The sequence below is a fragment of the Natator depressus genome, chromosome 8 (assembly GCF_965152275.1).
Source record: "Natator depressus isolate rNatDep1 chromosome 8, rNatDep2.hap1, whole genome shotgun sequence".
In the NCBI taxonomy this organism is placed as follows: Eukaryota; Metazoa; Chordata; order Testudines; family Cheloniidae; genus Natator; species Natator depressus.
Window position 1 is genome coordinate 106,665,477 of NC_134241.1, and position 115,934 is coordinate 106,781,410.

At 52.0% G+C, this 115,934-nt stretch overlaps 3 protein-coding genes across 6 annotated transcripts; all 3 read right to left on the reverse strand.

Annotated features, from left to right (window-relative positions):
• Window positions 1-6,559: 6,559 nt before the first annotated feature.
• CDC20 (cell division cycle 20) lies at window positions 6,560-21,350 on the reverse strand. 4 transcript variants are annotated; one of them, XM_074961941.1, is made up of 11 exons: window positions 21,239-21,310; window positions 19,949-20,186; window positions 17,648-17,793; window positions 16,707-16,803; window positions 15,711-15,839; window positions 13,792-13,988; window positions 8,821-8,915; window positions 8,031-8,262; window positions 7,639-7,764; window positions 7,214-7,331; window positions 6,560-6,799 (listed from the first exon to the last, which is right to left on the reverse strand). In XM_074961941.1, the coding sequence occupies exons 2-11, from the start codon at window positions 20,169-20,171 to the stop codon at window positions 6,627-6,629; spliced, it is 1,536 nt and encodes a 511-aa protein (XP_074818042.1). In that variant the 5' UTR covers window positions 20,172-20,186; window positions 21,239-21,310; the 3' UTR covers window positions 6,560-6,626. The 4 variants fall into 4 exon arrangements, with proteins under 4 accessions (XP_074818042.1, XP_074818043.1, XP_074818041.1 ...); XM_074961942.1 differs by lacking the exon at window positions 21,239-21,310 and adding an exon at window positions 20,357-20,462; XM_074961940.1 differs by having other exon boundaries at window positions 6,561-6,799; window positions 21,223-21,350.
• Window positions 21,351-27,175: 5,825 nt separating this feature from the next.
• Window positions 27,176-45,161, reverse strand: MPL (MPL proto-oncogene, thrombopoietin receptor). Its single transcript, XM_074962368.1, has 13 exons — window positions 45,152-45,161; window positions 43,515-43,541; window positions 41,856-41,991; window positions 39,587-39,765; window positions 38,450-38,604; window positions 36,720-36,876; window positions 36,190-36,319; window positions 35,309-35,481; window positions 34,898-35,040; window positions 34,339-34,498; window positions 30,449-30,587; window positions 29,891-29,978; window positions 27,176-28,574 (listed from the first exon to the last, which is right to left on the reverse strand). Exons 1-13 carry the CDS (start codon window positions 45,159-45,161, stop codon window positions 28,047-28,049), a joined length of 2,025 nt encoding a protein of 674 aa, XP_074818469.1. The 3' UTR covers window positions 27,176-28,046.
• Window positions 45,162-47,000: 1,839 nt separating this feature from the next.
• TIE1 (tyrosine kinase with immunoglobulin like and EGF like domains 1) lies at window positions 47,001-93,281 on the reverse strand. The gene is made up of 23 exons (XM_074961952.1): window positions 92,562-93,281; window positions 91,103-91,390; window positions 77,608-77,718; window positions 75,155-75,310; window positions 74,062-74,193; window positions 70,034-70,174; window positions 69,215-69,343; window positions 68,311-68,456; window positions 67,362-67,506; window positions 64,402-64,560; window positions 63,094-63,231; window positions 62,224-62,514; window positions 58,929-59,219; window positions 57,763-57,956; window positions 57,345-57,555; window positions 54,898-55,008; window positions 54,519-54,709; window positions 53,279-53,392; window positions 52,854-52,924; window positions 52,371-52,411; window positions 49,428-49,524; window positions 48,967-49,066; window positions 47,001-48,116 (listed from the first exon to the last, which is right to left on the reverse strand). The coding sequence occupies exons 1-23, from the start codon at window positions 92,608-92,610 to the stop codon at window positions 48,045-48,047; spliced, it is 3,378 nt and encodes a 1,125-aa protein (XP_074818053.1). The 5' UTR covers window positions 92,611-93,281; the 3' UTR covers window positions 47,001-48,044.
• Window positions 93,282-115,934: the final 22,653 nt, after the last annotated feature.

Consider the following 115,934-nt stretch of genomic DNA (forward strand, 5'->3'; position numbering starts at 1 on the left):
AGTGAGAGGATTTTAAGTGGGGAGTTACTGTACAGGACATGGGCGGGGGGGGGGGGGAGAAGCTGGAGGGTTTGGGGCAGCTGTGGTTCCCAGCATTTCCTAAAGGAAGGAGGCAACATGTAGGAAACACCGTACGAGCCTGGGACCCAGCATCAGGCTGTTTCTCTCTGGATCCCTGGGATCTCGGTGTCCTGCAGCTGGGTTCTGTGTGTGGGTATCTGAGACCCAAAGGGTAGAGTTTTCCCCCAAGATGTGCCCAGTTCGCATATGTGATACACCCAGACTGAGGTGCCTAACAAAAGCAATTACAGTGAAACAGGAATTGGGTTGTTGTAGGGGTTTCTTTAGCTCTCTACTCCTGAGGAAATCGTGGTTGTCTGTGTTGTTACAGACATACTTGCTGACTGGTATTTTGAAATAAATTACCAAAATAACTGAAGCTGGTGTGATAAAATTGTGTTGTTTTGACAAAAAATATGCAGAATTTTTAAAACTTTTTGGTGCAGAATTCCCCCAGCAGTATCTGTTGAGGTATCCCCCTGGGTTCGATTCATGGGAAGGGGAAAGCCCCTTGTGAGCTGTTCAGTCACTTGTGTCATCTCTCCAAATGGTTTAGTCCAAATGTTTTTCTTCTCTCCTTAGCTGGAGCTCTCCCAGGTGTAGCTTTCTGGGCCAGGCTGACTCCCTTCTCCTTGCGGTGTCAGGACAATCCAAGTGCCGCATCCTGGCAGGGGTGCTAGCCTAGGGCCTGAGCCATAGAAGTGGAGAGGCAATGCTTTCCATGTGTTCTCTCTGTAACTACTGCCGCCTTGTTTCTTTGGCTCGTGGCTGTACACGGAGCCATTGACAACACCCCCCTGGTCCTAGAGAGAGCTGAGAGCTCAGCACTGTGTAGGGGTAAGTGAAGTTATTCTAAAGTAACGAGCTGATCCCCTTCAGGCTTAGGATGAGGGATGTTCAAGTCCCTGCTCCACCGTGGACTTCCTCGGGAGCCTTGGGCAAGTCACTGAGCCTGAGTGGGCCATGTGTGAAATGGGCATAATAATGCTTCCCATCTCCCAGGGGCTGCGAAGTGCTGTACATTAAAGATTGTGAAGTCCTTCGAGAGCTAGCAATGAAAAGTGCTATCTTGAGGAGGAGGGTTGCTGTGAGCTAAATCAGTGTTCTAATGTCATGGTCTGCAAAAAGTCTCAGATGACACCTTAAAGAGGCACTTGGGGCTCACAAGCCTCAGCCTGCGTATTGCTGCTCTACCAGGTTGGATAAAGGTAGACAATCAACCTTCCCTCTGAAGTGACAGAGTCTAAAGCCCTGGGCCAGGCCACAAGCTAGATGGAGGCCCTGGCTCACCCCCTCTCCTTTGCGTTGTGAAAGTGAGGCTGAACAGCACAATATGGAGCTGGGGCTGCTGCTGGTTCTGGAGCACTCACAGCCTGGTCTGTCTTGCTCACTTTTGGCCGACCTTGCCCAGCTGAGAGTAGAGACCAGCATATGGGGGCTAAATAGGAGCATTAGTGCTCTGCACCTAGTCATGCCTCCTAAGGGTGTTGCTGGAAACAAATGGGCAGAGCAGCCTGTGCCCCAGTATCAGCAATGGGAGCACCCGAAGCCCCGTGGCTAGCAAATGCTGCAGGCCATGATACTGCTGCGGGGGCTCAGTTTCCTGGGCAAAAGGTGTCACCTGGCCCCCAACCCCCTCCTGGCTCAGGTTATGGGCTCTCAGGTAGCCCGTCCCCAATGAAACTCCCCTGCCACATTCACAGGTCAACACTCCCCCCTCCCTGCTGCATCACATCTCTCCCCACTTTGAACTGAGTGGGGTCACTCTGACCAGTGACCTGGGGAAGTTTGGGGCCCCCTCTCTAGGGCAACACATCCGCTATCATGTTGGCACGTCCCTTTGCATGGACCACGTCCATGTCATAATCTTGCAGGAACAGGCTCCACCTCAGGAACTTGGCCTTGGCTCCTTTCAGCTGGTGTAGCCAGGTCAGGGGAGAGGTCGGTGTACACGGTGAAGTGTCGCCCGAAGAGATAGGGCTCTAGTTTGTTAAGGGCCCACACCATGGCCAGGCACTCCTTCTCGGTGGCCGCATAGTGCTGCTCCCGGGGTAGCAACTTCTTGCTCAGGTACACAATGGGGTGTGTCTCCCCCTTTTCATCCTCCTCCATTAACACCGCCCCCAGCCCGGTGTCAGGCATTGGTGAACACCATAAAGGGCTTGTCAAAGTCTGGGTTTGCCAGAACCGGGCCCCTGACCAGAGCCAGTAGTTGAGAGCAGAGGCTACACTCATTGGATGTTTGGCAGGCACTAGTGTTCTAGAGTAACAAGAAGGGTTTCTTCAGGTATGTTGGCAACAAGAAGAAAGCCAAGGAAAGTGTGGGCCCCTTACTGAATGAGGGAGGCAACCTAGTGACAGAGGATGTGGAAAAAGCTAATGTGCTCAATGCTTTTTTTGCCTCTGTCTTCACTAACAAGGACAGCTCCCAGACTGCTGCGCTGGGCATTGCAACATGGGGAGTAGATGGCCAGCCCTCTGTGGAGAAAGAGGTGGTTAGGGACTATTTAGAAAAGCTGGACGTGCACAAGTCCATGGGGCCGGACGAGTTGCATCCGAGAGTGCTAAAGGAATTGGCGGATGTGATTGCAGAGCCATTGGCCATTATCTTTGAAAACTCGTGGCGAACGGGGGAAGTCCCAGATGACTGGAAAAAGGCTAATGTAGTGCCAATCTTTAAAAAAGGGAAGAAGGAGGATCCTGGGAACTACAGGCCAGTCAGCCTCACCTCAGTCCCCGGAAAAATCATGGAGCAGGTCCTCAAGGAATCAATCCTGAAGCACTTACATGAGAGGAAAGTGATCAGGAACAGTCAGCATGGATTCACCAAGGGAAGGTCATGCCTGATTAATCTAATCACCTTCTATGATGAGATTACTGGTTCTGTGGATGAAGGGAAAGCAGTGGATGTATTGTTTCTTGACTTTAGCAAAGCTTTTGACATGGTCTCCCACAGTATTCTTGTCAGCAAGTTAAAGTATGGGCTGGATGAATGTACTATAAGGTGGGTAGAAAGTTGGCTAGATTGTCGTCGGTCTCAACGGGTAGTGATCAATGGCTCCATGTCAAGTTGGCAGCTGGTGTCAAGTGGAGTGCCCCAGGGGTCGGTCCTGGGGCCGGTTTTGTTCAATATCTTCATAAATGAGCTGGAGGATGGTGTGGATTGCACTCTTAGCAAATTTGCAGATGATACTAAACTGGGAGGAGTGGTAGATACGTTGGAGGGCAGAGATAGGATACAGAGGGACCTAGACAAATTGGAGGATTGGGCCAAAAGAAACCTGATGAGGTTCAATAAGGATAAGTGCAGGGTCCTGCACTTAGGACGGAAGAACCCAATGCACAGCTACAGACTAGGGACCGAATGGCTAGGCAGCAGTTCTGCGGAAAAGGACCTAGGGGTGACAGTGGACGAGAAGCTGGATATGAGTCAGCAGTGTGCCCTTGTTGCTAAGAAGGCCAATGGCATTTTGGGATGTATAAGTAGGGGCATAGCCAGCAGATCGAGGGACGTGATTGTTCCCCTCTATTCGACATTGGTGAGGCCTCATCTGGAGTACTGTGTCCAGTTTTGGGCCCCACACTACAAGAAGGATGTGGATAAATTGGAGAGAGTCCAGCGAAGAGCAACAAAAATGATTAGGGGTCTGGAACACATGACTTATGAGGAGAGGCTGAGGGAACTGGGATTGTTTAGTCTGCAGAAGAGAAGAATGAGGGGGGATTTGATAGCTCCTTTCAACTACCTGAGAGGTGGTTCCAGAGAGGATGGTTCTAGACTATTCTCAGTGGTAGAAGAGGACAGGACAAGGAGTAATGGTCTCAAGTTGCAGTGGGGGAGGTTTAGGTTGGATATTAGGAAAACCTTTTTCACCAAGAGGGTGATGAAACACTGGAATGCGTTACCTAGGGAGGTGGTAGAATCTCCTTCCTTAGAAGTTTTTAAGGTCAGGCTTGACAAAGCCCTGGCTGGGATGATTTAATTGGGGATTGGTCCTGCTTTGAGCAGGGGGTTGGACTAGATGACCTCCTGAGGTCCCTTCCAACCCTGACATTCTATGATTCTATGAAGAGGCTTCTCCCCACAATGTCATTTTTCAAAAAATTTCACAGCACACCAGTTTGGGCCTGATGGCACACCAGTGGGGAAACACTAACCTAGATTAATACACTGTTAGTGAAGCCTCACCACACCATTTGTATAGGGAAATCATTCCTCACTAATTCTTTGAGGGTGTCAACAAGCACATTGCCAAGGGTGATAAAGTGGATATAGCGTACTTAGATTTTCAGAATGCATTTGTTGAAGTAACGTAAACTGTCTGGGCTGAGAGGGAAGGGTCCCATAGGGAATGGACAATGTTTGCAGATGATACAAAAATCACTCAAGATTGTTCAGTTCAAAAGTGAGCATGAAAAGTTAGAGGGGAAATCTCACAAAACTGAGTGACTGGGCAACTCAATGGCAGATGACATGCAACATTGATAAGGGAAAGTAATGTACGCTGGAAAAAAAATCATCCCAACTATAAGTATAATTATGAGTTGTGCGGAGGTGGGGCTAAAGTAGATGGTCAAGTCAGCGGGGCTAGTGCGCTAACAAGTTCAGATGAAGGTGCAGCAGTGGTCAAAATGGCTAATACTGTTAAGAATTATTAAGCAAATGCTAGAAAATTGCAAAATGCCCCTATATACAGCCAGGGTGTGCCTATACCTTGAATAGTGTGTCCTGTTTTCATCACCCCGTCTCAAAAACAGTACAGGGGACTGGAAAAGGTTCAGAGCCTGCCAACAAAAATGGAGTGGCTTCCATATGAGGTGAGCCTAAAAACTATTTAGGGAAGGTCAGTTTAGAAAAGATGATTAAGGGCAGGATAGGGTAGAGGTCTAGAAAATCATGAATGGGATGAAAAAAAACCACATGAATAGAGAAGGGTTGTGTATCCTTTTGCACAATACAAAAACTGGGGGCATGTGGGAGTGGAGGGTCATCTGATGAAATTAACAGGCATCAGGTTTAATATAAATGTGCAGAAATACTTTTTCATACAGTGCACAGTAAACCGTGGAACCCACTGCCAGGGGATGTTGTGATGACCAAACATAACAGTTCAGAAAGAACTACATAAAATCGTGGAGGATAAGACCATCAATGGCCATTAGCTAAAATGGTCAAGGATGTAATCCCATGCTCAGGGTTTCTCCCGTCCCCTGTACCAGATGGGCAAAACAAGGTTGGCTGTCTCTCCAAAAGGGTTATGGTGCAACTACTCCCCCCTGAAGCTCTGGGACTGGCCTCAGTGGGAGAGAGGTTACTGGCCTAGTGGGACCATTGGTCTGACCCAGCATGGCAGTTCTTACAGCCTTAATACAATTCCTAGAACTGTTAGAAAATCATCCAATCTTGATTTAAAAATTTGTCAGTGATAGAGACTCCCCCTTGGTAAATTGTTCTAATGGTTAATTACCCTCACTGACAAAAATGTATCATAGAATATCAGGGTTGGAAGGGACCTCAGGAGGTCATCTAGTCCAACCCCCTGCTCAAAGCAGGACCAATCCCCAACTAAAGAAGGAGGGAGGCGCCTTGGGGGAAGAGGCAAGGCAGGTGTGGGACCTCGGGGGAAGAGGCAGCAAGGAGTGGGGAGCTTGGTTGCTGGTGGGTGTGGAGCACCTGATAATTTTTCCCTGGGAGTTCTCCAGCCCCAGAGCACCCATGGCTCCCTCCCAGGGGCCTAGCTGCCCCACAGGCTCTTGGTTGGCTGCCCACCACCACCACCACTCCCTCTTCTCCGTAAAGTGCAAGGGAAGCCACCTGGGGCTTTTCACCTCCCCATTCCCTGCTGGGAGTGTAGGAAAGCCACCTGGGGCTCCCCCCTCCATCATTCCCCTCCCAGTTTGACACCAGGCCATTGATAACTACTCTCAGTACAGTCTTTCACCCAGTTGTGCACCCACCTTTAGTAATTTCATCTAGACCAACAAATTCCTCCCTGCTGGTCAGAATTGAGTCTAACCCAGCTGTCCCATGGTTACTTCCCCCACCCTAAGAAAGCAGAAGTTGTCCCCAACATGTTCCCAGCACTTATTGCACATTGGTTGCTGATGATAGGGTGGCCAAGTGCCTGGTTTTTGACCAGAAAGTCCAGTTAAAAATGGAACCTGACATTTTCCGGTCAGATCTACTGACCAGACACCCAAAGTCTAGTTACTGCAGGTAGGGAGGCACTGGGTCATCACCCTCACCAGTATAGAGCTGTGTAGCCAGTATAGAAGGGATTTGGTTAGGAGGGTTCTTCCCAGACTGGGAAGGGCTCCAGGCAGGTAGCCTAGCTCCTTGGCTAACCACTTCCCTTATTCCTGTGGCTGGCTGACTTTGGATCACTGGCTGCCAGGGTCCAGCAGTGGCAGGTGGTTGTGTTTGGTTCCTAAGAGGTCTGATCCCAAGACAAGCCAGGGACACTTATTCCATCAGACTCTATAAAAGCAGACTAAGGTATTTATTGACATTTAAAATACTGTACAAAATGCAGCCCCATCTCTCTTGCCAGTGGCATCTCCCATGCTCACCGGATGCCCTGGTGAATGATGCTGCTCTTGGCACTGCCTGCCTTCTCCTTCTTCTTTACTGGATCCATCTCAAAGCAGCGCCAAAGCCGCAATGTTTCATCAGCAGCTGCAGATGCCACTATTGAGCCATCTGGGCTCATGGTCAGGTTCAGGACTCTGGCTGTGTGACCTGGGGAAGGAGGAGCTGCACTATCAGGGCTCTGCTCACATCCCTCACCAATACGAGTCCTTTTCAGCCACTTATGCCCAGTCACATAAGTTCAGTCTGCTCTCCCCCCATAAACAGACTCCATCCCACACAGCTGATGCTCAGGCTGACCTGGGCAGCTCTGGAAGGCTGAACACAGAGGAACTCAAAGGAGACCTGACCCCTCAGCATCCCCTAGGGTGGAGCCACTTCCCAGCAGGACATGCCTTGCTGCCATTGCCCCATCTCACTAGCACACTGATGCTGCTCTCACGAAGACTGGAGAGTGACTTTACTTTCAGGATCTGTCTGGACGCAGCCAAGCCCTTTCCCACTGCCCTGGATCCCAACCCTCTCAGCTGCTCCTGGACTGCACAGCAAAGGATGTAGACCTACCTTTCAACTCTGCAACCTTGGCCATGGTAGGATATTTCCACACCACCAGTTGATTATGCGCAAAGCCATGACCAGAAATGAACTCCTTGTAGTTTGATGACCAAAGGATGGAACATACCTATAGGGAGGCAGTTTATTACACTGGCAGGTCGCAGACCAGCAGCAAGAGGTCACTGACCAGGTGTAGAGTAGTTTGGGGACCAGCTCCTTACCTCCCAAAAGAGCCCGCAAAGAAGGGGCACAGACACTGCAGTAGTACCCAACATCCACCCCCATCCAGAGACAAGAAACCTCCCCCACAACATCCCCCATGTTCTCCTGGGGAGTATCCCAGGCACTGGCCCTCAGGTTCCATCCCTTGGCAGCACTTATGTTGCTCACCGTGCCAAAGCACAGTCTTGGACAGAGTCAGTGCTGAAGCTCACCTGGGAGTGGGCATCTACTGCGTTGAGGCAGGTGCCTGAACACACATTCCAGATCCTGATGTGTCTGTCGCTTGTCCCACCGCCTGTGGCCAGGACATTTGACTGCCATGGGCACCAGGCCACAGCCTATGAGAGAGGCACCAGTCATAAGACATGCAAGAACAGCTTGTTCCCCACTGCCCTTATAGGTCAGGCCAAGCCACAGCAGTTCTGCCATCCATGCATTAGAGCAGCACTGGCAGGCAGATTCTTTGTATGTCCCAGGAGAAGCCTCTCTCCAACAGATGGAAACTCTGCCAGTGCACTGACAGAGGAAAGTAGAACTGAGCAGCTGCTGCATCACTCTGTGCCCTGTGCACACCAAACAAGTCTCACACGAGCCACCCACTCACCTTGACAGCACCCTGGTGCTGAGTGAAGGTCTGCACAGGAGCAAAGTCACCACTGTCCCCTTGGGCACATGGCCAGACATTCACCAGGTTGTCATTGCCTCCACTGGCCAGGTAGCGGCCATCAGGTGACCACTTGAGCCCACACACCTCCTGCGTGTGGCCAGCAAGCGTGGCCACGTGGTGCTCAGCAACCCGGACATCATGATGATGGATGTGACCGGTCCTCGCCCCACTGCAGAGGGAAGTTTTGAGTCAGGGTGGTATTGTGCTTGTGAGCTATACACCACTGCTCCAAGGGGCTCCCACTACAGAGTGTCTGGACAGGGATTTCAGCAAGGGCCGCTATTCAGTGATGCTGTAATCTTGGTGTCACCTGCTAGTGGAGACAGCTGAACACAGCAGCAGGGACTGCATTGCAGAGGACTCATACAGAGGTTATGGAGAATGGAGGGCCCTCCCACTGCCCCTACATTCGGGGCTTAAATCCAGCCCCTTCTAACCAGATGTGTTGACATAGTCGGGTCTCTCCCCCAAGCTGGGCCAGGCACCAGGGAGGAGTTGTAGCAGCCCAGGGCAGAAATGGGCTGTTCACCAGGACCTCACTCACTTTCTATTGGCATCTGGGGAATCTGTGCCCTGGTTATGCTGAAGTGGGTCCATGCAGAACTGCACTGCTGGCTTTGTGAACAGATCACTGAGCACATGCAGAGTCAATTTGGTTTTTTTCCACCTGTTCATCTAGAGCAGGGGGCTCAAAGCCTGTTTTGCCATGCCTTGGTCATGTCCTTACCTGGAAAGAATGTAGCTGTTCCAGCTCAATGACCCTACACGGGAAGAATGGCTGATCATATTTCGGAGCCGTTTCTGTTGCTGTATGTCCCACAGCTGCAAAGAGACATTAAGAGCAGTCATTTATCTTAATTGTGTAAGGAGATGAGAATAGAGCCCTTGTCACATTGGTGCATACCTTGGCTGTCAAATCCTGGATCCCTTTGCTTGAAGGCTATGGCGTTTAAACCTCTCAGTGCACTAGGCTATGGGGGAGCCATCCAAAGAATTTTATACCCAATGCCCATGAGACAGCTGGAAACTCTAGATGTATATTAGGGACCTTCACAATTAATTATCAAGTGTTAACAATCCAGTGCCATCTTCACAAAACCCACTAGAAGGCATTGCCCAGAGAGTTTGAAGTTTGGACAATTGTGTTATTAAACAATATAATACCATTTATTTAAATATTTTGGATTGTTTTCTACATTTTCAAATATATTGATTTCAATTACAGCATAGAATACAAGGTGCTCACTTCATATTTTTTATTACAAATATTTGCATGGTAAAAACCAGAAGAAATAGTACAGTAACTCCTTGCTTAACATTGTAGTTAGGTTACTGAAAAATGCTACTTTAATTCTTATGGGGAAATTGGATTCACTTTTTGCTTAATGTAAATGGGGGGGGGGGAAGGTTCCGGGGGGAAAAATATGTAATATATATATATATATATATATATATAAAAAAAATAATCACACACACAGCAATGATTAATGTGAAGCTTGGTTGAGGTGGTGAAGTCAGAGGGTGGCGACAGTGGGATATTTCCTGGGGAATGCCTTACTGCTAAATAATGAACTAGCACTCAGCTGAGCCCTCAAGGATTAACACGTTGTTAAATGTAGCCTCACACTCTGCAAGGCAGCACAAATGGAGAGAGGGGAGACAGGATGGCAGAGAGAGACACACAGTGTGTGAGAGTGTGAGAGAGAGAGATGCACATCGCCCCTTTAAGTACACTGACCCCACTCAGTACACTGCCTTTTGAAGTAGCTCAGCAAGTTGAGACAGCAGCTACTGCCAGAAGCTCCCTCTGTCCTGAGCCCTGTCACGTTCCACCCCGCTTTATGGAGATGGGGTAAGCAGAGGACACCCTGACATTAGCACCCCCTTCCCCTCCCCCATCCTGCCCGGCACAGCAAGCAGGAGGCTCCCACGAGAAGCTCCAAGGCAGAGGGCAGGAGCAGCACATAGCAGCGGGGGGAGGGACAGCTGAACTGCCGGCAACTGCTAGCCTGCCGGGTGGCTGCTGCACAGGGAACTTAAGGGAGCGGGGAGCTGATGGGGGGCTGCTGGTCCACCCTGGTTCCAAGCCCCCACCAGCTACCTCCAACGGACTGCTCTTTCTGCAAGCAGTAGACAAAGTAGGGGGCTGCCAAACAACTTTGTAAGAGAGCATTGTGCAACTTTAAATGAGCATGTTCTCTAATTGATCAGCAACGAAACATTAACCAAGAGGATGTTCAGTGAGGAGTTACTGTATTTTTCAATTCACCTAATACAAGTACTGTAGTGCAATCTCTATCATAAAAGTTAAACTTACAAATGTAGAATGCTGTACAAAAAAATAACTGCATTAAAAATAAAACAATGTAAAACTTTAAAACCTACATGCCCACTCAGTCCTACTTCAGCCAGTCAAGTTTAGTTACAATTTGCAGGAGATAATGCTGCCCGTTTCTTGTTTACGATGTCAGCTGAAAGTGAGAACAGGCATTCGCATGGCACTGTTGCAGCCAGCGTCACAAGGTATTTATGTGCCAGATGTGCTAAACATTCATATGCCCCTTTGTGCTTCAACCACCATTCCAGAGGACATAAGTCCATGCTGATGACAGGTTCTGTTCAATAATAATCCAAAGCAGAGCGGACCGATGCATGTTCATTTGCATCATCTGGGTCAGATGCCAACAGAAGGTTGATTTTATTTTTTGGTGGTTTGGGTTTTGTAGATTCTGCATCTGAACGTTGCTCTTTTAAGACTTCTGAAAGCATGCTCCACACCTCATCCCTCTCAGATTTTGGATGGCACTTCAGATTCTTAAACCTTTAGTCGAGTGCTGTAGCTATTTTTAGAAATCTCACATTGGTACCTTCTTTGCATTTTCTCAAATCTGCTGTGCAAGTGTTCTTTAAATGAACATGTACTGGGTCAACATGAAATACATGGCAGAATGCAGGTAAAACAGAACAGGAAACATACAATTCTCCCCCAAAGAGTTCAGTCACAAATTTAATTAATGCTTTTTTTTTTTTTTTAAATGACCATCATCAGCATGGAAGCATGTCCTCTGGAATGGTGGCTGAAACATGAAGGGGCATATGAATATTTAGCATATCTGGCATGTAGATACCTTGCAGTGCTGGCTACAACATTGCCATGTGAATGCCTGTTCTCACTTTCAGGTGACATTGTCAATAACAAGCAGGCAGCATTATCTCCTGTAAATGTAAACAAACTTGTCTGTCTTAGTGATTGGCTGAACAAGAAGTAGGACAGAGTGGACTTGTAAGCGCTAAAGTTTTACATTGTTTTGTTTTTGAGTGCAGTTATGTGACAAAAAGATACAACTGTAAGTTGCACTTTCACAATAAAGATTGCACAATGGTACTTGAATGAGGTGAACTGAAAAATACTATTTCTTGTGTTTATCATTTTTACAGTGCAAATATTTGTAATCAAAAATAATATAAAGTGAGCACTGTACACTTTGTGTTCGGTGTTGTAATAGAATATATTTGAAAAGGTAGAAAAACATCCAAAATATTTAATAAATTTCAATTGGTGTCCTATTGTTTGACAGTGCGATTCATCACGTGCGTTACCTGCCATTAATTGACAGCCCTACTTCTATTGTCTCCCCCTCGTCTCCTCCTTTCCAGGCTGAACAGTCCCAGTCTTTTTAATTTCTCCTCATGCAGAAGCTGTTCCAGACCTCTCATCATTTTTGTTGCCCTTCTCTCTACTTTTTCAACTTCTGATACACCTTTTTTTAAGATGGAGACACCAGAACTGTATGTAATATTTAAGGTATGGGCCTATCATCGATTTATGTAGTGGCATATTTTCTGTCTTATCTATCCCTTTTCCTAATGATGCCTAACACTTAGCCTTTTTGATTGCTGTTGCACATTGAGCAGATGTTTTCAGAGAACTATCCATGATATCTAGGAATCTATGATGATGCCAAGATCTTTCCTGAGTGGTAACAGCTAATTTAGATCCCATCATTTTGTATGCATAGTTGGGATTATGTTTTCCAATGGGAATTACTTGAAATTCAGTGTTGATAAATGCAATCTGCCATTTTCTTGGTCACCCAGTTTTGTGAGATCCTTTTGTAACTTCGCAGTCTGCTTTGGACTTAACTATCCTAAGTAATTTAGAATCATCTGCAAGCTTTGCCACTTCACTGTTTCTCTCTGTTTCCAGATCATTTATGAATATGTTGAACAGCACAGATCCCAGTATAGATCTTTGGGGGACTCTGCTGTGTACCTCTCTCAACTGAGAGAGCTGACCACTTATTTCTACCCTTTGTTTCCTATCTTTTAAGAAGTTACTGATCCAAGAGTGGACCTTCCCTCTTATCTCATGATTCCTTACGTTGCTAAGGACCCCTTGATGAGTGACTTGTCAAAGGTTTTTGAAAGTACAAGTACACTATATCCACTGCATCACACCAGTCCACATGTTTGACCCACTCAAACAATTAATGGATTGGTGAGGCATGGTTTCCCTTTGCAAAAGCCATGTTGACCAGGTGTCAGATAATCCTGTTTTAGTTTCAACCAGTTTGCCTAGTACTGAAGTTAGGACTACTGGCCTGTAATTGCCAAGATCACCTCTGGAGACCTTTTTGAAAAAAAAATCAGCATTACATTAGCTATCCTCCAGTCATCTATTACAGAAACTGATTTAAATGATGGTTACATATCACAGTTGTTAGTTTTGCCATTTTGTATTTGAGTTCCTCCAGAACTCTTGGGCAAATAGCATCTGGTCCTGCTGACTTATTACTGTTTAATTTATCAGTTTGTTCCAAAACCTCTATTGAACCCACAATCTGGAACTCTGAATTTTCCTCAGATTTCAGTTCCTCAGATTTGTCACCTAAAAAGACTAGCTCCAGTGTGAGAATCTCCCTCACATCCTCTGCAGTGAAGACTGATGCAAAGAATTCATTTAGCTTCTCTGGAATGGCCTCATCTTCCTTGAATGCTTTTAGCATCTCGATCATCCAGTGGCCCCACTGATTGTTTCTACTTCTGAAGCACTCAATTTTTGTTGTTAGTTTGTCTTTTGCTAGTTGCTCTTCAAATTCTATTGTGGCCAACATAATTGGTACTTTTACACTTGACTTGCCAAAGTTTTTGTGTTTTCCTCAATGGGATTTGACTTCCAAATTTTAAAGGAAGTCTTTTGATCTCTGAATGCCTTTTACACTCTGTTTAGCCATGGTGGTGGTTTTTGGTCCTCTGACTTTTTTTTTTTTTTAGTTTGGGGTACACATGTAGCGAGCTTCTATTATGGTGTTTTTAAAGTTTCCATGCAGCTTGTGGGCATTTCACTCGTCACTGTTACTTTTAATTTCTGTTTAAGGAGCTTCCTCATTTTTGTGCAGTTCTTTTCGGATTTTTAAATTCTATTGTTGGGGAGGGGAGGGGGGCTGGTATTTTCCCCTCTTCAAGGATGTTAAGTTTATTACATTACAGTTGCTATGACCAAGTGGTTCAGCTATATTCACCTTTTGGACCAGATCCTGTGTACTACTTAGAACTAAATAAAGAATTGCTTCCCCCCTTGTGGGTTCCAGGACTAGTTGCTCAAAGAAGCAGTTGTTAATGGCATCAACAACGGTCCCGGGGCAGGAGCCTCTATTTAAAAGACTCTTCCCTCCCTGTACTGCGGGATTCCTCTCACCTGGACCTCAGCATTGCTAGTGCCGACAGCAAGGTAGTTTCCTTCTTTGATCCAGGACACTGATGAGATGTAGTCATCTGGCTGCTCCAACTGCAGCAGCTGGATGATCTCGCCAGAGGAGTAATTCCACAGATACACAGAGTTATCCAGAGCCACAGCCAGGAAGTTCTGGGAACTCCAGTCAATGAGGTTCAGATCTAAGATCAGAAGACAAAGCAGAGGTCACACACTATGCCCGTTGCTCATTACAATACCCCAGGGAAGTCCTGCCTGCAGCCTGGCTCAGCACCATGGCAAGAGTACCCCCCCCCCCCCGCTTCTTCACCCCCAATGCTGATGGACCAGGAATTCCCACCTACACCAGATTTCCATAGTGCCACAGGTGTGCATGGCCCTCTACAGGTAGGGGATTGGCCTTGTAGCATGTTGGAATCCTAGCTAACAGGATCAGTGCACTGAAGCTTTTCATTCCAGTCCAGTTGCATGAAGCTCTGAACTCCCTTTCCTATAAGGTTAGATACAGACACTATCCAGCAAGCCACCCAGTGTCAGCCTGTGTGTTAGTGTGCCCTAAGAGTGCCAATGACACAGCAGTGACCAAGCTGAGAGAAGGCTCCATTGTTCCTCTAGGACCAAACTGCTGAGCCAAGGAAGGGAGCTGCCCTGTCTTGGCTGAGAACAGGCACTTTCTGCTATTTTTACCCCATCCACCTTGCTCCTAGGTGGAGCTACCATCTCACTAAAGCAGCTGATTTGGGGTAGGGGGATTGATGACTGAACCCAAGCCCCCTCATTCCTATAGGGAATTTTTGGCATCCCCTCTGTCAGAGAGGAACCCAGCCTCCACGGCACAATGAAGGAAACGGCAGCCATAAAAGCACACATTTCCCCACCTATCTTTGGCCTTCTGAATGAGGTGCAACAGAAAGTGGTAAAAGCCACCACAATCCCAACAGGCTGAGGCACGAAACAAGCTGCCAGTGTGATTTCCCGAGGGAATAATCAGAGGCCTGAGAGTAGAAACAACTTGTCCTGAAGTGGAAGTGCAGCCAGACAGGAGCATTCAGAGTCGGGGTAATAAGGAGAACAGAGTCAGTGCCAGCAAGAGGAGTATAGGGGAAAGAGGCACTTTCAGTTATCAGGAGATGGGGACCAGAGCTACCCACTCACAAAGGACGCGCAGAAGTTAATTACAATTGAAAACGGCCTGTACTGAACCCTTTTTAAGCCTGACTTTTGAGTTCCTCTTCAAGAAGAGCAAGGGACTTGCCCCTTCTGCTCAACAGCATCCAAGTTTAAACATATAAGCCAGCAGATCTAGATGAGAGAGACTGAGACACTAATGGATTTGCTGAAGAACTCCTTTGGGAGTACACCAGGTTCTGCAGTCACAGAACCAAGGGAGAGGCACCATTCAAACAAGAGCAATCCCAGCAGTAAGCGCCTGCTCAGGCTAATTTCAGTCCCTAGCGGAACAAGTCTTAGGACAGACTTCCAGAGGGGAATGGCCTGCAAGTTACGAGAAGTCTGAGGTCAGAGAAAAAAGAACCTGCTAGCCAAAGCAAAGAACAGAGCGGGTGAAAAGAACAAGGTGTGAACAAGACCAGGATCCTATGGAGAGACACTTTCAAAATCTTACTTAGAATTAGCTACAATGGGACACTCATATGGACTGACAAATGGACTGGAAGATAGCCAACCAGTGACAGTGACACCAAGTGACAGCATTGAGTTGGAGATAGTATCAAAGATATTGCAAGAATTCTTAAGTCTGATCTTGTTTAACCTCTTCATGCAGGGTGAAGAAGCAGCAGGTAGCACCCTTGTGCCCTCTATAAATGTCACAGCACAGGGGGGTAGCAAATACTAGTATGGACAGGAATACAAGGGCCCTGCACATAGCAGGAGAACCCGCTTACAGTAGTCGTTACGGATCTCTGGCGCATCCAGGATCCGGTCTGGCATGGAGGGAATGTATCTGCCATTCTTCCTGCTGGACCCAGGTGTTGTTTTCTGGCTGTAGAGCACTTTCAGGTTATTCTGGTAACCTGTAAGCCAGAGACACAGCAATGGTTACTCACTAGATAGTTTCTTCCAACTCATCCTGGCAAACGTGTGGCTCACCTAGGCACAGGGAGTCTTCCACTGAAGGCAAAGACAAGCCTTAAAAGGGAGATGCACTTGCTTCAGGCCAGCGGAACAAGCTGTGGTGTTATGACACCTGCCCACTAGGAGCCTGAGCTGATGAGTCTCATCCGATGAAGTGAGCTGTAGCTCACGAAAGCTTATGCTCAAATAAATTGGTTAGTCTCTAAGGTGCCACAAGTACTCCTTTTCTTTTTGCGAATACAGACTAACACGGCTGCTACTCTGAAACTCCTTTTATGCAACCTATCAAGCCACCTTCAGATGGCAGCCACTTTACCTGCTGAAACCAGATTCAAATTGGTGGGCTTGGGAAATTTCACTTTTCCCCCAATCCCCTGTTAATTAACAGTTCAACTGAAGCATGACTTAAACCAAGGATAGTATGGGGTGGGTGGGGGCTACTCAATATTCTACTGCAGCCTTTCCTTGAAGGAGCTTTGGGCCAAAAGCAAATTTTTAGGGAGGATTTGCTGTTTGCAGTGTCAATCACTGACTTGTGCAGCTACTGCTCAGCTTAGACTTGAGAGGCGTGCAGTGGCCAGGATGCCAGTAAGCCACTGACCACAAAGGAAAGCTATTAAGGAACTTATGGTGTTCCAGAGCTCAGTTGGGTACACAGCTACTTGCACACATCCCATTGCTTGGGGTGGGAGAGTACACAGGATACCAGTCAGGGTTCTGTTATGCACCCCTCCTTTGAGGAAAAAGGAGCCCTTCTTCCCTTCCAGCACAGAGGTGCTTTCAGATCACCCCCAAACCCTGCATACCTTCTGGGGCATTTTGAGGCTTCCCACTAAGCCGGAGGATCTTTGCTTCTTCCACATCAAACCCATTCAGATTCAGCGCCCAAGCCTTCTGTTGCTCCTGTAGATAAGATATACAGATCCTCTCAGGCAAACTTGAGTCTTCCTACCACATTCAGAGGGAATACGGGTAAAACAGGAATGTAGCTCAACAGCTCAGTGGCCCCATGGCCCCAGCTGTGCCATCAGCTTAAGGTAGTTCCCTCTGCTCCAGATGGTATGCTGCTTTGCTTGGAGAACCAGCTGCATGCAAGCCAGTTCTCCAGGCTGCCCCTAGTTCACTTGAAAAGCTGTCCTCTGTTTGGCCAGTTTTGTAGTGTACCAGCTGCCCCCAGATTGGCCCTTTTTTGCATCCCTTTCCCAGTGTGGAAATATGGCCACAAGGGACTGGCTTTGTACAACTGCTTCATGGACTTGCCTATATGGAGAAGTCATTCCAGAATAATATAGGCTGTGACTCTACAGTGCCATAGCTACTGCTAAATAGCTTATTCCACAACAAGTTCTGTGGAATTTCCTTATGCAGCCAAGTCCTCAAGCTTTGAGCCTGGAATAGCCAGCTCTGTGTGGGCAAATCTCATTAGCCTTCCAGAAGTTTTGCATTCAGACCTGCCAGATGCAGTGCAGGCTAGCCAAGGGTCCCAAGGCATTATATAATACAAAACAAAAAGCACACTCTGCCCTCACTCTTTGTACCTAGGGGCCACAACCCAAGTCTCCTGCAATAACTTTGTACAGCTCTACCCATTCCAGCCACCACTTTTCATGCCTCACTCCATAAAGAGGAGTGCTGCAGATGCGAGCACCACACCAATTGCTCATCGTGCAGCAGTGTGAATACGCCGAAGTTTGCTTCTCAGGAGAAGATTAGGAGAGACTGGCTGTTAGGAGAACGCGTTGCTCACCTTCTTGGTAGGTGTATCCTCAGAAGAATCATTCTCTTTGGTCAAGAGGAAGCTAGCAACCTCCATCTGCATGGCACTGCGGTTGGGAATGTAGCGGTCCCTGCCTGCCTTGGTCGGTGTGCTCTGGATTTTGGATCCTGATTTACCTGTGTTGTATACAGAAGAGAGCCATTCCATCTGCAGTTAGTTGAAGCAAACTGCCCAGCAAGGGCCAAGATAGACAGTATTTGCCTCAAAGGCCCTCAGGCACTGCTGGCTGTACACCATGTTTTCCAGGTGTTGGTGTTTTGCCAGCCTGGAGGCTCTAGTGCAGCCACACAAACAAATCCCAGGATCTTGACTGGATGGGAAGAGGCTGATGCAGTAGATAACCAGCTGCCTCCAATCCAATGATCATGTGCTGCTGGTCCTCTCTGAACCTCAGCACATCTTAGAAGGGCCTGGGTCCCAGCTTAACTTCATTAAGCGACACTATGAACTCCAAAGCAATGGCTTCAACAGCAGGCAGCATCACTCATAGCTCCAGGAAGAGCCTCAACTTGTTTCAAAGACTCGCCATTCAACTTATACATACCTCTCAGTCCTCTCCAGGTGCAGCCAAACAGAGATTCCTCTAGAGAGGGACCAAGGACAGACTGGTGGCACTGTCATGTAGAAGGTCACCAGTATCCACTGTGCAGAGCTCAGCAACACCAGAGCCCAGTCACTGTGACTGCAGCCACTTACAGACCCCAGAGCCAGGAGTCCTTACGTAGGAATTCAAAATGTTGGATCAGACAATAAGATCCACCTACCTCAGTGTCCTCTCTAACAGAGCCACTTCAAGATGCAGCGGAGAAAGGTGTAACCACCCCCAAGTAGCAGATGTGCCCCATATAGGTCTTCTGACCATCACTAATAGAGATTGGCTTAAACTCTGACATGCAAAGTTTAAAATAGCCCTTCTAGAATTTGTCAATAATGTTAACTCTGAATATTCTTGATATCCATAAAAATGTCCATTCCTTTCTGAATTGCGTCAAGTCCTTGGCCTCTGATTCCTGTGGCAGTGGGTTCCACAGTCTAAAGTTTTATGAAAAAAATGTTTTTCCCTTGTACTGGTTGAGAGTCGCCCCATTTTTCAAAGTAATCGAACATCCTCCTTGTTCTGTGTTATGTGACAGGGAGAACTAGAGTTCCTGATCTTCCCTCTCCAGGAAGAGGTTTTTTTGCCCTCCTTCATGCATATATGCATGTACACTTATTATATTCTCCATCCCATTCATACTCTAAGGTTACAAACCCAGTCTTCCTAATCTCTCTTCACAGAAGAGCTTTCACAGACCACTGATCATTGCTTTTCCGAGCCCCCTTTAGTTCTGCGCTACTGAAGAGACAAGGTGCCCAGTTCCGTACACAGTATTCAGATAAGGCTACACCAATTATTTAGGTAAATGTATTAGAACAGAGGTTCACAAACTGTGGGGTACCCCCCCCGGGAGGGGGCACAGAGGAACATTCAGGGGGACACAGCTGGGGCCCAGGCTAGCACCCACAGAGGGTGGGGAGGGAGTGCCCCTTAGTTCTGCTCCTGGCCCCAGCCTCAGCCCCCTTACCCCTGTACATCTCCCCCTCCCGCCCGAGCTGTGGCCCGCTCCCAGCCCCAGATATGGGGGGTGGGGGGGCACATACAGGGATAAGGGAGGGGGCATGAGGTAAACAGTTTGGGGACCACTGCATTAGAATATTCCTCTATTATTCACCATCCCATTCCTAACCCCTTTTTTTTTTTTTTTAAACCACAGCTGCACACTTAGAGCTGCCTTGGTGTTGCCAAGCTCCCTTTCTTGGGTTGACAGTTAATTTAGTGCCCATCAGGTATATGAGGAGTTTAAGTTTCTCCCTTCAATGTGCAACAAAGGAATCCATTTGGCATCGTGCTGCCCATTCACACAACTTCTTCAGGTCTCTCGGAAGTTCTTCACAGTTCTCTCCAGTCCAGACTATCCTAGTAGCTGTGTCATCTGCATATTGTGCTACCTCACTGCTCATCCCCTTTCCAGATCAGTAGTAAACATAACAAACCACAAGGAGAACTGACTAACCCTATTCTGTTTCCTCTTTGCCAGTTTTCGATCCCTGACAGTACTCTATCAGCCCATGGTGACTTAGCTTCGCTAGTGGCCTTCTGTGCCCCGTCAAAGGAGAGACCTGAGCTAGGCCGCTGGTGCCCTGCTTCCCACACAACGGGCTGGCTGATGCAGGGCTAACTCTGCTCACCCATCTCCACGCACCGGGGCGCCAGCCCCAGCTCTGACTCACCGGGGGTTTTGGAGGGGGTTTTGCTGGTGCTGTGGGGCCGGTTGGCTGGTTTCATGGGGGAGAGGCCAGTGCTGCTGGCGTTGGCAGGGCTGGGCCCGGGGCCAGCAACGGAGGCGTTGCTCTCCTTGGCCTTGCGCTGCCATCGCGCCAGCGGGGCGTTGGGGATCGGGGTGTCCAGCTTCAGCAGACCGTGCAAGTCGCTCTCGAACACAAACTGCGCCATGGCGGGGAGAGCGGCCTGGGGGAGAAAGAGGGCGACAGGTGAGTCAGAGACCGACCACCCCACCCCCGGCTCCCCACCCCCCGCGCGCCCGCCCCGGCTCCCCCCAGATCGACGGACGGGCGCGCGCACACACGCACGCACGCGCACACACGGCGCGCGCCGCCGCCGCCCCCCCCCGGGCAGACCAGAGACCGGCCCGCGGCGGGGCCGGGCGTTCACCGCAGAGACCGGCGCGGGGCACTCCAGGGACGCACCACCGGGGACAGCGGGACGCCTCACTCACGCTCCCTCAGTCAGTCTCCACTCTCGAAGCTCCGCCCCCTCGCGCCGCTTAAACCTGGCGCCCCAAGCCCCCATTGGCCACTTCAAACCCAACTGCCGCCGGCACCATGGCGACCCGACCCAACCCCCTGTCCCTATTGGCCCGCACGGACTCGGGGCGGGGCTTAGTCCTGAGACGACGCTAGCCTCGTCCATCTCGTGAGACTCGGGCTTGACCCCTGACCCGAGCCACGGTCTGGTGACCTCTGACCCAGGCTGCTGATTGGCCGGAAGCGCCTGCCTGGGGGTCGGTGTTGGCCGGCCGGGCGCCGGGAGCCTGGGGGGGCCGAGGCCGGGTCGCAACCGGCGCCTCATCCTGCCGCGCCCCGGGCCCCGCCGCGCCTGCCAGGGCCGAGTGGGGGCGGAGACGCGGCGCGGCGGGTTCGGCTCATTTTTGACTGGGAGGAAGAAGTCGAGGGACCCCCCTGAGCGCGCCGCTGGCCCCAGAACCGCCGGCTCCTCCCCCGGCTCCCGGCCCCCCGCTCCCGGGCCCGGCCGCGCGGCCCCCGCCCCCGGCTCCCGGCCTACAGCCCTAGGCTCAGGCTCTGCGCCCCCGGCTCCCCGGCTCCGGCTCCCGGCCCCCCGCTCCCGGGCCGCGCGGCCCCGACTCCCGGCCTACAGCCCTAGGCTCAGGCTCCCCGCCGCGCCCCCCCGCCCCCAGGCTCCGCGCCCCCGGCTCCCCGCCGCGCGGCTCCCAGGGAGCTCGGGGGCCGCGCCGCGCCGGTCGCACCTGGCCAGCGCTTTACCCCATGTCGCCGCCTGAGGAGGCGGGCAGGCGCCTCGGTGCCCAGCTCTTCCGGGGAGCTTGGAGAAAGAACCGCACCAGAGAGGGAAGTTAGGTGCCCATGGGAATTAGGCACGTTTGAAAACCCTGCCCCCTGCCCATCAACAGGCTTAGGTGCCCAGATGGCTTTGAGAATCCGGGTGGGAGGCTTTATGTACACCACAAAAGTATAAATTAATTTCAAAATTGATTTAGCGAAACAGGTACAATCTGCCAATGTAGACACATTTAAACTGGTTTAACTGTTGCTTTTAAGCTTCGGAATGGTTTCTGTCCCCATGGATGGTGGCATACAAGCTCAAGTGAGACTCCAAAGAACATAAATGAGAAATCCTGGCACAATGGTCCCAGACAGCCCAAGGCAAGGTCAGAGAAACGGCCTTCAATAGCCAAAGCAGCAGCAATTCATGTCCGTTTGCCTGAGAGAATGAGACCACATCCCTCAGGCACTAGCTTTGTACAAGTAATACATGGTAATAAAATAGAAAAGGACAGATAGCCCCATTTTCTTGTCTGAAAATCATTTCTGAAACCTTTGTTACCCAGGAATATTTCTTTCTCCCGCTTGAGTGTGGGACACATGCAGAAGCAGTTAGGTAGCTGTGTTGGGAACAGTGGTGTGTCCGGCCAGAGAGAGCAGAGTGTGCATGCACGGTGCTCTCTGCAGTGTAGCTGGGTGACGTGGGGAGGTGGCAGCCTTCCCCTGCTATCTATACCTTTGGATCCACAGTTCACCTGTCCCATCCATGAGGCTTGGTGCCTGGCATGCCCTCAGAGCAAGGCTCCCCTGCCACTAGCAGCTGATGCTGAAAACAGCAATCAGGACTGTGTTCTGCCTGCTCTGCTATCCATAAAGGTGCTATAGGATTTTAAACTGGTCCTGTTGGTTATTACTGAGGCCTGGGGGCAATGACTGCACTGTGCGCCTAGTGATGATTCACGTGAGGAAGCTAGAGGGTAACTCATTACTAAGCCCATTACAAGGAGGGTTTCAGTTAGCCTAGTTAGAAGGGCAGCAGGGGGGAGCAGGAAGACCTGTAAGGCTGGGAGCTCCCCACCCCTTCAGTAAAGAACATAGGACTGGAAGGGACCAGCTGGGTCATCATGTCCAGTCCCGTGCTCATCTGCTGTGTGCAACCCCTTCATATCATCCCATAAATTTATCAAGCTCCAGCTTAAAACCAATTACCTTTCTTGTCCCCACTGCTCCTGATGGGAGGCTGTTCCAGAGCCCCACTCCTCTGATGGTTAGAAAGCTTCTAATTTTGAGTCTAAAGTTACTGATGGCAAGTTTAGCCGCATTTGTTTTGATGCCAATATTTTCCTTTAGCTCCAATAGCTCTTCTCCATCCCTGGTGTTTATCCCTCTGATAAATGTAGAGAGAGCAATTAGATCACCCGCCAGTCTTCATTTTGTTTCGCTAAATAAGCCAAGATCTTCCAGTCTCCTCTTGTACAGTAGGCTCTCCATTTCCTTCATCATCCTAGTAGCCCTTCTCTGCATCTGTTCCAGTTTGAATTCAAACTGCCCCAGCCCCCTGTGTAATCTTCAGCATGAAACAGGCTGCTTCCCTTCTGTTACCTGAAACACTGTGACAGGCAACAGGGACTGGAAGTTTAAGCTGTGGGGGTGTAACACCAACAGACCCCGGTCGTCAGCAGGCAGAATCGAACCTGGGACCTCTGGAGCTTAGTGCATGAGCCTCAAAGCCATATGGCTGTTAGCTAAGGCTGTAGAGCAGACTCCTTAATCTCTCTCTCTCTCTCTAAGTGGTCTCAGTGCCACTAGATGGGACAGAACACCACACCCAGGAGATGTGTGGGTTACAGGGGCACCCTTCCTGGCATTGCCTCCAGCTCTGAGTGGGAAAATCCCTTCTCTGAGCCTCAGTTACCCCAGCTGGCTATGGGGGTGCAGTTTTTTGGTCTACCGTTAAGTCGTCAATATAATTATTGACACAGATTGTCTCCTTCCCTCTCCCCCTTCCAAAACTGAGGTAGGGAGGGGCTTTAGTACGTACTGACCCTCTGCTGCATGGTCGGGGGAGTAAGCCACCTTCTTGGTCTCTCTTCACCACCCCCAGACCCCAAAGAGGCCCCTGCACAGGTTCAGCTCCAAAGTGGGGGAAGGGGTGCAGACTGTGTGGGCTGGGATGCACATTATTCTTCCACCCTCCCTCACCACAAACCGTAAGCAGAAGAGATAATATGGCCAGGGCCCTGTGGAGCCTCCCAGGGGTCCTAGGAGAAACCAGGACCACCAGGAGTCGCTGCTACCATGGCTCCAATGGAACTCACTGCCAGGGAATGGGGGGTAGGCACTGGCTGGGGCTGATGTACAGGGCCTGTGCACTGATGGCTCTGGCCTCCCACCACTCCTTGGAGTGGAGTTTTGGAGATTCTCCCCTGTGGTTTTTCCTGGAGGGGGCAACTCCCTTTCCTACTGATTTTTTTTTTTTGAAGCAGAAAAGAATTTTATTTGCATAACACTTACAAAAAATCACCAAAAAGGAAAAAACAAAACTATGCAACAAAACAAAAGCAAACGCAAGGTATAACACAGCAGCCTTCAGGAGGGAGAAGTGTTCAGGCTAGCCTGGGCCCAGAGCGGGGGGGCTTCCTCGACACTCATGGTCTTCCACCCTCCTGAGTTACCTGGTGGCCTAGAGCGGGGGGGGGCTTCCTCGACACTCGTGGTCTTCCACCCCCCTCAAGTTACCTAGTGCCATGCCCAGTGTCACTGATTATTCCTCTCCTGAGAGTGCCCGACAAGATGGGCACGGCTGTGGGGTAGGCAGTTTGGTGGGGGGGATGTACACCCACGTGTGATAGGACCCTTCCTAGGTGACGGTGATGATGGTATCCACAGCGGCAATGGCTGGGGCTGGAGTCTCTCGCTCTTCCCCTCAATCAAAGGGTCAGACAGAGAGAACCGGACGGGGTCACCGAGCAGAGAACCTCAGACAGCACCCACCGCTCCTCGAAGCCATCAAGGGAGTCGGTGGATGCCGCCCAGAGGAACTCCGCCCGGATACGTGAATGTACTGAGGATCGGGAAACGGCCCTACAGTCGCAGGCCGCTTCATTGGCCAACTGCCTCTCTCTGGTTTTATAGATGGCTGTTTTAGCTAGAGCTAGGAGGAGGTTAACCAGGAGATCCCACGACTTTGTGGGGCCACGGATGGGGAGTGCGTAAATAAAAAGGTGAGGGGAAAAGTGCAGCCAAAAGTGTAATAAAATATTCGTGAGGAGCCAGAAAAGGGGCTGCAGCCTGGCACACTCTAAATATACGTGCGCCAGGGTTTCCCTCACGTTGCAAAAAGGGCAAGTATCCGGGATGGGGGTGAACTGCGTCAAAAACACTCCCGTGCTCACAGCTCCATGAAGGAGCCGTCAACTAACGTCCCCGACGGGCCTCGGGACCAAGGTGGAATACAGGCTGGCCCACCAGGGCTGCTCACCCTCCAAAGGTGGCAGGAGGTCCCGCCACTTTGTATGAGGGCAGGACACCAGGGTGAGGGCGTGAAGGGTGCGAAGCGTGAGTGTGTATAGATGTTTCCTTGGCGCGGTTTGAAAGCTGACCGGCTGCAATTCGTGCAGCCAGCTCGCAGTGAAAGGGTGAGGGGTTTGTTGGGATCTACGGGCTAGGGGCCCAACTGAAAGGTCCGGTGGGCCTGGGGTAGAGGGTGGGCGGGGTGCACCCTCGCGTAGGGCTCGGTTGAGATAAGCCTAAGCAGCGGGAATCAAAGCGGCCTTCACCTCCTAAAGTACGCGCCGGGGGGTACGAGGTCTGGAGAGCCCCATGCGCTGAGCAAGCATTAGGGGATCCAGCCAGTCTCCTCGGTCGTAGTCCAGGAGGTCTCCGACTCTCGTGACTTCCGCCAGGACCAAACTCTGGCGCACCGAGTGGGACTCCGCCACCTGCACACGGAGCTGGGGGTTATGTAGCAGGGGCTCCGGGAGGAGATCCGCTCCCACGGTGGCCGTCGCAGACCTGGTCATTGAAAACAGTTTCCAGGTCCGGAGGAGGTCCTGGTAGAAGACCGGCAGCCCAGAGAGGTCTCGCAGAAAACCTCTCGGACAGAGATAAAAGAGCTGCCGGTCGTATCGGAGCCCTTGGAAGCGGCGCAGGATAGCATGCGCTAGTATGCTCCATGTCAAACTACCTGCACTATAGAGGAGCCTCTGCAGGGCCTGGAGACAGAAGACATGGACCTGAGTGTGCAGACATTTCAGGCCCTGTCCTCCTTCCTTCAGGGGTAGATGAAGAACCCCAACAGGGACCCAGTGCAGTCCTGACCAAAAGAACTCTAGAATCGATGTCCAGAGGTTGGTCAGGAAACCCGGGGCCGGGACCAGGGTGTTGAGCCGGTACCAGAGCGTGGACAGGACTAGTTGGTTAAGCACCAGTGCTCTCCCTCGGAGGGAGAGACATCGGAGTAGCCTCATCCATTTCCGGAGCCGCTCTATCACCCCGCCTTCTAAATTTTGCCAGTTCTCCAGCGGAGAAGGGTGCGTGGCAGAAAGGTAAACGCCAAGGTAGAGCAGCGGACTCGTGCTCCACCGGATAGTCTGAAGCGCGGGTGGGAGGGAGCTCACCTGCCGCCAGTCCCCTACCGCCAAGCCAGAGCTCTTGACCCAGTTGACTCGGGCGGAGGAGGCTGCCGAATAGATGGCCTGGCAAGCCTCCACCCTACTGCTAGAACAGTGTGAGATATTCTCTCAGGGAGCTCCACACTCACAGATCTCTCAAAGGGCTTTTATAGAGGAGGTGAGAATCCAGGACATTTTCCTTCTGCACCTCAGGAAGGGAAGTGTCAACCAATCTAACTGCATATGTAAACAGCTGTATCGTGACTGGCCATGGCTGAGTCCACTGAAAGCTGTTGCTCTTCTTGGCTGAGCCAATCAGAGAACACATTCAGATCTATTCAATTTAGGTTCCTTACACTGTGCTCTTCAGGGTAGTATCTGAGCACCTCTCACTAGCACATAAAGTGACTAACATCTGTCCCATGTGTGTTCTCTCCTCTGGTCCTTCATGGGAGAAGCATGCGCAGGGGAATGGTTTAGGATTTTTAAAATACATATACACATACTTTGTTTTTTAAAGAAAGCAAGGCCTTTCAGTTGGAGCAGAAGTTGGGGAGGTTTTGAGGGAATTCAAGCTAGATAAATTCAGACTGGAAATACAGTGTAAATTTTTAACAGTGAAGGGAATTAATAATTGGAACAATGGATCAAGGGTCATGGTGGATTCTCCATCACAGACAATTTTTAAATCAAAATTGGATGTTTTTCTAAAAGATCTGCTCCAGGAGTTATTTTGGGGATGTTCTCTGGCCTGTGCTATACAAGTCAGACTAGATGATTACAATGGTCCCTTCTGTCTTAAAAATCTATGAATTTCACAGTCTCACACTGGCCCCTGAGAAGGCCCTGTCTCCCACACACAGCTGCTTTATCCTTATTGCAGGGAGTTCCATTGTGCCAGAGGAGTGGAGTTCTCCACCACTCTTCATCCCAGAGCTTTAGGTGATCATTAGATACTCTGAGAACCTTGCGGCTCAGGGCCAAGACCTTTAACTTGATTTGATATTTCATGGGAGGCCAGTGTAGGGAGTGATGGGATGGGACTCCACAACTGAGGGGTCCAGTAGTAGAGCTCTCTGCTTTGTGATGGGGATTTCTCAAGAGCTTAAGTTTGTCTCCAGGGACTGCTGCAGAGTGTGCCACATTAGTAAACCACCCTGGTCCAATTGGCAGCAACAGGCATCACATTCCAGTAAATGATTCTTTATTACTGATCAGTAATGCCACAGGGTGTGCACCGCATTCTACAGGGCAAAGCACAGACCAGGCAGGACCCTGCACCCAGGAGCTTCAGAGACCATGTCAGGAGGGAGACAAGTGTAAGGATATGCTCTGGGGGGAGAGAGGGACAGAACTGGGCACACACAGGCAGTGTGGAGAGTGGGAGAAAAAAAGGGAGCACAAAGGAACTCGTTCCCATCTCAAATGGCTGTGACTGAGGCAGGGGAGTGATGTCATAATGCTCTGGGTTTCCTAGCTTGGCTGACTGGAACCATGTAGACAGCTTCACGAAGTGCTGAAGGGAAGTGCAGGAGGCAGCCGGACTGGGGAGCCAGGGGGAGGGAAAGCTGACTTTTTTTCTTGTCTCAGGTCGGGTTATCTATAATGAGGCAGGACTACTGCTGTACTCAGCCTCTCCCATCCCCTTTTCAAAGCCCCCAGCTCCCACACAGAACCCAGGGGAGGGCTCACCCCACTGTCCCAGATGTCAGAATTCTGCAGCCCCTCCCCAAGGAAAGCAGCTGGGGATCACAGACGACAATGGCTGGGGTTCCTTGGGGAAGGGTTACAGATTTCTGACCTCCAGGACAGTTGTAGTGCCCCCTACCCCATCCTGCAGGACTTCTCTGGTAGTGCCAGAGTGCAGCTTGTTTGGTGATCTGCCTCAGAGACTGATCACATGCTGGGGAGAGCGGTATCGCCCACCACTGACTGTACAAACACCCTCAGGCCTGGCCCATTTAGTGCAGGATCCTGTCACCAGCAGAAGCTGACAGTGGAGGCTGCAGAAGAAATGCACGTAACTCTACAGTATTTGCCCATGGGGGTTCCTCCTGCCCAGCTGAAGATCCAGTCAGGCACGGACGTCCCAGCCGTGAGGTTCCAATGACATGCCAAGCCCTCTGCCTCACTCCCATCCTCACGAGGCAGCGTGGGGCATGTAGCAGATCCTGCACTCAGAGGAAGGGCTGCTGCTCCCAGCTGCTCATCAGCAGGTAGGACTGGTTAGAAATGTCTGTAGTGGACATGGACTGCTTCCCGGAGCATGGGCAATCCCAGTCCTCTTCCTCAGAGTCCACAGGCCCCCCTAGAGGTATGTCTTCGGCCTGAAGGCTGCTAGGCACCAGTGGGTTGTACTGGATCTCAGCCCTGTCCTGCCGGAGCTCTGAGTGGACATCTGGGACATGGAGCAGGAGCACAGCGAGACCCCTAAGGTAGCTGTCATCCCCCTCCCCTCTGCTGTCCAAGTACTCATTCTCGTAGCGGCTGCCCGTGGGGCTGCTGGGATGCAGCACCATGTAGTCCTGGTGAGGAGAGGAGAGATTGCTAGTCTCTGCATCCTCGGGGATGTCAGACCCTGGGCCTGCTGTCTTCAGCAGGGTGGGCTCTGGGGGAGTCTCAGCCCCCTTCCTCTCAGAAAGGACTTCCAGGAGGCAGGGTAGGATCACGTCTTCCAAGGGCTTGTTGTAGAATGAAGTGTTTGCCTTAAGGAGGAAGGGGAAATAGCACAGCTGAGTGTAGGCTGGGGCAGGAGGGGGAGGGAAAGTAATGCAGCCCCCCGCCCCAGACCAGGCCTGTATCCCACCCTCTGTGTAGATTACGCATGCAGGACAGAGATCTCCATTTGATACATTTCCCAAGTCACTAACCTCTGCCTGTCTTGCCTGCCCTTGGCCCATTAATACATCTCCTGGGACCAATCCTCACATATCAACCCCGGAGCGGCTTCAAAGAACCTGCCAAAGGAATGTGCCCCATCCCCTCCTGCCTCAGTCTCCCCCTACGTGACATGGGGGAAGTGACCCCGACTCCCTTTGTCAAAGGCTTTGAGATCCACAGTGAAAAGCTGCTGCAAAAGAGAGGAGCCAAAGGTGATGACCCTGCCTGACTGGAAGTCACCCCAGGAGCCTGAGGCCCAGGTCAGGTAAGAGTCAGGCCTGGCCCAGTGGCAGCTCCCCACATGCCTAAATGCTACAGCTGTACCACAAGGCTCAGAATGGGGGCATTACCCCTTGGGGAGGGGACATTCCTAGCTTGCTGGGGGGCTCAAGCAGAGGGCTATATAGCCCTGTGTGTCTGGAAACGCTTGGGTCTCCTTTGGGGTGGTTTTACAGCCCAGAAGCCATCCCCACAAGGCTGACCCACAGGAGTGCTGAGCACCCAGCTGCAGCCACAGGGAGCTGCAGTGCTTAATTCCACTGAGACTCAGGCTTGTGATTACTCGGGAAATGGCTCCACAGGCAGAGACATGACAAATAGCTCCAGTGAAAGGTTTTACTTTGTTGGCTCTGGAGCAGGGAGGTGGCGGAACGCACAGTCTCCACCAGCTGGCGTTCATCTCGGGCATAGGGTGGCCCGGTGCCCGGTTTTTGACCAGAAAGTCTGGTTGACGGTGTCTGATCAAATCTACTGACCGGACACCCAAAGTCTGGTTACTGTGGGCAAGGGAGGCACTGGGTCATCACCTGCCTCAGCCCCTACTCAGCCAGGGCTGCCTCCTACCTCCGTCGGCTGCAGCTCCCAGCCACAGCTCCGCAGGTGAGTCCCTCCTGGGCAGAGGGGAAGAGCAGCGAGCGATGCAGGGGTGGGAGGGAAGAGGAGCAAATCGGGAGTGGGGTCTTGGGGGGGAGAGGCAGGGCGAGGGAGGGGCCTTGGGAGGGGAAGAGGCGGGGCTGGGGAGGTTCTGGCACTCCTGCTCAGTGTCCGGTTTTTAAACATTACAAAGTTGGTGACCCTACTGAGGCAGGACAGCCACCTCGGCTCCTGTCCCGGGAATGTGCCTGAGGCCTCTGCACCTCACCTGCTGCTGCTTGCTGCCCTCGGTGAGGAAAGTGCCCAGGACACGGTGCAGATCTGGGGCGGGAGGCCAGAGCTTTCGCTTCACGCTGCTGGGCAAGGAAAAATGGGGGTGTGAAATCAATCTCTCCCCAGCTCTACACAGGCCAATTAAGCTCCACATGGCCCTATGCGAGAGACACTTTCCCTCCCCCCCAAGCACCACACAGGTCTATGTGCGGAGACACCATCCTGCCCCTGGCTAGTCCCAGAAACACACTAACCAGGCCTGTCACAGCATCACAGCACAGTCCCACTGGGGGAAAGAAATTAGGGTCTAAAAGAGTGGGAACAGCAGGGAGAACTCTCGGGGACAGGGAGAGAGCAGGGGAGCAGGAGATGTCAATTACCTTTACCCTTGATGAGGGAGGGATCTGTTACCTGTACCTTGGGAGCAGAGGTCAGTTACAGGAATGGGAGGGTGTCAGTTACCTGTATCCCGTCAGGCAGGGGGTCAGTTACTTGTACCGCGGCAGGCAGGGGGTCAGTTACCTGTACCCCAGAAGGGGGAGGGGTCAGTTACCTGTATACAGAAGGAAAAGAGCACCTCAGCCCCAGGAGTCCCACGAAGAAGAGCAGTGTGATGGTGAGGCTCAGTATTATCCAGCCGGGGACAGAGAAGGGAGCAGTGAATGCATCGGGCTCCCCAGTGTCCTTGCTGCCTGTGATGAAAATAGGAATTGTCTGTAGTGTTGTTATGAGCAATGTGTGTCTCAGGTGACCCATCAGACTTTGTCTTGTGACCTGCTGGGTCCAAAGGGATTAAAGTGCTTCCTCTGGCACAGAGGGAGATATGAGGTGTTTGGGTCATGTAGCTGTCTGGGGTGGTATAAATGTGTCCTCAAGAACTGGCTGGGATCAACACATATCAACACAGAGGCATCCACCAGCTGACCTGACCTGAGGCACCAGGAGGGGTGCTGCCTGCCTGGATCCCACATCTGACACGTTAGGGAGAGGTTGCTGAAATAGAAATGTGGGGCTGGACGGGACCTCAGGAGGTCATCTAATCCTGCCCCTTGTGCTGAGAGGGGACCAATTAAACCTAGATCATGTAATGAGTGTTCTGAGCCTGATGGCTCTGAGCCTGATATGACATTCGAGATAATTACTTGTGAGTCCTAAGGGTCCAGTTAATCCACAAGCAAGAGTCTAACCAGGTGACACCAAGGCAGGTATCTAGTGAAAGCAGCCACTTCAGTCTGCTCAACGTCACTACCTTGCTGGGGATGCTGCTTGCTAGACTACCCTGCTCCAGTTTGTGCTTGTTCCTGCTTCAGCTCCTGCTCCACCCTGTGCCTGCTCAAGCCACAGCCGGTCACCCAACTGTCCTGATGGACTATCCTTGGCAGGTGTTTGTCCAACCTGTTCTTAAAAACCTCCAGTGATGGGGATTCCACATCCTCCCTATTTTAGAACTTAACTATCCTTATAGTTAGAAAGAGGCCTGTCCTGGGTCTGGCACTATTCAATAGTTACATTAAATGACTCAGATAACGAAGTAGAAAGTACGCTTACAAAATGTGCAGATGATACCAAGCTGGGAGGGATTGCTAGCACTTCAAATGACAGGATTAGAATTCAAAACGACCATGATAAGTTAGAGAACTGGTCTGAAATCAACAAGATGAAATTCAGTAAAGGCAAGTGCACACAGAATTTACTCCAAAGAGCAAGTCACCTAAACTTCACCACCGCCTTCACTAAGCAAGGACAAGACATCAGAAAAGTAGATTGCATTGTGCAATGGGCAATCCAAATACCCGAGGAGAACCTGTTTCAATATAGAAAAACAAACAAAAACACACACACTTACTGACTGTGTCCCCAGACACCCCACATTGGACCCATGATGTATCATCAAACAATTACAACCCAAACTTGATGGGAACCCTCTTCTGGCCTTCAACCTCATCTTTGCCAAGCTCATCATGAGAAACAAGCTTCTCATTGTCCGGGACACACCGACTCAAAGTGGCACTAGTCCCTACCAGAACTGATGCCAAACCTGCAGACACATCTCTACGACAATGATCAATACCCCTCAGAACACACCTTTCAAGATCCATGGGTCCTACATGGGGTGTACCCCACCCAGTGCATCAAATGCCCAACAACAACTACATGGGTGAAACCTGACAATCACTATGCTCTCAAAAATGATAAAAGACAACAATACTCTTATCACCCAGAAGTGAACATTCTTCACAAAGCAATCACTCCACAGCTGACCTCTCAGTGCTCGCCTGCAGAGGAAAGCTGCAGAACACCTTCAAAAGACAATCTTGGGAACTTAAATTCATAACTCTGCTGGACACTAAAAACCGTGGACTTAACAGAGACACTGGTGTATGGCTCATTACAGCAATCTGTAGCACACCCTACTGCCTGCTAACCCTTAGTTGCCCATTTCATTTTAAGTGGTCTCTTATAGCATGTTTGAGCCCTTTATACTTTATCTGTCCCACCTCATATTTTACTTGGACACTCTGCTTACCTTCTCCAGACTTGAGGAAGGCCTCCATGAAGCTTGAAAACCTGTCCCTTCCACCAACAGAAGATGATCCAATAAAAGATATTGTCTCACATACCTTGTCTCTCTCAAGTGCAATGTACTACACTTAGGAAGATAAAATCAAATGCACAACTACAAAATGGGGGCTACGTGGCTGCTGCAAAGGATCTGGGGCTTGTAGCAGATCACAAATTGAATATGAGCCACAATGTGATGCAGTTGCAAAAAAGGCTAATGTTCTGGGGAGTATGAAGAGGAGTGTCATATAAATGACACAGGAGGGAACTATCCCACTCTACTTGGCCCTGATGAGGCCTCAGCTGGAGTCTTGTGTCCAATTCTGGGCAACGCATCTTAGGAAAGATATGGATAAACTGGAGAAAGTCCAGCGGCGAGCACCAAAAATTATACAAGGCTTTAAAAACCTGACCTATGAGGAAAGGTTAAAAAAACTGGGCCTGTTTAGTCTTGAGAAAAGCAGACTGGGGGGGGGAACTGTGGGCGGGGGGGGGGGCAGAGAACAGTCATTCAGTATGTTAAGGGCTGTTAGAAAGAGCATGAGATCAATTGTCCTCCTGGCCACTGAAGGTAGGAGAAGTAGTAGTGGACTTAAAAAGGAGATTTAGGTTAGATATTAGGAAAATCTTTCTAACTCTAAGGGTAGTTAAGCTAGGGAATAGGCTTGCAAGAGAGGTTGTGGAATCCCTTTCATTGGAGGTTTTAAGAATTGGCTGGACAAACAGTTGTCAGGGATGGTCTAGGTTTACTTGGTCCAGCCACAATGCAGGGGCTAGACTTGATGACCTCTTGAGGTCCCTTCCAGCCCGACATTTCTGAGATTCTGTACCAATGGAGCGTCTGGAAAAGATAGTGGGAATGTCAATGGCCGAGCAGTAACACTCCATGGGAAAGCCTGGCAGGCTGAACAGCTGCACTTGGCATGTTTGCAGCATAAAGACAACGGACTGGAGGGGCCGGGGGCCTGGGATAAGAACAGGGTTCACATACACAGAGCAGCTCTCCTTTGGGACGCAGCGAGAGAGAGGGAGAGGATGAACTCTACAGCACCTTGGCTAGGGGAACCCCTGCACTGGCCAGTTCAGAGGTTTTCAAACTGTGGGGCATGCCCTCCCAGGGCGGTGCAGAGGCATGTTTTTTTTCCTGGGGGGGGGGGGGTGAGCGGCGACGCCAGGGAAGAGAGCGCCACCTTTACCCTCTGGATCGCCTCAGTGGGGCACCCATCCTGTGGGTCAGTGTCAACATCTGCCATGGCTAACCCAATTTCCGCTCCTGGCAGCCTCCACCCCCAAAGACTGCACATGCCTTCCCGCACCCTAAAAACCTGAGGAGGGGGGAGGCAAGGATTGTGTCTATTTTTGTCTGGTTGGGGCGGCGCACCCCAAAATTGTAACTCAAAGGAGGGCTCAGCTCAAAAAGTTTGACAACAGCTGGACCAGTCTGAACTCAGTCTTAATCTTTGCTCCCTATGCTAATCTAAGAAATCTCCGACACTGCCTTCCAGCTGGCTGTTAAATTCTGCCCTGGTCTGAGACAGGTTACTTGGCATCACTGCAAATACCGACTGACATTCACTGATCCCCAAAGGGATGAAAAGTCTTCCTCAGTCAGACTCGTTGGGCAGAGCTCATGGGGAGACACGGGATGCTGGCGGCCAAAGGCCCAGTCCCAGAGTCACTGGGGTTGTATGGCCCACCTTTGTGGAACAGTGTGACCTACACTAATGGCAACTCTGTGGAGACTGTTAAAGGCTGTGGAGACTGTTAAAGGCTGACAGCGCCTCCCACCCATGGCCTCAGCCCCTAGTGCCCCTCACCTCAGCCAGCTGCAGGCCCCCCTCCTCACTCAGGCCCATCCCCATCAGGAGCACTGGCCCATACCTGCTCCAGAAGGGGCCTCCACCACGATGGTCTCTGACCAGGCACTCCAGAACCCCTGGAGCTGCTGCGCATTGGGCTTGGCTCGCACCTGGAGGAGGTAGCCGGGGCCAGCACGCAGGTCCAGGGTCTCACTGTTGGCTGCATGCTGGATCTGCAGGACCTAACCAGGGAAAGCTGGGTTACACCCTGGGAGCATGGGGTGAGGCAAGAGATGCTTTGCTGGGCTCCACAGGCCCTGTGCTGACCCTGGGGTTAGAGCTGATGGTGACTGGGGTGGGGCAGACAAAGGGCAGGCCAAGTTCTATTGGGTTTGGCACTTTTTTCCTGGACCCGTCTCCATGGTATTGGAGCACCTCCAGGGGAGGGGTGCACCAGTTCCCACGGAGCCCTCCCCTGCTGTGGGAGGTTGCCGGGGTGGGGGTGTGTGCCAGTCCCCAGGCAAACCTTCCCTGCAGGGTAAGGGGTGTGCTCATACCCAGGGAGACCTTCTCTGTGGAGGTGAGGGGGGTGCCAGTCCCCATGGCAACCTCTCCTGCAGTGGGGGGCAGTCCCCAATTACCTTCCAGTCCATGCTGTTCTTCACTGAGTAGCGGACCTGATACACCATGTACTCTGCCAGTTCCTCCTGTGGTGGGTCCCACTGCAGCCTCAGCTGCCCACTGCTGATGTTGGCCTGCAAGATCCTTGGGGGTCCGGTGAGCACTGCAGTTGGAGCAAGGAGCACATGTTAGCACAGCTGGGCAAACGGAGAGTCCCTCGCGCAGCCCAGCCCCCGAGTTCCACCCGCACTGACCCCGTCTCTGCCCAGACAGGGCAGGAGAGAGCTCCCTCCTGCTGCAGTGCCAGGGTGGGGGCTCCCTGGGCAGCACCCCGCAGTGCTGCAGTCAAGACCCTCACAGGACAGAGGCTTGTGCAACCATGGGGAGGAAACCTGGGGAGGAGACAGGACAGGGAGTCAGCGGGTTCTCACCGGCCTGATGCATCCGGAATGGCTCCCCAAAGTAGCTGAGGACTGGCTCAAGATGCCCCCGAGAGACATTCACCAAGGTGAAGATGTCGCTGTCATTCCTGGGCTGGAACATGCAGGAGTGGGTGCTCTGGGGCCCTGCGCTGTGCTCCTGACAGTGCTGCCAACCCTGGCCTCTGGGGAGGAAGCAGGGCGCACGTGAGTCCAGCAGAGACGTCTGCTTCCCGATCCCTCCGGCAGCCATGGCTGCCCCTTCACTGACCTGTCCCTGTGCAGCCAGACTCCACCCTCACCCAAGTCACCCTGCCCCTCCCCTCCCCGCCACAGGGTAAAAACCTGCCTGGCTCCTGTCACCATCCTCGCCCCACTCACCCCGCCCCCTGCCCCTCCACCCCCACAGGGTAACAAACCCGCCATGTCCATGAGGGCCCGAATGTCACCAGCAGGTGGGCACTGCCCCAACCTTGCCCACAAGCACCTCTGGCCTCCTGGGCTCTCTCCCCCTGGCTTGAGCCTCCCCCTGCTCCCTGAGGGTCTGTCCTTGCTCCCCTGGAGCTGCCTTTGATGACCAGCCAACTTCTGGCCCTCAGTGCACAGCACAGAAAGAATGGCATGTGCCCATCCCGTGGCACAGCCTCCTTCATCTCTGCTCCTGAGCAAAGCAGGGGATGGGCAGGACAGAGAACCCCTCAGTCTGGAAACCTCTGGGGCCTGCAGAGCACAGGCACCAGTGGGGGGAAGGGAAGGCCCTGGCTGCATGGGATTTGTGGTGCTGCTCTGCTCCTAGGACAGGGCGCTGCATCTGTGCATCTGAAAGTCGATCCCAGAACAGCTGCCGCACTTCCCCACCTCGCACAGGAGTGGAATGTCCTGGGCTCTGTCACCTGGAGACATCACTGCTCCCTTGGGACCGATAGAAGAGGCTGTGGGAGCTGTTGGAATCTGCAGGATCCCAGGTCCACTCACACCGCACCCACTGCAGGTCGGGGGTGAAACAGCGCAGACCGATCTCCCCTGGGCAGGAGAGAACAAGTGAGCTCCAAGCAGACAGGGCTGGGCCACAGGAACAAGGAGCCCAGTTTACAGTTTATTGGATGTCTGAGATCCTGCAGGCAGGGCCCTACAGAGCTGGGCTCTAGGCAGTGGGCCCCTTTGTGCCCAAGCCCCCAGGTGCCATCTCCCGCAGGTTCCACCAAACCCTGTCCTCTCTCCCTTTGGCCTTGATGTTCCTCAGAAGCCTTCAGAGATGGGGGATTGTGGCAGTTCAAGGAGCCCTCGATGGGTGAGCAGAGTTGAAGTGACACTCTCAGCCCCCACCCTGGCTTCTGGATGGGCTGTGTGTTACCAGGCAGGACTGGAGAGATGCTGTGTGTGGGTCTCACAGCCAAACCCCTTCTGTCCAGGAGTCACTCACCTGAGGAGCGGGGTATTTCAGCAGCCACTGCCTGAGACCAGGGGCCCCAGAATCCATCCAGGGACAAGCCATCTGGCTTGGTGCGGATCCGGATGTGGTACTTGGCCCCAGGCTGCAGAGTGTGGAGGACACATGCCCTGGTGCTATGCACCTGCTTCTATAGGAGAGGGACCAGACTGGGTGAGGAGGAGAACATGGGAGCTGCTTCAACCACCACATACACTGTCCTAGCCTCTAACAAGACGCCCCCCAAACCTCTCAGCCCCTGAGCCCCACGGGCCTGGGGCAGCACCAGAGAGGTGACACAGAGTCACATCCTCCCCTGCAGGAGTCTGGCTGAATTTCCAGTGACCCCATTATATGGCACATGCCCATCTAGGGCAGGAAATGAGGTGACTGCAGCTGCCACGCTGGGATTGGGAATTGCAGGTAGAATGGCATGAATGTTCACCAGAGAGTTACCCACAGTCCGTGGGGCCTGTCACAGCCGGACAAGGGAGGGGAAACACAGCATTATCCACAGCCCATGGGGTATGTTACAGCCAGTGGTGGATTTAGAGTTAGTGGGGCCCTGTGTGCAGCTTCATTTTTGGGCCCCCACCCCTCAGGACCCAGCCAAGAAGAAGAACATCCTCTCTTATCTCCCCCATCCCTTCCCCCAGTTTTTCATTCTTTTTTCTTCATGCTCCTCCTATAAGTAATAGGAAGTAAATGAAAATAAAGTGAGGTACCTTGATTGGGGCAGGGGGTTGGGGTGCAGGAGGCGATGTGGGGGTCAGGCTCTGGGAGGGAGTTTGGTGCTGGGTGCAGGCTCTGGGCTGGAGCAGGGGGTTGGGGTGTGGGAGGGGGTAAGGGGTGCAGGCTCTGGGCTGGGGCAGGGGGTTGGGGTGCAGGAGGGGTCAGGGGGACGGCACTTACCTTGGGCGGCACAGCTCCCAAAACAACGAGCATACCCCTCTGGCAGCGGCGCCTAGGTGTGGGGGAAGGCCAGGGGGTCTCTGCACACCACTGCACTCAGGTGCCACCCCCATACCTCCCATTGGCTGCAGTTCCCGGCCTATGAGAGCTGCAGAGTCGGTGCTAGGGGCAGGGGCAATGCACAGAGACATCCCCCTCCCCAGGGGCTGCAGGGACATGCTGACCACTTCCGGTAGTGGCGTGGCGCAGAGGGAGGGAGGCAACGCGGGCAGGGAGCTGCCTTAGCCCTGCTTCTGGCACATCTCTGCGTGCCCCTTGGGGGGAGGAGGGGCAGCGGGTCTCCATGCACTGTCTGGGGCGGGGGCAGCGCACGGAGCCACCTCCCTCCACCCCACCAGGGGCATGCAGAGACGTGCCAGCCGCTGGCCGCTTCCAGGAGTGGCGTGGGGCCACCGGCCACAAACTGCAGGCAGTCTAAACCCTGCTGCACTGCCATCCGGGACTCAGGGGCAGGTTGTCAGATGAGATTTCTCCTGTATTTTGGAGGCCCCCCCTGTCATCGGGGGGCCTGTGCCACCACACTGTTTGTTTCATGGTAAATCTGCCTCTGGTTACAACTGGCCATGGTGGGAGGAACACAGCAATATTCACAGCCCATGGGGTATGTTACAGCCGGCCAAGAAGGGAGGAACACCGTGTCACCCACAGCCCATGGGGTATGTTACAGCCGGCCATGGCAGGAGGAACACAGTGTTACCCACAGCCCGTGGGGTATGTTACAGCCGGCCATGGCAGGAGGAACACAGCCTTACCCGGCAGGGTGGTTCCATGGAGCCCACAATGCAGTAGAGGATCTCATAGATGAAGAGCTCAGTGTATTCAGTAGCTGGGGGTTCCCAGCTCACCTTCAGCGCCCCAGCTGCCCCAGCCCAGGTGGCCGTTATATTCACAGGGGGAGCAACGAGCCCTGGAAGGAAAGTGCCAAAGCTAACAGCCTCTGCTGCAGGCGCGGGGCATTGCCACAGCTCCAAGGCCAGGCTAGCAGCATGCAGCAGCAGCAGCTGCCTGTACGTAACCCACCCGTGCGGCTAGGCATGGCCGCGAGGCACTACTGTAATAACAACTGTGTGACGCCAGGGACGGGCGTTGTTTGGGCACAGGGCCTGGCTGTGCCAGGACACACTGTCACTTGCATGAAGAGCTGGGTACTGCTAGCCGCCAGTGCCCTGGGATTGGAGCAGGGTCAAGTGGTACTTGAGCTGCGGCTAGGCTGCCTCTCCATTACGGAGGCGGTTGAGGGGCAGACAGCATGGTCCCGCGCTGGCAGATGATGCTAAACCAAGTGCTGGAAGAAGAGCTGCATGGAGCAAGCCTCAGAGCTGGGACTGAGCAAGCCATGATGTATCCATCTCTCTGCAGAAAGGTGATGACCCCTGAAGTCAAACACCGCAGGGGCCTGACAGGAACCATGTGGATGGGTTTCCCTTCTCTTTCGGCAGGAAGAGGGTGTCCACCTGAGCGGCAAGGGCTGCTTCTGTGCCATGCTCCGGCCTGACTGGGAGGGGGGCAGTATGCTAGCAGGCTGCACCAGGGTGACTTGAGACCTCGGCAGCGGGGTGAGGGTCATTGCTGCTCTCGAAGTGTGGTATGAGCATCACTAGGTTATGGCAGCTCTCTCCTTCCTGGGCGGCACAGAACGGAGATGCTGGGAAACACCACTGTGCCCCATCGGCCCAACGACCTGCCAGTGTCAGAGAAAAGGTGGCAGCAGGGGGAGGACAGGGCCTGAGGCTTCCCACAGCAGTAAACCCTTCACCACACGGCCCCCGGAAAGGACAAAGCACTGGAGAATCGGCTGTGCCGGCCCTGATGCATGGCCGTGATGTAGGGGCGGGGCAGGGGCAGGGCTCCCTGCGCCTTGCAGGCAGAAAGCAGAGGCGAGCACTCACCGACCGTCTCCACCGCGACTTCCCGGGAGTACTTGGTCTGGTTGCTGCGTGTGTCTAGCACGCGGAGGCAGAGCTGGGTGAAGAGCCGCACCTCATGGCTGCTGGGGAAGATGCAGACGTAACGGCTGCCCCCGCCGCTCCGTCTCTGCAGAGCCAGCGCACACTCCTTGGCTGTCTCCCTGGGGAGCAGGGCAGTCAGGGCGCGGGGTGCGGCCCACACAGGCCTCGGGAGGCGCCTCACCAGGTTCCCCTTCCTCCCCCTTGGGCAGCCCCAGCCTCGTGGCCAGGCCGGGGGACTGGGTCCCAGTGGGGCTGCCAACTTTCCAGTTGCTGAAAACCAAACACCCCTGCCCCACCTCTCCCCCGCCCCTGCTCAGTCTCCATCGCCCCCCCGGGATGTGGAGCCTGCCCGATCGGGGCACAGAGGGGGCAGGTCCCCGCAGCAAGGGGCCAGGGTGGGGAGGGGTCAGTCCCCAAAGCGAGGGGCTGGGCTGGGGAGAGTTGTTTGGTTCCCATAGCAAGGGGCTGGGGCAGTGGGAGTTGGATTGTTCAGAGGCCCAGAAGCTGCTCCCTGCCCGGGGTCTCCTGGACGGAGCCCTGTAAATGGAGCCCATTGACTGCACGGTTTGGTCCTTGCACCGCGCCTAGCCGTCACCATGCTAGGAGATGGGCCTAGCAGCCTAACCTAGTGCACTGGAGCCCCCGGCCTGGCCCTGAGTGCGCCCCCATGGCCTGTCTGGGAGAAGGCAGCTTGCAGACCCCTCACCCCTGGGCTCAGGGCCTTGTCCCTTCACCTGGGTGGCCAATATTGAAGTGAAAAACAGAACCCCGCAGAGGGGTGTTCTGAACTCCTAGACTGCTGGCATCCGATCAGCCGTGTAGTGAACACTGAGCTGGGACCAGCCTTAGAATGGAGGGGCCTGACAGAGCGAGATCATTCACACACAGGCAGGATAGTCCATTACACATACGCACGATTTTCGGCACAGTTGTGTGTGCAAAAAAGGCACACACAATTATGGCAGTTGCATGTTCAAATAATCAATTTGCATGCTTGATCATGATAATTGCAATTGAGATCATTGCAGGTGATTTTTGTATTATTATTATTTTTGCATATACAGTTCTGCACTTAGTACTTGAAAGAGCAGACCCATGGTGTGTGAGAGTAAGTAGGGAGAGTGTGTGCGCGCTCTCTCCTCTCTCACCCACTAGTAGAAAGCCACCATCCTTGCTGTTTTGCTCTGAGCATTGCTAAAGCATTCAGCAGACTGAGCGATGCAAGCACAGGGCTGACTTCTACCTGGAGCTCATAACTGGAGTCAACTGCAACCAGGAACCTTGGGTTCTTGCAGAATGAGGCAGGAGCAGGGTGCCCAGAGCCACCTCTAGCTGCAGGGAGAAGGTGAGGAGCAGCCACAGCCCAGGGGCAGGGCCCAGAGGGGACCGGGGGTCCCCCAAGCAGTTTGTGCTGCTGCAGAGGGCGCAGCCTTCAGACAGGGGTAGACTGGGCCAGAGGGAGCTGCCGCGTGCAGGTGCTGGGATGGGATGGAGCCGGCGGCTACTGTGGCCACCCAGCTTTAATGCTGCCAGGTTACTTTTTCAACCGGCCGTTCCGGTCAAAAACCGGACACCTGGCAACCCTAGGCCCAGCAGCAGAGCCCTTTGTGGCCATTGACCGCCTACCAACACCCGCCCTGCAAGGGCCAGGCTTCCAGTGGGCAACACAGGAAGGGAGGCTCTCCCCCTCAGAAGCAGGTTCTCTGCCCCTTGGGGCCCAGGCAGCAGGGAGACAATGGGAAAGTGGCCAGGGCACTAACCTAGGGCTTGGGCAACCGGCATTTGAGTCCCTGCTCCCAGCTGTACCAAGGGGCCAATGGCCCTGCCTGCCTGTGGGGGCTGAGGGTAAAACCAGACCACCAGGCACACAAGCACAATGGTGGGGGCAAGCACAGAAGTACTGACGGTAGGGGGTTGTGTTTCCCCACACAGCTGCCAAGAACATACTGCAGCAGGAAGCCAATTCCCAGGCTCTGGAAACCAGGGAAAGGCCAAGACTGCTACAGAGGGCAAAGTGCTCCACTCCGAGCCGTGCCGGGGAGACGAGGACTGCAGCATCTTTAAGCAAACCACCAGGAGTTAAGCAGGGCTGAGGTGTATGGGAGCAGCTGGCAGTCAGGTGTCTGCTTAGGGCACAGGGCAGCCAGCCTGGCCCTTGGGGAAGAAAAGGCCAGGGCTGGGATTCCAGGGCCTGAGAGTCCTGACCTACCCCTTGTAGGTGTAGTAGAAGCGGTACGTGTGGTTCCCATGCTCTGCCTCCTCCTCATCCCAGAAACAGGTGAGGTCTTCAAAAGATCGGGAGAAGCAGCGAATGGTCTCAGAAACCGCTCCCAGGAGAGCCACATCTGCATGGAGGAGAGAGCTGTTTAGTGGGAAGGGGCCTGGAGAGGCTGCTCCATAGTACAGTCAAAGTGCCACCAGAAGGCAACGAGAGTCCGGAAGCATGGTGCCCCATTTGTGCAGTTGCCATGCACTGGCCTGGTCTCAGGGCAAATTAGAGCAACCAGGTTGCTGTGTCCTGTGCCAGCAGCACCCAGGGCCCGTTCCAGTAACTGCAGATCAACCAGTTGCCAGAGCAGCCTGGGCCCCACCCCTTTTCCCTGACCACACCGTTATGCTCAGGGGACCGGCGAGACAGAGCAGCCACATGACAGCGCTGGGCCAGCTGCGATTTCCCCCATGCAGGGGAATTTGCTGCTTTGTGTCAGCAGAGCCACATGTGGCAGCCCTACTGCTCCAGAGAGTCAGGGCTTTAATGTCTTTGCAAGGGCTCAGGTGCCACAGTGATGGGCACAGGACAGAAAGACGTGCTATTGGCTTTTTGATGTTGTATTAGGAAAACCTCCTCACTCTAGCCCAGGGCTCATATGTGCTTCCCCAGCTCAGCCCCCAGAGGTAGGTGTGCATCACCCCCCACCCCATGCAGTTAGATGGGGAGCCTATGGGAGTCCTGCCTTCCACCATCTGTCACCATTTACGCCTGTGCAAAGGGGCTACCAATGCTGCCCTGGGGCGAGGGGTGGACTGGGAGAAGCACGCAAGGGACAGGCAAGGGAGTGTCAGAGCTGGGATTCAGCCACAGAAACTCCCTTTTCCACAGGTGGCCATCAGCCTCCCATGCTGGCCAGCTGGCAAAAGCTCTTTGGGAGGCCCGGCAGCATAACAGGTAAGAACCCGCCAGTCTCACGCCATGGCTGCAGAACGTGGCCCACCCAAGCAGACCTTTCACAAGGGTCCAGTGGGCTCATGAGGTCTGCTCCCTGTTCTGATCAGCCTCACAAACTGAGTGCCATGGGCCATCAGGATCTGAGTCCATCCCCCTGCCCGGGCTATGGTGTAGGGAGGGGCGGGTCATTTGGGTACAAACAAACATCCCAAAATAGCCCTGTGGTTGGCATGCGGCTCGGGCCAGTCTCAGGCCAGCGCAGCGGGAAGCACACCCTGTCTCATGCTGGGCGATAGCATTCACTGCAGAAAAACGTGAGGAAGTGTGATAAGGAGAAGCAGGTCCATGCGCTCCCACGACAGACACAGCAGCTCTGCAGCAGCAGCCCCTGGATAGAGCAGACTAGCAGGAAGGCCTGGGGCTTCCGGACTCCTCCCTGGAGTGGGAGCAGGGCAGGGCCAGCCCTGGGCATCACACAGGGAGGTTGTGGGGGAAGGAGACAATGCAGGCGACAAAGAGGTAGGGAGTGCTGCACCATGCAGGGCTCAGGGAGCTGGCTGCTGGGGGCATCCATCCCTGCTGCCATCAGGCTCACAGCTGCTTAGTCCCCCACCCCATGCTGTCCCCAGGTTTGCACAGGTAATTGCTACCATAGTCTCTGGGCATCTATGTCCCGATCAGCGAGCCAGTGCCAGGACTTACCTAGAGAAAAGTGCAGTGAGGGGTGCCCTGGTGCCAGAATGGGAGGAGCCTGGGACTTGGGCTTGCACAGGAAGCATCAGGAGTTCCCGCAGCTCAGCAAGGGTTTGGTGCCCCAGGGAGCTGGCCAAAGACAACCCCCACCCCCAGGGAGCCCACCGTCCACCTGGAGACACCCCCCCTTCCCCCAGGAGTGCACCAGCCAGCTGGAGATCCCCCTAGGAGCCCCCCACCAGCCAGCCAGAGACCCCCCGCCAGGGAAGCCCGCTCTCCAGCTAGAGACATCCCCCCTCCAGGAGCCCACCATTCAGCCAGGGACACTCTCCCTCCTCCAGGGGCCGATCGGCCATAGACAATGTCCCAGGAAGCCAGCTGGCTGAAGGAGCTCCCAGGCCACCAGTATTAAGGTGGCCTGGCTGGGGTGCCATGTACCATCATGTTCCATTTCTTGGTTTTCAGCGGTTTGAGTTCAGCTGCACTCCACGTTCTGGAAGGGCACCAGGCAGCCAAGGCACCCTTACCTCAGTGTGAATGAAGTTTTGGGGCATTTTGTTTCCTTGTTTTATATTTAAATAATTTCTCAGCCTGCCTACACACCAGAGCCCCGCTCTCCCCTGCCACAACCGCAGGCTCCCTGGGAATGGTTATCCCAGTCCCAGAATGCCCTTCACTGCCCCTGCAGCATCTCCTGCCTAGGCCAGTGCTCCCTCCTCAGCCCCCAGAGCGACAGGTGGTGGCACGGGACCCGCAGGGCCAGGGAGACGATGCAGGAACAGTACAGAGCCTAGCATGGAGTCAGCTGGGACATTTTTGAGGGTGGAGAGGCCCCCCAGTCCCAGCCTCTGCCCCACATGCATGTGCAATGCACACCCACATTATCACTACACTGCAAAGGTGGGGTTGCGACTTGGATTAGTTAAATTGGGTGAAAATAGTTGAAGAAATGGCAATTTGGCTTTTATCTCAGGTAAGCAGTGCATGCTGAAGCCTCCAGGGAGCCTGAGGACAAACATCCCGCTGTTCACCCACGTGCAATACTGACTTGCCTGGCATCACTGCTATTTTAACTGCTTAGCTAACACGGGTTAAGAACACAGTGGATTTCTTTCCAGAATAGGGATACCCACACAGCGCCCCCCCACCTCACAAAGCTTGATGCAGCTCCACTCAAAGGCAGGGAGCTGGTCAAAAGCAAAGAGAGGTGCTCTCTCTTCCCAGGGACCTTGGGGTGCCCCCCAACCCTGGGGCCCAGCACTCACCAGTTGGCCAGAGGCATGTGCAGTGTGCACACATGGGACAGTCACTGCAGTGAACATTTGCAGGGTCTTGGCTAAGGGGAGCTGTGCTTAACACAAGACCCAGGGGAGTTTGCAAAAGTGGCCTGTAGCCTGGGGTCCCTGCCTGAACCAGACAGTATCCACCTGGTCCCAGCTGTAAGTTGAAGCCATCTGCCTACCCCCAGCTGCACGTGACCCCAAGGAACCACTCACAACTAGGGCTGAGCCAGGTGTGGCAGGGCCTTGGCCACGCCCCATTTTACTCAGCCCCAAACCAGAGGAACCTGGAGGTAGTCAAGCCGGCTTTATGTGCTGGCAAGTTGAGCCAGGGTGGATGAGAGACCAACTGTTCCCTAGGCTCACCTCTAGCCATGGCCTATGCACCGAGTGCAGAGACCCAAAAGGGACTGAGCACACCCTCCCCTGCTTCCCCCCACAGCACCTCCCCAAGGGGGGGTTAAGGAATGACTGAGGCTCTTTAGACCCACCTTCAGATGTCACCGGAGCAGGGCTCAAAGCAGGAGTGAGGAGGCTGAGCAGGAGTCCAGCTACCAAGAAAAGGGGCTGCCCTTGGCACAGCTGGGCCCCCATTCTGCTACAGCGAGCATTCAGTGCCAGTCAGAGCGCAGGGCTCCAGCCACCTGCCCTGCAGAGCTGGGCATCCAGGGGCAGGGCTGTTCTGTTTCTGGGCCTGGCTTGCTCCTGGAGCTTTGAGACACAAAGCCTTTATCTGAGACATGTCAGCCTCGCTCCGCAGGAAGCCTGGGTGAAGGGCCCCTTCCACCCCCATCCTCCCAACTTCCCCAGCCCCCAAACCACCATGCTGTGGCTGCTCAGCCGCTGACAGTGACGGCACCAATAGTGCCTGTTCCTATCAGATAGTCAGCACGTCCTGCCCGTGCGGCTACAGGGGAGAATGGAGGCCGGGATAGGAAGAAAAACAACCCTGCTGCGAGACACCCCGAGTCCCTGCATGGTGGCTAAGGAGGGGGCGCACCCGGGAGGGACTCCTGCCTCTAAGGTGCACACTGGGTCCCTCTGCAGGCAGCACCCTGGGCCTAGCTGCCCCCTACACACCCATTGTGTGAGCTGCTCTTTGCACACACCAGCCCAGTCGGGGGCATGCGCGCACACACGTCTCAGCTATTCATTCCTTGACAACGCAGGACGACGAGGCTGCTGCATGTCACCGGTGAAAGGCAGCTCTGGCTCATAGAGGAATGCTGCATGGGTTAGTCCCTTGGAGATTTCACACCTCACATCACCTCAGCCTGGACAGAAATCCCCTCCCGACACATCCTGAATCCACCACCTGTACTGCCTCAGCAGGATGGTGATATTCAGTGGGTCAGACAGGCGCCACCAGCCCCAGACTACTGCTTCCTCCTTACTGAGCTCCCGCCAGGCGCCTAAGGCCAAGGCTAGCGACTGTTAGGCTAGGCACGTGCTCCACGCCATCTTCCCAGAGAGCGAGAGAGAGCAGAGCCCGAGGGCCCTTGCAGAGAACCAGGATACAGCTGCACCTCCTCGGACCCCACCCAGAGCCCATGCCCAGCTCTGAGTTCCCTGGCTGCCTGCATCCAGAGCGCAGGGCATGCACTCAGAGCACACACATGCTGCAGGATGTGTTTTTTAAAATCATACATTGTAACTGGCTTTTGCGCTGCCAGCCAGGCAGCAGGAACATACCACAACTGGCTTGGAAGTGGGCAAGAAAACTAGACAATCAGCAACAACCTGGACACTCACCAGAAAGCTGAACTCAGGGGACTTCATTCTCATGGACCAGAGCACCAGTTGTCTCCTTAGAGGTCAGGAGGGAATTCCATTGCTCTGCAGCATGGCCCAATGTCCCCGTGTAAGGAGGGTTTCTTTAGTTTGCTTGCCCCTGAAGAACCAGGCATGAGCCATGCCCTAGCCAGGATTCTGGGAGCGACGGGCCCATGCTCGGATCCAGAAAATTCCGTGCTCCTGAGACAGCCCAGGACACGGACGTCCTATGGCAGGTCAGGGAACACACAGGCACCAGTGGTGCAAGACCCAGTATCCCATTCCCTGCTCCCTGAGCCAGCCAGTTCCCCCACCCCAGCTGGCTTGGAGCCAGAGCCTCCCTAGCGGAAGTCAAACTAGACGATCCAAGTGTCCTTTCTAGACTTACAATCTGTGTTTCTATGAAAGCAAGTGAGAGAGGAAAGGCCCCAGCCCCTTCCCCAAACTCCTGAGCCAGCCAGTTCCTTGGACTTCCTTTATTAACTGTAAAGCACAAGTTGTGGCAGCCACTGGTCTCTGGCAGGTCAGAGAGGAGCCTGTGGCCAAGCCTGGAATATTTTACTCCTCCGTGGTGTTCTGAAGGCGAGCACTGGAATCCTTCCTCTCGGACTCCCCCAAATCGGCCCTGTCCCAGAGGGTCTCCAGCATCCGGGAGCAATGTTTGCACAGCTCTGCGTGCAGGTACAATGACCGCAAGGTGCCAAGCCAGGTCCAGCTGCACAGTGAGTCAGTTCTGAGAGCCCACGGGCAGAAGGGAAGCCAAGCAGCCACACACGAAACACCAAGGCTGGAGGTGGGGACGGTGGCTCTACATTTGCGGCTGTTTCCAAGTCTGTCCTTTACCCAGGACAAGTCTTTGTGCCTCTCGTAGGGCAGCAAAGGGCTGGTATCACATCCTCTAGCTTCAGAGAAGGCCCCAGTGTCCGTGGGCTCAAGGGGAGACAGACCTCCCTGCCTGTGTTCTCTGCCATGCACAGCACCTGGCTGCAGCAAGGATTGGGAGAGTGGGGAGGGGCATGAGACAGGGAGAGCCTGGCCCATTGGCTGGCCCTGCCACTAGTGCAGAGTTGCACTGCAGAGACCGGCAGAGAGGGCAGCAAGTGCAGGGCAGTCCTGTCTGAGTGGACTGCGGGGCAGAAGCTGCCGTTCAGTCAGGAACCTGGCTGCAGAGTATGGGGGGTATCGTGTTAACCAGAAACTGCCCCCAGGCAAGTTCCTGCTCCAGGACAAAGGGCAGTTCATAGAATCATAGAATATCAGGGTTGGAAGGGACCTCGGGAGGTCATCTAGTCCAACCCCCTGCTCAAAGCAGGACCAATCCCCAATTAAATCCAGTTCCTTGTCTGCACACGAGCAGGCCATTTACAGCATGCCCCACATGGGGCAGAGGCCGTGTCCCTCCCCTGGCCTAGGCCAGCTGGTGTCCAAGTGCGGCAAGTAGGTGTGTGTTATTTACAGGGCTCCCGATGCTGTGCTCCACTCGCCCTCAGGCCTCCTCTGCTGTGGCGTCGATGCCAGCGTACGTGAAGTTCTCGAATAAGGCCATGTTCACATAGGCCTGGATGGGGAGAGACAGTGTCAGGCCTGGGGCTGGGTTAGAGCATCCTGCCCAGCACTCGCGTTCCCAGGACTCCCTGGTCCTGGTATCTGGACCCTGGCCTGCTCCTAGTGCTGTCTCGGTGATTCCCCATGTCTAAGCGAACGCGGTAGGGCTGAACACCTTGTGAGTGGGGTTTGGCTTTGTGCCCCTTGGCCTGAGCTAAGGCTTGGAGCTGCTCCTCTCTTAGCCAGGAGGGGGCAGTGTTCTCCCCAGAGTCCCTTGCAGTCTGGGTCTGGGCTGCGGCTGCGCTCGGTTAGGTTCAGAACAGGGAGTAGAGCTGGTGTTCCCTGCCAATCCCAGGCAGGATGGGGCACTGGGCAGAGTGGGACTGTCCCCACAGCATGTCCCTCCAGAGCAGGGCTGTCCCCACGCTACGCGCCTCGTCCGGCTGTGAGTGTCCTGCTACAAAGCTTCCTGGGCTCTGGCTTGGAGATGAGGCCCCCAGGTATGTGGCAGGGCTCAGAGCCCTGCTCCCCGATGCCCTTCTGAGGAAGGAGATTGCAAAGCCCCTAGAATTTCCCCAGCATCAGAGCAGTTCCCGTGTGGCACAGTCAGATTTACATCATTGCCCAGCAGCTGCCAACATGGGGCATGGCCAGGGAAAGGAGCTACAGCAGCTCTGCAATCCAGCTGGTCCTGGCTGCTGGAAAAGCTCATTAGAGCCCTGGAGTGGCAGTTACTGTGATGGGGCTGCCCCCTAAGGCCATCCTTGCCTCCCCCTTGGGTGCAGCCCTGCTGCAGGGGCTGAATACAGCCCTGAGGGAGGGATAGAGCTGAAGCCAGCCCTGCTGGGGCACAAGCAGACTACCTTCCTGGCCTCCAGCATCCGAATAAGTTGCATGGAGATCTGAGCGAAGGGCGGGCGCTCGTAGGGGCGGTCTCGCCAGCACTGCTTCATCAGCTCATACCTAGGAGAGAGGGCACAGCAGGACCTGTGTCAGTGCAGACAGGACATGGGGGAAGCATTGGTAGGGAAGGTGGCAAGCACCTGAGGCATAAGCAAGCTGCAGTAGGAGGGACAAAGGCAAGGGAACCCAGTGGGCTGCCCTACCATAGGTCATGGGTGGGGAGGCTGCCAGCTTTCCTGTTCCTAGTGCACAGGGATTACATCATGTGACGTAGCTCGTCCCCCAAGACACCAAGCAAACACAGAGGCCATGCAAAGAGGCCCCAGTTCCTGTGTGTGGCTGGTGCCCCATGGCCACAGCCTGTTTTCCTGGTCCCAGCAGGCCCAGTCAAGACAGACACGGCCAGCCAGATCCCACTTACACCTCGTCATCACAGTTGCGCGGCTTCTCCATACGATATCCCTGCGGCAGTTTCTCGTAGAGCTCGGCACATGTCATCCCGCAGTATGGAGTTCCTCCTGGGGGCAGAGCGCAGCACACACACTCATAAAGACATAAGAATGGCCATACTGGGTCAGACCAATGGTCCATCCAGCCCAGTATCCTGTGTTCCAACAGTGGCCAATGCCGGGGGGTTCAAGAGGAACGAACAGAATAGGACAACTGATCGAGTAATCCATTCCCTGTTGTCCAATTCCAGCATCTGGCAGTCAGAGGTTTAGGGGCTTCCAGAGTATGGGGTTGTGTCCCTGACCATCTTGGCTGATAGCCGTTGATGGATCTATCCTCCATGAATGTATCTATTTTTTTTTTTAACTCCATTATACTTTTGGCCTCCACAACATCCACAGATTTACTATGTGTTGTGTGAAGTAATACTTCCTTATCATTGTTTTAAACCTGCAGCCTAGTAATTTCATTGAGTGACCCCTAGTTCTTGTGTTAAGAAAAGGAGTAAATAACACTTCCTTATTCACTTTCTCCATACCAGTCATGATTTTATAGACCTCCATCGTCTCCCGCCTCAGTCATCTTTTTTCCAAGTTTAACAGTGGCAGTCTTTTTAATCTCTCCTCGTCTGGAAGCTGCTCCATATCCCTGATCATTTCTGTTGCCCTTCTCTGTCCTTTTTCCAATTCTAACATGTCTTTTTTTGAGATGGGGCAACCATCTATCCCTTTCCTAATGCTTCCTAACATTGCACATTGAGCAGATGTTTTCAGAGAAAGATCCACAATGACTCTAAGATCTCTTGCTTGAGTGGTAGCAGCTAACTTAGACCCCACCATTTTATATGTATAGTTGGGATTATATTTCCAGTGTGCATGGCTTTGCATTTATCAATATTGAATGTCATCTGCCATTTTGTTGCCCAGTCACTCAGTTTTGCGAGACCCCTTTGTAACTCTTTGCAGTCTGCTTCAGACTTAGCTATCCTGAGTAATTTTATATCATCTGCAAACTTTGCCACCTCACTCTCTACCTCTTTTTCCAGATCATTTATTAACATGTTGAACAGCACTGGTCCCAGTACAGACCCTTGGGAGACCCCACTTTTTACCTCTCCCTGGTCTGAAAACTGACCATTTATTCATACCCTTTGTTTCCTGTCTTTTAACCAGTTACTGATCCGTGAGTATCCCCTCTTATTCCATATTATTAATCTTCCCTCTTATTCCATAACTGCTTAATTTCCTTAAGAGCCTTTGGTGAGGGACTTCGCTAGAGGCCTTCTGAAATCCAAGTCCACTGGATCCCCCTTGTCCACATGTTTGCTGACTCCTTCTAACAATTCTAATAGATTGGTGAGGCACGATTTCCCTTTACAAAAACCATGTTGATTCTTCCCCAACATATCGTGCTCATCTAGCTGTCTGATAATTCTGTTCTTTACTATAGTTTCAACCAATTTGCCTGACACTGAAGTTAGGCTTATGGGCCTGTAATTACCAGGATCGCCTCTGGAGCCTTTTTAAAAAATCTGCATTCCATTACCTGCCCTCCAGTCATCTGGTGCAGAGGCTGATTTAAGAAGTTGGTTACATATCACAGTTATTAGTTCTGCAGTTTCATATCCGAGTTCCTTCAGAACTCTTGGATGAATATCATCTGGTCTTAGTGACTTATCATTGTTTAATTTATCCATTTGTTCCAAAACCTTCTCTATCGCTGCCTCAATCTGGGACAGTTCCTCAGATTTGTCACCTAAAAAGAATGGCTCAGGTGTGGGAATCTCCCTCACATCCTCTGCTGTGAAGATCAATGCAAAGAATTTATTTATCTTCTCAACAACGGCCTTGTCTTCCTTGAGTGCTCCTTTAGCACCTTGCTTAGTCCAGTGGCCCAATAACTATTTGGCAGGGTTCCTGCTTCTGGTGTACTTTAAAAAAAATTTGCGGTTATTTTTTGCTAGTTGCTCTTCATGGCCACGACAGCACCTAGCTAGTGGGTGCCCACAGACTCAGAACCCACAGCACTGGGAACATGTTCAACACTGGAGTTACTGTCAGGACTGGCCTGACTCGGGACAGGCTGGCTCAGGGATTAGAGCTCGATCCCAGGACTCAGGTTCATGTCCCTGCTCCATGATTGCTCCCTGCATGACCGTGGGCAAGTCACCTGGTCTCTCTGGCACAGATCCTCCAACGCATGTAGCCATTGGCTGTACTGAGAGCCAGGTGCCTGAATGCCCTGGAGGGTCCATGCCTCTGTCCCCATCTGTACCATGGGGATAAATCTGCCCCAGACGGTGCAGCACTCATACACTATGGTGGGGAGCTACAGACGGATCAAAGAGAGAGCCCTGGTCTACACCCACCACTCAGGTGTTGCTCAGGGCTGTGGGGCAGCCACACATCGAGAGATGTCATTACGCTGACCTAAGACCAGGTGTAGACGCCGCGAGGTCGATGGTGACCTAGCGCCTGCCTCTTGAGGGAGTGGATCTAAAGCAGTGGGAAAGCCCTTCCGTGGCTGTCGCAAGTATCTCCAGGACAGTGCTGCAGCAGGGCTGCTGTAGCACTCAGAGCATGTCTACGCTATGACTCACGTGCCCAAGGCCCAGAGGAGGCAGCTCAGTGGAGACCCTATGCCAGCTCCTCAGCATGTGAGTTACTCCCTTGCCCCAATGGGTGCTTGGATCTGAGGGACCCTCCCGACTGGCACGGCCGTGCCATCGCACCCTCCGCTGGGCGGTGCTCAGTGAGGCATGTTCACGTTCCTTACTCAGACAACATTTCTGACATGAGCCAAGAGCTGCCTGCCAGAGCAATGGGAGAGAGGGCCAGGCTAGCTGGGCACACCTGTGCCGGACCCGCAGGTAGAACGGACGAACCTGGGGTGAGTTGTCTGGGCCGGTACTTACCCAGGCTGACAATCTCCCACAACAGCACCCCAAAGGACCACCTGAAAGAGAGACAGCGCTTGGGTCTCCAGCAGTGCCTCCCTCCCAGCCCCCTCGCCCAGTTCCTCAGGCTTGGTAGCATATTTGTCTGAGGGTTTTATTCTGGGACAGGAATGGGAGGGGCTGGGACTGCACCAGGGGAGGGGACCAGGAAGATGCAGGCACTGGAAATGGGGACAAGCTCTTTTGAGCCAGGACTGTGTCCTGGGGCTGAGCAAGGCCAGCGCAACAGGGCCCTGCTGTAAGAGGAATCCATGGGGCTGAGCACAACGAGCCTGGGCTGAGCAGGGGGATGGGCTAAAGGCTGGGAACAAGGCACGAGGAAGGTGTAGGAGCAGTAGCCCCTCCCGTGTCAGCAGGGAGGGGTCAGCTAACCACCTCCTACGTTGGCAGAGGGCTAACCCCATAGACATATCTACCACACAGACCGGGGGCAGGACTCACACATCACTCTTGGTGGTATACACGCTGTAGTTGAGGGACTCGATGGCCATCCAGCGAACTGGCAGGCGGCCCTGGGGAAAAAGACCAACTGTAATGAGCAGGGTAGTGGGGAAATGCCCCCCCATGGTCAAGGAAATGGGGGGGTAGGAAACAGCCACTCCCAACCCAACCAGGGGGGAGATCCAGGCTAGGGTACAGGTGCCACCCACCACCAAGTTGGGAGAGCCAGGGTAGGGAACAGCGGCCCCCAATCCAGGCAGCGGGAGCCATGGGTGGAGGGGGGTTCACAGCCTTGCTGTGGGACAGAACAGATCTTGCACTAGGACAGGGGCAATTACCGTAATTCTCCCTCGAGCTGTTGGATTGGGGCATTGCAACCTACGTCTGCCAAGGGCGCAGCGGGGAGCCCCTCACTCTGGACTCACCATGGTCTTCTTCACGTAGACCTCCTCCCCTCGGGAGAGGCCAAAGTCGGCAATCTTGGAAGCCAGGTTCTCCCCCACCAGAATGTTCCTGGCTGCCAGGTCCCTGTGAATGAACTGAGACAGCCATGGTGAGTGAGGGCTGGGCCTGTGTGGCCCCTCCTGGAGACAAGCTGGCCGGCCCCAGCTCGGCCCCAGCCTCCTGTTACTCCCAGCCCTGGAACACAGAACAGGGACCAGCTTTGGCGACAGGTGGGTGGGGGCGGGGGAGAGCAATGCAGCATTCACCCTCTGGGACTCTGCAGCTGGGAACGGGAAGGTGCTGGCGGGCCCTAGCCTCGGCGCTTTGGACATGCTGAGGGACAAAGCTGTTTTGCTTCCGGTCCAGCCCTCATCCCTGGGCACATCTAGGCCCCAGCTGCTGCTCCTAAGGACGCTGATGGCTGCAATGGATTCTGATCCGCTCTCCTGGATCCTGGGGAGTCTCCCCTGTGCCAGCTGGCTGAGCAGAGGGGAGGCAGCCAAGCTGCAGGTGGGTTCAGGAGGAAGCAGAAAGGAGCCTGGACTCAGCAGTGGTGGCTCCAAGTCCCTGGAAGTCAAAGTGCTGCACCGAGGACGGGCTGGGCTTTGGGGCGGCCCTCGGAAGAGGAGACCGGGGGCCTTTCACAGTCAGCACTGGGGAGTCAGGTGGCGGCTAAGCGTGGGAGGATGCTTCAGCAGGGCGGTGCCCGGCCCCCCGCATTCTGGGTCAGAGCATGGGTAGGTCACCTGGCTGCCCCGGAGACCTGTGCCCAGAAGGCTGCCGGCCAGCCACTGAGCAGCAGAGCTGCTGTCCGGGACAGGAGCAGGCACTGCCACGGCACCAGCTCCTCCATTCCCGTGCCCCACCGGCAGAACACATCACAGCCAATCAGAACGCAGGAGAGACCTATGCTCATTGGCTAGTTTGCCCCAGCTCTGTGTTCTTGTTGGTGGCAAGTGACCCGATGGGGCGTGGTAACGCTGCCTCACCACAGGCAGGCTGGGCTCCCGTGTCGCTGGGTCACAGCGCGGTGGCCACAGCTGGTGTGTTTCAGGGAGAGCCTGGAGCCAGACGCCTCGACTCCTGGTTCTGATACACAGATGTGCAGGCACCAACACCCCTCCCACGCTCGTGCACATGCACCACCGTGGCTATCATGGCTGCTGGTCGTGACAGAGCTTGGCATGTGCTCAGCACAGGCGGGGCGGGGGCGGGACACACCTGCTTCTCGCTCAGATACTGCATTCCCTTGGCCACATCGGAAGCAAACTGGAGGAGCTGCTGGGACGTGAGGGTAGATGCCGTCCCATGCTCCTTTGCGAAGGCCGGGTCAGTCTCTAGGACTCGGCTTTTCCGGAGGAAATCTAGCAGGTTCCCATAGGGAGCGTACTCAATAGCAATGTACAGGTAGCCTGAGGGACAAAGGAGGGAGACAGGCCTTCAGCATCCTGCAGTGGGTAGGGCAGGCAGGACTTTGCCCAGAGCAGAGAAGGAGGCAGTGAAGCAGGTATGGGGAGCAGTGCAGGGACCCCAGGAATAGTAGGGAAAACAGCCTGGCCCAGCCCACCCAGAGCAGCGGGGTGGGGGGGGAAGCTCCCACCTTTGTTCTCACAGGCCCCCAGCAGGTTGATGATATTGGGGTGGTGCCCCAGTTTGCACAGCACCTCCAGCTCCCCTGCAAAGTCCCGGTGGTCATTCTCTGACGCAAACTCTGAAACAAGCCAGGAGCAAATGCTGCAGTACAGGGGCCCAAGCCTCAGACACCCTCCCATCCTCAGCCACCCCCTTCTGCAGTCCCAGGCCAGAGACATCCCCAGCCACCCTCCTCTGCAGTCCCAGGCCAGAGACATCCCCCCATCCCCAGCCACCCCCCTCTGCAGTCCCAGGCCCGAGACTCTCATAGAATCATAGAATATCAGGGTTGGAAGGGACCCCAGAAGGTCATCTAGTCCAACCCCCTGCTCGAAGCAGGACCAATTCCCAGTTAAATCATCCCAGCCAGGGCTTTGTCAAGCTTGACCTTAAAAACCTCTAAGGAAGGAGATTCTACCACCTCCCTAGGTAACGCATTCCAGTGTTTCACCACCCTCTTAGTGAAAAAGTTTTTCCTAATATCCAATCTAAACCTCCCCCATTGCAACTTGAGACCATTACTCCTCGTTCTGTCATCTGCTACCATTGAGAACAGTCTAGAGCCATCCTCTTTGGAACCCCCTTTCAGGTAGTTGAAAGCAGCTTTCAAATCCCCCCTCATTCTTCTCTTCTGCAGACTAAACAATCCCAGCTCCCTCAGCCTCTCTTCATAAGTCATGTGCTCTAGACCCCTAATCATTTTTGTTGCCCTTCGCTGGACTCTCTCCAATTTATCCACATCCTTCTTGTAGTGTGGGGCCCAAAACTGGACACAGTACTCCAGATGAGGCCTCACCAGCGTCGAATAGAGGGGAACGATCACATCCCTCGATCTGCTCGCTATGCCCCTACTTATACATCCCAAAATGCCATTGGCCTTCTTGGCAACAAGGGCACACTGTTGACTCATATCCAGCTTCTCGTCCACTGTCACCCCTAGGTCCTTTTCCGCAGAACTGCTGCCTAGCCATTCGGTCCCTAGTCTGTAGCGGTGCATTGGATTCTTCCATCCTAAGTGCAGGACCCTGCACTTATCCTTATTGAACCTCATCAGATTTCTTTTGGCCCAATCCTCCAATTTGTCTAGGTCCTTCTGTATCCTATCCCTCCCCTCCAGCGTATCTACCACTCCTCCCAGTTTAGTATCATCTGCAAATTTGCTGAGAGTGCAATCCACACCATCCTCCAGATCATTTATGAAGATATTGAACAAAACCGGCCCCAGGACCGACCCCTGGGGCACTCCACTTGACACCGGCTGCCAACTAGACATGGAGCCATTGATCACTACCCGTTGAGCCCGACAATCTAGCCAGCTTTCTACCCACCTTATAGTGCATTCATCTAGCCCATACTTCCTTAACTTGCTGACAAGAATATTGTGGGAGACCGTGTCAAAAGCTTTGCTAAAGTCAAGAAACAATACATCCACTGCTTTCCCTTCATCCACAGAACCAGTAATCTCATCATAAAAGGCGATTAGATTAGTCAGGCATGACCTTCCCCAGCCACCCCCCTCTGCAGTCCCAGGCCCGAGACTCTCATCCCCAGCCACCCCCTCTGCAGTCCCAGGCCAGAGACTCTCGTCCCCAGCGCCTCTCCCCTCCACAGTCCCAGGCTGGAGACACCCTCCCATCCCCAGCCACCCCCCTCTGCAGTCCCAGTCCCGAGACTCTCATCCCCAGCCACCCCCCTCTGCAGTGCCAGGCCCGAGGCTCCAGTCCCCAGCCACCCCCCTCTGCAGTCCCAGGCCTGAGGCTCCTGTCCACAGCCACCCCTTTCTGCAGCCCTGAGGTAACCTCCTCCACCCCTCGGCCAGATGTGACTCTTAAAACTAGGCAGCTGGCACCACACCCCCCCGCAGGCGCACACCATCAGCACCAGCTCCCATCCCCTCTGGCACCCTCCTGGGTGGGTGCAAACCTCCATCACCCCTCCACCTACCTCTGAGACACCCTCCCACATGGGTACAAACCTTCAGCACTGCCCTTCCCCCCCCAATGGGTGCAAAACACCAGAAACCGTCTCCCCAAGGTGCTCTCCTGGGTGGGTGCAAACTCCTAACCCCCCCCCCCCCGAAACCCTCTTGGGTGGGCGCAAACCATCGGCACCCCCACACACAGGTGTCCAAGCTATTCCCATTCAGATAGTGTTTGGGGGACATGCATTGGGCACTTCTTGGATTTGGACTTGGCCCCACATCTGGGCTCTGTGGGGCCCTTCAGGCAGCCCCGTGAGGCTGCTCAGTATCTCAGATGCTTGAGGCTGTCTGTCCCAGTACCTGGAGCAAACTCCAGCTTGGCCCTGGGGCCCAGCTCAGGGTTCAGGGATCCCTGCCAGGTGAGTACATTGTCCTTAACCCTCTTGCCATTCATCCCTCCCTCCTGGGCCCCAAGCAGGCACAGGCTCACTTACCTTTCAGCATCTTGATGGCTGCATTCATTTTCAGGCCGTCCTTTTTGATCATTGCCCTGATGACCTGCCCGAAGTTCCCCTCTCCAATCATATCCTCAAATTTGATGTCCTCCCACTCCAGGATGGGATAGCTGAGGGGCTCAGGCTGGGGCTTTGGCCGGCGGGTCAGGGTCAGGGTCCCTGAGTTGAACTGCAGGATGGTCTCTTCCCCCTGACAAACAGGTAAGGGGGAAGTTAATGATTTCTGGCCCCCAAGGAATCCAAAACAGTGGTCTGAGCAGGGCTGGGGGTGGTGGTGTGTGTGCGCGAGGCATGCTTCACCCTGCCCATGGCACACTAGGGCTAAAGACCAGGCTGGGACATGGGGATTCAGGGCGCCTGGCTGTGGGTCTGACGAGGCAAAGGCAGCATTACTCACTGAGCCAGACTGGTAGGTGAAGGTCCGGCGCCGGTGAAAAAAATTCTTCTTGATAAGGAAAAGTGCCAAGAGGGCAAAAAGGATGGTGAGGCAGGTGACGGACACGGAGCCGATGATGGCCAGGAGCAGCTGCTGGTCTATTCCCGAGGGCTGCATGTCCTGGCTTTTCAGTCTGGGCACCTCGCTCAAGGCACCTGCAGGGAGGGAAGGGAACAGAGGGCTCATGGCTGTGCCAGGCTCAAGGTGTCAGATGCAACAGCTCCAGCCCGATGCAGCTCTTTGCACTGCTCCATGCACTGGGAAAACCCCTCTCCTCCTTGGCCGAGTACAGCACTGCAGCCCAATAGCAAAGGCCATGCAGCTAAGTGGCTGCAGCTGCCCCAGGCATTTCAGGGCTCTGCAGTTCACCTGCCCCAGGCATCACACCACATGACTGGAGCCATGACACCTTCCCAGCCCTGACGGCTACAGCTTATTTGCACCTGCACATACACTGATTTGCACAAGTGTTGCATGTTCCCCATGGTGCATTGAAATGAACTATGTTCTGGAAAGGGTGTTTTACTCCCCTTCAGTCTCTGCCCTTCCCTGCCCCCCAACCCCACTGACTTATTATTTCCTCCTGCTCCTCTCTTGCAAAATTCCCCTCCCTTCCTTGCTCTTTTTCACCTTCACTTTCTCTCTCGTGCCCATTTCTGCTTGGCCCTGCCTCCCCACACCAAAGACAACGTTCCAGCCCCAGGAGCTTTCCTGTCTCCACGCACCACAGCAGTGCTGCTGGGAGCAGCTCTCCTGTGGGCTCGCAGCTGATGTGGGGGGTCAGTGCCCGAGCTGCTCAGTGGGTCACACACCAGCGGAGAGGTGGTCACTGGTGACACTTTGGGGCATGGCACATCACCCACTAACTAGGCTTTTTGCAGGGCTGGACACAGAGCCAAGACTCCAAAGGGGCCTCCCAAGGGTCCTGTGTGTGTGGGGTGCCAGCTGGGCTGGCCCTGGCAATATGGCTCTGTGGGGGAGAGCGGGGGGAATGGAGACAGGTGCCAGGCCTCCAGCTGGGGTGGGGATCCAAGACGTAGGTCAGCAGAGAAGCTGGGATGGAGGGGGACTGCAGTCCCCACTCAGTTCAGCTCTTTCCTGGTGTGTCTCTGAAATATCCCACTTACCGTCACCAAGGGTCTCCGCCTTCACAGGCTCACTCCACTCCCCAGGCACGTGGGAGTTCGCTCGGACACGGAACTGGTACCATGTGCTGGCATTGAGCCCCCAGATGATCTTCGTGGTCTCCCCACCGCTGTCCGTGTCAACCCACTGAGGCTCACTGGCCCCACCCAGCTGCTGCAGCTCCACAATGTACTTACTGACACCCCCGTTGGGATACTCGGGGGCCTGCCAGGTGAGTTTGACGGTAGTGTCCGCGAGGGGCTCTGCGTGGAGAGACCTGGGGGAGGAGGGGCCTGGGACAAGGAGAGGAGGGAAATCAGTACCACAGGTAACATCTCCAGGGTTTGCGGCACCGGGCCTGGCTGTGCCCAGCCCCCAGCCTCAGCCACAGCAAAGGAGACTCCCTGGGCTGTGCAGGGCATGGGACCATGGAAAGGACATGTGTGCATGTGGGAGGGGGTGACAGTCAGTGGGCCACAGCAGAATAAACAGAGAAGGAAGAACAGTGGGATCACCCTTCAGACAGGTCCCCCCATTCAGGGGGGTGCAGAGGGGCGGGGTCGGAGACACGTGCCCCGTTCCCGGGGGCGGGGGCGGAGACGTGCGCCCCGTTCCCGGGGCTGGGGAAGAGGGGCGGTGCGGTGGGCATCTTGACTCCTGTTTGCTTTGACCGCTGAGGCTAGAGACAGAGCAGCCTGAGGGCTGCCTGGCTAGGAGGCTGGGAAATGCCAAGGCCGCGTTTCTAAATGCACACACGCCCGCACACATAGGGTGATGCGGGTCTGCGGCATGAAGAGGTGCAATCCCTGACCAATGGAGTTGGGCTGGGGAAAGCCCCAGGCTAGGCGCGGTTATTCTGGCAAAGCGTGCCTAGTGTAGACGTGGCTCAGCTTCATCTTTCAAGTCACCGCTCTTCATCTGCACTAAATGATACTCCCAGCTTGCAGTGCAGGACTGAGCCGATGCAGTGGGATGCAGTGCGCAGAACCAGCGACAGGAAATGGAGTGCTGGGGCATTGGCCGGACAGGGAGAGCAGCATGTTTGGGTGAGCAATGGCTGCCAACCTGAGTCAGCACCAACGCTAAATAGTTAGAAGGGATGGGACAGAGGAGGAGGCAGGGTCTAGTGGACGCTGACCACTGCCTCCCTTTGACCCAGCCGTGGTATGGGACAGGACCCACAATTAATCAATGGCTGGTCATTTTTTAAATTAACATTTTAATTTCTTTCTTCAGCACCACAGAAAGAGAGGAATGAGCAGGCTGGGTTGGGCCTGAGGTCTGTGTAGCCTACTCGCCTGTCTCTTGACCATAGCCAGCCCAGGAGCTTCAGAGGACAGTGTAAAAACCTCACAGCAGGCACGTGTAGGATAGTGTGCCCTCCATGAAGGTCTCAGCCTGCTCCTTAATGGTCAGAGATTGACTTAAGGCCCAAAGCAGGGTTCTATCTCCCTTCCAAAAACCCTTTTACACATTAACTGTAATACCTGTGCATATTACTGATAGCCATAGAAATGTCCAACCCCTCTTTGAATCTTCCTATATTCTTGGCCTCAATGTGATCCAGTGCCCGTGAGTTCCACAGTCTAATTACAGTATCCCAAAGTCATGCAGAAATTGGTGATTGTCACCTCTAGGGGGCACTGTTACCTGACAGCAGGAAGACTAACCTCTCCAAAGCACAGTTAGCTGAAGTGGGAGCAGTATCTCCAAATCTGCACGTGCCCTGGGGACAACTCACTGCAGTTTATTTTAAGGTGAGGTGACTTGTAGAAAAGTCCCTTCTCTAAACAATAGGGAAATTCAGTGCCCCAAAGACAAACTGCATCGGTCCTGCTTGGTACTTAAAGTGCCTACATGGGGAACAAATATTTAATAATGGGCTCTTCAATGTAGCAGAGAAAGGTCTAACACAGTCCAATGGCTGGAAGTTGAAGCTAGACAAATTCAGACTGGAAATAAAGTGTACATTTTTACTGGTGAGAGTAATTAACCTTCAGAACAATTTACCAAGGGTTGTGATGGATTCTCGTTAACTGACAATTTTTAAATCAAAATTGGATGTTTTTCTAAAAGCTCTGTTCTAGGAATTATTGTGGGGCAGGTCTCTGACCTGTACAGCACAGGACAGAGTAGATGATCACAATGGTCCCCTCTGGTGTAACTCCAAGGAGGTTGGTGCAGTGGCACCAGGGAAGAATTGAGCTGTTGTGTCTGCAAAGAATCAAACTGGGGATGGTCAGTGCTACAATTTTAGTCCTATTAAATGACACAAGGCTAAGGAACCACAGCAATTTCAGCCACAAATTACTGGGCTTGATGCAGGAATCACCGGTGAAATTCCATGGCTTGTGTTATTCATTATTTCATAGAACCATAGCATTAGACCACAAGGGTCACCTAGTCTAACCCCCGGCCACAATGCAGATTTGTATTAGAGTAGCAATCTGGGACGGTGGCCCTACTGTTCTAGTGCTGTACACACAGAGGGCAGGCAGTAGCCATGGAACAGGTGATTATGCAGCAGGAACCCACTCTGGGCCAAACAATTGTGGAAGAAAGAAAAGGAGACAGTGTTTCCCTCCTCAGGCAATCGGCCTAGGGAGTCATGGCTGCAGGGGCAGAGTGACATATGGAGCTGAACTGAAAGAGGTGCTGGATAATAGTTTTATGCCTAATAACACTGGCAACTAGATACTAAAGGCTGGTCTGCACTGAGAACTTAATCAGCACAGCTACATCTCTCAGGGACATGAAACCTAACCCCTGTCGATCTAGCTACCATCTCTCGGGGAGGTGGATTATTACACTGATGGGAGAGCCCCTCCCGTAGGCACTACCTATCCTGACACTGGAGAGCTCAGCTGTGCCTCCGGGGCGGTTCACGAGCAGACATACCTAAGACAAAAGAATAAGCCTCATGCTTCAAGATACCAGCTGATCCCTACCCAGGCCAGGAAAGATTTCCCCCTCCCCATGTCAGGCTAAGCTATTTACATATGCACGACTGTACCATGAGCCAGGTGCATCATGGGTTTTTTGCCTCTTTCTGAGACGTCAGGTATTGGCCATTTTCCCTGAAATAAGCAGGCAGAAGAGCCCAATGGACCAGTAGTCTGATCTTGTGTGGCAAATTCTATGGATCGGATCCCCAGCCAGTGTATCTCCATTCAATGGGACTATGCTGATCTACGCCAGCTGAGCAGCTGGCCCCACGTCCCTATGACAGACAGTTCCCTCCCTTTGCTCCTGACAGTGCTGGTTCTGCAGGGGCAGGAGGGGCAGTTGGTTACCTACCTTTGCTGTTGATCATGACCTTGTAGAGGTCAGATGGAGGGCCCAGGCTGGTGCAGTGATAGACGAACACTTCCAGGCCATACTCCTTGTTGAACTCTAGGTTACGGATGCGGGCAGAGTGCACAAACATGGAGGTTATATTAATCTCCCGGACAAGCACTTTTGCTGAGTCCAAGAGACGTACAACGAAACCATTTGCTGGCTCGTAGTTATTTGGTAAGTTCCAATTAACATGAAGCGTGTTCTTCCCCTCTACCGACCAGCCTTCGATCACAGGCTTGGCTGTGGGTTCTGTCAGAGACACAAGGTGGGGGAGGTAATATCTTTACTGAACCAACGCCTGTGAAAACCAGACAGCAAATTCACTGTGGGCCAGTCCACATTCACTGTAGGCTCCAGGGCCTGGCAGAACCCTACGCTTGTATCAAGGCTGGATCCTGAGGGGGTGGGAACTCCCCAATACATTCAGACTGGACTCAGCACGGGCCCGGACTCTCCGATCAGCTGGAACAGAGTTGATTAAATCAGAGAAATTCCAAGAAAACGGGGAGTGGGTCAGGATGGACTGGACTGGACAGGGTTAAACCTCATTGGGTTGACTCAGAGCAGGGTGAATTAGGTGAGATTCATGGAGCAAATGGCTTGTTGTGAATTAAACCACACGTGTGCAGAGCCCAGGACAACAGGGCCTGATCCCTGATTGGAAGCTCTAGACACTGGTGCAGTATAAATCAGTAACCAATGGATGAATTCACCCAGCTCTAGTCCTGGTGGTTCTTGGGGAGGGCAGGGCCAGGCATACCCATTCTGTAGTATTTTTATTTGGGGGATTCCTTTCCTGTCTGTCCCCAGTCCCTGCCAGGCACTCACCTTGACACTCTGTCACCATGACTGCCTGCGGCCCTATGGCACCTTCCCCTTTGTCACCAGGGCGAGTCAGCTGCACTTTGACCAGGTAGGCGGTGACTGGCCGTAGGTTCATGAGTGTGATGTTTTCACTGTTGTCAACTGTTGATTACAGAGGATCCTGTTAAACTGAAGCCATATGACTGGCAGGCTTGTTCCGTGCTGCGACACAGCTTCTGTTCCTCCCGGAGCCCATCGCAGGCTGAGCACTGGCAGCAGGATGTCCCCGGCTGGCCCGCTGCCTCTTCCCTCCCGAAAGCTCCCTGGGCCCAGCTGTTAGCAATATGCAACATGGACCTGCTGGATCCCAGCATCTCAGCCCTAGCCTATCGCCGCCCGCTATTCAGCTTGCTCCCTTTTGCTTCTCCAGTTAGACCATTCCCACTGGGACTTAGGATTTCCCCTGGTGCTATGAGAATGCACTGTTGGGAGAAGCTAGTGCTTGGAGTGCCCGACGCCCAGTATCTTAGGGCTGGAGCTCAGAACAGAATCTGGGTCAGCACCAGCCCCGTTCCTAGGAACGAGAAGCTGTTCACAGAGCAGCACATTTGATTCCGGTCATGGTGCTGCCAGGCCTCCCCCATAGGCAGCCATGCCCCAACCTGTGCCCAGGAAAGCCCTGACTGCACTCTTGGCCTTGCACAGATTGAACATGCTCCCTGCAGCGCCACGCACTCTGCTTTCTCCTACAGGCCCCTGAAGAGATTCCCTGTGCTGTGGCAGCCAGGGCAAGGCAGAGTGGGATTAGAGCTGGAGGCAGTGGAGGGGACCTCCCGGGAGTGCTGAGGAAAATGGCGAGGGGAGAACTGGCTGAGCGAAGCCCTCACTTGCCCTATCCCTCTCTGGCTAGGGTTGGAGTTTCTGGAGCACGGGTTCTTGGCCTGTGTCCAGCCAGGCATGTTGTCAGTGGCTTCTGAGCCACTGCTGCAGTCATGATGTGGCATCACCTGTCAATCTCTATGCAGCAATGGGTTCTGCTGGTTTTCACTCAGCCTGCGAGGGTCTTCATTGGCTTTACTGACCTGCTAGCTCAGAAGCAGCAGCAGCTGGCTCAGGCCTCCCAAGGGTAGGAGTTTCCTTGTTGTAAAATCAATCGTGGCCAAATTTGAGCATGACACCAAAATCGGAGCAGTAGCAAATACAGGGAAGAAAGCATCAAGTGGCAGAGAGACACGAGGGGTCAGTCCTGCAGGCAGTGGGGCAAGAGGCAGAGCGGTCGCCCCTGTGACTCTGATCCTGCCCCAAATGTCCCTTGCGAGCTGACTCCCTTACCCACAATGGATGACCATGGTGAGGTGTTGTCCTTGGGCTTGTAGAGCAGTTTGATGGAGGTGACTGGGCCGTCACCAGAGAATCCATCCACTGGGGAAACGACAAGCTGCCGACTCTGCTTGGCTAGCAGCTGGGGAGGGCTCAGTGGCACTGGAGGGACTGCAGGCAAAGAACAGAACCAACATCAATAAACCCAGCACAAACGTGAAGGAAGAAGGAACAAAGCATTGTTTAACATGGACACTTGGCCACATTGACCTGCTGGTCAGCCCTAGCCCAGGCTTGTCTGATACTAACCCTTTCCTTGGTAGTCTAGGGGAACCTCATGATCCCAGAGTCTCTGCCATCAGTACCATGATGGGACATGCCTCACCCCACTGACGGAAAGGCTAACCCGGGTTCTTGCACTCAGGCAGCGCCAGCTAGGGGTACGTGCAGAATCTGCTCCACCTGGAGAAGGGGAGCTTAAAAAGGCAACACTGCTGCTGCGAGTGGTGGTGGGGGCTTGCCCAGGAGGAGAGGGTGCTAAGGACTGCCGGTGAGCTCCAGCAGCCAGGGCAGCCCAGCCGGGACAGTGGCTGTCCTTTCCTCCCACCTGCCCTTGTCTGGGGGCAGACTGACACCTCACATGGGCCAGGGGCCCTGGAAAGCAGCTCCCCACAATAACCAGTGGTGAGACCTGGGGAACATCACCAGGGACTAGAGGGAACTGGACTCACAAGGGACCATAGGAGTGAACTAAACTGCCAGGAGCAGTGAGATTGCCCGAGTTGCTGGAGTTCTTAGAGGGGACCCAGGGGCAAGAGATGGAAAGATTCTACAGCTAAGACCAGGCAGAGGGTCGGCCAGCTACAAGCACACTATGCTGGTTCCCGTAACTGTGACAACGCCAACTGCTCCCCAGAGGCAGAGGGCAGCCCTGGACCTCCCCCGTGCTGAGCTCAGGCCTGGGGAGCCTGCCTTGGCCTGCGGGGAGATGGACGTCTTTGGCAGTGGAGACTCCACCTCTCTCTAGTTCCTCTTGTAAGCGGAGTCTGAATGAGCTCTTCCCTAACATCTAGTGGTGAGCTGTGTAAAAAGACTTCAGGAGGTGATCTCATTTGCATGGACACACCCACCCTGCCTAGGCACTCAGCATGATGGGATTGCTTGCCCAAAGGATCACTTGTGGCTGATGCTGGATCCCCAGTCTCCTTGTTATTGGGGCAGGAGTAATAAAGCGTTGTTATCCTTGTTGTGTGAATTGAGGACAGCAGAACTATACTTGGCATACCCCAATGGAGGGACTCACCCTCAACGGAAAAGCACTCACTAGGCAGGAGATATGGGTTCTAAAACCCAAAGACAGGTTTCAGAGTAACAGCCGTGTTAGTCTGTATTCGTAAAAAGAAAAAAGAAAAGGAGTACTTGTGGCACCTTAGAGACTAACCAGTTTATTTGAGCATGAGCTTTCGTGAGCTACAGCTCACTTCATCGGATGCATAGCATATTGTGGAAACTGCAGAAGACATTATATACACACAGAGACCATGAAACAAAACTTCCTCCCACCCCACTGTCCTGCTCGTAACAGCTTATCTAAAGTGATCATCAAGGAGGGCCATTTCCAGCACAAATCCAGGTTTTCTCACCCTTCCCCCCCCCCCCCCCAACAGACACACATACAAACCAGCAGGAGAGTGAGTTTGTATGTGTGTCTGTTGGGGGGGGGGGGGAAGGGTGAGAAAACCTGGATTTGTGCTGGAAATGGCCCTCCTTGATGATCACTTTAGATAAGCTGTTACGAGCAGGACAGTGGGGTGGGAGGAAGTTTTGTTTCATGGTCTCTGTGTGTATATAATGTCTTCTGCAGTTTCCACAATATGCTATGCATCCGATGAAGTGAGCTGTAGCTCACGAAAGCTCATGCTCAAATAAACTGGTTAGTCTCTAAGGTGCCACAAAAACCCAAAGAGTAGAGGAAAGTTGTGGATAGGTATTTGTATTATGTAGGTCTGTTTAAGAGTCTGAAACACAATTTAAACCTTTTTGTCTTCACTGTATAATAAAAGAACTAATTTGGACTCAATTAAGAGTCTTGTTATATGCTACAGAGCTAAAATCATTGATTACTAGATCTAAGTATTAGATCTACTTTGGGACAATGTTTATGGTACAAGAGACTACCCAGTGGGCACCAGCAGTGAGGACCCACCCTTCACCCCCCATTAAGAGCTGAAATCACTGAGAGCTGTGTTAAGTGGTGGGCCCAGAAGACATCTTGGTGAGCAGCTAGTAGAGAGTGTGGCCAGCAAGGTGGCAAGTGGCCAGCTGGGCACCTGGTGAAGAGGTGCGACCAGCAAGGTGGCTGGCGGAGAGAAGCGGCCAGATCAGAGCCCTGCAGAGAGGTGCAGCCGGTAAGCGAGTGCTCGAGCAGCGGAGCATGTAAGGTGCCTCCTTACTCCCCGCTTCCACCTCCCACCTCCAGGGTGGAAGGTGAATTCTGGAGATGAACCTCTGGACTCTGGGGCTGCACTGACCAAGGACAGCAACTGTGAGTGGGGTGCAGAGAAGGGACGGGCACGTTAAAGGGACTTTTTGGTTGCTAGACTTAAGACCCCGAGGAGAAAAGGACACTGCCCGACTTACTTGGGGGTGGGTCTTTTGCTCAGGGTTTATGTTTATGAACCTAGTTGTGGTGTTTTCCCAAATTAATGCTGAGTTACTCCTCTTTTTTTATTAAAAGTTTTTGCTGCACTCAGACTCTGTGCTTGTGAGAGGGGAAGTATTGCCTCTTAGAGGCGCCCAGGGGGTGGTGTGTAATTGTCCCAGGTCACTGGGTGGGGACTTGAGCTGGTTTGCATTGTATTGTTGAAAAGGAACCCCTAGATATTGAACCTGGCCCTTATTGCTGCCAACTCGCATTGGCAGAAGGGTTACACTCTCAAACATCCCAGCTGTTCCCCCCCCGCTCCGCTCACCTTTGACATTGACCTTGACTCTCCTGCTGTCCTGTCCCCCGCTGGTGGAAACTCTGCACTCCCAGAGGCCAGTGTCCACCTTGGTGAGCACTGGCACCAGGAACTCAGAGGTGGTTTTGTCTGTTTCCATGATGGCTTTAATCGACTGGGTGGGAGAGAGAAGCTGTAGTTACCCATCCTAGGGCCACAGGCACCAGGCACAGCTGCAGTCAGATGGGTAGAACAGAGATGGCTGGGGTGGGGCAGAGGGATGCTGCTCAGGTTCCAGGCCCGAGCAGGCTCACGTTCAGGTTTGCAGCCATGGCGCACTCGATGGGGCTACACAGGCCTAGGGATTTGGGGCAAATACCAGCTTGGAGCCTGAGGTACCTGGGGGCAGCTGGTACCTCAGACACACAGAGCCCTGGCAGGGTAGAGGGTTGAGCAGGGGCAGGGGAGGCACAGAGAGCCTCTCTTGGGAAGGGTGGGGGCCACAAGCAGCACCAGCGGGGTGGGACTGGGGTGGGTAAGCACAGGGAGCCCTGGCGGGGTGGGACCGGGGGGGCACAGGGAGCCCCGGCGGGGTGGGACCAGGGGGAGCACAGGGAGCCCCAGCGGAATGGGACTGGGGTGGGTAAGCACAGGGAGCCCCGGCGGAATGAGACCAGGGGGGCACAGGGAGCCCCGGCGGAATGAGACCAGGGGGGGCACAGGGAGCCCCGGCGGGGTGGGACTGGGGTGGGGAAGCACAGGGAGCCCCAGCGGGGTGGGACCAGGGAGGGCACAGGGAGCCCCGGCGGGGAGGGACTGGGGTGGGGAAGCACAGGGAGCCCCGGCGGGGTGGGACCGGGGGGGCACAGGGAGCCCCGGCAGGGTGGGACCAGGGAGAGAGGCGGCAGCACAGGGAGTCCTGGGAGGATGTGGGGGCACAAGGAGCCCTGATGGGGCAGGAGGAGGGGGGGCTGGGTACCGTGAGCACTGTCCCATCAGCCTTGCGCAGCTCGATGCTGTCTCGCACTGGAGGCGGGTTGCCCGTGGCCATACAGCTGATCACAGGCTGGGAACCCAGGTTAAACTCCAGCTCTGTGTCCAAGTTGATGATCTGGGGAATCCGATCTGGGACAGCAAATAGCAGTGCTTAGCACACAAGCCCCAGTCCCCCTGAGCTCACCACTCTCCCTGCCCCTGAGCCAGAGGCTGCTGCAGGGCATCTGGGAGGCCCAGTGCTCTGCCCAAACCAAGGGTTTTGCATTGAGGTCCTCAAGGCAGCTCCGCAGAGGACCCCCAGTTTTAGATGCCCTGAAGAAGTGACTTCCCTGGGCTCTAGGGGAAAGTCCCAGCAAGGACAGCTGGTGGATCTGCCCCCCTTCTCCGCTGACACCGTTTCACTGCTCCTCTCCCAGGTCTCTTCCCGCTCTGGTGGGCAGGAGGAGCCAGCATCTTGTGCCCAGGCAGCTCTCCACACCCCAAGCCAGTGCCCATGGGCCATGGTCTGAGCACCTCGGCTGGGCAGCGATGTCCCCCAACGGAGCTGGCCTGCTCGCGGTGCTGCAGTGCTCTGCTCTCCCACCCAGGGCCAGGGTCCCACCCAGCCGCACTTCGGTGGCTTTCCAGCCGAAGGCACTGCCCTGGCACTGCCAGCCAAGGAGGGGCTTCATTAGCCTGTCTCTAAGCAGCCCTTTGTGGCATTGGGCAGGGAGCAGTTCCTGAGGTTTCGAGCACCCCCAGCGTTACAAGGTCAGTAAGTGGGCGGTGCTCAGACACTGCGGGGCTGGGGCTGGGACAACATCAGCGGCAGAGAACACAGCAGGCTCCTGCCTGGCAATGCCGGACCCCCAGGCAGATCATAGGTATTGCACTGAGGGCAGCTCTACCTGATTTCTCGCAGCGCTCCCCATGCCACCCTGATGGGCAAACGCAGCCACTGAAGCGGTTGCAGGTACCTCCATTTTGGCAGTGACAATCCAGGGCACAGTCTGCGCCATAGTGTCCAAGAGGGCAGGCTGGAGGGAAGAGCCAAGAGTTCACTGGTCAACACCTGGCAGCGGTTCAGGATTTTGGCTTGAGACCGGTGCAAGGAAGAGCACGAGAAGCAACCGTAGACTCAGAGCCCCCAAGGCACTAATACTGTGTCAGAGCTAGGTGTCAGTGGCCCAGGGAGCCAGTCCTCACATGTCCTGCAGTCCAAGTGGTGATGTGTGCTCAGAGCTTTCTACTGTAGGCACCCTGCCCCATTCTCTTCCAGCCCAGCTGTGTCCCCAGGGATCCATTGTGGGGCTGGCCAGGGACAGGGGGTATGAGAGGAGACGGGGAAGCAGCAGAGAAGATTTGTTTGCTTCTTTCTGCTGCCGTCTGAGCTGTGGAAGTTTGCGTGGCTGATGGGTTGGGGATGTTGTGAGTGCTTTGTCAGGGGGCTGCAAAACTGGAGACATGAGCTGAACTCAGCGTCCTTGAGGGAGCACTATTGTATCCGGAATGCTGCACAGACAGCAGGGGACCCCGCAAGAGACAAAAATCACAGCAAACCAAAAGAGCCAAATGTATGGGTGGGGGCTGGGGGCTGCCTTGGCTCCAGGGGTGTCTCCTTTTTGAAATAGAAAGGTCAGGCCAACTCTGCCGCGGAGGGACCCAGTCTGAGGGTGGCACCTCTGTCAGGGAGGGGAGAGGAAGGAAGGCAGGCAAAGCTACTGTACCCGTGCTGCACTGTGACCCACTCCACCCGGAAGCGCAGGAGCAGCCGTACGGATCTGGCAGGCAGAAGCTCAGCCCCTTGCAGCCCTGGTCACTGCTGCAGTGTTCCTGGCAGTTACGGCCAAACCTCCCTTCCCTACAGGCTTCAGAACAAGACAATTCTCCTCATTACTCTGCTGCAGCCAGCACCGGTCCATTCACTGCTTTCCATTTCCACATGGCCTGGCCCTGCCCCAATGAACCCAGCACTGCCACCACCACAGCCAGGACAAGTTATGCAGCCAGCACAGAGATGCACTAACAGCTAATGAACTTACCAAAACCAACAGGGAATTGGGGAGGCCCCATGCCAGAACACGGCTGAAAACAAAAGTCTGTTGAGATCCACAAGGCAGAGCAGAGATGCTGGCCATTACTGGTGGGGGAATCCAGCCTCAGTCCCGTGTAAAATACAATGGTATAAGCAGTAAGAGCAAAATATGTATTAGCGGGAGATGGAGAAACACCAATCTCAGGGACAGGATAGGCAGACGTAACTGCTAAGGAGATCTTAGCCACAGCCAGGGACAGTTTTGACAGCATCAGAGACAAGTCTAAGCTAAATGGACCCAGGCAAGAAACAGCCCCAGCTACTGCACAGAGCAATCTTTCCACCCCAGTTCCATTTTGCAGCGTAAAACTCCAAGGTGGAGCAGCATAAGTCAGAGCTGAGGATTTCTGCCATCTTGCTAGCACAAGAGATCTCAACTCAGGGGACAGTGAACAGACGATCTTTGGGTAGGGCCAGATACTATGAGAACCTAGTCTGCTGTGCCCAGGCCAGCAGGACTAGAGTCACAGAGTATAGGGCCAGAAGGGACCATTGTGATTATCTTGTCTGACCTCCTGCACAGCATAGGTCAGAGACCTGCCCTGAATCAATTCCTGTTCAAACTAGAGGATAATGCTCAGGAAAACATCCCATCTTGATTAAAAATTTGGAGCAATGGAGAATCCACCAAAACCCTTGTAAGTTGTTCTCACTGTCAAAAATTTGCACCTGTTTTCCAGTCTAAACCTGTCCAGCTTTAAGTTCTAGCCAATGGATCTCGTTATACCTTTGTTAGCTATACTGATGAGCCCCCATTATCCAATTTCTCTGCCTTGTGTAGGTATTTATTGATTGATCAAGTCATACCCTTCTCTTTGTTAAATTAATAGATTGAGCTCCTTGCTTCTCTCACTGTATGGTACATTTTCTGATCCTTCAGTCATTTTCATGGCTCTTCTCTGAACGTTCTCCAGTTTATCAACATCCTTTTAGCAGTGTGGGCACCAGAACTGGACACAGTATCCAGTAACAGCCTCACTAATGCTGTATACAGAGGAAAAATCACCTCCCTACTTGACAGTCTCTTGTTAATACATTCATGGATACATCCACCATCTTAGCTACTGCATTGCAATGGGAGCTCACGTTCAGTCACTCTGGCTCCATCCTGTGGAATCTTCCTCAGCATGCTGGGGAAATGAGGGAATGGAGAAAGGTCACAAGGATCCCCTTCCCCAGTGTGAGTGGAAGGTGCATTCTGGGTCCCCATCCTCTCTCCAGCACAACTTCAGACCCTTGTGCTGCGACGTGTAATACAAGCCACGGCTGGAGGACCCCATCTGGCAAATACTAAACAGCTGAAGCCTGGAGTGACCTGTACCCTCCCCCATGGGTCTATGGTGATTGTGCACCTGCAAGGTGAAGGGACGATGAGATCACTATATTCTGGGTGCACCAGGGAATGGACCCTCCCTCTTCGTGGAGTCCCAGAGCCCGGGCTCCAGCCCAAGCCCAAACGTCTACACCACAGTTAAACAAGCTCTGCAAGCCTGAGTCAGCTGACATGGGCCAGCTGTGGGTTTTAATTGCAGTGTAGACATACCCTCAGTGTTCAGACTGTATTTTATTCTAAACCCTTCCATTCACGTCAGTACAGTGCAACATCACAGTATTCAATCCCTACATCTTTCTGCCTCTCTTTACTAGGACCTAGCTGGTAAAGAGATCTCCCTCTCTAGGGAGCCCTTTCAGGCCAGGCCACACTCAGCTCAGCCACTACAGTCCCCCCTTGTAATACTTCCTTCCTGGCTTTTATCAGGTTACCCAGCTGAGGCCTAATTAGTTCCTTACTTCTCCATCCCCTCCTTCTGATTAGCTCATTGTTCAGTCAGCTGTCTTTGGGGAAACTAATTGAGGTTACAGTCATCAGAGTGCTGGCCCACCTGTCAGGTCTCAGCACTCTGTCACACACCTCGCCATGAGCTCCCAGTGAGATACAAAAAGGGCTAATGTGATTCCGGGATATAGTGAGCAGGGTGAGGATTTTACCTCTGTCATTGGTGAGACTGCTACTGGAATACTGCATCCAGTTCTGACATCCACATTTTTAAAAGGATAGTGAAACATTGAAGAGGGTGCAGAGAAGAGCCACAAATATGAATTGAGGGCTGGAGAATATGCCTTACCATTGAGACTTAAAGGGTTCAGTCTGTTTAGTTTACCAGAAAGAAGACTTGATTACAGTATGTAAGTCTGTTCATGAGAAGAAAATATTAGGTACTTCAGGGCTCTCTTATTCAGCAAAGCAAGACAGAACAACCACCAAGAAGTTGAAACCAGAGAAATTCAAATTAGAAATAAGGCCAAAAATTAGCCATCAAGGTGATTTACCACTGGAACCAGCTCCCAAGGGAAGTGGTCGATTTCCATCTCCTGCTGACTTCAGATCCAGCCCGGCTGCCTTTCTGGAAGAGCTGCTTTACCAGACAAAAGTTACTGGGTTCAAAACACGGGGAACTGAGTGAAATTGTCTGGCCTATGATAGACTGGAGATAAAACTAGCTGATTTAATGGTCCCTTCTGGCCATAAAGTCTATGAGTCTATAAACCCAGACCCTCAGTGGGAGGAATCTTTAAAGGCACCTTTACAAAAGGACGGTCCCTCTGTCCCAGGATCTAAGCCCCAACTTCAGCACAGAGGGAGTCGAGATGACACGCTGCCTCCCACACCCAGCACGAGCAGAGCCTCTTGCAGGAGAAGGTTCTCTCAGATCCCTGAAGGCTTCACAGTCCTTAACTGAGTGCCACTCTCGGGGGCAGGTAAGGCAGTTCCCTGCCTCTCTGGAAGAAATGGGGAGCAGCGCCTGCCCCCGTCCTGCTAGAGGGGCCCAGCCTCCCACGCAGGCCCAGGAGACTCACAAACAACAGACATTTGACAAATCAGTCAAACTCCCGAAAACTGCAAACAGTCCCTATTGTCTAGAGCAGGCTGAGCCACAGACCTCCTTGATCCCATCCCCGTGTCAGACTGAGGTCAGCCCCAGCCCTGCATCACTGATCCTGTCACACAAGGAGGCCCAACTCCAGCCTGGCTTGTTCCTAACCCTGCATCCCCATCCCCATCCCCCAAGGAGCCCTAGGTCCACCACAGCCCATCCCCATCCCTGCAAAACTGTCCATGCCACACGAGGCCCATCCCCCAAGAAGCCCCAGATCCATCATGGTTTGTCCCCATCCCTGCATCACTGTCCCTGCCACATGGCAGAGAAAGGGGAGAGGAAGGCTCTGTGCCTACTGCAGCTGGAAAATGCAGAGAGAGGGAATCATAAAATCATAGAATATAAGGGTTGGAAGGGACCTCAGGAGGTCATCTAGTCCAAGCCCTGACTCAAAGCAGGACCAACCCCAACTAAATCATCCCAGCCAGGGCTTTGTCCTTAAAAACCTCTAAGGAAGGAGATTCCACCACCTCCCTAGGTAACCCATTCCAGTGCTTCACCACCCTCCTTGTGAAAAAGTTTTTCCTAATATCCAACCTAGACCGCCCCCACTGCAACTTTAGACCATTGCTCCTTGTTCTGTCAGGGTCAGGGTCAGTGGAGGGAGTGGGGTGTTTATTCCCTTGGCCTGTGGAGTTTGGAGGTACCTATGCCCCACGACTGCTTACTCCTGCTCCAGAATGCACTCCTCCCACAGGGGCTGGGTGTGTGGAGTCCATACCTTTCTCACAGCGAGTGCCCATGAAACCTGGAGGGCAGATGCACTCCCCAACACCGTCGTGGCAGATGCCTCCATTCAGGCAGTCAGGACAGTCCTTCTCACAAGAGGGGCCCCACTTCTTCGCTGGACACCCTGGGGAGAAAGCAGAGGGGGTTTGGGGCAGTGCCACACCACATGAAACTGTGGGAGCACCGGCTGCATGCTCAGTCTGCAGCTGAAAAATGAACAACAGCCCGACGGAATCCTAACCTCTGGGAATGCGAGTGCAGAGCCTCCACCCTAGGCAGGGCCAGGGCAACAGGACCCAGCATTCTGACAGCAGGAAATGCCAGAGGGGCCCATCTCCCGAGCACACAGACCTCAGCTCCGTGGCACACACATGTTCAGCCCCTCCCAGTTAACATGGCTCTGCATGAATGCCTCACTGGCACCCCAAAGGGCAAAGCTGAGCCACTGCTCTCTCCCACCAAACCCCACTGCTCCCTGTTCTCTGGCACCACCCCTTGTGTCACTCAGGCGTGGAACCTGGCGTCACCTTCAATTCCGCCCTCCCTTGCACCCATGCATTACTAGTGCTGTTTCCCTCTCCAGAACATTTCTTAGATTCCACCTTTGTTTTCCATCCACACAGGTGAGCTGCCCTCCAGGCCCTCCTCACCTCCAGTCCTGACCTCTGCACGTGCCTCCCTGTGGGGGCAGGGCTGGGGGAGAGCACGGCAAGAGCACTGTTGTATCGCAGCCATTTCTGGCTGCCAGAGGAGCCTCACTGGGCCCAACACAGCTTAGCTTAGAGAAGCATCCTGTACAGACCCTAGCTAGCCCCAGAGTGAGAGGGCGGCAAACGCAACGCACAGCTGAGCTCAGACAAAGCCAGACCAGGGCCCATCTCTGCTTGTCTGACCCCAAATCCAAGACCTCCGTTTCTCTTGGGCCAGGTCCCAGCCTAGACTGAGCCCTCACACCCATCAGCCCCTTCTCCAGTGGTTCTGTTGTATGTCTGGAGCCTAGGCTCTGGCCCCACATGGCATTCCTGCCCTGATCCCTACCCCAGCCAGGCTCCAGACCCAGCCGTGAGGTCCCACAGCAACCTTACCTCTCACAATCAGCCTGTAGAAGGCACTTGTCAGGGGACTGTCCCCAATGAATGTGGCACTGTACACCCCATTCTCACTCAGACCCACATCCGGTAGGGTTAAGGTGAACAGTGTCCCATTTACTTCACCCCGGTCCGTTGTCTGGTAGTAGGTACCTGAATTAAGGAAAGAGGGCAAATGGCATCAGGTCTTGAAGTTACCCAACACTGGAGCTGGCCTGAATAAAAACCTGTCCCCGTTTGTCCCTGTAGGGCAACAGTTCTTGACCTTTACTGCAGCCTGCACCTCTTTGGTTCTCAAAATATGTTCTCGCATCCCTTATCAAAAATCACTGAAGTAGGTCAGTTCTTTAAACCTGTTTGTATATTACAGTAATTGTTAAAAAATGTGTAACGTTAATAAATACATAGGTTTGATGAAACGAAGAAGTTGTACTTAATTTGTGCTTAATTTGTGTTTTCGATGATTTACCTTCTAAAAAAATCTGGCATCTCTTGCACCCCCAGGGGATGCATGCACCCCAGGTTAAGAACCACTGCTCTAGGGAGACCCAACCATCTGCAGCTGGGCAGCACCAAGGGACTCTGCCCTCTTCAGCTTGATGACCCAGACACATCTCGAGGATGTGGGTGAGCGTCCGGTCTCTCCTGGACTGTCCCTGAAAGGCCAGGCCAGCACAGTGAGCGCAAGGGCATGAGCCAATCCCTGGCGTCCAGTCCCGTGGCCGTCTGTGGGGGATAGGGATAGGGATCCCAGAAGAGGCAGGAGTCAGACAAATGTGCAGCCTGACTCCTCCTCTCCCTGGTCAGTGAGGTGCTCCCTCCAGGGTAGGTCTGACCCCCTACAGCAGCGCTGTCTCCAGGGACCGCATCCGGTGGAGGCAGTGTTTCTCAGGGTCCATCTGCACGGCAGCAGGGTGCATGCTCTCCAGCATGGATAGACAGACACAAACTAGCTCTGTTCACACTATCATACTGCAGTGTAGCCAGGACTAGCAGAGGCAAGGGCTCAGGCTAGCCGCCCACATATGTAGCCCAGGGGGCTGGGTGGGTTTGTGCTCAGGCAGCCAGCCTGAGCTGCCAGCCAGGCCACTCCGGTGCAGCTACACTAGTTTTAGGGCGCTATCGTGAGCAGAGCTAGCACGTCTGTTTCCCCACGCTGGCAGGCGTTGCGGTGTAAACATACCTAGGAGAAGGGGGGTTCTAGAGACACTGCAGAGCGAGTGCCTGGAGCCTATGGCACAGTCTGGACCAGAAACTGCCAAGGCTCATCCTGCTCAATGCGACTGCCTTGAGTACTTCCAGAGCAGTCGGGGGGGAGGGGCACCAGCCCCAGTCTCATTTGCATCGGGAGCAGGGTGGGAGGTGAGGGGGAGACTCACTTGCCACTTGTCCTGGGCTCATGCAATGTAGGGTTCAGTCATGTGTGGCGGAGGGTCTCACTGAGCCCTCACTCTGACCCTGTGTGGAGGGGTTTGCGGGTGATAGTCTCATTGGGATCATGTGCCCTGACTGTGTTTGAACCTTGGAACCTGGTCCAGAGCTCTCTGGAGTCCCTGGCCCTACGCAGCCACAACAGTCTGGTTATTTCACTAGGGTTGCTTGCCCCAGCCTGGCAAAAGGGATGGATCACTGGGGTCTCCTGCTGTCAGAGGGACTCTATCCTGGGAAGCAGTGACCCTGAAAAAGATTTGGGGGTCATGGTGGATAATCAGCTGACCACGAGCTCCCAGTGTTAGGCTGTAGGCAAGAGGCCTAATGCATAAACAAGGGAATCTCGAGTAGGAGTAGAGAGGTTATTTTAACCTTTGTATTTGGTTCTGGTGCAACTGCTGTTGGAATCCTGTGTCCAGTTCTGGTGTCCACAATTCAAGAAGGATGTTGATAAATTGGGGAGGGTTCAGAGAAGAGCCATGAGAATGATTAAAGGATTAAAAAACATGCCTTATAGTAGTAGATTCAAGGAGCTCCATCTACTTAGCTCATCAAAGAGAAGGTTAAGGGGTGACTTGATCATAGTCAATAAGAACCTGCATGCAGAACAGAAATTTGATAGTAGGAGAGCTCCAGCGGCCAAAGGTCTAACACAAGCCAATGGCTGGAAGCTGAAGCTAGACAAATTCAAACTGGTGATAAGGCACAAATGTTTAACAAACCACTGGAACAATTTACCAAGGGCTGTGGTGGATTCTCCATCACTGACAATTTTAAATCATGGTTGGATGTTTTTCTGAAAAGTTTGCTCTGGTTCAGGCTGGAATTAATTCAGGGAAGCTCCATGGCCTGTGTTATACGGGAGATCAGACTTGCTGATCACAGGGGTCCCTTCTGCCTTTATTAGCTATTAATCTCTTGGGGGCATGGCTCCCTGGGGTCTCCTGCTGGGGTGTGAGGGGACTGCTCACTAGGGTTGCCTTCCCCAGCCAGGGGAAGCCGCTCACTGGATCACTTGCCATTTCTTTTCCACAAGACATCTGTGTTCTTCTTGTGAAGGACTTTGGCAGAGAACGTGGCCGAGTCTGCAATGTTCACAGTCTGGGTGACTTTCAGTGGGACCAGGTGGGCTATAGAGAAACGGAGAAAGAAGGGTAAAGCTTAGGAGGGTGTTTGAGTGTTCACAATGACTCCTCTTTCCCAAGAGGGGACAGCTGCTATGGAGGAACTGCCAACCCCCGGGACATCATTAGGACCAAAAAAAGGAAAAAGTTAACATGTCCTTCTATGGCACAGCCTCATTGCTGATGTTGCTGAGAGCAGGGCAGATCCAGGCCAAGCAGCACTCTGATATCCTGGGCACTGGGATGTAGAGATGGGAGCTCCTCACACCCTGTACTCCATAGGTGCTGGAACTATGGGTATGGGGGGCGCTGCCACATGCCCCGGATTGAAGTGGTTTCCATCATATCCAGGGTTTACTGTTTGGTTCAACTGCTCTCTATACACATTGTTCCAGCCCCCCTTGCTGCGCTCCAGGCCATTCTGAAATCCAAAGTACAATGAAGTTACCTCCTAGATAGGATTTCTGCAGAGTGGCCGGGAGTCACCTCTGTCCCTGGCAGTATCACAGGCTGTGGGCTCCTTGTGGGTGCTGAGGAGGGAGCTGCACTACTCCTGCTTGGGCCTCTAGTCAACGTTTTCACCCATGGGCACAGGAAGTCCGGACCCCGGTATCTCTATGAGCGAGCAATGCCTGTGTGGCCGGACTGCCGGAAGAGCAGAGAACCCCAGAGAGGCCCATGCATGAGAGAGAAAGGGGTCAAACACAGTCAGTGATGGTCTCTGCCCTCTCAGAGCCCTTCTAGGTCCAGCCCGCCATGTGGCAGGAGGTGCAAGGCAAGGAGGGGAGCAGGAAGCATGGCAGGAGGACACACAGACACAGAGCCTCTGTCTGTTTGGATTCTCCAGTGTCCACAAGGAGGGGGAATTGCCCTCTCATACTAACCAGTACAAGGCTAGACGCAACCCATGCAGAAGGGGGCAGCAAGACAGGAAGGTCACTCGGGAACGAACATTAACAGAGGAGCTGTACCTGCTCTGCTGATTTTCCCTCTGCTGATACTCACACCTTCTTGCCAACTGTTGGAAATGGGCCACCTTGATTGCATTGGTGTCCTTAGCACTACAAAAGTAGTTTTCCCTCCCTTGGTATCCACCCCTTCTTGTCAACTGCTGAGAATAGGCCACTTCCACCTTAATTGAATTGGCTCATTAGCACTGACCCCGCCACTTGGTAAGGCAACTCCCATCTTTTCATGTGCTATAATATATATTCTGCTTACTGTTTTTTTTTCCATTCTATGTATCTGATGAAGTGGCTTCTAGCCCACGAAAGCTTATGCCCAAATAAATTTGTTAGTCTCGAAGGTGCCATAAGGACTCCTCATTGTTTTTACTGATTCAGACTAACACGGCTACCACTCTGAGCTGTACCTGGACACCTTGCAGTAATCACTGGCACCACCAGAGAGCGCTTTGCTGGCAACAATGATTAGGCATTAAGAAGGCTTTGGAGTGAGGCACTGTTGTACCGCTGGGAGTGACGGCAGGTTTGCAGAGGACTGCTTGTTGCACAGTATGGGCTGGAGAGGGGAGCAGGATGGTTCACAGGGTAGGTGTGGAAGTATGAATGTGCCCAGTTGTGCTTATGCTGGCGCACCCACTCGCTCCAAAAGGGCCATAATCCTGTTGCTCTTCAACCTCTTGGAGCTTTCCTTTGTTAAGATAGCAGAAGGGAAGTGCCCCTCCCAGACTGTTCCTTCAGTTTCTTTTCCCATCTCCCCCAGCTGCTGTTAGTGGCCTGGTCCAGTGGCTTAGTCCAAGAGGGCCCCTGGGCAGGCAACCAGCCCCGCCACCCACTTCCCACAGTCTGATCTGCTGCAATGAGATTGCAGGCACAGACTCACCCTTGTCTGTGCATGTGTGCACAACACAAACAATTAATGCAGCCAAAGGATTTCACAGTTCTCCTAGGGATTTTCAGGTTTTCACAGCAATTGTCAGTTTAATGTTTCCTGTGAAATTTGTGTGGCTAATAATACAGCTTTGTAAGTGTGTAGTGATCACTGTTACCCAGTGGAGTCTATATTAGGTATTTATAAATCATAAAAACTGTTAAAAGAACATTAAAGTTTGAAAGTCAACCACTAAAAAGTTAGGAAGTGCCAGAATTAAGGCTGGCTGTGCAGCCTTATTCCCCCGCCCCACGGGTGTGCATTATGATACAGCCTCTGATGACCTGATGCCATACTGTTTTTTTCCACAGGCCCCTGCCTCATTCCGTGCACAGGATGGATGGTGCTCTGGGGATGTATCAGGGTTGTGCAGGGAGTGATTTTGTCTGTAAGACTCCTGCTTCATCTGTTGCAGAAGTGGGAAGGTGTGCAGTGAATGAGGCAGAGGACTGCAGGAAAAGAAAGGATGGTTTCCTGGGTAAGGGAGCTGAATGCTGCCTTGGAGAATTGTATCTCTGCCTCTGCCACAGAGTTCCCCTGTAATGCTGGGCAAGTTACTTAAAACCGAAGTGTTCACAAATTGTTTGGTCTTCATTTTCTGGATTCCCAGTGTGAGATACCTGGGGCCAGATTTGCAGAAATGGTAAGCGCTCATAACTGCAACTGAAGTCAATTGGAGCTGTGCTTTGAAAGTATAAAGTGCTGTAAAACTGCAAAGAAGTCTGGGAAGTCAAGTCTTGTGTGTCTCAAGTAGACGTTTCTAACAATTTTGGCCTTAATGTCTCCGCCAAAATTGTAAAGTGGCGATTAAAATACTAACATCTCACTGGGGTGTTGTGAAGATAAATTCATTGAGCTACTACGGCAAGAGCATCACAGAAACACCTAGGAGGAAATTAATAATGTTATTTCCAGGGCTGGGTTTGGATAGGATGTATCCAATAAGGCATGAGGCCACACATTGTACGAGGAGATTTAAAGAGATACTGAATTATGATCTACTCACTGAATGAGGTGGGATCCTATGAAAAAGTAGCATGTGATCGTGTATTAAGGATTGTATCATAATGAATACGCATAAGGGGGGGGCAATTAAGTTTGCATGGGAACCCACATAGTCACCACAGGGTTGGAACCTTTAGATCCACCCCAAAGTCCTGTGCCATGTGAGCTAACAGAGTAACTGGCAGCAGTAGAAGACTGTCCTCCTCTATGTGGCCAGCCACTAGAAAGAGGTTTGCCAGGGGGTTTCACAGTGATGTGCTGACAGCAGAGGAATGTTGAACCTGTGGGGTCTATTTTAAGGTCTGAGGGGTGTGTGCTCTAGTGGTTACAGACGCTTCTGGCCCTGTGACCCCCCCCAAGACTGACCCCTTCTGCCACTGGCCCTCCAGCCTGACCTCATTCAAGTTCTGGTCTCCCCTCCTCAGTTCCTTGTGCCAACCCTGGTCTTCCCACAGCCCACTCCTGGCTCTCTACCCATTTTCCACCAAATGCCCTGGCTTCTTGCCCCAGTTTCCCTCCTCATTAACCCCCAAGCTCAGCTCCTCAGCCCCCTGCATCCCAGTCAGACTGCATGATTCTTCTCCGCCATGCTGCCTGAGAACACAGCAGAGACAGGCTTGCAGCTCTCAGTTACTGGGCTCAGAGCCACAACTATCCTCTTTGGCCAAGAGGAGCAAATTCAGCGGAAATCCTGCTCAGCCCCTGCATCCATGAGAGGGAGCATGTGCAGTCTGAGCAGCATGTAGGCGCTGTAGAGGCTGCTGCAGCATGCTCTGTACAGACAAAAATCATTTGAAATTTAGCTGCTAAACTCTAACAAGTCTCTACTGAATATGTGAAAACTGCAGTTTTTAGGGGTTCATAACTTGGCCAAATTTGGGCAAGTTTTCATGGGTAAGAACATAAGAATGGCCATACTGGGTCAGACTAAAGGTCCATCCAGCCCAGTATCCTGTCTGCCAACAGTGGCCAATTCCAGGTGTCCCAGAGGAAGTGAATCTAACAGGTAATGATCTAGTGATCTCTCTCCTGCCATCCATCTCCACCCTCTGACAAACAGAGGCTAGGGACACCATTCCTTACCCATCCTGGCTAATAGCCATTAATGGACTTAACCTCCATGGATTTATCCAGTTCTCTTTTAAATATAGTCCTAGCCTTCACAACCCCCTCAGGCAAGGAGTTCCACAGGTTGACTGTGCGCTGAGTGAAGAAGAACTTCCTTTGATTTGTTTTAAACCTGCTGCCCATTAATTTCATTTGGTGGCCCCTAGTTCTTATATTATGGGAACAAGTAAATAACTTTTCCTTATTCACTTTCTCCACACCAGTCATGATTTTATAGACCTCCAGGGCCAGTGTAAGGATGTTTCACGCCCTAGGCGAAACTTCCACCATGCGCCTGCCCCCGCCCCGGAAGCCCTGTGGCAGCTCCCTGCCCCCCTTCCGCCCTGAGGTGCCCCCCCCGCGGCAGCTCCCCACCCCCTCCCCGTCCTCGGCCCTGGGAGCCGTGCGGCAGCTCCCCGCCCCCCTCCCTCCCCTCGGCCCGGGGAGCCCTGCAGCAGCTCCCCCTCCCCCCGTTAGCCCAGGGAGCCCTGTGGCAGCTCCCAGCCCCCCTCCCTCCCCTCAGCCCGGGGAGCCCTGTGGCAGCTCCCCGCCCCCCTCCCTCCCTCCCTCCCCTCAGCCCGGGGAGCCCTGCGGCAGCTCCCCGCCCCTCTCCCTCCTTCCCCTCGGCCCGGGGAGCCCTGCGGCAGCTCCCCCCACCCGTCAGCTCAGGGAGCCCTGTGGCAGCTCCCCGCCCCCCTCCCTCCCTCCCCTCGGCCCGGGGAGCCCTGCAGCAGCTCCCCCCCTCCCCGTTAGCCCAGGGAGCCCTGTGGCAGCTCCCCCTCCCCTCCCCTCAGCCCAGGGAGCCCTGCAGCAGCTCCCCGCCCCTCTCCCTCCTTCCCCTCGGCCCGGGGAGCCCTGCGGCAGCTCCCCCCTCCCCGTTAGCCCAGGGAGCCCTGTGGCAGCTCCCTGCCCCCCTCCCTCCCCTCAGCTGGGGAGCCCTGCAGCAGCTCCCCCCTCCCCGTTAGCCCGGGGAGCCCTGTGGCAGCTCCCCCTCCCCTCCCTTCAGCCCGGGGAGCCGTGTGGCATCTCCCCACCCCCCTCCCTTCCCATCAGCCCAGGGAGCCATGTGGCAGCTCCTCTCTGCTCTGCCTCCTCCCTGAGCACAACACCGTTGTTCCGCTTCTCCCGCCTCCCAGGCTTGTGGTGCCAATCAGCTGTTTGGTGCGCAAGCCTGGGAGGGAGAGAGGCAGAGCAGGGCGGTGCTCAGGGGAGGAGGCGGAGAAGAGGTGAGCTGGGGCGGGGAGCGGTTCCCCTGCGCGCCGCCCTGCTCCCCACTGTTACTTGCTGCAGGCAGCCCTCCCCGCGCCCCCTGCCCCAGCTCACCTCCACTCCACCGCCGCCCCGGAGCGCGTTTTTGGCCACCCCCAACCACTTGGCGCCCTAGGCGACTGCCTAGTTTGCCTAGTGGTTACACTGGCCCCGTAGACCTCTATCATATCCCCCCTTAATCTCCTCTTTTCCAAGCTGAAAAGTCCTAGCCTCTTTAATCTCTCCTCATATGGGACCCGTTCCAAACCCCTAATCATTTTAGTTGCCCTTCTCTGAACCTTTTCTAATGCCAGTGTATCTTTTTTGAGATAAGGAGACCACATCTGTATGCAGTATTCAAGATGTGGGCGTACCATGGATTTATATAAAGGCAATAAGATATTCTCCATCTTATTCTCTATCCCTTTTTTAATGATTCCTAACATCCTGTTTGCTTTTTTGACTGCCGCTGCACAGTGCGTGGACGTCTTCAGAGAACTATCCACGATGACTCCAAGATCTTTCTCCTGATTAGTTGTAGCTAAATTAGCCCCCATCATATTGTATGTATGGTTGGGGTTATTTTTTCCAATGTGCATTACTTTACAGTTATCCACATTCAATTTCATTTGCCATTTTGTTGCCCAGTCACTTAGTTTTGTGAGATCTTTTTTGAAGTTCTTCACAGTCTGCTTTGGTCTTAACCATCTTGAGCAGTTTAGTATTGTCTGAAAACGTTGCCACCTCACTATTTACCCCTTTCTCCATATCATTTATGAATAAGTTGAATAGGATTGGTCCTAGGACTGACCCTTGGGAACACCACTAGTTACCCTCTCCATTCTGAAAATTTACCATTTATTCCTACCCTTTGTTCCCTGTCTTTTAATCAGTTTTCAATCCATGAAAGGATCTTCCCTCTTATGCCATGACAACTTAACTTACATAAGAGCCTTTGGTGAGGGACCTTGTCAAAGGCTTTCTGGAAATCTAAGTACAGTATGTCCACTGGATCCCCCTTGTCCATGTTTGTTGACCCCTTCAAAGAACTCTAATAGGTTAGTAAGACATGATCTCCCTTTACAGAAACCATGTTGCCTTTTGCCCAACAATTTAGGTTCTTCTATGTGTCTGACAATTTTATTCTTAACTATTGTTTCAACTAATTTGCCCGGTATTGACGTTAGACTTACTGGTCTGTAATTGCCGGGATCACCTCTAGAGCCCTTCTTAAATATTGGTGTTACATTAGCTATCTTCCAGTCATTGGGTACCAGAAGCTGATTTAAAGCACAGGTTACAAACCATAGTTAAAAGAAAAGGGGTACTTGTGGCACCTTAGAGACTCACGAAAGCTCATGCTCAAATAAATTGGTTAGTCTCTAAGGTGCCACAAGTACTCCTTTTCTTTTTGCGAATACAGACTAACACGGCTGTTACTCTGAAACCATAGTTAATAGTTCTGCAATTTCACATTTGCGTTCTTTCAGAACTCTTGGGTGAATGCCATCTGGTCCCGGTGACTTGTTACTGTTAAGTTCATCAATTAATTCCAAAACCTCCTCTTGTGACACTTCAATCTGTGACAATTCCTCAGATTTGTCACCTACAAAGGATGGCTCAGGTTTGGGAATCTCCTGAACATCCTCAGCCGTGAAGACTGAAATAAAGAATTCATTTAGTTTCTCTACAATGATTTTATCGTCTTTAAGTGCTCCTTTTGTATCTCGAATGTCCAGGGGCCCCACTGGTTGTTTAGCAGGCTTGCTGCTTCTTATGTACTTAAAAAACATTTTGTTATTACCTTTTGAGTTTTTGGCTAGCTGTTCTTCAAACTCCTTTTTTGGCTTTTCTTATAACATTTTTACACTTAATTTGGCAGTGTTTATGCTCCTTTCTATTTAGCTCATTAGGATTTGACTTCCACTTTTTAAAAGATGCCCTTTTATCTCTCACTGCTTCTTTTACATGGTTGTTAAGCCACAGTGGTTCTTTTTTAGTTCTTTTACTGTGTTTTTTAATTTGGGGCATACATTTAAGTTGAGACTCTATTATGGTGTCTTTGAAAAGTGTCCATGCAGCTTGCAGGGATTTCACTCTAGTCACTGTACCTTTTAATTTCTGTTTAACTAACCCCCTCATTTTTGCACAGTTCCCCTTTCTGAAATTAAAAGCCACAGTGTTGGGCTGCTGAGGTGTTCTTCCCACCACAGGAATGTTAAATGTTATTATATTATGGTCACTATTTCGAAGCGGTCCTGTCATAGTTACCTCTTGGACTAGATCCTGAGCTCCACTCAGAACTAAATCGAGAATTGCCTCTCCCCTTGTGGGTTCCTGTACCAGCTGCTCCAAGAAGCAGTCATTTAAAGTATCGAGAAATTTTGTCTCTGCATTTCATCCTGAGGTGACATGTACACAGTCACTATGGGGATAATTGAAATCCCCCACTATTATTGAGTTATTTATTTTGATAGCCTCTCTAATCTCCCTTAGCATTTCATCGTCACTATCACTTTCCTGGTCAGGTGGTCAGTAATAGATCCCTACTGTTATATTCTTATTAGAGCATGGAATTACTATCCATAGAGATTCTATGGAACATGTGGATTCATTTAAGATTTTTACTTCATTTGATTCTACATTTTCTTTCACATATAGTGCCACTCCCGCACCAGCACGACCTGTTCTGTCCTTCCGATGTATTTTATTCCCTGGAATGATTGTGTCCCATTGATTGTCCTCACTCCACCAGGTTTCTGTGATGCCTATTATATCAATATCCTCCTTTAACACAAGGCACTCTAGTTCAATGATTCTCAAAACCGGTCTGCCGCTTGTTCAGGGAAAGCCCCTGCCTGGCCGGATCGGTTTGTTTACCTGCCGCGTCCACAGGTTTGGGTGATCACGACTTCCACTAGCCGCAGTTCGCCGCTCCAGGCCAATGGGGGCTGCGGGAAGGGCGGCTGGCAAGTCCGATGAAGTGAGCTGTAGCTCACGAAAGCTTATGCTCAAATAAATTTGTTAGTCTCTAAGGTGCCACAAGTACTCCTTTTCTTTTTGCGAATACAGACTAACACGGCTGCTACTCTGAAACTTGTCACTGTTTATTTGTCTGCCCTTTTCTGATGTGTCAGATTCTTTTTTATGTGAATGTTTCTCATCTGATCTGGCCCATACTTTATCCTCCTCCATCCTCTCCTCCTGACTAAAACCTAGAAAATCTCTCTCAATAGACTCTCTTCTAAGAGAAGTCTCTGCCCGATCCACATGCTCCTCTGCAGCGATCGGCTTTCCCCCCCATCTCTTAGTTTAAAAACTGCTCTGCAACCTTTTTAATGTGAAGTGCCAGCAGCCTGGATCCACTCTGGTTTAGGTGGAGCCCATCCTTCCTGTATAGGCTCCCCCATCCCAAAAGTTTCCCCAGTTCCTAATAAATCTAAACCCCTCCTCTCTACACCATCGTCTCATCCACGCATTGCGACTCTGAAGCGCTGCCCGCCCACCTGGCCCTGCGCCTGGAACTGGAAGCATTTCTGAGAATGCCACCATAGAGTTCCTGGATTTCAGTCTCTTTCCTAGCAGCCTAAATTTGGCCTCCAGGACGTCTCTCCTACCCTTCCCTATGTCATTGATACCTACACATACCACAACCACCGGCTCCTCCCCAGCACTACACACAAGTCTATCTAAATGCCTCGAGAGATCCGCAACCTTTGCACCAGGCAGGCAAGTCACCATATGGTTCTTCTGGTCATCACAAATTCAGCTATCTATGTTTCTAATGATCGAATCTCCCAATATTAACTCCTGCCTTTTCCTAATGATTGGGGTTCCCTCCCCCGGAGAGGTAACCTCAGTGCAAGAGGATATCCCAACATCATCTGGAAGGAGGGTCCCAACTATGGGAAGGTTTCCCTCTGCTCCTGTTGGATGATCTCCTTCCCTGAGCCTTTCATCCTCCTTAACAGTGCAGGGGCTGTCTGACCAGAGGTGGGACAAATCTACAGTGTCCCGGAAAGCCTCATTAGCATACCTCTCTGCCTCCTTAGCTCCTCCAGTTCTGCCACTCTGGCCTCCAAAGCCTGTACATGATCTCTGAGGGCCCGGAGCTCTTTGCACCAAATGCACACATACGCCACCAGCCTACAGGGCAGGTAATCATACATGCTACACTAAGCGCAATAAACAGGATAGTCCCCACACTGCTTGGACCTCTCTCTAGATCAGTGGTGGGCAACCTGCGGCCTGTGGGCTGCACGCAGCCCATCAGGCTAACCCGCTGTCGCCCACACTGCACAGCCTGTCTCTGTGGCCCGCACTGCTTCCCGCAGCTCCCATTGGCTAGAAACAGTGAACCGCGGCCACTGGGAGCTGTGGGCGGCCGTGCCTGAAGATGGTCAGTGTAAACAAACTGTCTCATGGCTCACCAGCGGATTACTCTGACAGGCCATGTGTGGCCCACGGGCCGCAGTTACCCACCACTGATCTAGATCCTCACATCCAGATGATATATAAATCTTCAGTTCTCTCTGCATAACATCTCTAAGATATGGCCTTTCTTATCCATCCACACAGCTAAAACCCATGTCTTGACTCTTATCCTCTTCTGTCTCGATTATTGCCACATCCTCTCTGGTCCTGACAAATGCAGTCTTGTCCCACCCATATTCATTCAGAATGCTGCTACAAAGATCATGTTCCTAGCCTATCACTTTGACCAGGTCACCCCTTTCTTTGAAACCCTCCAGTGGCTCCCCCTTCTCTTTCGCATCCAGCATAAGCTGCTGTCTTCACTTTCAAGGCCCTTCCCAGTCAATCCCACTCTAACTATCTCCTCTTGAGTCTCGTTCATTTTTCCAGTTGTCAGTGGTCTCCTCTGATCGGCCCATGATGGCCTCCATTGCCCACTTTTTACAGTTTCAGACACCTTTGTGCTTTCTCCCATGCTGCCCCATATGCATGGGAGTGGCTCCCTACAGACATCTGCAAAGCTACCTCATTGTCCGCATTCAAATGTCTCTTCACAACTTTCTTTAGCCATGATGCCTACAAAAATGACAATGGTTAGGCTGCTAGTGTGCAGAGACTGCTGCTCATCATGCTGACCACCCCTCAAGTTGCAGTGGGGGAGGTTTAGGTTGGATATTAGGAAAAACTTTTTCACCAAGAGGGTGGTGAAACACTGGAATGTGTTACCTAGGGAGGTGGTAGAATCTCCTTCCTTAGAAGTTTTTAAGGTCAGACTTGACAAAGCCCTGGCTGGGATGATTTAATTGGGGATTGGTCCTGCTTTGAGCAGGGGGTTGGACTAGATGACCTCCTGAGGTCCCTTCCAACCCTGATATTCTATGATTCTTTGTTTATAGTCTGCCATCTGGCTATATTTACCTCTTAGCTTATACTGAGAGTGTAAGCTTTTGTGGGGAGAGACCACCTTTCTGTTCTGTGTTTGTGCAATGCCCAGCACATTGGAATTCTGGTCCATGCCTAGAGCCCTTAAGCACAATACAAATAATAAGAATAAAGTTTGGCAAAGTTATAAGCGCCTCATAACAGGGTCTTACAATGGAAAGTGTCAGGCAACCTTAACTACAGGCATCGCTACCTATGTTCCCATCATAAACATACGCAGCATTGTAGTATCTAGGCAGTAGGATTTGAGTCTGAGCATGGGGGTGAGAATCCAACACTCATGGTTGCTAGTTACCTAACACTAAGGGCTGCTTAGCGCCCTTCAGGCTCTGGCCCTTGTTGGGGACAATGCAGAGTCATGCTGCCCAGAGCCCATCAGCATGCACGTATACAATTGGGGTGGCTAGTACTGCTTGGCCCTTGCACTTGGGAACATAGGGACCAGCCCTTGTGCAACAGTTGGGATGGGGGGAAGGCTTCTTGTGCTATCCCCATCCCAAGGGGAACCCAAGCATTAATCAGTTGCTGTGTCGTTCCTTGTAGCAATTTTAAAGTATAGATGCTTCCGGGATCAGTACACAGTCCCCTAAGCTGTGCCCAGGCGGATTACTCAGCAGCTAATGAGTAACAGGGTGTGATGTTTTACAGGCAGATTTTCCAGCTTCCTAGACCTTTGGCCATAAAAGCATTGAGCCTGAGAGTATGTCTACACAACAAAGAAAAACCCCGTGGCTGGCCTGTGCCAGCCAACTTGTGCTCATGGGGTGTTTCATTGCTGTGTAGACTTCTGGGGTCAGGGACCCTGCAGAGTGGGAGGGTCTCAGAACTCGGGCTCCAGCCCAAGCCTGAAAGTCTACAGAGCAACGGAACAGCCCCGCAGCCCGAGCCAGAGTTGGTTGGCACAGGGCAGCCATGGGTTTTTCTTTGCTGTGTACACAGACCCTGAGTCTCTGCTCCATGATGTGCTGCTGGTCCAGATGTAAGACTCAAGCTTGTTGCTGATCTCCAGACCCAGTCTGCAGAGGCATCTGCCTGCAGAGCTGCTAGTATCTCTGTCCCCAGGGCCCTGTATCCCGGTGCTGGGGAGCACTCTCATCTCAGCAGGCTCATGTGGTGTGACTGGTGTGCATTCACACCAGAAACTGCCTCCCTCCCCACAAACCTTCCTGATCAACAAACGCTAGTTGGCCCTGGCTAAGAGTCCTACACCAAATTGCCACAGCTAAGAGCATGTTACATTGTCTAGGTCTGTCATCTCAGACTTGAGCTGCTCTCCTGGGGCCTCAGGTTGTTTTCAGCTACTGCATCCATACTCCACTTAGCTGAATGGCCGGGAGTCCTTGTACAGTCCCCTCATGGCCAGACGCAGTGTAACCACTCCTGGTTGGGCTAGCACCCCCGTGGACAGTCACTTCAGTAACTCAGTCACTCCGGTGCTGTGATGGTTTCTCTGCCAGGTCATATGGCCCTCCAGCCAGGTTACAGTCTTTAGTTCCCCCTTTCTGGGGTCACCATTGACCAGAATGAAGTCCAAAATGTCCTTGACAGAAACAAAACCCTCCTGCTGGCTCTGGGGTTATTGCTCAGCTTCTTCCCAGTTGGAGCAGGGCCGCCCCATGGATCCCTGCCTGCCTGGAGAGCATTTCCCTGACAACTCAGGGGCCTTCGGCTCCCTGCAGTCTCTATGAATATTGTAGCAGTTTCCTGGGCTTCCCCCCTTTCACTGCCTCTTATTGCTCTGAGCTTCCGGCCTTTCCTGGAACCTCCCTCCAGCTCCTTCCCCAGTGGACTTTATTGCTATTTAAAACTGGCTGGTTTTACACAGGAATCACCGGATTCCCTCAGGTGGGCCCCATTCTGCAATCTCTCCATTCTGATACAGTCTGGCACTCGTCACTGGATGTAGTGTAACAAGGTGGGTAGCTATCACCCTGACTCAAGTGCTGCTGGCCTAAGTCTCTCAGACACCTCTGCAGTGGTGTCAGCTTAGCAGGTAATTTCTTACCTCCTGCTCTGTGACAGGACCATAATTCGTACAGGGCCAGAGTGCGACCAAGGAACTAGGAGCAAACCCACAAGCCAGTAAGACTTGAGTTAGAACCGCCATCCAGTTAGAACAAGGAACTAGCTGAAATGTACCAGACCAAGCTGCCCCGGACAGAAATAAAAGGGTCCAAGACAAACTCTCCAGCAGGGACCCGTCCTCAATGACCTGCCCAAAGCAGAGAAGCTTGTGATGTGCCCCACGCTGAGCCTCGCCCCTCAAAAAGAGCCCTGAGCTCAGGAAGGGGATATATCCTTAGAGCCCAGGCAATGGAGGAACTCACATATGCTCCTTTGCAACAGCAAGGCTGGTCTTTTCTAGCTGTTCAATGCCACTTTCGTGGCCCCAGCAGCTCTGGGCTTCCCAAAGTCCTGTGATTTCTGAGGCCATCCTGGGAATCAGCCCACAGCCAGACTCCCACGCTGACCTAATGAGGTTTGACCTGGTCACTAGACGCTCTGCCCTTAGCCAAGGTACCTTTGGTAGTTCAGCTGCTCAAATACCATTCTCTGGCCTCTGAGTGCTAACGGCCTCAGGAGGCAGCGTAACTCTGGCCTGTCCAGTGCTATTGCACTTTGCACGCCCACACGTACGCTCAGCCATTGCCAGACTGATGTCGCACGCCCAGACTCCTCAGGGAACACTTGGGGCAGGCCTGCAGTTCCTGCAGCCACTTACCATTCCGGCTGTTATGCACATAGACCACCCTGGCCTGCTCCATCTGGGTCCTCCCCAAGCAGTATAAAATCCCCACCAGATCTGCCATTGAAAAGCCTCTGGCTTGGACCTCATTGCTGCGATTCCTGTAGTTCTGGAACTTTGTGTTGGGGTGAGTCATCACTATTTTATTGTCCCTCTCGATCTGGAGGTAGCTCACAGCTCGCTCGCTCATCACACAGGAGAGGTAGAAGCTGGTGTGAGAAGGACTTTGCACATTGGCGACCAGAGTAATGTCCAGAATGGCAGCTGTGCAGGAGGGATGAGATCGAGAGAGAGCATGTGAGGAGCCACGGTCCAGACACAGCACAGCAGAACACAGCCTTTGGCTCTCCTGGGTCTCAACCTGCCCCTGTCTCTTAGACATGAACCTTCAAGTCAGACCCAGAACACCTTTGACATCTAGCCTGGCTGCAGGTGACTGCGTGGCTGAGCGGGACCGACTGCCAGCACATGGCTAGGCCTGATCCAGTGCGAGAACAATGAACAAGTGAGGATCTCTGGGTAGGGCACATTTCCTGCAGCATCAATGGGAGCCCCGGCTGTTCCCTGCCCTTGCCCTGCCAGCTAGAGGGGGGCCTTCCCCTCTCTCTTTTGACTGTGGCTCTCCCACTAGGATGTGCCTACTGGTGAGCGGGGTCATGGCAGTTGCTATTACAAGCCATGTGACCCAGCCATAAAATCTCTGCTCTTTTCTCCCCAAAAGCTTCTGCTCCCTGCCCCGAACCATAGTGCACTCTAACTGGGAGGGGAGAGGGAGAGCGGGGGAGGGGGACTAGAACAGTGCACCTGCCCCAGCCTGATGCCTCTTGGATGGTTCAGCAGACAGTCCAGATGGTGACAGTAGCAACAGGGAAAATTCTGGCCTTCTTTCTAATGAAGCCCATTCTTTAGTGGCCCAGCATTGCCACACATGTGGCATCAGTGGGGAAGGTGATTTCTCTAGGGTCCAAAGTCAGAGCTCCCCTTTAACCCAGGATCCTTGTCCCATCATCCAGGAACTGCTGAGGGGTCCCATCTAAGGGTGAGACAGACAGAGGTAAAGGGAGTCTGCTGTCCCAGAGCCTCGGCACTGCACCCTGCTAGTTCAGCTAGTTGGTTCGGGAGCCATGCTGGTCACTGCCTCTTTCCAGCTGTTAAGACCTTGGGAGTCCCAAATAGAATAATTTTCCTTGCCGCCCTTTCAGCCCCATTTCTCCAACCATGCACCCTCCAGAGCAGGTAACCAGTGCCTCATCACCATTCCTAGACCGTCCTGCAGGGACCTCGCCCCAGCGCAGCTGCAGCATTACAACTGCATGGCCCGAAGCAGACTTTATGGAAACTGATCACCCTGGCTGTGCAATCGACAAGCCCCTGGAAATTCTTTGGGGAATCAGTGCAGATGCCATGGGTTTCCCACCAGGGGAAAGAAATTTACCTGTCAGGTGCAGGAGGAGGAAAAGAAGATACAACTCCTGGAATCTCATGGCCCTGAAGTGCGTCCTGAATCTGCCCAGCGTCAGGAAAGCCCAAACATGCCCGACGGGCGAGAGACCGAGCTGGCCAAGGAGGCGGTCCCCCTGCCCGGTGGGTTCCCTTTAGATTTTAGTTCCAGTCACAGTGACGGGGGCAGAAGTCCAGGAAGGAAATGGTGCTGCTCATATCAGAGACACAGCGAGAGAGAAGCTTCCCCTTCCCTAACTGGAAAACACTCTGTTCCCAGTCGCCCGGCTCAGCTCCTTTTGGAATCTCAGCAGGATGCTGGCGGCTGGTCTACTCGGAGGCAGATTCCAGCATGAGCGGAACGCAGCACAAACAGAAAGTCTCTGTGAGCAGAGGTATCCCAGGTCTGGTTCCAGGCTGCTGATCTGTCAGGGTAACTAGGGCCCTGCCCAGAATTCTCAAAGCGTGTTCCAGCTTCCCTGGGGTTCAAGCTGCTCCTCCAATCATGCGTCGTTTGCATCCACATCCATGACAAGAGGTGACATTGGCCGTCTGCTTCCTCTCGTACAGTGGCAGGCGCATTCTGGTGCCAGACCGAGCAGCTCAGTGCCCTTGAACTCCAAGCAAACTCATCCGGCGAGTAAGGCAGCTGGTGCCAGAGGAACTGTGGAGGGCCCAATGTGAATAATGTCTGTGGGAAGGACTCTCCCAGACAGGGCTGAGCTGGGGGAGGGGAGAGTATCTGGTGGAGGAATCCCAACAGCAGTGAAATGAAACCCTGTTTCCCGTGCAGCATTTCCTGCTCTCCACCCATTGTTCTAACCTGACTCTAGGAGAAGGAGAATAATGTGTGGCATGGTCTGAGCTGCCACACAGGTGCTGTTCCTTAGGGATGGATAGATCTGGAATGCAAAGACTGCAAATCCTTTTGCATTTCATGCAGCTTCCCTTCTGCAAGCTCCCCGAGCCCCAGCTCTGTGGGTAGGGTGCTACGAGCCAGCCCACCAGGAAACACATTCACCAGAATGACAGAGGAGAGGGAATTGGTGCCTGGCTGTACTACTGTAAACAGACACTTTAACATGGATTTAAAGAAAGACTGAGAAATCGAGACGGTTCAGGGAAGAGCTACAAGTGACTGGAGGTCTGGAAAAGACACCTCACAGTGAGGTACTTAAGGGGCTCAATCTATTTGGCTTATTTGAAGGATGGTAAAAGGTGACTTTATTACAGTCTAAAGCACCTTCACAGGCAGAAGATATCTGACATCAGGGGGCTTGTTGATCAGGGAGACCAAGGCAGAACGAGATCCAAAGCTTAAGAGCTGAAGTTAGACACACTCAAACTGGAAATAAGAAGCACATTTTTGACAATCAGGATATTTAGCCACTGTCCCCAGGGTCGTGGTAAATCTACTGTCACTTGGAGTCTTTCAGTTCAGAATGGGTTGATTCCTAAGAGAGACATTTGACCTGAGTGCATTAGGCTGGGGAGTGTTCATTTATACCAGCGGGGGGAGCGGGGAGAGGAAGTGGTGGTGGTGGTGGTGGTGGGGAATAAATCCCTATGCTCCCCAGGGATGACTGGGAAAATTCCGAGACCGGTGTGATGCAGGTTGGATTAGATGTTTCCAGTGGTCCCATCTGACCTTAAAATCTCTATGAAACATTCTGAACACTCAGAATATAGATTAGTGGTCACAGCTAGTATGAACTAATGCAGAAGGACGACCTCTTGGCTAAGACACTGGGGACACATGGGATACGAGACACCTGGGTTCAAATCTCCTGCGCTGCCATGGACTCTGTGTGACTGTGGGCAAGTCACGCTGAGCTCAGTTTTCAGAAGTGCTGAATCTCAGCTGAAGTCAAAGGGAACGTGTGCTCACACCCTAAGCATCAGGCCCCTAACTTCTGTGACAGTTCTCCAGGTGTAGAATGGAGGTGGCATTTCCCTACCTTGCTGTGGGTCAGGAGGATAAAATCCATTAATGTTTGAGGCGTGCAGATACTGCGGGCAAGGAAGCCATAGATATACCTAGAGAGTTAAAACTGCCCTTGGGAGGCCTGTGAACAGCACTAACCTTGGGGGACCAAATCCTGCTGCCAGCTGCCCTGATTCATTCCTCCTTGACAGAAAGGGCCATTCTGCTCTCAGTTACATCCAGGTAAAAAGGCAAAATGTTAATCATGAATAAGAGAAGCTTCCAATGTTATTACCATCTTCTGTGTATCCCTTAACACCACAGGGCCACCTGTAGCAGATTACATAAAACATGCTTCCCAGCACACCTTTCTACCTGTCTGCCCAGAATATCAATTACCTAAACATTCAGAAGTACAATACAGAATTAGAAAGCAGATGTGTAGACATCACAATCTGCCACAGCTGCATTCCATGAGCACTGGACAGTCCAGATCCATTGGATTAATGCTGACAAGGAGCTAAGGATGGGTGCAAGGTCTCCAGAGCCAGCGTGGAGTCCCCTTGCCTTCTGTGGATCTGCCAAGATCCATGGGGTTCAAGGTGGAACTGTGGCACATTCAATATTGGATGATTTGGGGGAAACTTGATGAAAGGCTCATCACAGCATTCTCCTCCCCCTTAGTCTCCCTCTCTGGAGTTTCCCATGCAGGGAGGTGAGTAATCTAGGGGTAAATAATTCAGTAACTTGGTCCTGAATTTCTAGAAATGACTATGCATTACTAAATATTACTATTTGTAGTGTTATTACAGATTCCTCACAGAGTGGATGAATTCTAATACCACTCTTAGGAAATTAATGGACTTATTTTAAATAATACGTTTCTTTGATTATCATTCCATAACCAATGTGTACAGAATACCACACATCCAGAGAGGTGTTAAATTCAACGACGGGCACCCACAGTGCAGTATCATGGATTCTGCGCCTGGTCGCGGAGATGAACCCACTTTATAAACAGTCTGAAAATCAGTGAAAGAACAGAGAAGGGGAAATTGGAGGCAGTGTGCCCAGCTCAGTGCCGGTTGCCTTGTCTGGCCACAGTGAGAATGTCAGGGAATGCTGGAATGTGTAATCATCAGTTGAAAAGTGAGTGTAGACTGTGTACAGACAGTTACACAACCACAAGGGCTGGACTTGCTCTGAGCAGGATTAGCTGTTGCAGTGATCAAAATGCCTGTGCCCCATCTTGCTACATTCTGGGGCTTGGATTCCTACGAGGCCCATTGCAGACACAGACATTAGACCTCTAACTCTACCAAACTGTATCCAAGAGTCGGTGCTCTTGGATGGCCTTGGGGAAAGGTTCCAAGCATTGTTCTTTCTTGGTGTAGGGGCCACTTGAAACTTAGCTGCCTGATTTGAAAGCTTATGAGTGGTGACTTAGTGCTTTCATTACATGAGATTAAAAGAGCTGGACTGGGATCAGAAGGGTGGGGGATGCTGAGGAGAGAACAATAGAAATTGTATGTCTGGGTAAACATGTTTGGGAGGACATTTAAAGCAGCAGAAAACCCAACTCTCCTTCACCGATTTCCAGCCCTCCTCTCCTTACCACATTTTACAAACTTCAGTTATACATAGAAGGCTAAAAACCTAATTTGTTTCAAGACTGCGCTTGATCAAGTGTCTAGAGGGGATGGTAAGATGAGACTGCCTGAACCCACAACATGTACAGGGAACACAGGGACTTGACAACTGCTGGTGCTGTTACACAGTGCTACCATGATATGGGTGCCCGACATCGTGCCCGTGCTCACTTTATTCAGATCATGAAGGTTGAGGAGATTGCTCCTAGCAAGTGCCGTAGACCTGCAGTCAAGCAATTCCATGATTCGAAAATCAAGTTCCCTCTGCCACACAGAGTTCTGCGTTGTCAGCACAAACCACGTTTCACCACCAAGAGACCAAAGACATTCTTCTAAATGCAAGAACATTCTGTTTGCTCTGTGTTACAATAAAATTCTTATTGGAGAAAAAAAAATGACATGCAGCCAATCTGTGACTGCTAGCAGCAAATATCTCCAACTGCTGGCACTGGGACACTAGAGGGAGGAGGACTCTGAGTTACTACAGAGAATCCTTTCCAAGGTGTCTGGCTGGTGGGTCTTGCCCACATGCTCAGGGTCTAACTGATCGCCACATTTGGGGTAGGGAAGGAATTTCCCCCCAGGTCAGATTGGCAGAGATCCTGGGGGGTTTTAGCCTTTTCTGCAGCACGAGCCACTTGCAGGTTTACACTGGTATAAATGGTGGATTCTCTGTAACTTGAGGTCTTTAAACCATGATATGAGGACTTCAGTAACTCAGCCAGAGGTTAGGGATCTCTTACAGGAGTGGGTGGGCGAGGTTCTGTGGTCTGCATTGTGCAGGAGGTCAGACTAGATGGTCAGGATGGTTCCTTTTGGCTTTAAAGTCTATGAGTCTAAGAGGCATCAGGTGCACAACAAACAGCTAAGCTCATTGCGTGCAATGCCTCAGCACTGCACCACACATTACAGAACCCACAGTGCATCGTGCAAGACTTCGAACTGTACAACACCCAACAGTACACACAGGCCTACAGAAAACACTAAGTGACTCCCAGAAAAGGGACTGCACGCTTGCGGTTAATCCCATGTACTACAGCCTATCCTAGGGAAAAGCACCATCAATCTTCAGCCGATAAACGTCACACACTGTTGTTACCCACCGAACTCTGAACTGTTCCCATGTGAAACCTAATGCTGTCTGGGCAAAAATTCTGTTAACGAGCTTTGTGTTTTAGTTTGTCCTGAACCTATAGGACATCCTGCTAAAAATCTAAAGAAAACATGCACAGGAACAGGAAATCCATTCATTGTTTCCGACTATTTACACTGCACTCAGGGGAGGCACATGCCCCCGAAGCAAAGCGTCCATGGCGTGATTAAAGCAGACCCAGGCTCTGCTGCACCATTGCCAGCTCTTCACAGTGTCCTGGGAAGGAGCCCACAGTCTCCCATTGCTAACACTGCACATACGCTAGCGCCCCTCAGCGATGGAAACAGCACGTCCAGCGTGTGCTCTATTTAGAACACATGGATGCCTGACAGAGACGGCCCCTGCGCACAGCCTGAAAAATAGTCATGCTGTTTAGTCGATTTAAGTCCATTTATCAACATTAAGTGGGCCAGGACTCTATTTGGAAAACACACAGAACATTCTGGGCACTACCGTAATCAAATAATTACTATTGATTAGTATGGTGTGATACAGCATGGCCAGAGGGCAGCAGGAGACTGTTAGACGGGAGCCTTATTCCCTGTAGATTAATTAAAGCACCCGAAGCCAATTAAAGCACCTGAAGCCAGTCACCTGATAAAACGCCCCTGCTTCAATCAGAGAAGGGAAGGAGTTGAAGCAGAGTGGATTGGTGTCGGAGTAAAGAGCAGTTTGGAGAAGTGCTGCAGTGGGCTAAGAAGACCAAGACCCTAGGTAAGGGACACCTGGTTTGTGCAGAGGAGAGCAGGAAGCCCCACAAGCTGAAGGGCAGGAGAGGGAAGTAGCCCAGGGGAAGAAACCGCTAGTTCAAGTGGTTTACCGCTATCCCTAGGGCCCCTGGTCTGGGACCCGGAGTAGAGGGCGGGCCTGGGTCCCTCCCTCTCCACTCCCCTCCTCTAGGACACTAGTGGCGCAGTTAATATCCCAGTTCAGGGGCGAGAAATGGTGCCCGGAACCCTCCCCAAGAAGAGAAAGTGCAAGACCCATCAAAGTAGTGCCAGCAATTTGCCACAACTGATAAAGGACCACGAACATACATCACTTCCATATGGAAAAAAGATACCCTAAATCACTCCACTGGATGCATGTGTCAACTGAGTAACCATTGTGACAGGTTAGACTCCCCTGTCCGAGATGCCAGCTGATGTACTGGGGTTTCACTGAGCCCCTCCTGCTCCACCAGCCAGGATTCCCTCTCCCTGTTTTGCTGAATTAGGCTCTTCGGCCTCTTGCAGCACACACCTACAGGTATAGAATCATAGAAAACTAGGACTGGAAGAGACCTCAGGAGGTCATCCAGTCCAAACCACTGCTCAAAGCAAGACCAACACCAACTAAATCACCCGAGCCAGGGCTTTGTCAAGCCAGGCCTTAAAAACCTCTAAGGATGGAGATTTCACCACCCCCCTAGGTAACGCATTCCAGTGCTTCACCACCCTCCTAGTGAAATAGTGTTTCCTAATATCCAACCTAGACCTCCCCCACTGCAACCTGACACCATTGCTCCTTGTTCTGTCATCTGCTACCACTGAGAACAGCTCACCCCCACTAACCACAATGTGATGAATGAATAAAGAGCCTTTTCTATTCAATCCATTAAGTTTTATTATACTCACAAACATAGAGACAGCAAAGAAAAGTAAGATAACCTGGGGAAAAATGGCAAACAACATGGGGGTGGGGGGAGAACAAGGACAGCTTGCTTACAATCGCACTGCAGTAACAATCAAAGGTGTGGGAATGGGTGCCTTCTAGTCCCTGTATCCTCCCCTGGAGTGGAGTGCAAGGGATACTGGACCCCCCCTCACACACACCCCCGCGACATCCTAGGATGTCTGGAAGGGGAGGATGTGGGATTTGGCGAGGATGGCAGCAGGTTCAGCATAGGCTGCAGAGGGACTCTAGCATCCAGCTGCCTTTCTTCAACCTCAACCAGATGCCTCGACATGTCTGTTGGCTCCCTTATAATCCGCAGCATCTTGTCCTGCATGTCACGCTTGTGTTCTCCGCATGCTCTCCTATCCTTGCTGTCCTTGTGCAGACTGTTGGACAGTGCAATGCTCCATGTGCTGAGCTCCGTCTTGTCACTCTCAGAGGTGTGCATTATTAACTCACTGAACACGTCCTCCCGAGTCTTCTTTTTCCGCCTTCTAATCTGAGAAAGTCTCTGTCTCGGTGTGGAGGATGTGCTGACGGACAAGGTTTCAGCTGCAAGGAATGGAGAGCACAAGGGTAGCACTGACAGTGCATACATTGTTTCTGGTGCAAGGTTAATTCTTTTAACACGCCTCAATGCACTTCCCTGCAAGCCACAATGTAATCACAACCGTTGGCTACTGCAAGAGTCGTTTTGCTGCTCCAGCCATGGTGATTAAGGCCATGAGGCATGGGCAAGAGGTCTTGTGCTGCTGCTTTTGTGAAGACATCCTTGGAATCACTGGTTCTGACCTCATAAAAGCCCCCTTTCCCCAAGCAACCTGGATAGTGCTTGAAGACAGGCACCAGTGTAAAGCCCCCCAAATAGTCTGATTGTTACAAAAGTGGCACCGGGTTCGGGGGAAGGGAGACAAACAGGAAGTACCTCCCACAAATTTTTTTTTTAAATGCCTGGTTGCAATACACGGTGATTCCTTCCAACCATAGCCAGGGCACACTCGGGAAAGTGTGGTTGTGTGACCCAGAATTCACCAAAAGGGCGGATTACTTGTTGAGTTGCTTGCGGTTTAAAGGCTAGCATTTAAAACTTCCCCCGTTTCCGCTAGCTGACCATATATGATATCACTCTCCTGAGGGTAACAGAGGCAGAAAGGGAGCAGATGCTGCAAGAGACCTGGTCCTCGTGCTGCAATGATGCCAGAAGAGTTAATACTGGAGTGGCGTGGGAAAGTGTCCTACCGTCATGGATGAAATAAGGCAGCCCTTCCCAGAAACCTTCTGCAAAGCATTGCAGAGTACCTCCATGAAAGCTTCCTAGAGATCTCCATGGATGATTCCAGGGCCATCCCCATGCACATAAATAGTCTTTTTCAGAGAGCACCCTCTGCGTAGCTGGAGTGGCCACCGATAACCACTATACCTATTTTTTTGTTCAGATTCAACATTAAAAAAATAGCATGTAACCCCGACAGTTTGATTGGAAATGTGGACTCCCGAGAGGTGCCTTTCCCAGCATCACCGCCAACAACTGGTTCTGTGAGGGGATAGGCTCCAGAGTTAAAAAAGTTCTTGGCTGTCGAGGAGAACGGATCCTCCGCTTGCCTGCCTCACATTCTTCTCCTCCTCCTCCTCCTCCTCCTCAACAATGTCCTCCTTGTTGTTGCTTGAGGTCGCCCGGGACTCCTGGAAGGTATCCATGGAGCATTTTGTGTAGTGGTGGGGTTGCCGCTAAGAACTGCATGCAGCTCCTCATAGAAGCGGCGTGCCTGTGGCTCAGAACCAGAGTGACTGTTAGTCTTCCTTGTCTTCTGGTATGCTTGCCGAAGCTCATTTATCTTCATGCGGCACTGCTGCGTGTCCCTGATGTAGCCCTTCTCCCTCATGCCCCATGCAATTTTGGCATAGATGTTAACGTTTCTTCTGCTGGATCAGAGCTCTGCCTGCACAGACTCTTCTCCCCATAGGTGGGGAGTTTCTAATCTGCCGGGGGGTGCTCCCCCCCGGTTTTGCCCAGGCCCTGCCCCCACTCCACCCCTTCCCCCAATGCCCCAACCCTGCCCTGCTTCTTCCCACCCCTGTTCTGTCCCCTGCCCCGAGTGCACTGCACCCTCACCCCTTCTCCCTCCCCTCAATGTCTCCTGACACCGCAAAACAGCTGATCCGTGGCAGGTGGTAGGTGCTGGGAGGGGGAGGTGCTGATTGGTGCGGCCTGCTGGCGGGCAGGAGGTGCTGCGAGGGGGTGCAGGGGGCAGAGGCATTGATAGGGGGGCTGCTGAGCACCTACCATTTCTTTTTACCGTGGCTTCTCCAGCCGTGGAGCACCCATGGAGTCAGCACCTATGCTTCTCCCCACACAGCAATAAGCAATTTGGAGATCATGGTGTTACTGGGGCAGGCTCGTGCCATGGAACACCGATTCTGGGCCCGGGAAACAAGCACTGAGTGGTGGGACCGCATAGTGTTGCAGGTTTGGGATGATTCCCAGTGACTCTGAAACTTTCGCATGCGTAAGAGCACTTTCATGGAACTTTGTGACTTGCTTTCCCCTGCCCTGAAGCACAAGAATACCAAGATGAGAGCAGCCCTCACAGTTCACAAGCAAGTGGCAATAGCCCTGTGGAAGCTTGCAACGCCAGACGGCTACCGGTCAGTCAGTAATCAATTTGGAGTGGGCAAATCTACTGTGGGGGTTGCTGTGATGCAAATAGCCAACGCAATCATTGAGCTACTGCTATCAAAGGTAGTGACTCTGGGAAATGTGCAGGTCATACTAGATGGCTTTACTGCAATGGGATTCCCTAACTGTGGTCGGGCTATAGATGGAACGCATATCCCTATCTTGGGACTGGACCACCAGGGCAGCGAGTATATAAACCGCAAGGGGTACTTTTCAGTGGTGCTCCAAGCACTGGTGGATCACAAGGGATGTTTCACCAACATCAATGTGGGATGGCCAGGAAAGGTTTGTGATGCTCGCATCTTCAGGAACTCTGGTCTTTTTAAAAGGCTGCAGGAAGGGATTTACTTCCCAGACCAGAAAATAACTGTTGGGGATGTTGAAATGCCTATTGTTATCCTTGGGGACCCAGCCTACCCCTTAATGCCCTGGCTCATGAAGCCATACACAGGCACCCTGGACAGTAGTAAGGAGCTGTTCAATCAGAGGCTGAGCAAATGCAGAACGGTGGTAGAGTGTGCATTTGGACGTTTAAAGGGTCGCTGGCGCAGTTTACTGACTCGCTCAGACCTCAGTGAAACCAATATTCCCATTGTTATTGCAGCTTGCTGTGTGCTCCACAATCTCTGTGAGAGTAAGGGAGAGACGTTTATGGTGGGGTGGGAGGTTTTGAGGCAAATCACCTGGCTGCTGAATACGCGCAGCCAGACACCAGGGTGGTTAGAAGAGCACAGCAGAAAGCACTGCGCATCAGAGAAGCTTTGAAAAACAGTTTCATGACTGGACAGGGTACTGTGTGACACTTCTGTTTGTTTCTTCCTGATGAAAACCTGCTCCCTTGGTTGCCTCTAAATTCCCTGTAAGCCACCTGCCCTCCCCCCTTTGATCTCAGCTTGCTTGCAAAGGAAATAAAGTCACTATCGTTTAAAAAAACATGTATTCTTTATTAATTGATTATAAAATAGGGAGATAACTCACAAGATAGCCCGGGTGTGACGTGGGAGGAGGGAAGGAAAAGGCCACTTCAAAACTTGTTGAATGACAGTCTTCTGTTGCTTGGGCTGTCCACTGGGGTGGAGTGGTTGGGTGCCCGGAGCCTCCCCCACCACACGCTCTTGGGCGTCTGGGTGAGGAGGCTATGGAACTTGGGGAGGAGGGAGGGCAGTTAAACAGGGGCTGCAGCGGCAGTCTGTGATCCTGCTGCCATTCATGAACATCCACCAGACACCGGAGCATGTCCCTTTGATCCCGCAGTAGCCCCAGCATTGCCTCATGCCTCCTCTGATCTTCCTGCCGCCACCTCTCCTCACGTTCATCGGCCGCTTTCCTGTACTCTGCTATTGTGTCCCTCCACACATTCTGCTGAGCTCTGTCAGTGTCGGACGACTGCATGAGCTCAGAGAACATTTCATCGTGCGTGTGTTTTTTTTCACCGCCTTATCCGAGATAGCCTTTGGTACGGAGGACGGAGGCTTGAAACATTTGCAGCTGCTGGAGGAAAAAAGAGGGAGTGAAGTATTTTAAAAGATACATTTTACAGAACAATGGCCATACTCTTTCACGGTAAACAACACTATTCACAGTACATAGCACATGTGATTTTGGTACAAGGTTGCATTTTGCATTTTATATTGACTGCCTGCGGCTTTGGTGTTAGAGATCACACATGCAGTGCTGGGCAACAGAATTCAGCTTGCAGGTGGCCATGGTAAGCCATAGTCTTTTGGCTTCTGCAACCTTCATAACAGCAGCGCCCTCCTCTCACATACCAAGCAAAGCACGTTGAGCTGGCCATTTAGTGCTGCGGTTTTCCTGTTAACGTGCAGCAGCAGAAACCAAACTGAACCTCCCCCCCCATCCAATTCTCTGGGATGATTGCTTTACCCCTCACCCCACTGCATGGCTGGTATCAGGGAAGATCCCTGCTAGCCAAATGTGAACAGCTCAGCGCCAATGCCCCCCCCCGCACCCACCGCGTGACTAACTGCGGGGAGGATTTCTTTTCAGCCACAGGCAAACAGCCCAGTAGGAACGGCCACCTCTGAATGTCCCCTTAATTAAATTACCCTATTTCAACCAGGTTACCATGAATGATATCACTCTCCTGAGGATAACACAGAGAGATAAAGAATGGATGTTGCTTGAATGCCAGCCAACACCGGGACCATACAGTGCCAGGCTTTGTCATGCAATGATACCAGATTACTTGCTACTAGAATGGCGTGGTAAAGTGTCCTACCATGGAGGATAGACTAAGGCTGGTCTCCCTAGAAACCTTCTGCAAAGGTTTTTAGAGTACCTCCAGGAGAACTTCATGGAGATGTCCCTAAAGGATTTCCGCTCCATCCCCAGACACGTTAACAGACTTTTCCAGTAGCTGTACTGGCCATGAATGCATCCCAAGTCCTCAGGGCTACTTAATCATTAAAAAAATGCTTGCTTTTAAAACATGTATTATATTTAAAAAGGTACACTCACCAGAGGTCCATTCTCTGGGTTGGTTGGGTTGGGAGGGTATTTCAGTCAGGGTGATAAAAAGATCCTGGCTGTCGGGGAGAACGATGTGCTGTGTGCTCTCCTCAAGCTCGTCCTCCTCCTCCTCCTCCTCCTCCTCATCTTCCCCGTCCACAAAATCCTCAGGCATGGCAGAGAGTACCCCATCATCGGAGTCCACGAACAGGGATGGGGTAGTGGTGGCGGCCCCCCCTAGAATTGCATGCAGCTCAGCATAGAAGCGACATGTCTGGGGCTCTGTCCCAGAGCGTCCGTTTGATTCTTTGGTTTTCTGGGAGCTCCTTAAGTTTCATGCGGCACTGTGTTGCCTCTGTCCCTCATGGCCTCGGAGATTTTTTGAAATGTTTTGGAATTTCGTCTTTTGGAACGTAGTTCTGATAGCACGGATTCCTCTCCCCACACAGCGATCAGATCCAGTACCTCCCGTTCGGTCCATGCTGGAGCTCTTTTTCGATTCTGGGACTGCATGGTCACCTGTGCTGATGAGCTCGCCAGGCCAAACAGGAAATGAGATTCAAAAGTTCCTGGGCCTTTTCCTGTACACCTGGCCAGTGCATCCGAGTTCAGAGTGCTGTCCAGAGCGGTCAATGGTGCACTGTGGGATAGCTCCCGGAGGCCAATACCTTCAAATGGTGTCCACACTAACCCTAATTCAAAACGGTGATGTCGATTTCAGCACTAATCCCCTTGTTGGGGAGGAGTACAGAAATCAGTTTTAAGAGCCCTTTATGTCAAAAAAAATGGCTTTGTTGTGTGGACGGGTGCAGGGTTAATTCGATTTAACGCTGCTAAATCTGACAAACTCATAGTGTAGACCAGGCCTTTGTAGTGTAGACCAGGCTTTTGTCTTGAGAAAAGAAGACTTAGATGTACCTGATAACAGTCTTCAAATATGTTAAGTGCTGTCATAAAGAGGACTGTGATCAATTATTCTGCATATCCACTGAAGGTGGGACAAGAAGTAATCTGTAGCAAGAGAGATTTAGGTTAGATATTGGAAAAACCTTTCTAGCTTTAAGGGTAGTTAAACTCTGGAGATTGTGGAATCCCCGTCACTGGAGGTTTTTAAGAGCAGGTTAGACAAATACCAGTTAGGGATGGTCTAGATTAGTCCTGCCTTAGCCACTTATCCAGTCCAGCTCCCTGCACTCTCAACCTTTCCAGACTACTGTACCCCTTTCAGGAGTCTGATGTGTCTTGTGTACCCCCTAGTTTCATCTCACTTAAAATCTACTTGCTTACAAAATCAGACATAAAAAAATACAAGTGTCACAGCACATTATTACTGAAAAATTGCTTACTTTCTAATTTTTACCATATAATTATAAAATAAAATATAAATATTGTACTTACATTTCAGTGTATAGTATATAGAGCAGTATAAACAAGTCATTACATGAAATTTTACTTTGTACGAACTTCACTAGTGCTTTTTATGTAGCCTGTTGTAAAACTAGGCAAATGTTTAGATGAGTCAATGTACCCCCTGGAAGAACTCTGCGTACCCCCGGTTGAACCACTGCACCCTTTCATGGTCCCTTCAAACCCTACATTTCTGTGATTAACGTGGAGAATTTCTGCATTATTTATATGAAACATATGCATGACTCAGTTTACCCAGACAAGGTGGGTGAGATAATGTCTTTTATTGGACCAACTTCTGTTGGTGAAAGAGACAGACATTGGTCCAATAAAAGACATTACACCTCATCCACCTTGTCTCATTACTATCCTGGGATCGACACAGCTACAACACTGCACACATCAGTTTACCTACTCACTGTTGTATTACATTTAGGAATTGAAGGGGTTAATTTCTCTCCTGGCAGAAGGGGCTGGGTAGGAGTCAGTTCATGTATACCCACTAATATGCTTACTATTCTGGAAGACTCATGGCTGGATATTAACTGTTAATGATTGCCAGCTCAGGGATCTAGAGCTAGACTGCAGGTGTGAGCAGATTGGGTTAAGCAGGCTGCTGCCCAATGCAATGGGAGAGCAGGAACCCTGGACAGGCTGGATGAGAGGCAGGTAATGCTGCAGCATGGACATTCATATAACCGTTGTTTTTCCATTCTAACTTAAGTGGCCTCCCTTATTTTAGGGCACTTGTCTGGTTTTAAATTGGACAGACCTCATTTTGGCTGGTGTACCCCTGACCTGTACTGGGACAAAACTGGACATGATTTTGTCTTGTATCAGATGGGAGACACCATTTTAAACTGCCCCAGGCTGGAGGGGGCAGGACAAGGCGGAGCGCTCTTGGAAATGGCATCCCCCATGCAGCATGATCTCACACGCATCATGTGCAGGAGATCATGCTGGCAGGGGCGGGCCCATGCCGTTTTCAGAAGAGCTGTCTAACACCCAGCATTCTGGGAACATGAGTGGCCACCCTACCAAACACTGTGTTCAGCTTGACTAATAAAAGCTATCCTGTGTCGCTGCAAACATCCAGCTGGTTGCGCTGCTCCCAAGAGGGGTCAGGCCTCCAATAGGGCTGTAAACTCATTTGGATTCACTGGAGGAGCCACAGCAAGAAACAGAGGTGCTGAATCCCGAGTAGCAGAGTGCAATGCTCACCCTTGTAAAGAAGTGGAGGCCCAGGGCCTAGCACTGAGGGTTTCCCTCCTAGAGGGACTGTATAACAGTCAGAGGCATAGCACAGCCTGTGGCTCCAGGACAACTGAAATGAATATTTCTATCCTTTCCCTGCTCTCCGGATAGAGGCACCCTCGTGATGTGTAGCTGCCAGGCTAACTCAGCATTGCAAAAATCGCTGCTCTGCAGTCAAACGAGAGCTGAACTCTCCTTTTCCCATCCCCGTTCTTCTGAACGAAAGAGGGTTTCAGAGTCGAATCAGGCTCCCTCAGACGCTCCAAGTACCAAACACAGGCAACTTTTCTCATGTGAAGAGTTTAAAAAAAATTGTTGCCAAGGCAACGCCAAGGCTTCGGAGCTAAAAGCCCTGCAAGGAATTGCACACGTCCCGCTACTTCGCAATGGCGCACGGGGGCTGCACTTTCTATTCTTACTGTTTTGGATACATGTATAGCTCAAAGTATGATTGTGCTTTGTGTAGCAATCCCGAACAGCAGACACACCAGATGGGAGGCTGCTGCTGAACATGCCCTGAGGCTTTGTCATTTTTAACTGTAACAATAGAGCGGCTTTAAGCCATGGGCTGTGGCAAAGGTAGTACCCCACCACGGTGGAAGCCCAAGATTCACACCCTGTCCCAGGGCAGTGACGCTCCTGCTATGTCCTGGTGCAGGCTGCAGAGCAACTGCTGTCCAAGGGGAGGGATCAGATTTCCCTGCAGCGACTGTAACAGCTGGCTACGTATGGACAGCTCATGGAGTCACATCTGCTTTTGGTGCTGTAGGTCCCCAGGCTGTCCCCACCAGTGAGTTTGTTACAGTAGCATCCCAGTAGAAACAGTGTGTGTCGCAGTGATAGTGGAGAGGGAGAGAGGCTGGGTGTAGGATAGTGGTGCACAGAGGCAGGCAGCAGAGAGAGAGTGGATTTGCACTTTGGACAGTTGCAGGACTGTAGAGGCGGGGTGCTGAGGGGATGCAAGGCTGCACATGAGCCCCTGTGTTAACTACAGAGGAAGCTGGGCCCCTCACTTCTCGAGCAGCCAGAGGACTGGAAACTGCAGAAGTGAAAGTCAGCAGCAGATAGTGTCTCTTTCTTTCGATAATTGAGACAGGGAATCTCAGGGTTTACCTCCTCATTACTATCCCCTGCAGGCCACAGACTAGGGCCAGCATGGGGAGCGGCCTCAAGCAGTTACAATCCCCTGCGGGCCATGGACGGGGCCAGCGTGGTGAGAGGCGCCAGGCTCCAGGCAGTTATAATCCCCTGTGGGCCATAGACTGGGTCCAGCATGGGGAGCGGCACCAGGCCTCGGGCAGACTGATGTTGATGCTGTCCTCGTGCTCAGGCAGTGCCCCCTGGCAGCTCAAGTCCTGGGGCCATAGCTGGGCCAAGAGCTCTTGCTCTAGCATTTCTGGCGCCTGGCTAATAGTGATATTGTCCAGGTGGTGGTGTGCAGCACTGTAGGAGCAGCCGCTGGCAGGAAGCCAACCTATTGTTCAGAGATTGCCTCTCACTTCCTGTCACACAGAGAAGCCACCTAGCCCCTGAGACAAAACACAGAGCAGAGGATTTCCCCATAAGGCAATGTTACCTCGTGCTGCCCAGCTTCACCCCTGCTGTCCATGCCCATGGGCCCCAGGATGTCCTGCTGCACTGCTACCTGTATTGTGCATCCATACAGAACCCCCTGGCGTGCAAGGCCCGGAACAAAGGACACAGCAAGGAGAAGACAAAAGGCAGTGGAGTACTTGCTTCCTCCCCCCAGATTGTCGTGGGGGCTTGCTGGGTTAGGTTAAACTCCCTCCCCCACTGCCCAGGAGAGAAAGCATCTGTGGTTCACGCTACAGGAGAGCCAAGTGCTCCTTCCCCTTCCCAGACTTGAGGCCAGGGTAGAAGAGGGTCATACTTCCTCCAGCTCCACACTTAACCCATGGGCTCAGTGTGAGAGTCCTTAACATGCTTCTCAGAGCACAAGGATCACCAAAGGACATGGTTTTGCACCCACAAGACCTGAGATTAGGCCAAAGGACACCCCAACACCAGCTGGGCGGCTGCCGTGGTGATGCCCTGTCACTCTGTGGCACAATTTACATACTGAAGGCTGCACTCCACTGGGCTCTTCTGGGACCTGGAAGAGACTCGAGTGCAGTGCTGAGCACTGCCCGGACAGGTAGTGAAATGCCCCTCCTCCCCCCCACATACCCCTCTCCTGTTCCTCTGTCTCCCTCTCAGCTCCCCTGCTTATCCTCCCTCGCAACAGTTCCTCTACGCCCCACTCATGGTGCTGAATTGTTTGGAGGGAAAGAGCCCTTGAACAGCCCCTATAGGAACAGGAAATCTTGTCAGAGGGAAGGACTTCTGATTAGGGATGTCAATTATTCGTAGTTAATTCATGTGATGAACTCAAAAAATTAATCACGATTAATCACAGTTTTAATTGCACTGTTAGACAATAGAATACCAACTGAAATGTATTAAATACTTTTGGATGTTTTCTACATTTTCAAATATATTGATTTCAATTACAACACAGACTACAAAGTGTACAGTGCTCACTTTATACGATTTTTATTACAAATATTTGCACTGTAAAAATGATAACCAAAGAAATAGTACTTTTCAATTCACCTCATACAAGTACTGTGGTGCAATCTCTTTATCGTGAACGTGCAACTTACAAATGTAGAATTTTTTTTTTAACATAACTGCATTCAAAAACAAAACAATGTAAGGCTTTAGAGCATACAAGTCCACTCAGTCCTCCTTCTTGTTCAGCCAATCGCTAAGACAAACCAGTTTGTTTATATTTACAGGAGATAATGCTGCCCTCTTCTTATTTACAGTGTCACCAGAAAGTAAGAACAGGCGTTCACATGGCACTTTTGTAGCCAGCATTGCAAGGTATTTAAATGCCAGATATGCTAAACATTCGTATGCCCGTCATGCTTCGGCCACCATTCCAGAGGACATGCTTCCATGCTGATGAGGCTCGTTAAAAAAATAATGCGTTAATTAAATTTGTGACAGAACTTTTGGGGAGAGAATTGTATGTCTCCTGCCCTGTTTTACCCGCATTCTGTCATATATTTCATGTTATAGCAGTCTTGGATGATGACCCAGCACATGTTGTTCGTTTTAAGAACCCTTTCACTGCAGATTTGACAAATTGCAAAGAAGGTACCAGTGTGAGATTTCTAAAGATAGCTACAGCACTCGACACAAGGATTAAGAATTTGAAGTGCCTTCCAAAATCCGAGAGGGACAAGGTATGGAGCATGCTTTGAGGCATCTTAAAAGAGCAACATTCAGATGTGGGAACTACAGAGCCCAAACCACCAAAAAATAAAATCAACTTTCTGCTGGCATCTGACTCAGGTGATGAAAATGAACACACATCGGTCACTCTCCTTTGGATCGTTATCGAGCAGAACCCATCATCAGCATGACCTCATGTCCTCTGGAATGGTGGTTGAAGCATGAAGGGACATTTATCTTTAGCGCATCTGGCACGTAAATAACTTGCGACACCTGCTATAACAGTGCCATGTGAACACCTGTTCTCACTTTCAGGAGACATTGTAAACAAGAAGCGGAGAGCATGACCTCCTGCAAATGTAAACAAACTTGTTTGAGCGATTGGCTAAACAAGAAGTAGGTCTGAGTGGACGTGTAGACTCTAAAGTTTTACATTGTTTTGGTTTTGAATGCAGTTTTTTTTGTACATAATTCTACATTTGTAAATTCAACTTTCATGATAAAGAGATTACACTACAGTACTTGTATTAGGTGAATTGAAAAATACTATTTCTTTTGTTTTTTTACAGTGCAAATATTTGTAATAAAAATATAAAATGAGCACTGTCCACTTTGTATTCTGTGTTGTAAATGAAACCAATATATTTGAAAATGTAGAAAACATCCAAAAATATTTAAATAAATTGTATTCTATTATTGTTTAATCACCCAATTAATCACAATTAATTTTTTTAATCACTTGACAGCCCTACTTCTGACCCATTCTTCAGTCTCCCCTTCTAAGCAACAACAAGATTTCATGGAATTGTGTCAGTATATCATACCTGGAAACATACCTCTCTTGCATGCCAGCCCCTCTCTTGGGTTTCGTTGCTGCTGGTGTGTCTAATCCCTGCCTGAACCCCAGGGACTGTGTGAGAAACAAATCACTGCCGAAACCAGTGTGAATACAAGGAAGCTCTGACTCTCCAAACCAGCTACATGCTTGTGTGTGTGTCAGTTGCATCAACCAGGAGCTCACCTGTTCCTCCCAAGAGACACCGTGCCACAATCACACACCACATTCTCAAAGAGAAACACATGGTCCCATAATAGCAAACACACCCCATACCCAGTTTTTTGCTGTCAAGCACTGTTGATGCTTAGAACAGGCTTAGAAAGGTAAAAAGAAAAGGAGGACTTGTGGCATCTTAGAGACTAACAAATTTATTTGAGCATAAGCTTTCATGAGCTACAGCTCACTTCATTGGATGCATGCAGTGGAAAATAAAGTGGGGAGATTTTATATACACAGAGAACATGAAACAATGGGTGTTACCATACAGACTGTAACAAGAATGATCAGGTAAGATGAGCTATTACCAGCAGGAGAGCGCGGGGGGGGGGGGGGGACACGACCTTTTGTAGTGATAATCAAGGTGGGCCATTTCCAGCAGTTGACAAGAACATGTGAGGAACAGTGTGTGTGTGTGTGTGTGGGGGGGGGAAATAAACAAGTGTGTGTTGTAAATGGCTTGTCTAGTTTTTGTAAAGTCCAGCCACGAGGAAGTTTGTGTGGAAGGTTGTTTTTTTTAATGAGAGTATCCAGTTTTGAGAGCTCATTCTTTATCTTTCCCTGTTTGCTGTAGAGGATGTTGATCAGGTGGTTCCGCAGTTTCTTTGGGAGCGTGTGGCACAAGCTGTCAGCATAGTCTGTGTGGTACGTAGATTATAATGGATTTTTTACCTTCAGTCCTTTTGGTATGAAAAACCAGCCTTCCACACAAACTTCCTCGTGGCTGGACTTTACAAAAACTAGACAAGCCATTTACAGCACACACTTTGCTTCTCTACAAAAGAAAAAGGACACTAAACTATCTCAACTACTACATGCCACAAGGGGCCACAGCAGTGGTTCCCTCAACCCACCCAGCAATATTGTTAATCTATCCAACTATACTCTCAGCCCAGCAGAAGAATCTGTCCTATCTCGGGGCCTCTCCTTCTGCCCCTCCACCCCCACGAACATGACACAGTTCTGTGGTGACCTAGAATCCTATTTTTGACGTCTCTGACTCAAGGAATATTTCCAACACACCTCTGAACAACATACTAACCCACAGAGAGCTTCCTACCAAGACTACAAAAAGAAGGATTCTGGGTGGACTCCTCCTGAAGGTCGAAACAACAGACTGGACTTCTACATAGAGTGCTTCCGCCAACATGCACGGGCTGAAATTGTGGAAAAGCAGCATCACTTGCCCCATAACCTCAGCCGTGCAGAACACAATGCCATCCACAGCCTCAGAAACAACTCTGACATCTTTCAGAGTAACAGCCGCGTTAGTCTGTATTCGTAAAAAGAAAAAAGAAAAGGAGGACTTGTGGCACCTTAGAGACTAACCAGTTTATTTGAGCATGAGCTTTCGTGAGCTACAGCTCACTCTGACATCGTAATCAAAAAGGCTGACAAAGGAGGTGCTGTCGTCATCATGAATAGGTCAGACTATGAACAAGAGGCTGCTAGGCAGCTCTCCAACACCACTTTCTACAAGCCATTACCCTCTGATCCCACTGAGGGTTACCAAAAGAAACTACACCATCTGCTCAAGAAACTCCCTGAAAAAGCACAAGAACAAATCCGCGCAGACACACCCCTAGAACCCCAACCAGGGGTATTCTATCTGCTACCCAAGATTCATAAACCTGCAAATCCTGGATGCCCCATCATCTCAGGCATTGGCACCTTGACAGCAGGATTGTCTGGCTATGTAGACTCCCTCCTCAGGCCCCCCGCTCTCCTGCTGGTAATAGCTCACCTTACCTGATCACTCTCCTTACAGTCTGTATGGTAACACCCATTGTTTCATGTTCTCTGTGTATATAAAATCTCTCCACTTTATTTTCCACTGCATGCATCTGATGAAGTGAGCTGTAGCTCACGAAAGCTTATGCTCAAATAAATTTGTTAGTCTCTAAGGTGCCACAAGTCCTCCTTTTCTTTTTGCGGATACAGATTAACACGGCTGCTACTCTGAAACCAATTATTAATCAACAGAGTCCCTCACAATCCCATTCTCTCAAGCAGGTCCACACAGCATATACTTTTCAAAACACACACACAGAGACATACAATTGTCCTTGCAACAAAGCCCGTTGCCAACTGTGCCCACATATCTATTCAGGGGACACCATCACAGGGCCTAATCACATCAGCCACACTATCAGAGGCTCGTTCACCTGCACATCCACCAATGTGATATATGCCATCATGTGCCAGCAATGCCCCTCTGCCATGTACATTGGTCAAACTGGACAGTCTCTACGTAAAACAATAAATGGACACAAATCAGATGTCAAGAATTATAACATTCATAAACCAGTCGGAGAACATTTCAATCTCTCTGGTCACGCGACTACAGACATGAAAGTTGCGATATTACAACAAAAAAACTTCAAATCCAGACTCCAGCGAGAGACTGTTGAATTGGAATTCATTTGCAAATTGGATACAATTAACTTAGGCTTGAATAGGGACTGGGAGTGGCTAAGTCATTATGCAAGGTAACCTATTTCCCCTTGTTTTTTCCTACCTCCCCCCCCTTCAGAGGTTAAACCCTGGATTTGTGCTGGAAATGGCCCACCTTGATTATCATACACATTGTAAGGAGAGTGATCACTTTAGATAAGCTATTACCAGCAGGAGAGTGGGGTGGGGGGAGGTATTTTTTCATGCTTTGTGTGTATAAAAAGATCTTCTACACTTTCCACAGTATGCATCTGATGAAGTGAGCTGTAGCTCACGCAAGCTTATGCTCAAATAAATTGGTTAGTCTCTAAGGTGCCACAAGTACTCCTTTTCTTTTTGCGAATACAGACTAACACGGCTGTTACTCTGAAACCACACAATTGTATAGTTACAGCACTATCACACGAAGTGCACATTATCAAAATTACACACACAGTTCTATTGTTTCTCCTTTTGTCCTGAGCAGTTAGCCAATATTCATGACCTTGTGGGTTATTTCCATTAGAAGGATTCGGGTATTTCTTTGGTACGATCCTGTTTATTTACATGGAATATACAAAGTCCTGTTTCTCTGAACACAGCAGAAGGCAATTGCTTTGCTCATCATTCCAAGTCTCTTTCTAGTCAGCATGCTGGCCAAAAGCTCTCTCAGCTTTTCTCAGGGTCACATTATAAATGCTTCCCTCTGGTTGTTTCTTGGCCTTCTTTGCTGCTTTCTCTGTCTACTTCTGTAGTGTTATACAGACACACACACACCCCCCAATACACCAAGCTCCCTGCATTTGTATTCAACCCCCAGTGAAACCCCTCTCTCTGCATAGCTCAAATTCCTGACTGACCTTGCATGTGACCTCTGTTTTGGGCAGTAGCTCCCATTGTTTTAGATATCTAGTCAATAATTGGTTTTTAGGTTTATTCTGAATGAAAGACAGTTGTTACACTCACCACCTGCGGCAAGGTTTCACCCAGCCCCCAGGGATGCACAAGATACACAGCAATTGATAACAAAGAGTCTGATGGCATCTTAAAGACTAACAGATTTATTTGGGCATAAGCTTTCGTGGGTAAACCACCACCTCACTCCATACATCTGAAGAAGTGGTGTTTTACCCACGAAAGCTTATGCCCAAATAAAACTGTTAGTCTTTAAGGTGCCACTGGACTCCTTGTTGTTTTTGTGGATACAGACTAACACGGCTATCCCGATACTTGACAGCAATTGATATTTACCTTCTTTGTAAAGCACTTTGAGGTCTAAAGATGAAAAGTGCATTCAGAGTCCTCAGCAGCCAGCATGAATTAATTTTGCAGCCCTGTCTCCCTGGTACCTGCCCTGGGCTGGGTTCTCCTGTGGCATGCCGGCAGTGTGCTGATTTTAAGTGCCAAGAAGGCAGGGGAGAGGCTGATTACAGTTAATCTTTAAACCAGCTCCATTTACCTTTCACCTTTTCACATTCACTCTCCATTTTCTGAGACTCCACCTTCCACTCCCACAATACACAGACCTAAGAAGAAGGCAAGAGGCAGCAGGCGGCCAGGCTCAGCTCCTCAGGTAACTGCCAGGCCTTCCCCTTAGCAGGGAAAATTTGGGGTGGGTGGGGGTGTCAGGCAGGAGGAAGAGGAGGAGGAGGAAGGACAAAGCTCATTTCTGGTTTCCTGGTCAGATCCCCAGTGCTGGTGGCGTCTGTGGGCTCTCTCTGCTGGGGAAGTTACAGGCATTTGTTCTGGGAGTAGAGGTGACAGTGACCTGTGCTGGAGGGCCAGTACCAGCAGGTCCGTTTTCCAGCACAGTGACAAAGCAGCCTCTACGTTTCTGCTTGTGCTGAGCCTCCCAGGTGTGGCTGCAAACTGCACTGAGGAGTGTGACCACCTGCTCTGCTGGTGCAAATGCAGCCTGCAACCACAGTGCCATAGTCTGCACAGGCTGGCACAATTTTAGAGTCCACATCTGAAAACCTAGCTCTGTAACCAGCTTGCCAGGGGAAGTCTCCTCCAGCATCCAATGTAGGCTAGGCCTGTCCCCTAGATCCTGGCTCCAGGACTCTTCTCACCCCCTTCTCTTCTACACACACCCCAGGGCACCTCCTGCCTCAGCTCTTCCCGCCCCAGAGGGTCAAAAAATGAGGGACTGGACCCCAAAATTCTGAAACTTAAAACAAATACTGCTTGTATTGTGTCCATATCTGCTGTTCAACTGTTGAACTCCCCCCTGCTCACCTGCAGCGTGTGTGAGAGAATTACTGGGGCCAACGCTGTCAAACTTATTCAGGGGATTTTGGCCCCTGCAGCAGGAGCTCTCACCCCACATCTGCCCATCCCCCAAATCATTCTGAACCCCCAGCAATTTGTTCTGCCCCCACAACCACCCAGCCCCAACATCAGTTCTACCCAAGTCCAGCCCCACTGCTCCTGCAGGCAGCTCCAGGGCTCT

Coding starts and splice junctions, on each gene's coding strand:
- MPL (XM_074962368.1), bottom strand. Junction 35,482..36,189: donor GGGAGCAGTGATGTCTCCAG/GTGACAGAGCCC, acceptor CTTCCTCCCCAG/AGGCCAGGGTTGGCAGCACT. Junction 29,979..30,448: donor TCTTTTCCTTCTGTATACAG/GTAACTGACCCC, acceptor TTCCTTGCCCAG/CAGCGTGAAGCGAAAGCTCT.
- CDC20 (XM_074961941.1), bottom strand. CDS start 20,171: ATGGCGCAGTTTGTGTTCGAGAGCGACTTGCACGGTCTGCTGAAGCTG. Junction 15,840..16,706: donor GCCTCAAAATGCCCCAGAAG/GTATGCAGGGTT, acceptor TCTGGCTTACAG/GTTACCAGAATAACCTGAAA. Junction 6,800..7,213: donor CAAGGTTGCAGAGTTGAAAG/GTAGGTCTACAT, acceptor CTCCTTCCCCAG/GTCACACAGCCAGAGTCCTG.
- TIE1 (XM_074961952.1), bottom strand. CDS start 92,610: ATGAGATTCCAGGAGTTGTATCTTCTTTTCCTCCTCCTGCACCTGACA. Junction 70,175..74,061: donor GGGCACTCGCTGTGAGAAAG/GTATGGACTCCA, acceptor CTTGTTCTGAAG/CCTGTAGGGAAGGGAGGTTT. Junction 55,009..57,344: donor AGCCATCAAGATGCTGAAAG/GTAAGTGAGCCT, acceptor GGCTTGTTTCAG/AGTTTGCGTCAGAGAATGAC.